At 42.7% G+C, this 141,281-nt stretch overlaps 21 protein-coding genes across 23 annotated transcripts; 10 read left to right on the top strand and 11 right to left on the bottom strand.

Annotated features, from left to right (window-relative positions):
- Positions 1-32,619: 32,619 nt before the first annotated feature.
- Positions 32,620-37,519, top strand: L3040_007832 (uncharacterized protein; the record flags this gene model as incomplete). Its single annotated transcript, XM_007296367.1, has 4 exons — positions 32,620-32,684; positions 32,822-32,971; positions 33,078-36,372; positions 36,431-37,519. The coding sequence occupies 4 exons, from the start codon at positions 32,620-32,622 to the stop codon at positions 37,517-37,519; spliced, it is 4,599 nt and encodes a 1,532-aa protein (XP_007296429.1).
- Positions 37,520-38,280: 761 nt separating this feature from the next.
- On the top strand, positions 38,281-39,432 carry L3040_007831 (uncharacterized protein; the record flags this gene model as incomplete). Of its 2 annotated transcripts, none has more annotated exons than XM_007296368.2 (1): positions 38,281-39,432. In XM_007296368.2, one exon carries the CDS (start codon positions 38,281-38,283, stop codon positions 39,430-39,432), a length of 1,152 nt encoding a protein of 383 aa, XP_007296430.2. The 2 variants fall into 2 exon arrangements, with proteins under 2 accessions (XP_007296430.2, XP_066010620.1); XM_066154717.1 differs by having other exon boundaries at positions 38,971-39,432.
- A 3,175-nt stretch (positions 39,433-42,607) lies between these two features.
- On the bottom strand, positions 42,608-44,002 carry L3040_007830 (uncharacterized protein; the record flags this gene model as incomplete). The annotated part of the gene is made up of 1 exon (XM_007296371.1): positions 42,608-44,002. One exon carries the CDS (start codon positions 44,000-44,002, stop codon positions 42,608-42,610), a length of 1,395 nt encoding a protein of 464 aa, XP_007296433.1.
- A 1,789-nt stretch (positions 44,003-45,791) lies between these two features.
- Positions 45,792-46,631, bottom strand: L3040_007829 (uncharacterized protein; the record flags this gene model as incomplete). Its single annotated transcript, XM_066154716.1, has 1 exon — positions 45,792-46,631. One exon carries the CDS (start codon positions 46,629-46,631, stop codon positions 45,792-45,794), a length of 840 nt encoding a protein of 279 aa, XP_066010619.1.
- Positions 46,632-48,042: 1,411 nt separating this feature from the next.
- On the bottom strand, positions 48,043-48,611 carry L3040_007828 (uncharacterized protein; the record flags this gene model as incomplete). Its single annotated transcript, XM_066154715.1, has 3 exons — positions 48,043-48,163; positions 48,259-48,343; positions 48,416-48,611. 3 exons carry the CDS (start codon positions 48,609-48,611, stop codon positions 48,043-48,045), a joined length of 402 nt encoding a protein of 133 aa, XP_066010618.1.
- Positions 48,612-51,035: 2,424 nt separating this feature from the next.
- Positions 51,036-52,318, top strand: L3040_007827 (uncharacterized protein; the record flags this gene model as incomplete). The annotated part of the gene is made up of 2 exons (XM_007296374.1): positions 51,036-51,788; positions 51,905-52,318. 2 exons carry the CDS (start codon positions 51,036-51,038, stop codon positions 52,316-52,318), a joined length of 1,167 nt encoding a protein of 388 aa, XP_007296436.1.
- Positions 52,319-55,311: 2,993 nt separating this feature from the next.
- Positions 55,312-56,948, bottom strand: L3040_007826 (uncharacterized protein; the record flags this gene model as incomplete). The annotated part of the gene is made up of 4 exons (XM_007296375.1): positions 55,312-55,892; positions 56,000-56,385; positions 56,454-56,753; positions 56,881-56,948. The coding sequence occupies 4 exons, from the start codon at positions 56,946-56,948 to the stop codon at positions 55,312-55,314; spliced, it is 1,335 nt and encodes a 444-aa protein (XP_007296437.1).
- A 6,693-nt stretch (positions 56,949-63,641) lies between these two features.
- Positions 63,642-65,514, bottom strand: L3040_007825 (uncharacterized protein; the record flags this gene model as incomplete). The annotated part of the gene is made up of 2 exons (XM_007296376.1): positions 63,642-64,666; positions 64,740-65,514. 2 exons carry the CDS (start codon positions 65,512-65,514, stop codon positions 63,642-63,644), a joined length of 1,800 nt encoding a protein of 599 aa, XP_007296438.1.
- A 417-nt stretch (positions 65,515-65,931) lies between these two features.
- Positions 65,932-67,102, bottom strand: L3040_007824 (uncharacterized protein; the record flags this gene model as incomplete). Its single annotated transcript, XM_066154714.1, has 4 exons — positions 65,932-65,939; positions 65,993-66,014; positions 66,523-66,707; positions 66,946-67,102. The coding sequence occupies 4 exons, from the start codon at positions 67,100-67,102 to the stop codon at positions 65,932-65,934; spliced, it is 372 nt and encodes a 123-aa protein (XP_066010617.1).
- Positions 67,103-69,053: 1,951 nt separating this feature from the next.
- L3040_007823 (uncharacterized protein) lies at positions 69,054-69,939 on the top strand (the record flags this gene model as incomplete). The annotated part of the gene is made up of 4 exons (XM_066154713.1): positions 69,054-69,076; positions 69,138-69,272; positions 69,380-69,428; positions 69,514-69,939. The coding sequence occupies 4 exons, from the start codon at positions 69,054-69,056 to the stop codon at positions 69,937-69,939; spliced, it is 633 nt and encodes a 210-aa protein (XP_066010616.1).
- Positions 69,940-73,259: 3,320 nt separating this feature from the next.
- On the bottom strand, positions 73,260-76,593 carry L3040_007822 (uncharacterized protein; the record flags this gene model as incomplete). Its single annotated transcript, XM_007296378.1, has 4 exons — positions 73,260-73,915; positions 73,961-74,672; positions 74,722-76,406; positions 76,524-76,593. The coding sequence occupies 4 exons, from the start codon at positions 76,591-76,593 to the stop codon at positions 73,260-73,262; spliced, it is 3,123 nt and encodes a 1,040-aa protein (XP_007296440.1).
- A 571-nt stretch (positions 76,594-77,164) lies between these two features.
- On the top strand, positions 77,165-79,461 carry L3040_007821 (uncharacterized protein; the record flags this gene model as incomplete). Its single annotated transcript, XM_066154711.1, has 6 exons — positions 77,165-77,172; positions 77,218-77,283; positions 77,350-77,508; positions 77,575-77,602; positions 77,665-77,850; positions 77,902-79,461. 6 exons carry the CDS (start codon positions 77,165-77,167, stop codon positions 79,459-79,461), a joined length of 2,007 nt encoding a protein of 668 aa, XP_066010615.1.
- A 2,609-nt stretch (positions 79,462-82,070) lies between these two features.
- Positions 82,071-83,490, top strand: L3040_007820 (uncharacterized protein; the record flags this gene model as incomplete). The annotated part of the gene is made up of 3 exons (XM_066154710.1): positions 82,071-82,256; positions 82,337-83,099; positions 83,216-83,490. The coding sequence occupies 3 exons, from the start codon at positions 82,071-82,073 to the stop codon at positions 83,488-83,490; spliced, it is 1,224 nt and encodes a 407-aa protein (XP_066010614.1).
- A 1,242-nt stretch (positions 83,491-84,732) lies between these two features.
- Positions 84,733-85,931, bottom strand: L3040_007819 (uncharacterized protein; the record flags this gene model as incomplete). Its single annotated transcript, XM_066154709.1, has 5 exons — positions 84,733-84,966; positions 85,032-85,118; positions 85,179-85,186; positions 85,370-85,725; positions 85,801-85,931. 5 exons carry the CDS (start codon positions 85,929-85,931, stop codon positions 84,733-84,735), a joined length of 816 nt encoding a protein of 271 aa, XP_066010613.1.
- Positions 85,932-88,165: 2,234 nt separating this feature from the next.
- L3040_007818 (uncharacterized protein) lies at positions 88,166-91,386 on the bottom strand (the record flags this gene model as incomplete). 2 transcript variants are annotated; one of them, XM_066154708.1, is made up of 10 exons in its annotated part: positions 88,166-88,752; positions 88,800-89,122; positions 89,213-89,493; positions 89,598-89,735; positions 89,814-89,941; positions 89,993-90,371; positions 90,423-90,580; positions 90,627-90,806; positions 90,858-91,176; positions 91,225-91,386. In XM_066154708.1, the coding sequence occupies 10 exons, from the start codon at positions 91,384-91,386 to the stop codon at positions 88,166-88,168; spliced, it is 2,655 nt and encodes an 884-aa protein (XP_066010612.1). The 2 variants fall into 2 exon arrangements, with proteins under 2 accessions (XP_066010612.1, XP_066010611.1); XM_066154707.1 differs by having other exon boundaries at positions 89,853-89,941.
- A 1,198-nt stretch (positions 91,387-92,584) lies between these two features.
- Positions 92,585-95,899, top strand: L3040_007817 (uncharacterized protein; the record flags this gene model as incomplete). The annotated part of the gene is made up of 3 exons (XM_007296383.1): positions 92,585-93,342; positions 93,393-95,604; positions 95,714-95,899. 3 exons carry the CDS (start codon positions 92,585-92,587, stop codon positions 95,897-95,899), a joined length of 3,156 nt encoding a protein of 1,051 aa, XP_007296445.1.
- A 1,364-nt stretch (positions 95,900-97,263) lies between these two features.
- L3040_007816 (uncharacterized protein) lies at positions 97,264-97,794 on the top strand (the record flags this gene model as incomplete). Its single annotated transcript, XM_007296384.2, has 1 exon — positions 97,264-97,794. The coding sequence occupies one exon, from the start codon at positions 97,264-97,266 to the stop codon at positions 97,792-97,794; it is 531 nt and encodes a 176-aa protein (XP_007296446.2).
- Positions 97,795-97,911: 117 nt separating this feature from the next.
- Positions 97,912-98,280, top strand: L3040_007815 (uncharacterized protein; the record flags this gene model as incomplete). The annotated part of the gene is made up of 1 exon (XM_066154706.1): positions 97,912-98,280. One exon carries the CDS (start codon positions 97,912-97,914, stop codon positions 98,278-98,280), a length of 369 nt encoding a protein of 122 aa, XP_066010610.1.
- A 7,008-nt stretch (positions 98,281-105,288) lies between these two features.
- On the bottom strand, positions 105,289-106,821 carry L3040_007814 (uncharacterized protein; the record flags this gene model as incomplete). Its single annotated transcript, XM_066154705.1, has 2 exons — positions 105,289-106,637; positions 106,689-106,821. The coding sequence occupies 2 exons, from the start codon at positions 106,819-106,821 to the stop codon at positions 105,289-105,291; spliced, it is 1,482 nt and encodes a 493-aa protein (XP_066010609.1).
- Positions 106,822-107,237: 416 nt separating this feature from the next.
- L3040_007813 (uncharacterized protein) lies at positions 107,238-108,457 on the bottom strand (the record flags this gene model as incomplete). The annotated part of the gene is made up of 4 exons (XM_066154704.1): positions 107,238-107,805; positions 107,958-108,177; positions 108,259-108,319; positions 108,410-108,457. 4 exons carry the CDS (start codon positions 108,455-108,457, stop codon positions 107,238-107,240), a joined length of 897 nt encoding a protein of 298 aa, XP_066010608.1.
- Positions 108,458-129,499: 21,042 nt separating this feature from the next.
- On the top strand, positions 129,500-129,838 carry L3040_007812 (uncharacterized protein; the record flags this gene model as incomplete). The annotated part of the gene is made up of 1 exon (XM_066154702.1): positions 129,500-129,838. The coding sequence occupies one exon, from the start codon at positions 129,500-129,502 to the stop codon at positions 129,836-129,838; it is 339 nt and encodes a 112-aa protein (XP_066010607.1).
- Positions 129,839-141,281: the final 11,443 nt, after the last annotated feature.

Genomic DNA, 141,281 nt, shown 5'->3' with positions numbered 1-141,281 from the left:
ACGCATCGAAAGCAGATCGATAATATTATAATAAAAAATAAAGTTAATAAGTGATAATATTAAAAAGAAGATAAAAGAGTATAAGGTTGATATAAAAAGAAAGTATTGTTTATAGCAAAACTTCGAGTATATACTGCCGCTTTTGTTTTCTTTATTACGTTACCGTTTTAAGTTTCGCGCTACTATCGATTCGATAATGCGTTGCTACTTAACCGCTTAAACCGGCGCACGCTTGTTTTAATAATAATATTAACGTTCGAGTTGATATTGTTCTTGTAATTAAATAAGAAAGCTATAAAAGATGTAAAAGAGAGTTAAACCCGAAAGATTATTTTACATTTTCGTTGCTATTCTTATCTTTTTTATTATATCATATACGCTTTGCATTAACACCGATCCGGCAATGTATCTTTGAGTAGTACTTTAAGACCGTATTGCGATTATGCAATTCGGCTATATGCTCGTTTTGCAAACTTAACTTTACTACTTTAATAAAAGGTGATTCGAAAGCGAGTTTAATTCGAAAAAAGGACGTATATAATAAAGTTAAAGCTCTGTATTTGTTTTGTTTATATATATAATACTAATGTTAAGCACTTTTGTTACGTAAGTGCGCTGCATGCTTTGGCCTTGTTAAGCACGTAGTTAAGTTACGTGCAAGCTTTTATATAAACGAGTAGTTAATTCTTCTTTGAACCGGCATCACACTACTATACAATATAATATACGTACTTATAGCACACATTCGAGTGTCCTTCGATCGTCTTCTTCTTCTCTTCTTATTTACTTACGATTCTATTATAGCTATATTCATATATATCTCTTGATTTAACGTTAGGTATATATCGGAGCTCTTCCCTTCCACAATACTAGATTCTTTTTAACTGCGCTCGCTGTAAGCTTTATTAGCTTCGTTTTAATCCTTCGACCGTTACTTACGCTAAACTTATTAAGATTATACACTTTAATTAACGTATAGTAAACGCTTGTTATTAACACGACGTTAACAAGCGTGATCGAGCTTTAGATCGCTTTTAAAAAGCTTACGACGCTAATTCACTTATGAATTATAGTTCACGAGTAGATTAAGCAGCAACGATAATCGCAAAATCATTTCTTTTTTTTTAAAATCGTTTTTTTTCCGCTTTTTTTTTTAAGATCGTTAAACTTTTTTTTTTTTTTTACTTTCTCGTAAAGCCGTTACTCTTTCGCTTTACGAAAAACACTTTTTTTAAAGACTACGTTAAATCAATGTTTTAAATGAATTGTAAGCTTGTATTAACCGATATCGCTTTCGTAGAACTTCTTTTATTTGTTAAACGCTTTCGCTAAACATTTAAGTATAAAATTAATAAAAACTTTAAAATCAACGGCGTTTTCGAACACGCTTTTTATATAATCGCTCGTTAAAAAGACGTAAAACTATTCTTTACGTCTTTTTACGAGCTCGATTACTTAATCTTCGAGCGTTAAACGATTGCTTTTGTTTAAGCTGACTATTAAGCAGCGCTAATACGCTTTACTAACGGCTTTATTTTTATTATTAACTTTATAGCGGAATTATTAAAGCTTATTAACGACTTTCTTATCTTTTTCGAGTACTTCGATTACGCATACGTATTCTTTAAAGCCGTTAGCAACGTGTTAGCATTATACAAGCTTTACGATTATAAAATCGAGCTTTTCGAAAAAAAAAAGAAAGCGCTTCGATACTTATTATTATATAAGATATCGATTCTCGAGCTAAAGCTTATTAAAGCTTACTTTATCGACAATCTTAATAAAGGTTTTATCGAACTTTTAATAGCGCTATTTGCAGCTTTAATCTTTTTTGCTAAAAAGCAAAACGGTTCTTTCCGCTTTTGTATTGACTTCCGCGTGTTAAATAATTTTATTCGTAAAGATCGATACTTTTTCTTTTTGATCGATAAGACTTTCGTACGTTTTTTAAAAGTTAAAATCTTTACGAAATTCGATATTCGACAAGCTTTTTATAAAATACGGATAGACTTAGCTTTAAAAGAGCTTATTACATTTAAAATACGCTACGGTGCTTATAAGTGCAAGGTTTTTTTATTCGGACTGATTAATAGACCCGCTATTTATTAACGCTATATAAATAGCTTTTTCTTCGATTTTTTAAATATCTTTTGCACGGCATATTTAAACGATATTTTGATTTACTTTTCCGACCTTTTAAAGCACGCTAATTACGTCCGCTAAGTTCTTTAACGACTCGACGACGCTAGTTTTTAAGCTGATATTAAAAAGTGCGAGTTTAGTATTATTAAAATAAAATACTTAAGCTTTATCATCTTTATTAAAAGCTTAAAAGTAGATCCGGATAAGACTTCGATAATAAAGTATTAAGCGTCTTTTACAACCGTTAAAAGCGTTTAAAGCTTTTTTAAATTTTATAACTTTTATCGCCGATTTATTCGAGATTACGGCGTAATCGCAAAGCTTTTAATGCACTTGATTAAAACTAACGTTCTTTTTTTATTTAATTTTTAATACTAAAAAAGCTTCGACTTTTTAAAGCTCGCTTTAATTATTGCGTTAATCTTATAACATTATGACTAAAACCTTTTTTATATATTAAAGACTAACGCTTCCGACGGCGTAATCGCTTTAATCTTTTTTTAAAAGCATAGTTCCGACTAGCTATTAATCGCTTATTACTTTAAAACTATAACTTCCGTTAAGCTTAATTACGTCGTTTACGATAAAGAGATACTAATTATCATACGCTTTTTTAATAACTTTCGCGTTAAACTCGCCGGCTTTTTTTATTAAGTTTAAGTAATTATCGATTATAAAGCTTTAAAGTACTTTATAACCTCTAAGACTTTTAACGCTCGTTAAGCACGTTAAGCAGAGCTCTTTTTCGATTACAACTTTATTATTACGTATAAATTAAATAAAAACAACTTTTTAGTTAACGCGTTAATACGTCGCATCGAAAAGCTCTTTTTTTAAAACAGCTTCAAGCGCACTTAGCGCTTGCAAACGCTGCTTTGCGCCGATAGCGTTGACTTACGACTTTTAATCGAAGAGCTACGCTAACTTACGCTTTCGAAAACCGCTATTATTATCGAAAAGATCGCAAAGCTTTCATCGATATTTCGAGTTATTAATTAAGTTTTAAAAGCTAATCGAACCGCTTTCAGTTTCACAATACTTTAAATTCAAGCTTTTAAAGCTAAGTCTTTATTCGTGAACTACGATTTACGAGCTAAACTTATTATAAAAAGCGATTTGCTGCTTTATAACGGCCGCTTATTAGTTCTTAACGTTTAAAACTTGCGTTCGTTACTTATTCGAAAAATCTACGATTAAGTATTTATAATACACTTTAGCTTTTGCAAAACTTATAAGCTTTTTGCAGTATAATACTATTAATACGGCATAATTAAATTTATTAACTAGTATTATCGCAATTGCTACGCTTGCAAACGAGCTTTAATACTTTGCGATAAAAAACTTAGTTTGCTTTAACTTCTTTCGATCTTTTCGCGCTTTTAAAAGCACGTTATTATAGATTTTTATAGCTTTAATAAAAATAAACATAGCTACGATAACGTTTTTATAATAATCGACCGCTTCTTTAAGTAAGCAATCTCGATCTTTTATCATAAGTCTATCGACGCTAAAAGCTTCGCTAAGCTTTATATCTATTACATCTATAAGTATTTTAAAGCTCTTTTAATACTGACTTTTAATAAAAGACTTTAATACTAGTCCGAGTTTTAAAAAAAATTTAATAAGATCTTCGGCATTAAACTGACTTTTAGCACCGCCGTATACTTTAAGACTAACGGTTAAATCGAAATCTATAACTAGTACTTGCAAAAGCGCTTCCGTCCTTTCGTAAGCTATTATTAAGACGATTAAAGCGAGTTCTTTTTTATAATAAACTTCGCTTAATTAACGCTCTTTTACGACTCTTTCGGCGGTCTTTCCTTTTTTAAAGTAATTTACGGCTACGCTTTTCGGACTACTTAAAATTAAAGCTTAAAACGACTTAACGATTAAACCTTTTTTCGCAAGCTTAATTAAGACGAAGCTTGCGCTTACGCTAACCGCTATTTCGAAGCTTAAAACCTCGTTAAAAAGCACTTTTAGCGCGCTTAAGACCGTATAGTTATATAAGCTAATAAATCAAAGCGCTCGATTGACTTCGACGTTAATAATAAAGTTTAGATAAACATACGCTCGTTTTTTACTTTTCGATCGTTAAAAAAGCTTAATAACTTTACGAACGGACCGTTCGAAGTTATCGATAACGTTTATAGCAGCTTTAAACTTAAGCTCTTCGAATTAATAAAAGTTCACTTAGTCTTTTACTTTAAACGGCTACGAAAAGCTTTTAATAACTTTACTTTCGAGCAAATCATTTTTAAACTTAACTCGATTAATATTATTAGCGAACTTAAGTACGAAATAGAAAACATCTTAATTGTACGCTAAACTAAAAAGCACTTTAAATATCGCGCTTTTTAGCTTAGCCGCGATATTGACTTTACTTAATACTCCGCTTTCGACTTTATATACGCTCTTTTTAAAATACGTAACTTTTATTTAAAACATAAAAAGCTTTTCGGCTCTTTTGCGAAGCTCTTCGAATAGATCAAAGCTTATTCGAACGGTATTAATAATTACGATTATTTAAGCAATAATAAAGCAATAGATAAACGCTCGAAAACGAGCTTTTTTCGAACGGAAAAGTAATATGACGATACGTTAAGTCTTTTAAACGCACTTTATATACGCTAAGCTACTTCCTTTCTTTTTTCTTTCGTATTCTTCGTATTCTTTTATCTTCCGCTTTTAAATTATAAATTATAATTCACGAGTCTTTAACGCTTTTACTTTCGTATATATAAACCTTAATTACTTTCGACTTTTACACTCGGTAGTTATTGATTTTAAGTTATTACTTTAAGATTCTTTTAAGCTCTTATATGAACCTTCGCGCTTTCGTAAGTTCTTTTAAGTAATCGCTTAAGATCGTCACACGCTATACGAAAAGTTTCGTATAATAGTCTAAGCCTTTTAAAATAAAGGCAAGACGAAAATACTTACCGGGTCACTTACGGTATAACGAGCCAACTAAAGATTTTATTATACTTTAGCTTTTTCGCTAATAAAAGATTATAAGTGTCAAGTTTATAGCAAAGATATTACTTAAGCTTATACTTAGTTAAGCACGAAGCTTATACGAATAATCGTCGTGCGACTATTTAAAAAGATTACTTATCGATTCTTTTTTAACACGCTATTCTTTATGACTAGCTTTTTATATAGCATTTTCGAAGCAAAGACGCATTAGTATAAGCGTTTTTTAAAGCACTTTACGAATAACTTCGGCATAAAGCAATCGAGCTTTAACTTTTGCTTTTTTATATTAATTAATAAAAATCAATTAAGAATAGCTGCTTTATAAACGGACGATGTTCTTATAATCGTTAATCGAGCTATAAAAGCAAAAGAAAAAAAAGAGCTGGTCAAGTTTAAGCTAAAAAGCAAAGAGATAAAGATCTTTATATACGCCGAACTAATGATTTTTAATAAATGCAAGCTATCTTTGGATAAAGACGGGTTCGGATTATTAGTTAAGCAAAAAGGATAAGATAAAAAGCTTGCCGTGATTAAGCTCGATTCAATTATACGAGTTAAAAAGTACTTAAAGCAACGTGCTCGAGAAGCGTATTTAGTTATTATTTGCTACTTAAAAGCATCGTACGCTTTATCGATAATTGTTTAGCATTAAGAACCGAAGGACGAAGACTATAAGGCCTTTAATAAGATAATCTAATAGCTGATCGATCACTTAACTCGAAAGATCTATTACGTGCTTTTAGACTTAAGGACGGCGAAGCTTTTTATATTCGTAAACGGAGCTTTTGCTAATAACGCAAACTTTAGCTTTTAAATCGGTTTCGTAGCTATCTTTAGTAATAAGGCTTACGTAAGTAAAAACGAGTTCACTTTAACGAATAATATATTTTATTAAGTGTTATAGAAGTGCAAGAAGATAATAAAAGCGGTATTAGCTTTTAAGCTATACGCTATGTCTTTAAGTATCGATATAGCTATTATTATATCGACTACTTTTGCTTAAATTATAGCTCAATTAAAGATCTTTAACTTCTTCGTAATCGTGTGTACTAATTCTTATTCGCTTTACGAATGCATAGTAAAGCTAGAAACTATTAAAGAAAAGCGCTTAATAATCGATATTATAGCTATTCGAAAGTTATACGAGAGGCGAGAGCTCTTTAAAGTACGTTAAATCGAAAGAAAATCCAACCTTGTTGACGCTATGACCAAAATCAAGGCTAATCCTTTTTTGCAAGAGCTAGTTGTGACCAATACCTTGAAAGTACAAGTGGACGGATGGGTAGAGAGGCCGCTGTAAGAAAGGGAAGAATAAGGTTTAGAAGAGTGAGATTTAAAGAAATGAGATTTTTTGTTTGATTACTTTCTTTCTTCTTCGGTCGATATAGTAATTAGCAAAGCACTGCTTGCTAAAGAGAGAGTTGCCGGTATCGGTATATCTATATCGACTTTAGCTAGTAGTACTAGTAGTAGTTAGGGAGTTCACTCGTGAACCAGGGTTCACGGGCCACTTGGCATACCTCGCTTAGCATATTAGCAGTCAAAGGACCTTAACTTGACAAGTAAACCTATTAGCTAGCTAGTGCACGTGATTCCTTTTAATCATATAAAAGGAATCAGCTCCCTTGAGCCTTAGGGAGCAGACAGAATTCAAATACCTTATCAACCGAGTGTTTTGCAATTGCAAGTACTTTAACGACCTTACGAAGTTACGAATATATTCCCAATCGCTTGGAAGCAATCTAACAATTAAGTTAAAAACTTCGCAGAAATTACTCGCTTCTTTAATCGGCTTATAAGCAAAGTAAATTAAACGTAAAAAAAAGCAGAATACATGTTTTTCAACATCTTAAAAGACTTTTGCAATAAAGCTTTAAAACGATTCGGTTATATACTTAATAAATTGATACTAATATATATAAATGCGAATGCTTATGCTAGAAAATGCTATATTATTTAAATACAAAATAACGAAGACGAAACACTTTTATTATTTAATTGTCACCAACGGTGACCCAAGATAAATTCCAGTAGTTGTAGTAGTGATTAATTATCTAATCACGTAAGATTTTCTATACGGATTTAAAAAATTTGTGAGCGTGCCAAGACTTTTATTCTATGTTAATCTATTGAACTTTTTCCGGAAAAATTAAAGAAAGAAGAAGGATTAAAGTAATTCCGGCGCCAGAATTTTTTTCCGTAATACGTATCGCGGCGCATCGACGCGTTAACGCGTTATATAAATACGCGTGCACGGACCACTTTATTTTATTTTTTTTATTATGACGCGTCATTTATATAAAAGTGCACGGGCCACTTTTTCTTTTTTTAATTAAGCTATTATTAAAGCTAATAAAGCCGTATATAAAAAATTGCGAAATGTAACAAAACCAAAAAAATCGAGCTTATACGTATCGCGGCGCGTCGACGCGTTATATAAATACGCGTATATAAACTTTTTTTTTAATAAAGACGCGTCATTTGTATAGAAGTGCACGGGCCACTTTTTCTTTTAATTAAGCTATTATTAAGGCTAATAAAAGCGTATATCAAAAATTGCGATATATAATAAAACCAAAAAAAAATCGAGCTTATCGAAAAATTCAAGCTTAATATATATATACTAATATTATTTGCAAGTTATCTAGTAATAAAATAAACAAAACCTTAGTAGTCTAATGGTAATAGTCTAATAAGTATAAAAGATACTTTTTTAGAAATATACGTATACTTTTTTTTCTTAAAACAAAAAAAAAAAATTTATAACGATACGCTAAGTCTTTTAAGCCTATTCTTACGTACGCCAAGCTACTTCTTTCCTTTCCTTTTTATATTCTTTTATATTTTCTTACTTTTCTCGTTCTTTTTTTTTTACTTATAAACCTTGTTTATAAGCCTTCAGCGCTCTTTAATAATAATAATAATAATAATAATAATAATAATAATAATAATAATAATAATAATAATAATAATAATAATAATAATAATAATAATAATAATAATAATAATAATAATAATAATAATAATAATAATAATAATAATAATAATAATAATAATAATAATAGTAATAATAATAATAATATAATTCGCGAAAAGGTCCCGAGCCTTTTTGGTTGAAAGAAGGGTTTAATAAGGTCATCTCCTTATAATAAATTATTAAATATAAGTAATTCGCAAAAGGGTCTGAGGTTTCCTTAGTAAAAAGGAGGGTTCAAGGGGGTCCCCCCCTTATATTAAATTATTAAGTATAAGTAATTCGCAAAAGGGTCTGAAGTTTCCTTAATAAAAAGGGGGGTTTAAGGGGGTCCCCCCCTTATATTAAATTATTAAGTATAAGTAATTCGCAAAAAGGTCTGAAGTCTTTACGATAAAAAAAAAAGGTTTCAAAAGGTCTCTTTTTATAATAAAATATTAAATCATTTCTCGTATAATAATACTTTTATATTTATTTTATCTTTATTATTTTTTATTTTATGATTTTGATTTAAATTAGGCTGCTCCATGGGGCCCCATGGGGCCCCACGGAGTTTTGAGTCCTCCCCACGGGGGAACCTACAGGGGGTACAAAATTCTGCCCTTCCTTATAGGGAAACCTTATAGGGCGTAAGGTTACTCCATAGGGTTTATATACATAAAAATATGCATATGCATAATTACTAATCAAGTTTACTAATTACATTTATTAATCACATTTATTAATCACATTTATTAATCACATTTACTAATCACATTTACTAATCAGAGACTTAAAGTATTAATTAAATTTATTAGTTACAAAAGCTTAAGGGTTGGTAAAGACCCGTTCTTTAGCTTAAGTCTATTAGTTACAAAGAGTTGATAAAGACCCGTCCTTTTGCAGTTACGTAGAATACGTTCAACTCGGTCTCCGCTTTTAGCCTAAGCTCTTGCTTATAAGCATAGTTCAAATAAATCTCGTCTGACTTAAGTAGCTCTTTCAGCTTTTAATACTTGTTGCTTTACTTAAACTCATTTTCATCCGAGAACTTAAGAGTAAAGCGTTTGTATATTAAAGTGCTATCGATAGTGAAAGGGTATAGCATCAATAGCTCTTTTAAAATGCTTTTAGCTTCGATATAATCGCTATCGAAAAGCTTAAGAGTAAGATCACTTAAGATCAATCGAACCTTAACATCCTCATAAGTGAATTGCTTTTTAATTACGTTAAAGAAAGAGACAAAGTAGTCGAAGAGACAAAAGACTTAAGCGCTTTCTTTTTAAATAAAAAATCAATTAGTAATTATAGAATATAAATGTTATTACTAACTTTATTAGTATCGTAATGCTTGATGCCGAACTCGTCGATAAAACCTTTACGACCTTTCTATTCGTAATCGAAGCCGATTGGTTTTAAAAACAAAGCGGTATCTTCTTTATTATAGCAAGTAAATATTGAATTAATAACGCTATTATCAGTATAAACGACCACGAAATCCTTGTAGCGATTAAGTATCTCGTTAATTAGCTTGTTGCTATTAGTGCTAAAAGGGTTGACCTCGATTATAGCGTTATAAGAAAAAGAAATCGACATTGCTAAATAAAGAAAATAATTAGCTTAAAGCAAGGAATTAAAAAGCAAGGAATTAAAAAAAAAATAATTACTTAAGTTAAATGTGATTGTAATTGAGTGTTAAAATTAATTGAAAAGTTAAAGTTAAATATTAAAGTTAAGAAGTTAAAGTTAAGTGTTGAAGTTAAGGTTGAAAAGTTGAGTGTTAAGGTTAAGGTTAAGAAGTTAAGTGTTAAGGTTAAGGTTAAGAAGTTAAGTGTTAAAGTGATAATGAAAAAAAGAAAAGGAAAAAGAAAAAGAGCGAGTACTTATATAAAAATAAAAGTGTAGCTTAATCGTAATCAGAGCATTGCTTCGATTTATTAAAAGTGAATTATAATATTTAAAACAATAAATCGACGCGGAACAAAGAAAATAACGCGTTTTAAAACAATAAATCGACGCGGAATAAAGAAAATAACGCGTCGCTTAATAATAATCGATGCAATACCTCGATTCATCAAAAGTGAATTATAATATTTAAAATAATAAATCGACGCGGAACAAAGAAAACAACGCGTCGCTTAATAATAATCGATGCAATGCTTCGATTCAATAAAAGTGAATTATAATATTTAAAACACGAACTCGACGTAAAACAAAAAAAGAACGCTTCGCTTAATAAATCTGATTAATAAATCTAATTAGTAAATGTGATTAATAAATCTAATTAGTAAATGCTGCACGGAAAGAAACTTTATATGCTGCACGTCCTTTTGCTACACGTGCTTAGCTCGGCTATAGCTCGGCTATAGCACGTGCTTTACTGTACGTAATCTGATTAATAAATCTGATTAGTAAATCTGATTAGTAAATCTGATTAATAAATGCTGCACAAAAAGAATTAACGTACTTAAGGCTATTATACGTAACTTACGTAAAGCTGCTACACGTAACTTACGTAAAGCTGCTATACGTAACTTACGTAAGGCTGCCATACGTAACTTACGTAAGGCTGCTATACGTAACTTACGTAAGGCTGCTACACTTAACGTACTTAAGGCTGCCACACGTAAACTACGTAAGGCTGCTATACGTAACTTACGTAAAGCTGCTACACTTAACGTACTTAAAGCTGCTATAGCTCGGCTATAGCTCGGCTATAACACGTGCTTTACCGTACGTAATCTGATTAGTAAATCTGATTAGTAAATCTAATTAGTAAATGCTGCATAAAAAGAATTAACGTACTTAAAGCTGCTATACGTAACTTACGTAAGGCTGCTATACGTAACTTACGTAAAGCTGCTACACTTAACGTACTTAAAGCTGCTATAACTCAGCTATAACTCGGCTATAGCACGTGCTTTACCGTACGTAATCTAATTAGTAAATCTGATTAGTAAATCTAATTAGTAAATCTGATTAATAAATGCTACATAAAAAGAATTAACGTATTTAAGGCTGCTATACGTAACTTACGTAAGGCTGCCACACGTAACTTACGTAAGGCTGCTACACCTAACGCGTATTTAAGGCTGCTACACGTAACCTACGTAAAGCTGCTATACGTAACCTACGTAAAGCTGCTACACTTAACGTACTTAAAGCTGCTACACGTAAACTACGTAAGGCTGCTATACGTAACTTACGTAAGGCTGCTACACTTAACGTACTTAAGGCTGCTATAGCTCGGCTATAACACGTGCTTTACCGTACGTAATCTGATTAGTAAATCTAATTAATAAATCTGATTAATAAATCTGATTAGTAAATCTGATTAGTAAATCTGATTAGTAAATACTGCACAAAAAGAATTAACGTACTTAAGGCTGCTATACGTAACTTACGTAAGGCTGCTACACGTAACCTACGTAAAGCTGCTATACGTAACCTACGTAAGGCTGCTATACGTAACTTACGTAAGGCTGCCACACTTAACGTACTTAAGGCTGCCATACGTAACCCACGTAAGGCTGCTATACGTAACCTACGTAAGGCTGCTATACTTAACGTACTTAAGGCTGCTACACGTAACTTACGTAAGGCTGCCACACTTAACGTACTTAAGGCTGCTACACGTAACCCACGTAAAGCTGCTATACGTAGCGTACGTAAAGCTGCTACACGTAACTTACTCGTAAACTATAATTCACGGGCTATATAGCTTTACGAATAACTTAACTTTACTAAAAGACTTAATAGTTATAAAAAGAATCAGCTCTTTTAAAGTTTAATAAAAGTAATACTTATAATTAAAGGAATTACGTGCACTAACTAATTAAAAGGTTTTATAATCAAGTTAAAGGTCTTTTAATTAATATAATATTTTAAGCGAAGCATGCTAACTGACCCGTGAACTATGGTTTACGGGTGAACTCTTCTTTTAACTATTACTACCGGTATTCTTAGCTAGCTAGCTAAGGTCGATATAGATATATTAATAATAATAAAAAAACTAAAGATATTAATAAAAAAGAATTTAATTAATTATTGCAATCAATTGTAAACAAATAAATATAAAAACTTAATGATACAAAAAAAGCAATTTAATAAATAAAATCAAAGTCGCTAATTATAAAACTTAGTAAGAGCGATACTCTTTGCAATTAAACGCTTGATTCCAAAAGAAGCTTCTTTCTTTTTATCTTATATTAATCCCGCTTCATCATCTTCTTTTTCTTTTATTCGTTTGCGCTTTAAAGTTGATAATAGATTTGTAATTCGTTCGCTTATAAAAGTATTAGATTTAAAGTCGTTAAACTTATATATAATAATTGATTTACTTTGACTTTGAATAACGATTAAAAGAGTTTTAAGTTTCGAAATACTAAGTTTCGAGGTTTAAGCGGCATTTAAAGTTCTATAAGATAGCGAAGCCGAGTCCGGTATTCTATCAGCTTCCTTTTTACTTATTATCTTTTCATCACTTTGCTTAAAGCTTGATATTTCTTCCGCGTCAAAATAATTTTATTAAGAAATATTATTCGAATCGTTTTGATCGTATAAATTTGCTATCGCTAATATTTAAGTTAGAATTTATATCTAAATAAAAGCGTATATTATATAATATCGTACTTCGTTGCACTTTATTTTTATGGTTTATATAACGTTCAAAGCTAGTCGATTCGTTCGTACCGTTCGAATTTGAATTTTCTGAATCGTTTTCGTTTTTTATATTATTAAGAACGTTCTAATCTGTATCATCTTAAGTTTGTTTATCGAAAAGTAAATCCGTAGCTACTTTCGATTGATTTACTTTGCTTAGTTTTCTTTATAAAGAATATAATCGATTTGCTACGACTTTGCTTTAAGAAGCGGAAGAATGCGCTTTGTATAATCTTATATAATAGTTAGTAAATCGATTAGTAAATCGATTAGTAAATCGATTAGTAAATCGATAAAAAGTAAAAATATCGTAAGTAAATTAACTTACTTTTTGAATGCCCTTCGTAATTTAAAGACTTTCCGTACCGTGGCTATCGCATTTTAAACGAAACATCTTTATTAATATCTTAAAACCTATCTAAGTTCTCTTTTATTTAATATAATTAATAAATATTTATAAAATCAATATTATTTAAACTTACGTGATTCTCGCACTTTAGCTTTTAATATTATCAATTTAGCTTTTCGTTGCTTAAAACTTATTATTCGAAAGTCTTGATCGATCGCAAGATTATCGTAAGCAAAGATATATTTAAAATAAAATAAGCTTTGAAATTAACGATTTTGCTATTCTTAAAATTTTTGTACTTCTTATTCGAATTCCTTTTTAAGCTGATCTTCATTTAAATCATTATAATTTATTAAAATCGATTCGAATAAGTGCCGAGCTTTATCTAAGCGAGTATTATATATTTTGAAATATAAAGCAATTATTTCTTTTGCGATTATTAATAGCGATAAATTACCGCGACGATAATCGCAAATATCTTTTGTAATATTAAATACTTTTTCTACGCAAATACTAATTAAAAAGATGCATAGAAAATCTTTAGCTATTCGAGCTAGATCAAGGTACCGAAGCTTAAGGTTTCGCCAAGAAGTTAAAATCTTTCGTCCGTCGACCGCTAAACTCAATTAATAAAAATTAATAAAATTAAAGTTTTAAATTAAAATTTTAAACTTACGAGCTAAAAGATAATCATACACTTCCGACGACTCGTGATCTGTATCTTCGAAAGAAGCTTGTAAAAAAGAACTTAATATTAATCTGCCGCGGAATAATAAAGCGGCTATCGGTTAACGATCGATTGCTTTAATATTATTAATACGTTGAGCTGTAGATATCGAAGACTTATAATATTCGTTAAAAAGCTTTTCGAATCTCGCTCGATATATTGCAGACTAATCTTTACTTTCGTAAAGCTAAAAAAAATTTAAGTCGAAAGTCTTTAGCTTAATAGCAAGATATAAGATTATCGCGAAAGTAAAAATATCTTTTAACGGCTTTTGCGTTTTCTTATAATACTTATTTAATTTCTCGATAGCATTAATAACGCTTTCTTTTAATTGCAAGATTCATTTAAAATCATTACGATCTTCTTTCGAAATCTTTATATATTTAAACTTTAATCGTGCTTATGCTTTATTTAAACGTTCGAATATTTCATCGAATATTAAAAATCTATATTAAATAATAAGATTAAGCTTTTTACTTAAGTGCATAGTTAAAAAGTGAAACGGTCGAAAGATATCGATTAATTATAAGATTTGCTTTTATTAAGTATCAAATAATTTAAAGATACTTATCTTATCGATCTTTATACAATATCTTTAAATAATATTTTTAAGAGTTATAAATTAATTAAGCATATAGAATATAGAATCTTATTTTATAACAACATTTAAAACAAGCTTTAAGCTTTTCGTTAAAAGATGCTTTAAATCGTCGATAAAAGCTTTTATCGTTTTATTAAATCGCGATTTTCGAAGTTAATTAACCGTAATATACTTAATAAACTTCTGAACTTAAGTACGTTGATTAATAATTAATAAATATAATTAGTAAATATTTTTAAAAAAAAAAAAAAAAACTTACAATCGCAAGTGTATATACAATCTTTCGTTTATCGCGTCTTTTTGCTCTCTTTAGCTCGTTTATATCAGAATCTTCTTTTTAATGCTTTTCTAAGCTTTCGTTCGTTAGCGATAATCGCGGTCCGAGCAACGCTTTAAAAGATAATTGCAAGACGTAAGCTATATACGGAACGTATAGAATCTCTTAGCTTATAAAAAGCTTTTTCTTAAACGCATTTTCGACGCATTTAAGCAATTCTTTTATTATTATGTTATTTGAAAATGCGTTATCCGTTGTAATCGCGATTATCTTTTTTATTAAGCTTAATTTAATAAAGCGTTCGTGAATAATTCTTACTAATTCTTCTCTTATATAATTGAACTCAACGTATATAAATCTAAGCATAAGCTAAATCATATATTAATCTTTTGTAATTGCAGTTCCGATTATGTATATAAAAGAATAACGCTTAATGCTAAACTAATAGTTTAATGAAATACTGAGTTTTTAATTAGCTAGTAAATTGTTTAATAGATAGCGATCAATTTCTAGAATCCTATCGTCGAGGTCTCGCTTAATAATTAAAGCACTAAAGAGCTTAAGATATAAGTTTTATAATTCGTAAAAAGATTTTTAATCCGAGTTATTAATTATTTAAAACGAGCTTCGCGTAAATAATATAACATCTAAAACACTTTTTCGAAATGCTGATTTTAAGTCTTAATGCGAAAGCGTTTTTCGTGATAAATGTGTTTATTAAATATTAGTTTTATTATTTATTAATTAGATTTACTAATCCGATTTACTAATTAAATTTATTAATTAAATTTATTAATCAGATTTACTAATCCGATTTACTAATTAGATTTATTAATCAGATTTACTAGATTTATTAATCGAATTTATAAATAAAAACAAACGTATTAAATTGCGTTAAAGAGATTTAAATCTTAATTAAGTTTGCCGAAGCTTTTGTTTTAGCTTACTTACGACGCGTTTGTAAACATCCGTTTTCTAATGATCGGTTAATGCTTTCGTTCTAAAAGCTTTTAGCTTCGGATGCTTTAAAGCTCGGTCGCACTTTTTATAGCATACTACAAGCTCTTTTATTGATTTCTTAACTGCTTAAACGAATCTAATCTATATAAAAGAAGTTTTTTTTCTATTCTAATCGATTCGCAAAAGATTTTGATTAACTTCTTATTATTAAGAATACTATAAAGTCTATGATTACCAAGTATTAAAAGTCTTAATCTTTTTAACGTTTTAAATATAATATTAATTAGAATATTTAATAGTTGCTGATAATATTAAGTCAGAGAAACTAATTATAAAGCTTTCGAACTCTTAACTTTAAAATAGATCGGTATCTTCGTAAGTAATTAAAGTAATTTAAAATAAAAACGAATCAATAGCTTAAGAAAACATGTTTAGATTCTAGCGAATTTGCTATTAAATTGTTAATTTAAACTTATATATCAACGTCTTATATACTTGAATATTATATAACATCATTTTATAATTTAAATATATTTTATTAAGTTAGTTTATTTTTAAAAAGGGTTTTGCTTACGCTTAATTCTTTTTAAGCAGCATTCTTGCGAGCGTTAAGTTTTAACTAACGGTTTTTTTTTTTATCTTTTCATTTCTTTTTATTTCCTTTTTATTAAAGCTTAATTATAATTATATCTTTTAACACTTTTAAGCTCTTTTTATTTAAGTTGACTATTACGAATAACCTTCTTATATATAGACCTCAATATCGGTATATCTATATCGACCTTAACTAGCTAGTAGTATTTAAAAGAGTTTACGGGCTACTTAACATGCTTCGCTCAACATATCATACCAGTCAAAGGACCTTTAACTTAACTAATAAACTTATTAGTTAGCTAATACGCGTAATTCCTTTTAATTATATAAAAAGAATCAGCTTTTTTAAATTTTAAAGAGCAATTAAAATTCAAATACTTTTACAACCGAGTGTTTTGCAATTGCAAGTACTTTAACGACCGTTACGAAGTTACGAATATATTTTTTAATCGCTTAAAAGGAATCTAACACTCAGTTTTTTTCAACTTTTACTTTCGATAATTATTAATTTCAAATTCAAATAATGATTTTATAATTTTCTTAAGCTTTATATGATCCTTTCGCTTTTTTATAAATTCTTTAAATAATCGCTTAAAGTCGTTATAACAAATACTTACTTAAATTTATTAAAGTTTAATTAGTATATAAAGATAAAGTGCTTATAGAAATCTTAATTTAAATATAATCTTTGCAGCTTTCTTTTCGGCTGCTGCTATGCGGTAAATAAAATTAATATAATCTGATAAATATTAAAAATAAAAGCATTTAATTAAAAATTTATTATATAAAACGATAGAACACTTTATAATCGTATTAGCTCATAATTATATCTATAAGCTCGAATATCTATTATAATTAAAAAATAGATAAAAGAAATTTATATTTTAACGGACGCTTACCGATTTATTTATAAGTGCCGTTTTATTATCTATATATTAATCAAGTTATTAATTTATTAAAGATTGCAAACTAATTAAACTCGATCTTTATCGAAGTAGATAATAAAACTTATTATTTTCTTTTTATTAGACGAACGAACGGTCGAAACGCTCGGTGTGCAATAGAAATGCTAGACGAAGAAAAGCGTAATCGTAGCTAGTTAATTAGAATAGACGAATATCGAGTTAAGCGGTTTTTAAATAACGGCTATAAAATTAAGCTATTTGTTAAATAGATTAATAAAAACGAACATAACGACGGATATTATAGAATTAGTATTGTTAGCGGGCAAAAGACTTTTTATATACAAAAGAGAAGTATCGTAAGAAAAAAAAGTAATAAATTCGATAGCTTGCGAAAGCCTTTTGAATTTCATTATTATAAATTAATAGATAAGTTTATATAGATAGTTTTAAAATCGTTATTATATTAAATAAAATATATATATAATTAACTTTAAATATAATTCATAAATCTAAATATTAAAATAATTTATTAATATATTTATATCGATTTTAAATACAGCAAGTCGGTCAATTCTTTTGATTCAAAACTTTAAGATATAACGACTTTAAGCGATTACTTAAAAGAACTTACGAAAGCGCGAGGGTTTATATAAAAGCTTAAAAGAATCTTAAAGTAATAATTTAAAATTAACAATTACCGAGTATAAAAGTCGAAAGTAATTAAGGTCTATATACACGAAAGTAGAAGCGTTAAAGACTCGTAAACTATAATTTATAAGTTAAAAGCGGAGAATAAGAAAATACGAAGAATACGAAAGAAAAAATAAAAGAAGTAGTTTAGCGCATATAAAGTGCGTCCAAAAGACTTAGCGTATCGTTACACAAGAAATCGACGATTAGTAAATATGATTAATAAATATGATTAGTAAATATGATTAATAAATATAATTAATAAATATAATTAATAAATATAATTAATAAATATAATTAATAAATATGATTAGCAAATATAATAAGTAAATATAATTAATAAGTATTATTAATAAATATAATTAATGAATAAGATAAATAAAAGTATTTTTATAGAATATAAAATTTGTAATTAATCGTAAATTTTATTCTATATAAACTTAAGCATTGAGTTTAAAAATGATCTTAATTCCGTATCGCTATCTTTAACGCCGTAAAACAACTTCGGAGCTGGCTCGTTTTTTTTTTAAATCAATTGCATAACGCGTTAAAATAAAATAAGATCGCAATCAGCTTTTTTAAATTCAATATTCTTTTCGAATCCTTTTATATTCTATTAAGCGGCTAGACTCGGCAATTCGTATTCAATCTCATCGGTATTTGCTTTAATTTTAACTCGCTAATACTTCTTTTTATTAAAGAAAAAGTAGACGTAAGAAAGCTTAATTAAATAAAGATTAAAAGTTATAATATTAGTTCAGTTAATTAAAAGCATAATAAAATGAATTCTTACTTAATTCGTTTTGAAACCGTGCTTGTTAAGTCTTAAGCTATCAATTTAAGAAAAGCTTTTTTACTTTTTAAATTAACAGCTCGGCACTTCTTTATCAAAGACCGCGCTACACTTTACTAGTAGCGACGAAATTGCTAAACGGTTATTATATAGCGTAACTTTATATTATTAGCAAAATATAAATATTTAAATAAAATAAATGCTTACTTATGCGTGCTAACGTGCTAATTGCTGAATGACCTTCTTTATCTCTTTATCGGTAATCGAGACGTATCTATCGCGAGGTATATTACTATTTTTTTTTTCGTCTTTTCGCAAATTAAATTCTTTATAAACCTTTTCGTTTAAATTAAATGCTTTATCAACCTAATCGCTATTCAAGTATTTTTTATTATTAAATCTAGTTGTAAAAAAAGCGGCTTGCATAACAAGATTATCCGCGTAAATGCTTCGATTTTTTTTAAAATCGATTAATAAATTGCTTAGTAAATTAAAGAAAAAAAAAAGTATTGTTTATCTATAAGATTCTTTCGCATTTCGGCTTATCGAGTTTTCTTTTTAGCTTTTAATGCTTAAAAATATTTTAAAGTTTGTTTTTAAATTGCAAAAAGCTGATTAGCGGCCGCTTAATCTCGTCTTTTAGCTTTTCGAAGCTCATCTGCTTAAAGATCTTGTTTCAGCTTTGCTATACGAGCATTAGCCCTTATCGTATAAAGATTAATTGATAATTAGCTTTTTTTTAGCCTTCTTTTTTAAGAAAAATTAATAAATTAATAAAAGTTAAAATACTACGTAAAAAAGATACTTACTTTGCGCTTGCCAAGGTTTCTTAACACCGGATTGCTTACCGCTACGATTGCCGTCGTATCGGCCGCATTTTAAAAAAGACGTTTTTAATTAGTAAATAGATTAATAAATAAGAAAATGATTCTTATTATAGATTTTTCAATCCTTTTTATTAAATTAAGCTAATTTGTATTTGCAATAATACTTTCTATCGAATCAAGCTGATAAGCGGCTATATTAAATAGTATTATAAAGAAGCTAAACGTTAAGAGTAATTGTTTAAAGTAAAATTAAAAGTAATAAAATAAAAGTGTTAAGATTAAAAGTGAACTCGTACATTCTATTTTTAAAACATCTTAGCGCGGCCGCTAGTGAATTTACGAAGTAATAAAGCAGCCGCAGCTAAGATAAAGCGGTCGCAATTAAAATAAAGCGGCCGCTTCGCGTAATTTTTATTTTATAAAATAAAGTCTAATTCCTTTTTATTATTACTTAATAATCAATTACAACTATCGCTTTCTTATTTGCTACGCTTTTAAATACAACGCTATTCATTGCTTTATAAGGTCGTCTTTTTCTTGTTTAAAATTATCAACTTATTAATCGTAAACTAGATTATCGCGATCAAGTCCTTTTACTAATATTTTTAAATAGCCTTTTTATCAAACGAACCTTTGCTTTCGGACCGACCTCTTTCTACCGATATACTAAGCATTATAGCTAAAAGAGATAACGCAAGCCAAGATAAGTTAATTAATAAAGCAATTGAAAATCAAGCGATTAAAAGTCAAGCGGCTAAAGGTCAAGCGGCTAAAGGTCAAGCGGCTAAAGGTCAGGCGGCTAAAGGTCAAGCAGATAAAAACGAAGCATAAGAAAGTAAAGCAGATATAATACGCGGCGAAAGCGTAAAAGAAGAAAACTTAAATTTGCAAAGTGAACAAAGTAAGTTTATATTTAATTAATCGAAGTATTATTAATACTTTTTCAATTACTTTGCTTAGCGCAAATCTTTATCTTCAGTTTAGCAAAGCTTAATTAGTTACGGATGCGCTAGACTTTACTTTTGCTAAGCGCCGCGCTATTACAACTCGATAGCTATCCGGTTAGTATTTGATTAGTAAATTAATTAGTAAATTAATTGCAAATAGCTAATAAGCATTTACAAAAATTCTTAAAACCTTGCGCGGTATTGCAAGTCTATAATAAAGAACCGATTTATCTTCGTCCTTTTTTCGCCGAATTTCTTAAGGTCAAGCTAATAAGTATTAATTACTTTATTAATTAATAATTGCTAATTTCTATTATTTTAAGTGACGCTTTTTAAACACTAATAAACTCTCGCGCAAATACAAACCAGCACTTATCATTTCTTAGACTTCGATCCGGTAATGTTTTTGACTTATGATTAATAAATATTTATTAATTAAATTTTTCTTTAGCAAACGCAGTCAGATTTACTCCGGCTATTTAATCCGAAATGAACAAAAGCATCGTTCTTGATAATACTAATATAAATACCAATAGCTTTTAATAAGTTTAATCTTTTTAAACCTTTTTCTTTCGTTCGCTAATTGTTTTAGAACTGCTTTAAAAGCAATATAATAATCGACGAGCTAAGCGAATACATCAGCTTAGCTTTAAAACGAAAATCCGTTTTACGATTTAAATGCTAGAAACAATTCTTTTGCAGCTGCTAAACCTTCTTTTGCTTCTACTAGCAATCGTACTAAAAAAGCTTTCGCGTAAAAAGCTCTTAAAAGGTCTTTTATTGTCTCGAGCTTAATTATAGCTATAAAAACCGCGACGAAGACGATGCTTTATAATAATACAGATAAAGAAGAGCAAAGCGATGATAAAGAAAACTCAAGTGAAAATGATATTCCTTTCTTTTAACACAAAAGAGCTAAAAAATCACTTTCGACGGCTAAAGCTGCTCGCTCCGTTCTATCAGCTAGCAAATTACTTTCGGCAGCTAAAACTTTTTTTCGTTAAAAATCTAAAAAAAGCAAGTATCTTAAGAAGTCTGCAATTGTTGCGAAAAAAAGAGGTCTAAGCTAACGAAAGCGCCGTCGTTATAAACTAAGAAGTAAATTTAATTAATTAATAAATTGATTCTTAAGTACAATTACTAATTTATATAGCTATTGCGTTAAAAGAGATCCGACGATACTAAAAAGGCATCGAGCTTCTTATTAAAAAGACTCTTTTTTAGCGTTTTATTCGAAAGATCACTCACGATTTTAAACAAAACTTTAAATTTTAAAGCGGTGCTTTAAAATGTTTACAAGAAGCTTTAGAAGCATTCTTCGTAAAAGAGTTTGAAAGTAAATACTTATATATTTATTTACTAATCGATTTATTAATCGATTTACTAATCGATTTACTAATCACTTTTAATAACGAACTTATATGCTATTCACGTTAAACGAGTAACGATTTAAAACAAGGATATAGCGTTAATTAAGAAATTGCGGGAAATCATAACTAGAAGTTTTGTTTAGTAATTTTAGTTTATTATAATGTAATGCAATGTAATTGTAAAGTATAATATATATGATTAATAAATATAATAAATAAATATAATAATTAAGTAAAATTAGTAAATATTCGTAAATTTGTTTTATTTTTAGCGGCTTTATATATATTATTTTTAGCTGTCCCACTTTAAACCTATAGGGTTTCCCTATCCTTCGTGGGGAATTTGACTTAAAAAAATCCTCTTTATAAGGTTTAAAAAAAAAAGTCCCTTATCGGCCAAGACCCTATAGGAAGAATAGGGAGGAAAACCCTATGGGGCCCCCACCCCATGGAGCAGCCTAATTTAAATATATTAAGATTCTTATAAATCGAGTAATTAGCCCGTTGTGACGACACGCCAGGTCTCCTGGACGCACCTTACATGCGCCAAGCTACTTCCCTCCTTTTTCCTTTCGTATTCTTCGTATTCTCTTATTCCCCGCTTTTGACTTATAAACTATGGTTCACGAGTCCTTAGCGCTTTTACTTTCGTGTATATAGACCTCAGCTACCTTCGACTTCTACACTCGGTAGTTGTTAATTCTAAGTCATTACTTTAAGATTCTTTTGAGCTTTTATATGAACCTCGCGCTTTCGTGAGTTCCTTTAAGTAATCGCTTAAGGTCGTTATATTATCAACAATTACTTTACTCCGCTGAGAACGGCTTTAATAATATTCTTTCTCTTTAGAATTCCTTAATGGTTGGACGTCAAAAAACATTCAGACGACTCTAACGGTCACGAGAAGGCTTATTTTAAGTACAACTTGAAGGATAGCACTTATATAACACAGCAACTTTCGCTCCGCGAGCAAAATCCTTCGCACACTTCTTAAAGCTGCTCTAGCAGCTCCTTCTTCTTTTTCTACGGCTTAACCAGCAGTTCCTTCTACTTAAGAAGAAGCTACTAGTGAGCAAGACGATGAAGATGATCCTTCGGCTTTTACCAACCTCGAGGAAGCTTTGGCCCAACACTAAGCTCTCTTCTAGTCTTAACGAAAGGCCGCTAAGCTCAGAAAGCTTTTCGCAGACATAAAAACCCGCAACGAAGAGCTCGATAAAAGCGCTAGCGAACAAAAAACCTTCGCCGAAAGGGCTGAAAAAGAGGCCCGTCGAGCTCGAAAGGAACTAGACTAGCTCCAAGCGGTCTTGCTAACTACGGAACGCCCGTTAGAGCTTTTTTAAGTTTCCTTCGAAGATAATTCCAAAAGCAAAGAGCCATACAAGCTCTCGGTCTTCCAAGCCATTCCTTTTACTTATGGAACCGCTAACCTTCGCCGCCTTTTCGCCGACGACGATGAACCACCTTCTCTTTACAAGTTAACTAACCTTCGCACTTTAGCTAAGTTTAACACCCTTAGAGCCTCCTCTTCAGCTTCTTAAGGTCGCGCTCGTATCGAGCGGATCCTTAACCTTGAACAGAAGCTCTTAAACGGCGTAAGCTACCGAGCACGTCACTAGCAAGCCCGCGTCCTCGATAACTTAAAAGCTTTCGAAGAATACTTCTTTACAGAACGCTAACGCAAGAACTACGTCCTTAACCAAACCGAAAGAACAGTCCACCTATTCTTAGCCTTTTTAGTCATAGATCGTAGCAACCCCGTAACCGCCTCGGAACTCGTCCAGATCGCTTTCGAGTTTTTGAACGACCCCGCTAAGAAGGCTAAAGCGTCAATTGAGTTCGAAAAACTTTATATAAAGCTTAACTAGCAATTTTAAGACTTTTACTTTGTTTTCTCGGAGCTTGCCGCTACCGCCGAAATCAAGGACGAAGACCGATTACGTAAAGCCTTGCGTTCCAAGATCACTAAAACGCTGCGCGACCAGCTCTATTTAGAATTTACTAAGACTACAACCTTCAAGGACTTTCAGACCGCCGTTTAACAATTAGCTGCTGGCCAATACGCGTCTGCAAAGCTTTACGATGCTTTATAAGCCAGGTATAATACTTAATTCGCAAAGAGCTTTCATAATAGAGCTCGTACCGAATCCCGCTCGGCTCAAAGAGCAGCGGTTAAGCAAATCACTTATTACGAGAACCGCTAAAGTAGCTCAGCCCCCGTCTTTTTCCTTACCTTTTAACGCTAAACTTTTAACAGCTTTAGCGCTAGTACAGATCGATCCAATCGATCTAACAAATTCTCTTCTCTCGGAAACGCTCCCAAGTCAGCAATCAAAACCCTTGGATCGTCTCGCAAGGACTCGAATACGCCGAAGCTCCCTCGCTACCACTTAGTCAACGAGATAGAATACGGCGCTAGACCCGAATACGACCTTTATTCGGATGACTCGGACGATAAGCCCTACTCCGACGCTCTTAAGGATCACCAAGAGCTCTTTCCTGCTGACCCCGACGCTCCCGACAATAAAGGAAACGTCGAGGCTTAAGCAAAGCCTCTTTTTTAAGCCAGCTTCGAGATATGCGATACCTCGACCTCACGAAGCTTTTTAATAGCAAAGCCATGACTATACTCGTCACCTTTATCAAGAATAGCTTTTCGTACAAAGTATTTGCTTTACTCGATTCAAGAGCTAATAAGTACGCGCTGATTGACTTAGCGCTACTTAAATCGCTTTCTTTCTTTCTTAAACTTTTGATTCAACCTCTCCCGGCCTTATTCCTTGTCAAGTCATATAATAGAGCTCGTAGAGCTATTATCTTACATTTTGCACTTCTCAACCTTACGGTTAACAAGCGCGTCTAATCTTTTACTCTCTTTCTTATCATTAACCTTGAGAATCACAGCGTGATCCTCGGACGAGCATAGCTAGCTAAGCATTAGATTCTCTTTAACTGCGCTCGCCGCAAGCTCCATTAGCCTCGTTTTAACCTTCCGACCGCCACTTACGCTAAACTTATTGAGATTATACACTTTAACTAGCGTAAAGTAAACGCTCGTCACTAACACGACGCTAACAAGCGTGATCGAGCCTTAGACCGCTTTTAGAAAGCTTACGACGCTAATTCACTCGTGAACTATAGTTCACGGGCGGATCAAGCAGCAATAATAGTCGTTAAATCACTTCTTTCTCTTCGGAATCGTCCTCCTTCCGCTTCTTCTTCTAAGATCGTTGAACCCTTTTCTTCTATTCACTCTTTCGTAAAGCCGTCATTCTCTCGCTTTACGAAAAACACCTTTTCTAAGGACTACGCTAAATCAATGTCTTAGATGAATCGTAAGCTTGTGTCAACCGACATCGCTTTTATAGAACCTCTTTTACTCGTTAAACGCTCTCGCTAAACATTTAAGCACAAAATTAATAGAAACCTTAAAATCAACGGCGTCTCCAGACACGCCTTTTATATGATCGCTCGCTAAAAAGACGTAGAACTGTTTTCTACGTCCCTTTACGAGCTCGATTGCTTGATCTTCGAGCGTTAGACGATTGCTTTTATTCAAGCTGACTATCAAGCATCGCTAACACGCTTCACTAACGGCTCCATCTCTGTCATTAACCTTGCAGCGGAACTATTAAAGCTTACTAACGACTTTCCTATCTCTTCCGAATACTCCGATTACGCACACGTGTTTTCTAAAGCCGCTAACAACGTGCTAGCACTACATAGGCCTTACGACTACAAAATCGAGCTTCTCGAAGAGAAAGAGAAAGCGCTTCGGTACTCACTATTGTACAAAATGTCGATCCTTGAGCTAGAGCTTATTAAAGCCTACTTTATCGACAATCTTAACAAAGGTTTTATCGAACCTTTAATAGCGCTATTTGCAGCTCTAGTCTTGTTTGCTAAAAAGCAAGACGGTTCCTTCCGCTTTTGTATTGACTTCCGCGCGCTGAACAACCTTACTCGTAAAGATCGATACCCCTTCCTTTTGATCGATGAGACTCTCGTACGTCTTTTAAGAACTAAAATCTTTACGAAACTCGACATTCGGCAAGCCTTTCACAGAATACGAATAGACCCAGCTTTAAAGGAGCTCACAACATTCAAGACACGCTACGGTGCTTACAAGTGCAAGGTTCTCTTATTCGGACTGACCAATAGACCCGCCACTTATTAACGCTATATGAATGACTTCCTTTTCGACTTCTTAAACATCTTTTGCACAGTATATTTAGACGACATCTTGATCTACTCTTCCGACCTTTTAAAGCACGCCCATTACGTTCGCTAAGTCCTCTAACGACTCGACGACGCTAGCCTCTAAGCTGATATTAAAAAATGCGAATTCAGCACAATTAAAGTAAAATACTTAAGCTTTATTATTTCTATCGAAGGCCTAAAAGTAGATCCGGACAAGACGTCGATAATAGAGCATTAAGCGCCCTTTACGACCGTCAAAGGCGTCCAAAGCTTCTTTAGATTTTGCAACTTCTACCGCCGATTCATTCGAAACTACGGCGTGATCGCGAAGCTTTTAATGCACTTGACTAAAGCTAACGTTCCTTTTTCATTCAATTCTCAATGTCAAAAAAGCTTCGACCTCTTAAAGCTCGCCCTGACTATTGCGCTAATCTTACAGCACTATAACTAAAACCTCTTTTATATGCTAAAGACTAACGCTTCCGACGGCGTAATCGCTTCAGTCCTCTCTTAAAAGCATGGTTCCGACTGGCTACCAGTCGCTTACTACTTCAAAACTATAGCTCCCGTTAAGCTCAACTACGTCGTCTACGACAAAGAAATGCTAGCTATCATACGCTCTTTTAATAACTTCCGCGCCGAACTCGCCGGCTCTCCTCACTAGGTTCAAGTAATCACCGACTATAAGGCCTTAAAGTACTTCATAACCTCCAAGACCCTTAACGCCCGTCAAGCACGCTAAGCAAAGCTCTTCTCCGATTACAACTTCATCATCACGTATAGACCAAGTAAAGACAACCCTTTGGCTGACGCGCTAATACGTCGCACCGAAAAGCTCTTTTCTCAAAACAGCCTCAAGCGCACTTAACGCTTGCAAACGCTGCTCCGCGCCGACAACGTTGACCTACGACTCTTGACCGAAGAGCTACGCCAACTTACGCTTTCGAAGACCGCCGTCACTATCGAAGAGATCGCGAAGCTCTCACCGATATTCCGAGTTATTAACCAAGTCTTAAAAGCTAATCGGACCGCCTTTAGTTTCATAGCACTTCGAATTCAAGCTTTTAAAGCTGAGTCCTTACCTGTGAACCACGGTTCACGGGCCAAACTCACTATAGAAAGCGACCTGCTGCTTTATGACGGCCGCTTATTAGTTCTCGACGTCTAAAACTTGCGCTCGTTACTCGTCCGAGAAGTCTACGACCAAGTATTTACGGCACACCCTAGCTCTCGTAAAACCTATAAGCTTCTTGCAGCACAGTACTATTAGCACGGTATAGCTAGATTCGTTAACTAATACTGCCGCAACTGCTACGCTTGCAAACGAGCTTTAATGCTTTGCGATAAGAAACTTAGCTTGCTCTAACCTTTCCTGATCCCCTCGCGCTTTTAAAAGCACGTTATTATAGATTTTTATAGCTTTAATAAAGATAAACACGGCTACGACAACGTTTTTATAATAATCGACCGCTTTTTTAAGCAAGCAATCTCGATCCCTTGTCACAAGTCCATCGACGCCAGAGGCCTCGCTAAGCTCTATATCTACTATATCTATAAGTATTTTAGAGCTCCTTTGACGCTGACTTCTGACAAAAGACCTTAATACTGGTCTAAGTTCTGGAAAGAATTCAATAAAATCCTCGGCACTAAACTAACCCTCAGCACCGCCGCACACCTTAAGACTGACGGTCAAACCGAAATCTACAACCAGTACTTGCAGAAGCGCCTCCGTCCTTTCGTAAGCTACTACTAAGACGATTGGAGCGAGTTCCTCCTTATAATAGACTTCGCCTAATTGACGCTCTCTCACGACTCCTTCGGCGGCCTTTCCTTTTTTAAGATAATTTACGGCTACGCTTTCCGGACCACTTGGAATTAGAGCTTAGAACGACTTAACGACCAAACCCTTTCTCGCAAGCTCAACCAAGACGAAGCTCGCGCTTACGCCAACCGCTATCTCGGAGCTTGGAACCTCGCTAAAGAGCACCTTTAGCGCGCTCAAGACCGCATAGCCAAACAAGCTAATAAATCAAAGCGCCCGGTTGACTTCGACGTCAATGATAAAGTTTAGTTAGATATGCGCTCGTTCCTTACCTCTCGACCATCAAAGAAGCTCGATAACCTTACGAACGGACCGTTCGAGGTTACCGATAACGTCTACAACAGCTTCAAACTCAAGCTTTTCGAGTCAATAAAGGTTCACCCAGTCTTCTACCTCGGACGGCTACGAAAAGCTCTTAATAACCTTACCCTCAGGCAAATCATTCTTGAACTTGACCCGATTAATATCACTAGCGAACTTAAGTACGAAGTAGAAAACATCTTAGCCGTGCGCTAAACCAAGAAGCACCTCGAGTACCGCGCTTCTTAGCTCGGCCGCGACATTGACCTTACTTAGTATCCCGCTTCCGACTTTATATACGCTCCTTTTAAGGTACGTGACTTCCACTTAAAATACAAAGAGCTCCTCGGCCCTCCCGCGAAGCTCTTCGACTAGATCAAGGCTTATTCGAACGGTGTTGATAACTACGATCACTTGAGTAGTGATAAGGCAATAGATAGACGCTCGAGGACGAGCTTTTTTCGGACGGGAAGGTAGTGTAACGACACGCTAGGTCTCTTAGACGCACTTTACATACGCCAAGCTACTTCCTTCTTTTTTCCTTTTGTATTCTTCGTATTCTCTTATTCCCCGCTTTTAACTTATGAACCATGGTTCACGAGTCCTTGGCGCTTCTACCTTCGTGTATATAGACTTTAGCTACCTTCGACCTTTACACTCGGTAGTTGTTGATTCTAAGTCATTACTTTGAGATTCTCTTGAGCTCCCATGTGAACCCCGCGCTCCCGTGAGTTCCTTCAGGTAATCGCTTAAGGTCGTCACACCCGTTGGTGACATTACAAAGAACTTGGTCCTTTGCCCTGGTAGCTTTACTCTAACGAAAACACAACGCTAATATAAAACATATAAAAAAAAGCTATTAGTGATAATTAAATTCTATCGCAAATACAATTATATATTAAAATTCAACGAAGCAAGCGTAATATATATCGATTACAAACTATTAATACACTTTTTAGATTTTAAGTCAATATAAAAAAAGATTTACGTAAGATAAGCTTGCAAGCTAAAGAACCTTAATATAACGATATAATATATCGAAAACTATAAAAACTAAGTCGCCGACGCTTTATTTAAAACGATCTTTTTAAAAGATAATTATCGAGATTTAAAATTCGAAAAGTTCGAAACGATCTCGAAGATAAATAAAAACAAAGTTTAAATTTAAAAAAACGAAAAAGAAAAGTATAAATATCTATTTAAAAAAATAAAGAACTTATTAAAAGACTTAGAATTAAAGAAAGTCAACGCAATAAAACACATATTAAAACTTAACTTTATTTTACAATTATCCGAAAAAGCTTAAAAGGACGTTAAATTTGTATTAGCTTTATATTAAGCAAAAGGACCGAGGTCCGAGATACGTTATTAATTTAAAACCGATATTAAAAAAAAGAATCCCGATATTAAACCACTTGTAATCTAAGCTTATTAAGATTAATACGATGCTTATTTCTTTTTCAAAAACATTAAATATAATTCTTTATCGAAAAGAAGCATATTAATAATACTTTTAATATATAAATATCTTCAACTTAATTGCTTATAACATCTTCTTTATAAACTTAAACAAAGTCAAGCAAAAGAGACTATAAACGAAAGCGAGCTTTTATAAGTAAAAAGAAGAAACATTATAGTATTATTAAAAAGAAGTATAAAAAACATATTTAACGTTTGAAGATGTTAAAAAAACGCTTCGAACAGCTTATAATTAAAAAAGTCATTTCGTTATTATTATTATTATAAAGGAATTAAAAAACGTATAATAGCTTATTATAATTAAAGACGTGTATTTATATATCTTAAAATGCTTAAACTGCGCGAAGCATAGCATCGTTATTAGATCTTAATTATTATTTAACGTAATAATCTCGAGACCGATAGAACTTTTCAAAGTAGACTTTTACAGACCTTTTTTAAAAGTATTAAAAACATTTTGATTCTTTTTAATTATTATAAATTACTTTTCGAGATTTATTTAAGCGTTCTTTTGTATCGCACTCGATTTAAAAAACGTTATACGCTATCTTATAAAACTATTCGATTAAAATAAAACGTTAATCGGATTTTATATCGACTTCGATAGCTATTTTAACGATATAATTCGGAATTTCGTAAGCAAGAAAAGTGTCTTATAAACCAATTCTTTATTAGCATTAAAAAAATCAATAAGCATAATAGAAAAAGCGGTCGATATAATATAAAGAGCGATAGTAAAGATTAAAAGAACATTTAAAAACAAGTTTAAAAAAGTGATATTCAAGACGAACGCGAAAGAGATCTTTTACTTAAAGTATTTATTATTTAAGATCTACCGAAAACACACTTTTAAAATAGTAATAGACTTAGCTTTTTTAGCGTATTATACGAAGATCATTTACAAAATACTTTTGAATTAAAAGGTTCTTAAACGAATTATAAAAAGCAAATTTTATAAAAACGGAAGATTAAAGAAACGCTATTTTAAAACATATCGCGAAGTACGAGATTATTAACGAAAACGTTCGAGAAAGCTTTAAAAAAAAGAAACTATTCTTTTAAAAAGTCCGGAGCTTGCTATTAAGATCTCTCGTAATGCTATACGATTAAAGAACAGCTGGACAAAAGCTCCGACCATTTTAAAAAAAGCCTTTTTAAAGTATCAAGTTTAAAAAGTAAATATAAAAGATCTTATACTTTAAAGCAAATTAATAAAAAACCGATATTACGATATTTTTATATAAACTAACTTAAGCTATTTTATTTGCGGACTTTTTATTTAATAATAAAAAAAGAAGAAAGACTGCCGACGCATTAGAATTTAAAAGCTAGAACTTCGAAACATTCGTTGCTATCGGAGCTTAAGAAAAAGAAGAAAGAAAAAGAGAAGTTAATTAAAACGATCGCAAAATATTAAAAAGAGTAAAAAGATAAAGAAAAAATGAAGTTTAAAAATTTTAATAAAAGTTATTAAAGAATATTAATATTAGCGCAAAGGAAACTAAAAAGCAAGTGAAAAAGAGAATTATAAGAGTTAAACAACGATATTTTAGCGGAGTTTAGAATTCTTTTAAAAAGAGTAATAAGCATTAAGCATTTAGTTAAAAAAGAAGATTCTCGAGGCGAGAACCTCGTAGGATAAGGTCATGTAATGGCTTAAGGCTGCTAGGCCTGTTAAGAGCACGTGCACGCTAAGAGGGTATATAGATTTCTTTTACTAAAGAGAACTTAGAAATATCATCCTTTCTACCAACTCGGTCCCCCCCCCCCCCCCTTTGAAGTGCAGTGCATTTTAAAAAAGACTTTCGGATTTCGGTTTCATAAGAATCCTTCGCGACCTTCCAAAAAAGCTTGCTTGATAAACGGCGCGGTAGATAAAGAAGGCTTTGCTCACAAATTCCACCAGGGCCAGCCAGTCCTTCTTGATATCACCATGACTTAAACATCACTACAGTTACGACAGTATCGCATACAGACGAAGAATCGAAGGACCCCGGCTGGTATAGGCTCGAAGGCGAAAGACTGACTCATCTCCCATCTAAATCGTGTATTGATTTCGGAAGCTTCCGACTCCAGAAACACACCTACTGCCTCGGCGTTTGAATATGATCTTCTGCGTAAGGGATATGAAATGAAACGAAGAGATACGGGAAGCTTCAAGGAGTTCTGCTTCAAGTATCTCGCAGGTCGGTCCAAGTAGTACCAAAGTTGGCGAGGCTGCCGTAAGAAGATCAACCTCAAGGACGTGACTCTCCGTACTCCGTGGATCTCGACGGCCATCTCCGCACTCCAAATACATACATACATACATACACCTTCAATCCCGTCCAGTCTGTCTCTGTCTCACGATCCCGAGCAGAAGAGTCATTAGTCTGTCGCGAAGAAGAATGGGATGATCCGGGTAGCTTTGAAAGAAATGGGGATACAGATTCCAGTCGGTCCGGCCCTATTCTAGTCAAGAGACCAGAGTCCGGTAGCCATTTGCTGCGAGAGCTAGCTCGTGGCTTCATCCGCGGCGCTACACGGCGTGCATTGCGAGATTTATCTCGTATTCTATTGCATCGCCTCGAATGGCATCTCGTTCGTTGTTGATGTTGAATGGATGGATGAATGAGAAATGAAGATGAGAGTCAGTGAAGGAACGAGATGCGGATCCCATCCAATCCAGACTAGCGCATCGGGGGCGGCAGGGGCAGTTGATCCGGAACCGAGCGACAGGCGAGAGCTGATAACAGGAGCGGAGCCTGATTGAGCCTGAGCTTGAGCCTGAGAGCCTGAGGGCCTGAGAGCCTGAGAGCCTGAGAGCCTGAGAGCCTGAGTCTGAGGGAAGAAGGGATCCATCTCGGACAGAGCATGAGCCAGCCAGCCTGCCAGCCGTAAGGGCTGTGAGATCAGGAACACCCAGATCACCAAAATCAATCCCCATCCAACACCACCATCTCTTTCCATCATCTTGCGCGCGTCCATCCATCGTCAGATATCCTCCCGCATCCCCATCCATCGTCCGTTTTTGCCTGAGACGGATGTCGCCGTCGCGATAGAATGAATGATGTGGGCATTGGCGACATTCGCGCGAAAGCTCTCCGATCAAAACGGACTGAATTGAGGTGTGTATCTTCCCCAAACCCCAAACCCCACCACGTCCCATTAATTCTGCTGCGGGCATCATTCGACGCGCATGAGAACGCGACGTCGATGCATCTATATATGTATCGGCCTACTCGTGATGCTGACCTCCTGCCAGTCAAATTGTCTCGTCGCGAAAGCGAAAGCTCAGGGAGCTGTTCGGCATCCTCGCTGAAGATGGCCCTATCCCGTCAACCCTCGCCGACCCAAACGCCCCCATCACCACCATCGCCGAAGCCCGATTCCTCGAGGTCAGCGACATCTTGCAGTACGTTATTCTAAAATCTCCCTGCAGGTCGTCGCATTTCGGGCCTATTCGTGGCCCTGGCGACATGGCAACAGGCCGCTCTGCTAATTCAGTGCCTGCCCTACAGAGACCGCCTGTTCGACGAATCCAACCTCCCGGCGCGGCGACAGTTGAGATCCAGCGCCTCGAAGCAAGCGCAGGCGGCCAAGCTGCAGCGTGATGGGTCCAGATCGAGGAAGAGTCGGCCGACGACTCCCAGAACGGATGCTGGGACCTTGACGGCAGCCCCTACCACCGAATCCAGAGAACAGCGTCACGCCAATACAATTCGGGTCCCAGGACTGCCCATGCAAAGATCGACTTCGAAGGGCTCGCAGACCGATCTTCCAGCAGAGGCATCCGCGGTACTTGACGACGTTGTGGAGCAGACTCGGGAGAATGCGAAGGGGCGCCAACCCTCTACCCCCGCGCCCCTGGTACCGGAGTCGGTGGTAGAGAGTGAGCGGCCTAGGAGCGCCGGGAGTACACAGAACGGTCCAGGCCTGGATCCAGGGAAGGCTACGCCAAGATCTGCAGAGGATGCTGCAAACCTACCGGAACCTGTCATCCAAGGACGGGGTTCACACGATGAGCCGCTCAAGGCTGTTACGGCCCACCTACCACCCCAGGATGTACAGGAACAGCACTTGGAGAGGAAGGGGGTTCGGGAGTACCAAGATGATCAGGCGAGACAACTGTCAATCAAGCCTCCTCGAGATGCGATCAAGAATACAGAGGCTGCCTCTTCGCCAGGCTCGACGATCGACGCCCATTCTGCTACGACTTCTGCCATGCATGAAGTATCGGCTGATACGAGTCCAGATAGTGGATCGAGATGTGGTCCGGAGACACTCGACAACAAGGAGGGTGAAGTACCTACCCCATCAGGATCGAAGCCAACGCCAGAGGAATCATCCGGAAAAGAGCATCACGATAGAATTGTGAAGGCCCAGATGGAGGTTTCCGCTGCCGAAGTCCTGAAGAAAGGAGCTTCTGAGCAGTTGCAGGAGGTAGAAGCTGGATCCGGTCTCTCTGATGAGCCACCGAAAGCTGGTGAATTACAGGCTGCTCCTGGCTCATTGAGTCAAGAGGGTCCTCCTGCCCAAGGACGTATCACGGGAGCCCTTGAAGATGTCCAGGATGTTGTGGAAGATAGAAAAGGAGCCGCAGCAGGATCATTAACTGCCCAAGAGGAAGCAGTGTCCAGATCTGAACCACGAAGCGTAGCACCCAGAGAGCCAACCAAGCAACCTGAGATTCCGGACTCCGAGCCTGAGGAGGAGGTTACTCCAGCCACTGGTCCTATGGACGTCGACAGGACTACAGTCAAGGACTCATTTGAAAGTAGTGCTCCGGCTGAAAGTATCTCTACAAATTCCCCTGTCGTCCCTGAACCTCCGGAAACAACAACTCCTGCTACTGATTCACACATGCCCTCAACGACTCCAGTCTCCGCAACACCTCGACAGAGGCCATCCATCCCAGCACCCCCTCCCGAACGGATGACTACTCGGATATCCTCTGGCGCCATGCGGCACAAGTCCGTTATAGAGATGATAGAAGAATCTTCGGGTCCCGACTCGGTCCGAAACCTGCATTCATCCCCAAAGAGTACCACGCCCCAGTCTCCCAGTGCCCGTATGCGTCTAGCCGAGAAGGCTAGGGAAAAGGAGCGCAGCAAACTCTCCACGGTTGTCTTTCCAGGCCGTAAGCCCGCAGCGCCAGTTAGCAATTCGGCCAATTCATCACCCACATCAGCTTCTGACAAGGATTATTTCAAACCGCTGTTCCTTCATCAGGCCTACGAGAGGAAAGGGCTGCCCATAGAAAGCCTGGTGGCAACAGCTCACAAGACGATCACCACGGCCAATTCTTTGGTTACAGTCCATGAGAGCCAGACAACCAGAGTCCTCAAACGAATCTATAGCTTGCAAAGCTGTGACAAGTGGACTCTGAGACAGCCCAAGCGATCACCGGAACCAATCAGGCACACGAGCCATTGGGACCTCCTGCTTCAAGAAGCAAAATGGATGCGGACAGATTTTAGGGAAGAGGGAAAGTGGAAAAGAGCGGCGGCTCGCAACCTCGCGTACGCATGCGCAGAATGGGTGGAGTGTATCCCAGAAGATAGGAAGCTTCTCCAAGTCAAAGCGACACCGCCGAAGCCTACCGAGCCCAGCGCAGAAGTGGCACATGATGTTGAGATGGGAGACGCAACAAGCCAGGCCGGGGCGTATCCCACACCCGAACTTGTTGCCTCTGGCGGACCTGATACTCCCATGGAAGAATTCGACGAGGAGCCCCGCCTCAACCTGACGGAAACGGTTTCTCCCACAGCAATATTTGGATTGCAGGACGATGACATTGTCTTCGGACTGCGGAGGTCTCCTGCCACTGAAAAGTTGCTCAATGAGCTCCCGATGTATGGAGCGCCCCTGCGAGTTCCAACAAACCAGCCAACCCCACAAATCGACCCCGACCGGTACTGGAAACGACCTGCCTTGCCCTTGAGCAAATACGTAGAAGGCCGCATGGAGTTGAAGGTTCAAATCCCCCCAAGAAAGCGGAGCCGCTTTGAGCATCAACTCGAAGATGAAGACGAGAACCATGTTATTTTCGGCGAGCCGCACCCGAAACGAACAGTCCTCCCACCCGAATCGACGGACGTCGCCTTGTTTCACCCCGACCACAAACATATCCGAGATCGCATACACTCATCACATCAATTCAGACCGCCATCTGAGTTCCCAATGCCACTTCAGAGCTTCTTTGAGTCCCGCATACCCTCTCAGTGGACCCCCGATGAAGAATATGACCTGAGGAGTCACGTGCGGGAATACTCGTACAATTGGTCGCTCATTTCCAGTCTCCTATCTTCGCCGTCCCTCTTCGTATCCGGAGCCGAACGGCGCACCCCATGGGAGTGCTTCGAGCGCTGGAATTTCCTCGAAGGTTTGCCTGCTGACATCCAGAAGACTCATTACTTCAGAGCGTACACATCCCGCATTGATGCTGCTAACCGCAATATAATGGCTCAAAACAACGCAATCCCACCACAGCCAAATGCCAATGGTCAAGTACAGCAGGTCACTCCTCGGAGAAGGCTTACCACCGCCCTTCGAGTTGAACGCAGGAGGAACCAAAAACATCTCACCCTCGTTGACGCGATGCGGAAGCTGGCCAAGAAACGCGAGACGAGTGCTCAGAAACAGGCTCATGTCGCTGGCATGGCCGCAATGCGCAAGGCGAACGACGCCCCCCCGGCGAATCGTAACCTTCTTGCGACCACCCCGCAAGACTTTAGTCGGCTCAAGCATGAGCGGGATGAGGCTTTCAAGGAGCGTCTGCAGGCAATGCAACTGCGGCAAGATGCTATGCGAAAAGTAGATCTCTCTTTATGATTTCATATTTAACTGAGCCTTGGTAACTAACATTTTTTAGGCCAACAATCTGCAGCAGCAGCAGCAGCAGCAGCAGCAGCAAGGGAGGCACCCGGGCAACCTGCAGCAGCCTGGTATGTTCAACGGAGGTCCTCCCCGGCCTGCAAACTCCGCCTTGCCAGTCAGCGGGTCGGCTGCTCCGCCTGGCCAAAATCTCACTGTCCCTGGCCAGAACAGACCTCCTCGCCCCATGCCCTCTCAAATACCCGGTCAGCCTGTAACGAACAACAATCTTCGAGTTCCTCAAATGGGGATGAATGGTGTCCCAGCCGCCCAGATGCTAGGACAGATGCCCCTGCCAAACCCTTCCCTGGATCACGGGCTCGTCAGCCGCGCTCATCAAATTTCTCAACATCAACAAGCCATACTACGTCAACAGCAAGGTCAGATCAACGGCCAGTCCCCTCAGATGCACAATTCTCCTCCCCGCATGAACGGCCTGCCACAGCCCGGATTTCAAATGCAGAACAATATGATGCCCCCATTCAATCCCAATCCCAACGGTGTCTCGACGCCCCCAGCAAATTCCCATATGCCATCCCCTGTACAGGGTCACTCCGGGTCTCCACGGATGGGACAGAACCCTCTCCAGCATCCGACCGTCCAGGTCTTGGAGCAGCAGATCAAGCAGCTGCATCCCAACGCAACCCCCGAACAAGTCATGCGCATGATCCAGGAGCGCTTGACCAAGACTGTCGCTACCAGCACTCAATACCAACAGCAGCAGCAGCAGCAGCAACAGCAACAGCAGCAGCAGCAACAGCAGCAACAGCAGCAACAACGGCAGGGGCTCGCTCAAAGTGCCATGAATGCTGCCGCCGGGGCGGGAGGTCATGCAATGCCTGGTATGAATGGAATGGGTGCTGGTCAAGGGACTCCTCAACACTATGCTCAGATGTTGAGGCAGCAGCAAGAGAACCAGCAAAAGGCAGCACAGGCTCAGCAACAGGCCGCATCTCTGGCAGCGTCCGGACATGGACAAGGACAAAGTCAAGAAAACAGGAACTCTAACGGAGGTAGCGGTGGGGGGAATTCAGCACAGGGCCATGCGCATAGGGGCTCTTCTGGCAGTGTACAAAGTGGGAAATAGATGCGGTTTTGGTTTTCTGGGCATGGAAATTGGGTGTACGGGTCTGGGCGGGCAATGGGAGGTTGGGTCTGCTACACGGATAGCAAGGAGGCGTCGATTTGGCGGGTTTCGGATGGGACACGATGGGACTATGTGTAAAGAGTAGTGTTGAAGAAAGGGACGGCGCCCCGGGTTTAGCGAGGCGAATGCTGCGTTGGGAGCGCGCGCGCGTTGCGATGATCTTCTCATCTTGAGAAGGAGAGAAACAAGACGAGATAGCATGATTCACATACATAGATATTGCCTCGCTGAGGCTTCTACACCTCTTAATAATTCCCGTGCCGGAATCACCACTCGAGATGGCCGAGCAGCCTCATATCTTGTTACGTAAGCAAGGCATCCTTTAATCCGCTCGACAGGCGCCACTCGGCCGGCCCTCTAACTCGGATAATTGATTCCCCGACTTTGCGTTCTGTTGCCTCGCTGGATGTCCGTCTGTCTCGTCTCTCCCCCGTCCTACATGATCTTGAGCGCGCGAAAATCACACGGCATCACACGGCATCACACGAAACGGTACGATACCACACGACGATACGGCGCACAACAAAAGACACCTTGAATACAATCACTGTCACCATCAATCACTTGACGCAATCACTTGACGAAGGGGCAAGGCAATGCGAGGAATGTCGCCGTCGAAGGAGTCGCCTCTTTTTGATGCTGCTGCTGCTATGGAAACTACAACGACGACGACAATGGGAGAAGGCAAGACTGAAGGCAAAATGGCTATCAGAGGCTTCTCGCTGTCTGGGTCTGCGAAAACGAAAACGAAAGCGGTAGCTAAACCTGTGGCGCCGGCTTCGCGTCTAGGCAAGCGCGCGCGCGCGGACTTTGGAGATGGGAGCGAGGGAGAGGAAGAGGGCGGTGAAGGGGGGGCGCGGATTGAGAGGGTGAGTGGCTTTGGGGTGGGGGGTGCGGAGAGGGAGGGGGGTGGGAGTGGGAGTGGGAAGGGAGAGAGAGGGCCGTTGGTGATTCCGAGGATGCCGAATCGGGATTGGAGGGGGGGAGGCGTCAAGGGGAGTGGGAAGGATCTGTTGCCTGCGGAGGAGAGGGCGAGACGGGAGGGGAGGGGGTTGGAGGCGCCGGGGGAGGGGCAGGGGAGAGGGGCTGTGGAGGGCGTGGATGTGGTGAATGGTGCCGATGGCGGGGTCAGATGGGGGTTGACTGTTACCAAGAAGCGGCATGGGGATGTGAGAGCCGCAGAGGGATCTTCGGTCTTGCCTCTGGGCGTTGCTGCAGGGGGGAATCCGGATGCGGATACGGATACGGATAACGGCGTCGAGATCAAAGCTGAAGCTGCAGAGAGCAGCCCCCAACCGAAATCGGCAGACGAAGAAGCACTCGCCTCTCTCCTTGGAACCGGCACGAGGCCCAAACGACCCGAGCTGGTGATCCAGGCGACGGGCTCCACGATGACGGAACTCGAGAGCTACAAAGCGGCCGTGGCGTCGGCGCCGCCCGTCTCGACGATTGAAGACTACGAGCGGATACCGGTGGAGGAGTTCGGCGCGGCGATGCTGCGCGGGATGGGCTGGAAAGGCGACGGGGACTCTAGGTATGGGGCGGGGAAGAAGGGAAAGGAGGTTAAGCGGAGGCAGAACCTGCTGGGGCTCGGGGCGAAGGAGTTGCAGGGCGCCGAGGAGTTGGGAGCGTGGGTGCAGAAGAGTGATGTGAAGAGGCTGAAGCCCGGGACTGCTGGTGGTGGTGGGGGCTCTGGTGGAGGGAGGATGAAGGCGGGCGACTACAAGAGGGAGAGGGATCGAGAGAGGGATAGGAGAGAGGAGCGCGGAGGTGGGAGTAGTTATAAGAGGGAGAGGGAGCGGGAACGCGAGAGGGAGCGAGATGGGTTGGGGCATCGGGATCGTAGACGATAATGCCGTCCGTGTCTGTCTCCCGGCGTTTCGGTGATGGGTTGTGGGAGTGGAGGTGTAGCGTAGCGCACGCGCAACTCCTCTTCCGAATCACAAATCATATGTCGGCTCTCCAGTGTTCTATCGCCTGCCTGTCAACGGAAGCTATCATTCACACAGCGGCTAGATACATGCACTGTGCCACTCAAGGCTCATCCATCCATCCCCACAGAGCCGGCCGGCCACCGCACACCAAACTCCCCCACCTGTTCCCTTCCAACTACGAATCAAATAAATACCAAATATCCCGCGGATCTTTTTACAAAGCTTTTTACCAAGCGAAACAGAACACTGGGTGTACTCGTCCCCCTCGTCGCAAGGTGTTCGATCAATTCCATGCACCGTTCGGATCTCTGCCCGTTCTGCCTCGCTCTCTAGCAAGAGAATGCCGTCGCCTACTTCACCTTCAGCGGTGGGCAAGCAAGCCTTGCCTGAGCGTCAATGCCTGGCTGGCAAAAACGTCAACTTGGCCCTAGCTGCGCACCCGTCCGGGGGGCGGTACCCAGCTCGAGATGGTATCGTTCGAGCGGTCCGTCCCAGGCGCTCAGAACGATGGCGGCGGTGGATGCAGCTGAGGACACCCAGGACGGCGCTCGCTACCGGACGCAGGCGTATGTTCTTTTCGATGGAGGTCCATCTCGGGATGAATGCATAGCGTACCTTGTGCTAGTGCTAAGAGAAGAGGGAAAGTCGGCTTTCTGTATGTGTGTGTGTGTGTATATGGTCGTAGACCTTCTCTGCCACGGCTGGCAGGCAGGCAGGCTGTCTGCAAGCCGCTGGGAGGGCTGCTGTCTTCTGCGAGAAGTGGTGCTTGACGAAATCCTGCTGCAGGGAGGTTTGCGCAACTGCCTCCTGCTAGCTAGGCTTGGTCGTGGCCTTGGACCTGGGGATGGGGGTGGAGATTGTACCGTATTCATCTGAGGCTGGGCTTATTCCAGATCTCGTGTGTGTAACGATGTCGTTCGCGAGATGTGATATCAGATGGAGCTTGAAGCGTTTATTTAGATAGATCGTCATGCGAGAGATTATAGTTGTCGATAGAAAGGATGGTTGTAGCTAAGATTGTGAAGCAAAAGAGTAGCATACTAAGTATTAAAACGATATTTTAAATTATCAATTCAGTTCAATCCAGTTTTTTTTTTTTTTTTTTTTTTTTTTTTTTTTTTTTTTTTTTTTTTTTTTTTTTTTTTCCTTATAAAAATGCAAGTCTTGACTCTTTTTATGGATTCCGAAATTTCAACAATTAATTGAATAATTATTGATTATATACTCGTTAAGTATTTCATAGAGGGTTTGGATAAGGCTCGCTTGATGTTATGGTTTATTCATTAGCGATTGTTGCTTAGTACTGTAAAAGTAAAGCTTGGTCTTGATTTTCTATGAATTCTCTTTCAAAGCGGGCTGGCTTTAGCTTATTTATAGCAAATAAATTATTTTAGCTTTAATAGCGCCTAGCTGAAAACATATAGGAGACGCTTGACAAGCGTAGCTTAAAGCGTCCTTACCAACACAAAGAGCCGTTCTTACACTTTTGTTAGTGCGATATTGCGGCACGTGCGCCAGGCGCCGGCCTCATCCCTTTTCAAACAACGCCTTCTCACCTTTGGTGGCTCTCCAGCTCTCCAGCTTCTCGGCACTGCACTGTACGCGTTTCGAAAAGGAGAAAAGGACTATCTATGGCTTCACTTCTCAGATGGGCAAGGACTGTTGCTCGAAGAGCACCGTCACCGCCGCTGCGCTTCCCCACTACTTACTGGCTTCGAATTGTTTGACAAGGCCCGGCTCGTCGAAGAAGAACATTACGATGGATTTAAAATGGGGTTATATAATCCTGTGAATGTTGGGGATATTTTCGCGTCCAAATATCAGGTTGTAGGTAAACTCGGATGCGGTGTGACTTCTCCTTCTACGGTGTGGCTAGCTCGGGACCTCCAGTGAGCATCACTTCGTATATGATTTCTCATGCGAAAACTAACGACCAAGAGTGCATCAGCATGTTACCTTGGAGATATATACCCGTGATGGGAACCTGCAAGAAGAGTACAATATTTATCAGCAACTGAGCAGAGGCAACCAATTTCACTCCGGCTGCTCCCACATCAGAACAGCCTCGGAGAGTGTCAGGATACCCTGACCTGGATGGAGGTTACCATACTTGTCTGGTTCAGCAGCCCATGTGGAAGAGCTACGGAGATCTTCGGCATCGATTCTGATCGAAAGGGCTGTTGACTTAAAGTCTTCCCAAGAACTCCCTTCAGCAGCTCTTCCTGGCGCTGGACAACTTTCATAACAGGATGTCATCTCGTTCACACGGGTGCGTAGTGAGTGGCACGGATGGCCACACGTCAAATAATTACGCCCGATGGATTTCATCGCCGTGATGCTCGGCTCCACGTTATGGGCCATCCGTTATGGACATCAAGGACGATGATTTACTCATGCGAATCGCAGATGACTCTATTATCGGTGCGTTTCCCACAGCAGAGATGGAGCATCCTCCTCTCCACGGAAGGTGGCTGACGGGAACAACGATCTACCAGTCTCGGAAGCTTGCAGTTCCCCAAGTCTTCGGGCGATGCAGTCCTGAGCGGTTTCGGAGCAGTGGTGCGAGGGGACGAGAAAAGGAACCGCAATGCACAACCGTCCTCCGTCGACAGGGCGTCCGTCCTCTCTCTCTTGGAGCCCTTATCCTGAAGCCGGACACACTAATCTGGCCCGGGAACCTGCACTGATGTGTTGTAGTCGCCCGAAGTTGTGTTGATGGCGGACTGGAGCTATCCGATCGATATCGGGAACGTGGGCGCCATGATTTGGGATCTGTTCGAGGGCAAGACGACGTTCCGTCGCGAAGATCCCGACGGCGAGGGTTATTCCGCGCGTGCTCACTTCGCGGAGATCATCGGCAATTCGAAGCAGGATTGGAATACTTGTTGGTATTAGTATTCTTCTTCTTCTTCTTCTTCTTTTTCTTCTTCTTCTTCTATTTATTATTCTTATTACTTTTATTACTACTATTACTACAGTTATTTTCATTACTACAATTGTTATCATTACTTTTATTATTATATACATGACATAGCAGCAGCAATATGGCAGTAAACAATCGCCAACCATCAAACTCCCTTCCGTTACAGAGGCCTCATCCAGTAACGTCAGATCTCAACCAGTAACGTTCCCGTCTCCGGGGAGGCCTCCTGTTTCTCCGAAAAATACCTGCCCGCGCCATCTCGAACAACCTATACCCGCCGCCCACCTCACCACTCTGCGAAGAAGACTGACCGCCACCACCTGGGCTCCCGCCGCTCTCAGACTGAGGCACATCATTACAGTCCTCCTCCACGTCGGCCTCGTCTCCGGAATCCAGTTCCATGTACGCCATCTCCGTTATGGGCGACCTGAGGCCGGTGGAAGAATGTACCAACCGCCTGCGTACTGTTCGCACTCGTGCACGAGGGGAAGATTCGAGGTTGGAGCTGAAGAGTCTGGGGTGAACGGTGATGATGCCTCTGTCGTACTCCTCTAAATCGATCGAAGAGATGCTGTCTGAGTACTCACCGGCGATCTCTTCAACCGAGACGGAGAGCACCGGGTACCAGTCGCTGGAGCGGAAGGGCTCTCGTTGCATGGGAGCGGCAGGGACATCGAGATCCGATAATGGTCCAGAATGCCAACTCCACAGGTCTGTTTCCTCTACAGCAGTGGTACCGCTCGATCCATCAGAGAGCACGCTCTCCGCATATGCTCTCTGAGGTGTGCGCTCTACCTCCGACTCTGCGGTTTCGTAAACGGCGGCCGCCATCCGAGCACGCTGCTCCCGCTCCCTCTGTAGCGCAGGCTCTCTCCAATCATCCCAGCAATGGACAACGTTGGCACGCATCGGGAACTCCTCCTCGCTGTCCTCTTCGTCCAGAGGCGGTCTCCTGACAGCCGCACTCGGTTCCATTCGAGAAAACCCAGGAGCCCCGGGAACAAATGGAGAATGAGACAGCGTTGCTTGATGGCTGGTCGGCGCGGGACGCTCGAGGTCGGCGTCTTCGGCAGCCGGTTCATCCTGCAAGGGATCGTTGGCGTGGGAGGCCTCGCCGGCATCAGCGCCGCGGATACGCGCTATGAATGCTCTGTGTTGGGCAATGATGTGCAGATAGTAATCGAGGCGGCTGAAGTCGAAATGTCCCGGCGTTGTGGTGATGACGCTGGTAGATCCTTCCTCGTCTCGACTGGCCGGTATACTTCCCAGGGTGGAATCAGGCTCTTGACTGTCGGCGGTCTCCCGCTCTGGCGACCCACTGGGTTGAGCGGAGGAGGAGGAGGAGGCGGAGGCGGCGGAGGCGGAGGCGGAGGCGGCGGAGGCGGAGGCGGAGGCGGCGGAGGCGGAGGCGGATGCGGATGCGGCGGAGGCGGCGGCGTCTGCGTTGGCGTCCAGGTCGCTGCGTTTGAGCACGTCCTCGGTTCCAGCCGAATCGCCGCTGTAGAATGCTGAATCCCATTCTTGAAGACGGGCTCGGGTTCGGTGGGTCAGGTTTGCATTATCCATGATGAGATGCGGATTCGAGGAAGTGCGATGCAGTGCGGTGATGTTCTGTGTGTATTCTTCCAACGAGACCGGAATGGGGATGCTCTGCCTGCTTGTTCTGTATTGTGCGGAACGCTGTTGAGAAAGACTGAAAAAAAGGTTGAGGAGGAGAGGAAGAAGAGGAGGTGTGGGCAGGCTTTAAGTAACTCGGGAGCCGTACCGAATTTTTCGTCAAGGGCAGAGAGCTAGCTAGTGTGGCCCTGCATTAGTTTGGTAAGTGCCAACCGCTTGCCAGGCCGGCGTACCCAAAGTTTCCTCTCGCTAAGCTCGCGATTAGGGCTCCTTTGAATATATCGTGATCATTGCCCACAACACGCTACCGGTCCGGACACCCTCACCTCTCTCTCCGGCTTCCAGCCTTCAAGCCCAGCCAGCCCTCAAGCCGGGTTAGTAAGCTGGGTATCTCTCTATCGCCGTAACACCGATTGGAAGCTCGAATTTGGAATTCGGCTTTTAAAAATACCCCGATTCGAGCCAAAGAGGAGGAGGATCGGCTGGCTCGCATTAGCTCTGGAGCTTGTTGAGGGATAAACTTACATATGTTCATGACGTTAGTGCTACATCAGACTATCTCAAGCTAAGAGCATTGAAACGTAACCAAGGCAGACTAAACGGCAGATTGCTATTCATAGCTCCCTAGTGATGTCGCGGCGCAGTCCCCTTTTTTTTTTTCTTTTTTTTTTTCCTTGAGGGTTCGGGTGAGGTTGCGTAGAGGGAAAGAATAGACGAATGATTGGGTTGAGAGGGAGAGGAGGGAAAGGGAGAGAAGATGGAATATACAGGCTAGGTAAATAGGGGTGGGTTAGGTTGGTTCATTAATTTGCCTTCGTTGGTTGGTGAAGGGATTCTTGGGTCATGGATATATATATATTTATATATATATGTATATATATATATGTATGTGAGTGATATGTATGAAGTTGTGAATTGAGGTTATGATAAGCGAAGGCGAAAACAGATAGATCAGATGAAGAATTCGGGTCGGGACTTCAAGGGCAAGTGAAGGCGAAACAAGTAGATCAGATTAAAACTCGGGTAGGGACTCCAGGGGCTAGAAAGATAGCGCTGTTGGATTCGGCGCCGCTCTCAAGTGGGTTGGTTGATGAGGGAAGTAGACAGGTGGACTCAATGAACAGGTTTGAGTGGAAGAGTCTGGAGAGCTTGGTTCTTCCACATCACGGGAAAGATTTTAGAACCTCCTGCAGGGTAGGTAGTCTGTGCTCATAGTACGGCCTTTTGCTTGAGGCCACGACGGGTGAGTTGAATGGACGGGATGCAAGTGGTGGTGCAGTGGATCACGTATGTGTGGTAGGCTAATATAGATTCGCAGTCTAGAAGTACCTACTACCGATTTACGTAACGGTGATGTATACAGTAATGTAGAATGCTAGCAGTCACCTTCTATTTATAGCGTGAAAGCAGTATGGACTTGAGTCTTTGATGCGGAATATCGTGAAAACAAACATGACGGACGGCACGGGGCACGAATTACGCGAAGATCGAGGAGGACAAATAGACAAAGAGACCCGCCGCCCCCAAGAATCGGAAGTAAACACTACGCTCCACCCTACGTAATGACAGATTAAGTGCTGACCAGCATCCACATCAAGGCCACCATCGCTATCCTTATGCAGAAATCTCTCCCGGGTCTTATTCTGAAGGTCGTACATATCTCATTTATGAATCCACGTCACACCATCCGAGTCCTGTACGGACCTCAGCGCGTTTAACTGGATATCAAACGAATATCCTAACCTTGCCGACCAAAGCAGGAGAGAAAGCACGCGCACCGACTGGCGCCAACATCCGATTCTGAGGATGGAGCGGATGGTGCATATTTCATCTCGACCGGAGGATTGGAAGGTGCGCGAAGTAATTCTCGTCCAACATTATCAGTCGATGTCGCTACAATACCAGTATACGGCGGCGCTGAATCGTCTGCCACCATGGTGGTTGACCGGGCAACAGATTCAGAGCTGGCCGGAGAGCACTCGATAGCGTTCACGTAGTTGCTGACCTGCAAGGCAGACGAGGGTGATGATGACCCCGACCTGCCGCCATCAGCAGCAGCAGAGAGGCTGCTGCTGCTGCTGCTGATGATGATGCCGTCCGCAGAAGAAGGAGAGCTGCTCGACCGGGTGCTGAGACGACGGTCACGGACAGCTGGCACGGGGTCCTCTCTAGCCCACGCAGACGTACTGCGGCGGGCAGGGCCCTGACCTCCCGACATTGGGCCTCCATAGGAACAGATCGCGGCCGCGGGAACGGTCTTTACCATTGCTGTTGATGATGCGGGAGAGGCTGGAGGTCCTCTGCAGGCACCCACGGGGCAGCTGAAGAACTCCCTTCCCTGCGGGCCATTGGTGAGCCCGCGGCGGCTGGCGTGGCCGCACGCGCAGGCTGGGTTGCCCGTGGCAATGCCGATGCTGTCGTCGAAGGTGATGAATTTGCGGTCGTGCCCGTCGTTACAGTAGTAATACGGCCGGCCGCAGTGGCCGTTGGCGTTGGAGCTCTTGGTGATGTCGTCGCGGCAAGGCTTGCCGCAGAGGTAGCAGAGTGGTCGACTTGGGAGAGGGAACGTCGGTTGCATCTCGAAGTGAGGAAAGCTGTGGAGTTTTTGGAGTCTGGTAATAGATCCGCTAGCTAGCGTCAAGGAGGAAGTTTTTGGTTTTTTCGTTTTTTTTTTTTTTTTTTTTGCGTAGCGAGTGGATTTTACGTCTGGTTCTTTGAATGAAAAATACTTACAGCGGAGTTGGGGTACTGATACTCGAATATATATGGAAGTAGATATGTAAACTGTTGTTGAGCCCTCCATGCGCTGCTGATATCAGCCATTTGCCTGATGGCCAACGTTGACTGGGGGGATCCTCAGCTTTTCGCCAAGGGAGGGCATTTCAACCAATGCCTCTCCGCGAATGTATCTGCAATGCGGGTGTATTATTCAATCATCGAACGCAGGCGGTAACTCAGTACGGTCACAGAACGCCACATCCGTGCTGGCCTGTTGTGAATAAATCTCAGTCAGCCATTTTTCTCGGGCCCTGTGGAGCTGAAAAGTCGAATAGGGGCTTAAGCGAGGGCGTGAAGCCCATCGGCAATGCCTTACTCAGCCTCGGCGCCTCCAGCGCTTAGAACTATTGTCAGTTGGACGGAAACCAGAATACATATGGCATACCGAGCAAGTTATCTCGGAACGTGATACATCTCTTTGAGCAACGTTTTGGACCACACCGATTTCTGCCTGGGAGCTACGGTACTAACGATCTTATAATGAATGCATAAAACCGCTTTTCGCACCACAACGAAGTGCCAACACTTCGGAAAAAGTCAATATCAGCAAGAAGGTTGGTGACTTGGGCTTTTTGGGGCGAGGGGGGGGGGGGGGGGGGGGGGGGCAATGCAGAAGAGGTGTACGTGGAGAGCGAGCGATGGCAGTTGTTGATATCTGTTATGAGCTCCTCGCTCTTACACGTAGGGTATCGAGAGAAATTCGTAAGCGACTCTTTATTCTTATATTCTGGGACTTGATAGGTATATAGTCTTACATAGATACCTGTACTTCGTACATAGCTTCGAAGGACAGCCTTATGCACGTGACCGTTGTGAAGCGAAGCCCCTTAACCACGGATTTGGTGGAAGGCCGCCAAGGAAACCCAGGTCTCATTCACTACGTCCCAGGCGTAAGTATTACCCCTTGAGGGTAGGGGAGCCATGGGGTTGATAGCGGGAACTAAACTTTTGAGGCACCCTCAAGGGGTAATAGTTACGCCTGTAACATGGTATATTGTAAGTTAGAAAACAGGGGTACCGGATCGATAACTAGACGATCAACAGGGAATTCAGAAATAAACAAACATAAGCATGAGTTGATGAGGAGCTTCCATTCAAAGCTTGTCTGTTTCTAAAATCTCTTTTTCTTTTCTTTCCGGATACCAGCCAACTCCCCTTTCAAACCCTTTCCGTACCTAACCCTTCCTAATCCAGTTAAGAAGCCACTCTCTCTACTGGCACATGTAAGAGGAGATCTTATCTTGATAGTACTCAAGTCCGGTGTGTTTCTTGAGGTTGCCTAGGCTACCAGTGAACTCGAAAGATCCGCTCTCGGTTTGGCAATGAGCATCACTAGGGAGGTTGTCTCGGTCAGCTTACCTATCTTCGGCGACGTGCATAGGTAATGAAAAGGACAGGAAAAGGACAGGAACAAGGAAAGGGCTTACACGAAGAAGGTGCATTTGAAGCCACGGGTATCGAGAGAGCTGACCGCATCCGTCATGTCTCCTCCACTCATGTAGTTCATGTTCTCTTGAATCTGGTCAGCTTGGGTTTCTTGAAGAGAAAAGAAAAAAGACGGGGGCTTGAGGAGAGGAGTCTGACCGCAAGAATTGGGAGGAGCTGGAGCATCGTTTACGCAGCTAAACCAGCGTCTATGGACGCAAAGCTTGATGGTTCGCTCTGCTCTCGGAGCCAACGCGTCGGCAGGTGCTACAGCAATGAGCTCGGCAGCCGGTGCTGCTGTCACAACAGAAGCTGCGAGGATAGCGGCGGCGACGATAGCGTTGATGGAAATCATGTTGATAGATTGATAGAAACGACTTGCCGTGGGAGATGAATGGGAAGTTGATGATCGAGGTTGGATGTGTGCAGTAAAGACTGGATGCTTGTAAAAGAAGACTTGACGTTTGTAGTAAAGACTGGATGCTTATAGAACAAGACTTGATGTTTGTAGTAAAGACTGTGTGACTGTAGTAAAGAATGAATGAGTGACTGATGAGGAGAGAAACCTTTTCAAAGGATTCTACAGAGATATAAGTACTTTTTCTACGGAAGATACTCCGCAAGGCTACGGATATTCATGTGTTTCTCCAGCGTCTACGGGGTCTGATGGTCGTTTGGTCTGAACTCAAAAAGGGTCTTGACTCTTTAGTCCTGGGTATATGGAATAAGGAGGTTACTCCGTACGCTATTACTCCTCAGTCGCGTATTTCACATTGCTCCGTGCGGCTCGATAGCATGGTGTTTGGCCTGGAATCGAAGCGAGATTTGCGTAAATTTCCGTGTGCCGCTTGGACTTGGGAACAACACGTATCACTCGGATCTGTCTGTCACGGACGATTCTCTCCGGTAGTAGTTGGATGCCCAGGTCCAGGTGCTTCGTGCCGGAGGCCAGAGGCAACAAAATATTGACGCGAGCATTCATGATCGCCACCGCTATACCTAGTAGTCAGTGCACTGACTTTGTAACCTGCGGGCTCTCGGTAACAGTCAAGGCAAGCAAGTGTTCCATTTCAATTATTTCAACTTGTATTGGAAATAACTTAATGACAAATAAAGCTATGATATTAAAAAATTTAACATTTCTAAATAGCCCAATTCCGCAGATTAATGCATTCAATTTTTAATAATATAGCTTTTTTTATTATTAATTTATTCAAGTTGCAAATCGTAAAAAAAACTAATGTTTTCTTTTCTTCATCGAAAAGAATCGAAAATCGCGATTTGTATTTAAAATAAGTCAATAGGGAGAAAAGCTATAATAATAAAAATTAGATATACGAATCGAGGTAAGTGAATTATATTTTATTTATAAAAAAATATTACATATTTTATCATTAAAATAAGTAAAATAATACTTATCACGCAAAAATTACAATTATAAGAGCGAAAAAAGCTCGGATAATTTAGCGAAAAATTTAAGAACATCAACTTTTCGATTATATTTATAACTTAAATAAAATAATGATTATGAAAGCTATAATAATGAAAACAAATTGCATGAGTCCGCTTAATTAAATGTCTTTGAAATATCAAATTTTTATATTAAATTTTAATATAAGATACGATTAATATCAAAAAATATAAAATTTCCAATATAAAATATTTGATTTTCAATCAAATTCAATTAGTAATCAGGTATTATTTAATTTATGAATTATTATATTTTCAATAAAAAGTTTTCATACTTAATTAAACTTTCAAAGATCTCGATTACGCCGATCTATGCATTTAGTTTTGAATAATATAGCATTATTCGTTGCTAAGTTATTTCTTATATAAGTTGAAATAATTGAACTGGGTTCTTGCTGACCTGGGACATTTGCTTGCCTTTGACTATTACCGAGAGCCCGCAGGATACAAGTCAGTGAGTGCACTGACTATTACCTATGATTAGAATTGTTTCCAACGGCTACAAACGCGTTTGTAGGTAACGAAGCTCTTACTTTGCAAAGCGACGCGAACAGGGACCGACCTTAAGATCTCAATCTAAGAAATAGCCATCGCTCACAATCCGGACTTTCGTTCCTTTTTTTTTTTTTTTTTTTTTTTTTTTTTTTGGAAATCTGCGAATAGCTTCATTTTCCATTTGACGTTGGTTGTCCTCGTGTCCAAGGAGAAATCGAGCAATCGAGAAATCGTTCCAGGCCGGAATGCTTGGCATGCCATGCCAGACCACGTGCTGGACCACGTGCCATCCCAGGAATGATATCATTCCCATGTGACGGCAGGCACAGCCCGAGCCGGCCAACCGACGGGTCCCATCTGTTTACGACGTCGATGGGCTGGCTATTGACGATGTCGATGGGTGCTGGTCCCCACGGAAACCAACTGCTTCCTGGCTCCCCAACAATATCCAACATCCATCATCCATCATCCGTCATCCATCATCCAAAATCAACATCCACCTCCCACCTCGCAACATCGACGACTGTTGTTGACGTTGACTATTGTTGACGTTGATAGGAAGTGCTCGCCAGGATTGGCGTGCCGAGGCAACGAGCGCCGAGGTAGCTCAGAGGTGTCCGGACCAGACCAGACCAGACCAGACCAGACCAGACCGGTCCATCATCCATCATCCATCATCCACCATCCATCATCCATCAACCCATCAACCCATCCATCAATCTATACCTCTGCCGACAATCTCTCATTCTGCTGCGGGAACCGGGCCAACAGGTATCCATCGCCAGTGTCAACACTGCCATCAACCACCACTACAATGGCCTCACAGTTCTCTCACCCGCCCATCCAACGTCCGAAACCCCGTCGCCCCTTCGATGCAATCCGCGCTGCTGAGCCGCCCTCCCCCCAACTCCAGGCCTCCGGGTCCCCCTCCCGCAATCAATCGTTCCTAAACCTGACCAGCTCGACGCTGCTGGGTATCTACAGCCCGACGGGGTACAACGGCGAGGCTGGGAGTGAGGTCGTGACGCCGTGGGGGACAGGTGCGCAGACGCCGCGGACGCCAGGCCTCTCGTCTGCTTCTCTCTTCTCTCTGCCGTCCAATCTGAATACAGACGGAAAGGAAGCTGAGAGTGCGAGTGGGAGTGTACAATGGCACAGGAGGAAATCACAACCACATATCCCTCCGCCGCGGAAAAGCGCGATGGTGTTTGCCTTGGCGCTCAGAAGTGTGCTCTTATTCAGCATCGGCATGGGCTACGGCTCACTGGTGAGACATCTCCACGATGACCACCAGCTCGCGCCTTTCCAGGTGGAAGGCATCATCAAGCTGCAGAATGACTGGCGGTATCTGGTGTTCTGGGGATTTGCGGGCGTGGGCTTGGGAAGCTTGATGCCGTGGGTGGATACGCTGTTTCTCGCCCCTGCATCCGAGGAGAGGGTGGATCTAGGGAGGAAGGGGATGGGGACCGAGGTGGAGCACGAGGAGAGGGAGGGAGGCGTGTTCGGGGCGGACTGGACGCCTGTTGTAAGGAGTGTCGGGGCCTTTGTGGGCATTGCTTACGCGATTGTATGTTTATTCCATCTACCCTGGACCAGACCCCTATATCACATAAACCTCTACTTCCCTGTCTTCAACTCCCATTCTTCAGACTCATCAGAATATACATACTGACCCAGGACCAGCGCAAACTCCCCTGGTCATCTCCCCTCCAAGCATCCCTCACCCTCTTCCTCGTCAACCCCGTCCTCTGGTACCTCCTAGACCGATCCTACTCCGGCTTCATCCTCTCCTCCTTCGTTGGCCTCTTTGGCACCACGGCCCTCCTCGTCTCCAACCCAGGCATGGTGCCTTCTCCCGCGACGACGGTCCTGCCCGGCACGACCAAGCCATTCGGGATCCCGGCATTGAACGCGACGCATCAGGCGGGCGGCGTCTACCTCGAAGGTGTGCTCGGCGGGCCGGGCCTGAGTCGGGAGACGCTGGAGGCGGGGATCTGGACCCTAAGCGTGCTGTTCTGCAGCTGTGTTTGTTTTGGGAACGTGGGGAGGAGGTTGGCGTTGAGGGGCGGCGGTGGAGTTGTAGGGCGGAGGAATTGAGCCGGGATTCATTTTGCCTTTGGTATTTTGGATGCTGGGAAGGGGAGGGGATGAAGGGGAGGATAGCAGTATCTTCACCCTAGTAATTATGAATCATAGTCCCTAGGATGATCGGCATAGTGGATGTAAGGCAAAGACCGTGGAATCAGGTGAAGAATGAACCCAGGAGAAGATGTGAATGAACGAATAAATGGACCAGGCCAAGCCCTAAGATGCGATACTCTGATACGTAGGACATGTAGGTGGTATGATATCAGGAAGTGGGTGTAGCAACAATACATACATGATCGATGAGCAGTTTGGAGAGGAGAGAGGCGAGAACTCTTACCTACTTGGGGTGGATAAGAGTTGATTCAGAAGAAGAGGGAAGTGTTTGCTTTGGATGCTATGTAAAATAGATAAACGGCTTAGAATGATTGTACGGTTCAGGGTGTGGTTTAGAAGGGCGGGTGGGTAGGTATACACGGTAGAGTATAGTTACTAGGTAGGTAGGTAGGTAGGTAGGTAGATAGCTGCTGCTGCTGCATAGAAATTTTTAATTTTTTTTTTTTTTTCGCATTAAAACTCAAGCTTAATTAACAACTCCGAAACGTAGAATAAAAGAAAAAATAATTTCGAATGTTAGCCTGTGCTTTTACTATCTAGGGAAGTGGTGGTAGGTAGGTAGGTAGGTAGTTTAAACCGAATCGAATCCCACGCTTCCTGTGAAAAAAAAAAAAAAAAAAAAAAAAAAAAAAAAAAAGACAAAAGGAAAAGGTGGGAAAAATGCAGCGTTGAAATACAGGGACCGGTAGGTACCGATCGATTGGATTTTAAAGCTGTTCGATATACTTTTGCTATACTCCCGATCTAATAGGAGGCTTTCTCCGATCTACGTACCTTGACCCCGTCGAAGATCCTCCTGTATTTTCCCTGGTGAAAACCCCTGTTCCGTAGCCTCAAGGGTGCAACAATCACGCCTGTACCGTGGTAGCGGTACTACGTACTACTACGTACTATAAATCGAAGTTGCAATGAAGAGCCTTGAACGTTCAAGTTGCAAGCTCGAGTTGCAAGCTTTTCCCCCTCCTCTACTTCCTCCTCCCCTTTTCTTTCCGCTTCCGTTCATCCCCCCCTTTTTTTTTCATATTTGCTACGACGCTACCTTCTTGCGATAGCCTTTTCAAAAGACATTTTAAACGAGCGTAATTTGCGCAGTCGCCATATCGGTGTTGTAATCGCTGCGGTGAAAGCATGCCACGCTATGTAATTAATATTATAGAACCAATTTCGCAGAAACACTTTGGCATAATCGTCGGTGACCTTAAATTTAATTCGGAAGAATTGATCGAGTCGCTATAGCAAGTCGGCATTATTAAGGCGGGACGGTAGAATTTGCTCCTTTATAATAAATAGATAATTAAACAAACTACTATATCGTAATGATTCTTGTATAGAAAGATACACGGTATTAATTTTGAAATTGATTTAAGTACAATTTGTTATTCCTTTAAGATAGTTTTTGAGTCTAATTTCACTACATTTTAATGTATCAGGTCATCACAAATGAATGCATCTTTATATTCTTAAGTCACGATTATATAACAAAGTTCTTTAAGCATATAATTCTTTTTTCCTTATTTATATTAATAATTGTTATCTAATAAGTGGTATACCGTTACTGTCCCGCCTTGGTGGTGCCGACTTGCTACAGCACGTCGGTCAATTCTTTCGAATTAAATTTAACGTAACCGACGATTCAACTTCAAAAAGCAAACTCGAGCGTTCTCTAAAAGATTATTAGTTGCTTAAGCAACGAAGTTCTGAACCATGCTTGCAAAGCCACTTTCTCTCGTTATCAATTTATCATCTTAAGCTTGGTAAAAAGCTTTAATCATCGTATCGATATTCATGTTACGCTGATACATATTTCTTTTTTTTGCTTATTTCGGCGTTGCTATTGTTGTTGTTATTGTATTTATTAACGTCCGGCGGGTATCCAAAACGCAATGCTTAATTAGACCTTGGGGACCTTTAATAAGGTACGGCGACGTGCTAAGTAAAGGAATTATATATAAAGCCTATTTAATCGAAAGTTAAAACCACGTTAAGGAAAAGATTTCGTTAAATAGCTAAACACTTATAAACCTTTTAAAAGCAATTTATAATGCTATGCGTAGAGTTTTCTTTTAATAACTATCGAATACGTATAGCTTTACGGGCGGCTTCGATTTATATAATATAAACATCGTTTTCCTTCGCTAAAAAGGCTCGCGTTCGTAGCTTTTAAGTAAAGCCGGTATATTTTGCAAAACGCTTTTTCAAAAGCGCAATACCGTGTTTTCGATTAATCGAATTAAGCTTTTCTTATCTTATTTTTTATATCCGTTCTTTTTTTATCGTAAATCCTCTTAACCTTTTTAATCGATATGCCCGTTAAGTATAAATCGTAATCGGCGTAGTATTTAAGAAAAGGAAGAAAAGAGGTTCGGAACCGCCGGTAAAAAAAATATCTTTTCGAAAAGACGTCGCATATCGATAATTCAATTTCTGCTTTTTAAATTCTTTATTTTTCTTTTTACCGCAAGAAAAAGAGAGAAAAAGAGCTGAAGGTTCGTAAGGGGCACCGCGTACAGGTAAAGAATCGTAGCCCCCCCGCTTATTTTCGGCCTTAAAAGCTGAAAGGATCGTGAAAGCCGAAGAAGTAAAAGTATCGTTTATATCGCGCGCCTTTTTTTTCCGTATAACAAGTTTTTTAATAATTTTTATTTTTAGCAAGCTTGGACTTAAAAAGAGATTCGCAAGAAGAGCCTTTATGATAAGAAACCTCGAGTTTAAAAGAACCGACAATATAAGGTAGCGTTATTAATCTTGAGTTTATTACGGAAAAATAATAAAAAATTATAATGGCGATTTAATTTCATTTATTAATTCTCACCATTATGTATTTGCAATTAAAGGTGAGTTTACCTACCTATCTATGCATGGCCACACTCATCTCCTCACCCACCCTCCTAACAAGTCGTCGCATCGCCGAGTCCCAGTTCGGTCGCACTCAGCACCAGATCCATCAAGCCGGCGCCCACCTCTTTCATGTTGTCGTTATGCAGGGCAGCCGTCGGGTAAAAGGGGCAGCCCTCCGCCATATTCGCAAACCCGAACTCGATCGCGTACGCGTGGATCAGGTTCAACGACGGGTCGACGAAGTGGCGCGAGTAGGCATAGTCGTCGCTGGAGCCAGACGTCGGGTAGAAAGCCGCACTCGCGAGGGAGGTGTAGGTGCGTCCGGCCACGGCGCTCATGCCGGCGGCTATGCGGCGGGCGCCTTCGATGTTGATGCTGCTTTCGGATTCGGGGGAGTACTCGCCGTATCCTGTCCCGACACCGGGCGTGTCGGTTAAGATGCCCCGGACGGAATCGTAGGTGTGGTTTTGGAAGTTCATGCTGGGGAATTCGGATTGGTTCTCGTCGCTGCCCCAGCTGTGGATGACGGTGCCGGCGTAGGAGTGGAGATCGAGGAACCATCGGATACGGCTGAAGGTGTCCATTACCCATTTCATGCTGAGAGTCTCGGCCTCGGAGAAGGCGCTGGGTCCTGGCATGGGATGGGACGTGTTTAGTTTTATCTATCTGTCCCGAGCTGATACTGACATGGGAAAGCAGGATGGATCAAAAGGTTCAAGGGTAGCAAAGTTCACGTACCGTGAAAATTCTCCGCAGAAGGATCATCGGAAGCGACTGACCGTGGGAGGTTCGGTGCGAAAGCCGTCCGGTAATCATGCAGAAAGTCGAAGTTGCGGTTCAAGTCCACACCGACCGAGGCATCCGTGCCCGTCGAGGAGCGGGTGTTGCGGTTCTTGCGCCAGCAGCTGTTGGTCGAGTGGTCCCAGGCGACGCCGTCCGGATTGATGAGAGGCAGGATCACGATGCCGGCCGCCAGGACGGTCTTGACCTGCTCAGCCGTGTAACTCTTGGAGCCGTAGGTCAGGCCCTGGTTGTGTCTGTCCGCATAGAGGAGGTCCCCCGCGAAGAGGAGGATGCCGTCGGGACTACCGCGCTCGCGGGCGTGAAGGCCGCCGTTGAGGTAACTGTTTTTTTCCGAGAAGGATAAGTAAGTATGTATCAACGAGGTATCCCTAAGCAGGAATTGACTTACATCCGGTAGGCACCGTTACACTTTGCATCACCACCTCCAAGCAGGACTCCAGTGATCGAAGCACCGTTGAAGGTCTTGTACGGCGTCGTGAACAGCGGGACGCCGTACACGCTTGAGAGACCGCGCAGACCACTCGCGATCTCATTGACGTTCAAGATGCTCGTCAGCGCTTCAGTGGATGACCCGACGCCTCGCGGTGCGATCTTTCCATTTTTGTAGCGGTCTCCGGCTCCGATTTCGATGCTAGTGTTGCCGGTCTGGCGACGGATCACCTTCATGGGCAAGCCCTCTAGCTCTTCCCTACAGAACGGTGAGCAGAGTACTAACCAAGCTGATATTCCTTGAAGTCTTTCAAATCAGAAGAGATATGACGTTCCAAAAACGACATGATGAAAGTCAGCGTCTCATGAAACTCAACTGTACGTACTCAAGGAGACAAGCGAAAGCCAAAAGCGGAAAGCAGATAGCCGCCGAGGCGAAGATCTGGAACTTCATTATTTAAGATAGCAGCACAGCGTGTTGACTTGAATCGAGTTGAGCCTGTACCACGGTGCGAGAGCAAGGGCTTCGGATTAGACCTAAATTTTGTACGAGGAATGAAGAGATACTTAAGTACAGGAGGAGATATGTTTATTATTGAGGTCCGAGGGTTCCTTAGCTTTCGCATTCCGTAGCCGAATTACGTAGTTATTGTTTCCTCCCCTTTACAAATAGTCCCTTTTATTCTCTTCCTTGTTCCTTACTCCTTCGGTCCTTCGGCCTTCGGAGAAAGTTAATAATTAAGCGTTTTTTTTACCGGAAATAAGCTTTGCTCCAATATGTTTTAGTTTGATAAGAAAACGTTTCTCGGATTCTAGAATAAAAGACCGTGCGTTGAATACGTAAAAAAGAGGTTTCTAAAACTTATCCTCGAGGTTGTATCCTTTCTAAAGAATCAGGTACCGGTATTGGAAGCCTTTGGCTTCAGCTCTCTGAAAGTCGAGAATAAATTTTTGTGATAACACGCCAGGTCTCCTAGGCGATATTCCCACCAGCGCCAATTCCCTTAGCTAGCGCCTTCTTTTCCTTTTCATATTCCCTCGCTTCTTCTTTTCCTCTTGGCGCTTTCTTAGGTTCGCCATGCACCAAGGTTGACTACAGTCAACCTTCCTGTATATACGTAGTACCTCACAGCTCCCTTCAACCTCTACTCTCAGTAGTTATTGATTCTAAGTCATTATCTTGAGATGTTCTTGAGCTCCATGTGATCCCACGCTCTCCCGTGAATGCCTTAGGTAATCGCTTAAGATCGTCACACTTTTACCGCCTATAGCTTTTCGCTATTAGCATTTATACCGGTAGCTACGGAAAAAAGACGATGGTTTTATTAACTTAAAAAAGGGTCAACAGATCGAAAAAGGTTTGTATGAAAGCTATCATTCGGCTTATCGTGCTCGAAAAGAATATTTAAGCGATAAGTATAAGAGCCCAAGACTTCCTTGATCTTACAACGACCGAAAAACTTACGTATGATCAAACTTCTTGAATAGTTTTATCGGTCTTAATTATTATAAGAATTACAGAAAACATCGTTTCCAACTCGATCAGCAATGGCTAGAAATCTGGTTTTATTAGTTGCGAATTTTTAATGCGCTTAAGCCGATATAATATTTGTTTTGAAAAAAACAAATATTTATTTTATTTTATTTTATTTTACGAAAGCCGTGCTTGATTTGTTTCTTATCTTGATTGCAAATGTAGCGGCAAGTTGGAAAGAGCGGAGAGGGCCGAAGCTAATACAAGAATAATAATTTATATTGGCAAAGAAAAGGGATTTATATTACGGAGGGAAGAGCTCCAGCATATACCTGACTGCGAATCAAAAGATATATGGATATATGATAATGATAGAATCGAGGGTGAAAAGAAGGGGAAAACTGAAGTTCGAGTGATATTCAAATATATGCTGTTTGTATTGTATATTGTATTATATTGATGATGGTTCAGGGAGGAACTAACCACTCGTCTATATTAGGCGTATGAACGTGACCTAGCCACGCAACATAGGCGACAGGTACGGTAGTAGTAATAGAAGTAGTAGTATTGTTTTAACACCTGCTGCGGGTCCTAAAAGGAGTCCGACTTACCACCTTCTTAAGGGTATAATGGCTTGCCGGCATTGGGTCCCACTTATAAGCACTTCGCAAAGGCATATGGTATTTTAATCAATTGAATAGTTTTTTAATTACAAAGTCCGTGTATACCGATAAAATAGAAACCCGTAAAAAGAAAACCAAATCGATATAAAGTCTCGGGCCTTTAATCCCGCGGTATTGCGCTTTAATATATCTTAATGCTTTTTATTAACGGCAAATTTAGTTAAGTGTTAGTTGCTGCGATCGCTTTCTATTGCCATTAATTTTTAGCAGCTTAATATACCGTCTTTACGATTATTTAATCCAATATCCGATTAAGATCCTTTTCTCTTTTTCCCTTTTCGTCAGACCTTTTATATTTATAATCGATTATATTTATAAGCGTCTTCGAGCTGGCTTTTGCTGAAGGTTTTTTTTATCGTATAGCAATCCCGAAAGTTCCGAAAGCTAAGCCGCTACCGTATTTACTTCGTTCTTTTAGCGTTTTTATATAATCGATCGTAAATACCGCTTATCGTATCGGATTCGAAAAAATAAGGGTCGAATTCAGTCGTCAAATGAAGTCATCGAGCTAGTCGGTAAGGTCGGGTTCGAGTTATGCACAAAAAAGTATATTATAGTACTTCGTCATTCGTTCCGTCGGCAAATACGAAAAATACGGCTAGCATTAAAGTGTATCGCTTCGATTACCTTCTGAAAAAAGATGCGTTTTCTGATCGGCTTTACGAAAATTATTAAGAATATCGCAGGTTCGTAGCCAGCGCCACGTACAGGCTCAGAAATCCGTCGTCGTTGGCCAGGTACGGTAGTAGTACTAGATACAGAGACAATACAAATACAAGGCATAAGCTCCACCACAATATAAAAGCGTTTATGACGTTATATTGGATTTCCGATTGCTTGATCTGCTTGCATGTTTGCTATATGTAGTTGGCGTGACTTTCTAGCATTGATAAATTTGTATTGGTAGGTGACTTAATTCGGAATCACCTAAGAGTATAAGAGATCGGTGTATATGTGACGTGGGTTCCTTGCGGTTACAGGCTTCTTATAGCGCAAACTCACCACCTTTATACTAAATGAATAGGTATCGGTAGAGTCCCAACTCTTCGAGTTGAAACTAGCTTCTCCGTGATTAACGGCTTCGTCAATCACTGATCAGTGTTGGATCGCATCGCCGGTAGCGAACGTTCGTAACTTCGTATTACTAACGTGCCGCGCACGTAGCTTCTTGCAATTGCAAAACAATAGGCATAAATGGTATCCGGATTCTGTCTGTTTCTTAAAGTTCGAAAGAGTGGATTCCTTCTATACGATTGAAAGGCATCACGAGAATACGGTAGGTATCTAGTAGCAATTACAAAGAAATTGGGGGTCCCTTGCCGGTATGCTACGCTAAGCGAAGCATGCTTATCCGTGCCTGAGATACCCGAGCCTTTATTATGCGTAACAGTAATACCTTACAGGAATACCACGTCAGGCCTGACAGGAATAGATCAGTGTTGGTATATCACAAGGAGGTTTGATAAACCAATCTATGTGATTGTTGTGTTGTATTGGATGTTTGATTCTATTCCTACAGTTGTGGGCTGTCCCCTAAGAGGGCAGGAACCACGGGTGCACGTGCCATACTCACGTGCCCGGCTCACGTGCCCGGCCCTCAATGGTCGCAGTGGTCCGACAAATACCTTATAAGAATACTCTTTTCGGATGCTTAGCACCCGTTCAGCTATGGGGAAGCCTTCGCTAAACTTATAATTTACTACGTAAAATGATGATCCGATATATTGAAGTTTAAGATGATACGTATTATACCACGGTACAGGCCTAAGTATTACCCCTCGAGGGTGCCTCAAAAGTTCAGTTTCCACTTTGAACCCCCTGGTTACCCTATCCTCGAGGGGTAATATTTACGCCTGGGACGTAGTAATTTCGCATCGTATTTCGGACTTCAAAAGAGTCCGCTCTAATAGTATTGTAGAAGGAAAAGCTCTAGAATTTACCTGACTGCGAACCAAGAGATATATAAGAATATAATTATAATAGAATCAAAAGTGAAAAAGAAGAAGTAAGAAAGACGTTTGAATAATATTCGAATGTGTTTTATATATATGTATGTATGTAACGATGGTGATGGCTCAAAGAGGAACTAACTATTCGTTTATATACTGCTTTACACGTAATGCATTCACGTATCGGAAGCGCTTGACAATAGTATTAAACATATAAATAAAATAAATATAAGCTACTAGCTTTATTAGATACGTCCCTTTTTCGAATCAAGCTCGCCCTCGAGCCGCAAACACTATCAAAAGTAATAAAGCAACTTGCCTTAGAAAAACAGTATTAAAATCACAGTATAAAATTATAGCTAATATAATCGTAATCTAATCTAAAGAGCCAAGTAATGACGCGTTGCCGGACCGGTGATAACGCTAAATGAAAACGGTAATATACTACGTAATAAAGAAAAAAGCGGCAGTATAATACTGTAAGTTTGCCGTATACGGCCAACCCTTCTTTGTATTAGCTTTGCATCACTTTTATTCAGCTATAAAAACAATACTAAGTCTATAGCATAAGAGTAGTATAATGATAATCTAGCTTAAGAAACCTGTCGGTACATTACTACCGATCCGAGGCAGTTGGAGGTAATGTGGCCGTTTCGGGTATCTTAGGCACGGATAAGCATACTTCGCCTAGCGTGGCTTGCTTTAAGGAACCCTCAACTTCGATAGAAAACCTAGTATATAGCTATTGCACGTCATCCCTATTAATCGTATAATAGAAGGAATCAGCTCTCTTGAACGCTAGAAAGTAAACAGAAATCAAGTGCCGTTTTTCTTTATTGATTTGTAATTGCAAGAAGGTACGTGCTTTGCACGTTGTTACGAAGTTACGAACGTTCGCTACTGGCGATCCAATACTGATCAGTGATTAAATTAAGCTAATTATTTAATCGTAAAGGAGCTAAGGTGGATACAAAGAGTTAGGACTTTACTTATATTTGTTTATATAATATAGAAGTGGTGAGTTTGCGTTATAATCGTCGGTTACCTTGAATATAATTTGTAAAAAATCCCGACCTGGCGCACCACCAAGGCGGGACAGTAACGGTATACCATTTATTAAACAACAACTATTTATATAAAAAAATATATATACAAAATTAATATGCTTAGAAAACTTTACTTTATAAACGTGAATTGAAAATATAAAGATGCATTCATTTATGGTGATTTAATACATCATAATACAACGAAAATATAATTAAAAACTATCTTAAATAATTTAAATTTACTTATCTATTGCGAACATCTTAACAATTAAAGCCTTAATCAAACTCAACATCTTACAGATCGAAAATAAATGATTTAATCTGTTGTTTTATCAAAAGTATTGACTAGTAAACAAATGTTGAAAGTAATATACGTTTTTTTTTTTTTTTTTTTTTTTTTTTTTTTTTTTTTTTTTAAAAATAAAAGTCCGACTTCTCGTATTTTTCGCTTATTTTGCAGTATTTTAATAGCAGTTTTAATATATACGCAATCAAAGCGGAACGAGCGAACGAATAGATGAATGGCCATTTTACCCCGTCTTTATGAGGAAAGGCGATGGGCGATGGGCTTTTATTTCGACGTAGACGATGAGGACTGATAATATATTCCAAATACCAGGCAAAGGACCAACTTCTCTACCGCGTCACCACCGGGCGAATTACTGGATTCATAACTATTGTAAATACCCTCCCTGCCTGCCATGCTTCCTGCCAGAGCCTTGAGGGCCACATGAGAGAGGGCCAACTTTTATAAGAGGGCACACACCCAGTAGCTAGAACAACAAGCGAGCTTTCCACCCATCTTTTTTTGCACTTTTTTTAGGAGGACCATGAGGTCCAGCCCTTCTTGTCGGGCTTCTCTAGGACAGCTCTTTTTGGGTGCTTCTCCACTATCTAGCCCATAATCAGAACCGGGATTGAAAAAATTGACGATTTTTCATTCTATTATTCAAAAAAATTAAACACGTTCTCAAATACAGTCTGATTATTTCAATCAGGATTATATATCAAGAATAGTATAAGACCAAATATATATATATATATAGAAGTATTCTTCTATGTATATAAAGAACAATTAATTCGATAATCCTCCTTTTCGAACCGGTATACCTCTTTTCCTCGAACCTGAGACAATGAAATACTACTACCTACCGGTACTACCTGATATAGATAAGAAGCTTAGCGCTAAAAATAAAATCTCTCAAGGCCGACCGATGGATGACTCATCTCCTAAGCCTAGAAGAATTCAACTGAGGTCACCATCGGTAAACAATTATCCTTTCAAAATGCTATTATCCTCTCGAAATAGACGATGAAAATTCAAAAGCGAGCCCTTTATTTATCATATCACATACCGGTATATACAAAAATGCCGCAAGCGAGAGATCGTCCTTACTGTGCTGTGCTGTTCGCTTCTTTCCGTTGATCTGGTTGCTTAGTTCTTTCTCACGCACCGAACCCATCTATCCATCCATCGTGCGCGAACAGGAATACACTTTTTTCTCTTCGGAATTATAGAGAGAGAGAGAGAGAGAGAGAGAGAGAGAGAGAGAGGGAAGTCAAGGTAAAAGTCGATTATAATAAGTCATTCAGAGCTTTTATGAAAAGTCAATTCCATGGAATGTAGAATTACAGAAAGGTTCCAATACAATCCTCCCCTCGCCCCCTCGCCCCCCCCCCCCCTCGCCCCTAAGCCACCACACCGTCCGCCGCCCTGTTCCTCTTCCGCTTCTCCTCGTCCATCGACCTTCAAGCTCACCGCCCTTCCCCCCCTCTCCCTCTCCCTTTCCTTCTCAAAAACTCAGATCTGCCAATGAAACCCTCAGACCGATCCACTCTACTTTCAATCCCAAACCTTCATTATTCAAGTTGGAATCTGAGTTCGGATTTCATTAACAAAGCAGCAGCTCTTCTCAGCCTCAACTCAAACCCGAACTCGAATCTAAAAACTCCACTCTCAACCCAATTCAAATCCGAGATCAAAGTCCGAAAATCCTAGCCACTGCTGGAAACCGCGACGTTCTTGTCAACGTTCTCAAGCTCCACGGGCGCCACAGGCGCCGCCGACCTGTCCTTCTCCCTCGAACTTCTCCGCTGACCGGGAACGATGGCGTTCCTGGAAACGTCCACCATCGTGCTCGCAAACTTCCTGGCACTGATTTTGTGCTCGAACAAGATGTCCAACTCGGCGTAGTCCCGGTCCTTGGGCTCCGGCAGCCGGAAGAATTGCCAGATGACCATCAAGAGACAGGTTCCTGCGTAAAAGAAGCCGGTCTTCGCCGCCCAGCCCCATCCACCACTGGCCTTGGGTGTGAGTTGGTAGTTCGCCAAGATGTTGACCAGGATGGCTCCGACGTTGTACCAGCCGCGCGCAATGACTACCGTTTTGGCCTTCAGGCGAGTAGAGGATATCTCGGAAATCAGAGTATAGCATGTCGGTCCGATGGTGAGGTTGTAGACCAAGGTATAGGCGATGAGTAGGGTACAAGTGGTCCAGTGCGCAGCCTTGGAGTCGGAGAATGCGCTGCAGCCAATGGTTAAAAGGAGCAGACCGAGAATGCTAGATCCGCAAACATATAGCTTTCGGCGTCCGACATATCCTGTGATGACCCAGGAGGCTATAGTACCGGCCATTCCAGCTCCATAGCCACCAAGCGTCAGGTTGTAGGCCGTTTCGGTGTCAACACCAGCTTGCGTGTAGAAGTAGGTCGAAGAAGCCATCAAAGCGCTTCCAACAAGCGATTGGGCGACCCAGACCATGGCGGAGATTTCCGTGCGGCGGCAATCGGTACCAGTGAAGCAGTCCTTGTACGCAGTGCCAGCAGAAGCCAGCTTCTCGATCTCGTCTGTCCGCTTGTAGTACTCCAGCGTGCGTTGGGCGTCCGCTGTGGTATATTCCTTGGAGGCGAGACGTCGCAAGGATTTGACGGCATCTTGGTCGCGATTCTGGCGAAGTAGAAACCAGGGAGACTCGGGCGCAAAAATCACGAGAATCATGATTGGAACTGGGAAAGCCCATTCTAGAAAAGTCAAGCTGGTTAGCACTTACTTCACTTGCTCGCCAGGGGAACAGAGGGGGCAGTGGCGACTTACGGATTGCAAAGGGAATTCTGTATGCCCATTGACCATCATAATTGACGAAACAGCGCAGCACGATAGATGCAGCCAGTTGTCCAAAGAGCCAGCAAAAGTTCACGAAATTGGTCACGTAGGGACGGATGGACGTGTGGCAGATCTCGGAGGAGTATGCGGGCGCCATGGCCTGAAAGACACCCCACGGGATTCCAGAGAGCAGCTGGCTCGCAAAAAGGACTTTGACATCCCCCGCGAAAAAGGTGATGAGATTGAAGCCGGCCATGAAGCCCATAAAGACGAACATGGTCTTCTTGTAACCATATCTGTCGCAACAGATTCCATTCAGGAAGAGACCAATGAGTTCGCCGATGATAGGACCAACGTTGAGTCCGGTTTTCCAGCCCGCCGAGACATCATAACCAATTTGAGGAGCAGTAAGAGGCTCTCCAAACTTCTTTTGGAACGAAGGTTGAGCAAAGAGAGAGGGCACGAGCGCGAGACTATAGCCCTCCATGATGAGCGAGGCCGAGAAGATCATGGACCAGAAAATTGACGGACTATACAGACTTACACACTGCCATAAGGTCTTCGAGGCATGCGGATCATGATGATCTGGGTCATCGGCGCCGGATTGGGGGGGTCTATTGGAGGCGCCGGATTGGGAGAATCCAAGGAGCAACGTCGGACTTGTTGCCGTTGCCTCTGCGCCAGCCTTAGTATCGGCAGGAAAGGCTATCGTTTCTGTATCCAGAAGAGGAACAGGAGGAGTCGGGGCGGTATTTAAAATAGACATGACAGAATCGACGATACCGAAGGGGTTTTTGGGTACTTGTTTGATTGGACAGGAAGGTGTTTTGGGTATGTGTATTTATTGTGATGGGTGATGTGGATGTGGATGTGGATGTGGATGTGGATGTTGATGTTGATGTTGACTCTGAGGATCAATCAGTATATCTCCAGAGACGTTTGCGAATGAGGCCCAGTAGACAGAGAATATTTGGGGCGACAAGATGATAGGGAGAAGAGGTTCTATCTTATACAAACGTTGGAGTGTGGGGGCAGAATCCAAGGGTAGACGAGTGAAGACTTACCTAGCTCTTGGGAGGTGATTAGTTACCCAATCAGGTCTTGAGTTAATGGGCTTTTTACCTACTGAGCTACCCAGTTAGTTACCCAGGTATTTATTTGGTTTAGTTAGCTAGCTGGTTAGCTAGTTGGCTAATCAGTCGGTCAGTCAGTCAGTGCTTTTTAGGGATGGAGAAGACTATTACTCAATATCAACATCATCAACACCTATCTCCATGAGTAGGGCACAATCTAGCCTCGGTAGATGATCAGATGACAGGCTGTGGAGTAACGAGGAAGGCACAAAGAACAACAGTCCGGTCGCTCAGGGGTTAGACTAGACTGGACTGGACTGCCTTCGGTCGAGACTGCGGTCGAGATCGGCGGACAAACTTGACGTGCCATCTATGCCCTTTTGGCATTTATCCGCGTCGAGTCCATCAATGTCCCCAACCAGCCCAATCCGTCGTCTTGTCTCTAGGGCATCCATCATTACCTATGCGTCAACCCGCGCGCCAGCCAGGTCAGCCGACAGAGAATTCGGCCCACCCTGGGTCAAGAGCACCGGCTTAGCACCGGCCGTACTTCTCGTTGGCATCTCCATTTCGATCTCCATCTTCCATACCAAGCGATACTGGAAATGCCATCATCTTCGCGCTAAACGAGTCACTACTCAACATCCTTCATCCGCCGAAGAAGCTCCATCGCTAGTAGTGAGGGGTCCCCACAGCCGTACCCTCTCCAGTTCCCGTTCCCACTTGCTGGCTTCGAACTGGGCAGTCTTGATCACACGCTGTAAGTCGTCGGATAACTTTGTCTTCTCCTGCTCACTCGGGTCGTGTGCTCCGAGCCCGGGAAGCAATCTCAAGATGCGGAGAATGTTATCTCCTCTTGCCGTCACCGTCTTAGGGCTTAGGGTCGCTGTAATATCGTCGGCCCCAACGGCCCACACTCGTTTCTATGTCTCTCCCTTTCTCGTGACCACGACACCTCTTGTCTTGCCTCCCCGTGAATTGCGCGACATCTGCTCGCACAGACAACCTCCTTTTGCATGATGCCAACGCATGTGCTTGACTGTGGGCAGAAACAGCAGCGTCCCCTGCTCTCTTCTCCGACTTTGCAGTCGATCCCGAACCAGAGGGGGTAGCTCGTCACAGACGCTCGTCAATCTCGCAAATTTCGTCCAGATCAGCATCGAGCATGACAATGTGTCGGGCGGTGATCCTGCCCGGCATCCTGCCCTCGTTGACAGCCCGGGCACTCCAAATGCGAGTTGCTGCCCGCCGGTTGCCACTCCGACTTTGCGTAACACCCATCCCCAATATCAGAATAGAGAATACTGCCAACGCAGATCTCCCCTTCACTAACATGCCACGTCTTGAGCCTCTCTCTCGATTATTGCATCATCCGTTTCCCGTACCCTCTTCCTCTGTGCCCGGATCACAGGATACGCTCGCAACCGGGTGAAGTACCACGTCTTCCAGCTCACCCTTCTCATCCGCAAGTACAGCCCGATTTTTTGAACGTCTCACAAGATGATAGGATTGGTCTCTGGTCTACTGGCAAAGTCTTATTTACCAAGACCCAGAGCTTCATCCCTCCGTCATCTTTCGCCAGAGGAACGGTGAAGAGATGAGCGGACTCCTCGAGGAATTGATCCAGGGTGAGATAATTGCCCACGATGGGAGGATGGGAGGATGAGCCGCCATATCTTGACCTTTCTCCGGGAGTTGGGAGGGCGAGTTGGAGATCCGGAGAGGTGGCCAAAGGCACGAGGCTGAGTCTGAAGACGGCATGCTAGGAACGGGGCTGGAAGCGCCTGCTGAGATATCACAAGGGGACGATCATATATGGTGTACATGATCATGACTTGTGGGTCGTGATAAAGATGGCTGGATAGGTATATATCAACCCGCAAATACTGCAGGTCTTCGGCATGTGTAGTAAATTCAGTGGCATCGAAGGTTGAGCAAGAAACCACGAGACTGCATCTTCTATCGAGGATATACTCGTCTTACCCTCTGTCGCAAAAGCATTCACCGACGCTCAGCCTGCTTGCAATTGTGCCGTATCCGAAGAGAAAGACGACGTGTGTATGTCACGTGAATGATGTCACGTGTACATATATTGGACTTGGCGAAAGATTCAGCGAGAATTCCAACGACGTGCCACATCTCTTTTCATAGCTATGACCCAGTGTTATTCTCTACCCCAGATTCGCTTCTTCCTCTCGATATAATGAGCCTTTTCCATGCTGCTGTATCTATGCAGGAAGAAGTATCCTCCTGGCTTAATAGGTGGAAGGGTGGGTTCCGTATCTCTCTGTAGTCTTTACTGCGTTAAAGACCTCTTGTTTCTTTTTTTTTTTTCTTTTCGAACTGCCCGATGCACCCATCACAGACCTCAAGATCTTCGAACAGCCCGCCAGCTCTCTCTTCTGCAGCGGCCCGCGCATGCACGAGTTCCTCCGTGAGATGAATACCAACGTCCTATCAAAACACGACACGGTGACTGTCGGCGAGCTCCCGCACACCCAGATCCGGCACACGTCCCTCGATACGTAGGATCTGGAAATAGGCCGCTGGACACGGTCTTCCAATTCGACCTGGTAGATCTCGGGCAGGGCCGAATACAGAAACACGGGTACGAACCGTGGGTCCTCCCACACATGAAAACGGTCATCCGCAAATGGCAAAGCTGCATCGAAGGTACCGATGGCTTGACGACGGCGATCTGCGGCGTTCTGCGAGAACCACGATTACGGCCGGTCCGGCCTCACGCTATGCATCCGATGCGCCGGGATGGCGGGAGAGGAGCGCCAGGATGTTGGCAGGCATGATGTGTGCTATGACGAGCACACTGTTTATGTATCAGGGGCAGGAGATTGGAATGATCAATAAGCCAAAGGAGTGGAATATTGGGGAATACAAAGATCTCGAGTCGATCAAATACTACAGCTCTGTTGCAGACCGCACCGATAACGACCCTGAGGCTTTGGCGCACGTGATGAAGAGTCTACAGATCTTTCAGCTGATTGTTGATTACGTGATCGGATGTTTGTTTGGCTGTTTTTGATATTAAGCGAAGTATGGAGAGAGAGGTCTTGTGAGTGAGTGTTGGCAGACTTCGAATGGGCTGCGCGAAAGACCTTGGACGTTGAAACATATACTCAGTTCCAGTATAGGGCAGCAGGAGAATGGTCCTACTGAAACAACCTCGAGACATTCTATCGTTTCCGATTCTGGCCACGCGTTATGACTGATTATCATGAACTTCGAGTCTTCTCTGGAGTCCGTGGCCCGTTTCTTCTCCAACTCTAAGATACCAAAGGTATACTAACGAGAACAACAGGACGAGCATTCTCGGCTTCAAATTCTCAGCCCCTTTTTTCATCAGTCCCTGCGCTAGCGCCGGTATGATCAGTCCCGTCGCTGAGCGTGGGCTTGTGGGGGGTGCTGTGCTGGAAATGAAGGCATTTTTTATATGGTAACCAGAAACAGCCCAGTCTATCCCCACGGGTATTGCATAACTATGGAAACTAGGGGCTGGCTCACTTAGCGCTAGCCTGCTCTAACCACTGACCTTTCCATGAGCGAAATCGAAAACGCCCGAGTCACGGCCGATCAAGTTCAATCCCGGCAGGTTTATGACTCCGGGTGTACCTTGGGTGCATTCCTTGACGAGAATCGTCTTTATGGAACCCCTTTCTTCTGATCGCGAATCCTAGATCAGCGTCTTGAACAACATAGCGGCGTACGTAAATATCTTCCAAGAAATCGAGCAGATGGGAGCCAAGGCTATAGCGATCACCGTCAACTCTGCGGGTGACCCACGCCCGGCAGCGTGCGATGCGATGCGATACCCTCCCAACGTCAACCTGGATAGCGTGCAGCGCTGGGCCTACACGACCTGGGACTACGACCGCGGGCTCCAAAGCCTGACCCCGCTCCCCATCTTCTCCAAGGGGATCGAGACCATCGAAGACGCGCGCAGAGCCGTGGAAGGCCCCCGCCATCTTCCTCTCCAACCACCAGGGGCGGGCCCTCGATGTCTCGCCCTCGCTGATGGAGATCGCCATGGAGATCTTCGAGGAGGACCCCGAGGTCGTCAAGCAGGTGGAAGTGTACGCGCATCCGCCACAGGGCCGTTTTGATTCGACCGACAACTTGGAATGTTACGCATAATGTCATAAAGCACTCGACCAGAATTTTTTTTTTTTTTTTTTTTTTTTTTTTTTTTTTTTTTTTTCGAAAAAAAAAAAAGTCGCCCATGCAACCCAATCCCCCTCCTACGTAATAAACCCAGTATTGCCTCCCCAGGCTAAAATCACGAAACGGTTGAACAAATAGAAAAAAAAAAGAAAAGAAAAAAAAAAACCCATCTATCTATCTACTCGCTTGCTTGAATTTTCCATTTCCTTTCCCTTTTCCCTTTTCCCTTTTCCTTTCCCTTTTCCCTTTTCCCTCTTCCCTTTTCCCTTTTCCCTTTTCCCTTTTCCTTTCCCTCAAAAAGGAACCCAAAAACACCAATCACCAAATCCAAAACGTCACACTTTCTCCAGCGCTCCCATCCCATCCCACACAAGCCTCCCGCAGTACAATCAACCAATCAATCAATCAAGCACCTACCTAGGTACGGTAGCAGCCACTACAACCACAACCACACCACACCTTCCAGCCCGCGCCCCAGCAAGCAAGCAAGCAAGCACCACATCGCAGGCGCTCCTACCGCCGCCGCCTTACAAGCCCGACCCTTCCTCTCGAGCCCCGTCGGGGATTTCTCCTTCGCAGCAGTGCCAGGAGCAGTAATTCCCACAGCAGCAGCAGCAGCAGGATGTGCACTTTTCGGGGGAGGTTTCGGTCTTGGTCTTGGTCTTGGTTGCGTTGCGATGCGGTGCGTTGCGGTGCGTTGATTTGCGGGAGGGCGATCTGCTGCCTAGGTGGTGGTGGGAGGTAGGTAGGCGGTAGGCGGGTGGGGAGGAGGGGGTGGGGGCGCTGGTGGTGGTGGTGTGGTTGGCGCTGTGGTTGGTTGGTAGTGGTGGTGGTGGTGGTGGTGGTTGTGCGCTTTGGTGGGCTCTTGGACTGACTGCCGGGGGACGTGCGGGGATGGGAGAAGGGGGAAGGGGGTGGTGGGGGGATGATATTTCGAGGGGGGTGTGGGGTTTAGGGCTTAAGGGGGGAGGGGGGTAGTCTGATGATGATGATGATGCGGACATTTTTGTTTTGTTTGTTTATTTGTTCGCTTATTTATTTGTTCGCTTAATGCTTGCCGAGGTTGGTTGGTTGATGGTTTGCATCTGAAGGGAGAAATGGGTGATAGGGTAATAAGCGAGAGGAAATGTTTTGACGACGGTGTTTTGACGACGATGTTTTGACGACGATAATGACGACGATAATGACGATTTAAATTCGTGCATCGTGACAATCGGGAAAGAATAGCAAAACAAACCCAATCCAAGCTGCGAGACCAATTCTATTCATCCAAGGTATCATATCATGGCATCTTACGTATAGAACAAAAAATCAAGTGTTTATTCCAAAGCTGCTTACCAGCGGGTTATTCATTCCATTATCTATTGTAAAGAATCAAGAATCTCGCATTATCATGTTATCATACCGGTATATGCCCTACGCTCCGCTCTTTCAAAAGGAGCTCACTCGACGTACTACGATAGCAAGTCAAAGGGCTTTCTAGAACCAGCTTCTACCGCCGACCCTACGCCACGGACCAGTTCTCTTGTTTATTTTTTCTCCTTTGTATTTTCTCCCCCCTTCTGATGCTCAGACACTGCGCGAGATGATCTCTCCCAAGATCTTCACGAGCTACCCATCCACACACCGACTCTGAGAACCGAGTGCTGCTTTCTCAGGCCGAATGCATTGTGCAGGTACCGGCTCGTGCCGATCGATCGATCGAATCGACGATCGCTCTTCCCCGTGCCGACGACGCAATGGGTTCACCAGTTGTGACCCGGACGGTAGTGGTACGGATGTAGCAGGCATCCCAGTCTCAGGTACCTAGGTACCAGGTGCGTATCGTGTCAACACATGCTTTCTGTACTCTCAGATTAATTTCCATTTCAAGAATTAAAAAATAATTTATTTTTTTTTGCATTTCTCTTTCTTTTCGATTTGAATGCGTCTCGTTCAGTGATACGCGAGAAATATTTCTCTTCTCTCTTTTACTCCCACTTTCCAGTACCCATGACATGCGTTCTACACTCTCCAACGATTCCCTATTCAGAGATTCGAGAGGAGGTATATCGTCTCTTTTTCCTTTTCTCTTTCTTTGCCATTGTAGTCGATGCGTATCTTTTAATAATATACTCCAAGAAAATTTTTAAATGAAAAAAGTAATGATTAATTTTTTTGGGGAGGGGGGTGGGGGGAGGGAGGGGGGTCTCTTACCCAATCTATCCTCATAGCAATTCAGAGGCCCCAACCTATCATCACCTGTCAATACATATATATGCCCCTCAAATCCACCATCTCCATCTCCATCCCCTTCCCCTTCCCCTTCCTTATCTCCAACCCTTCCCCCCCTCCCCTCATCTCCATCCCCCCGTCCCCCCAAAACAAAACAGAAACCAAAAACAATCCATCAAAAGGAGTATTAGCGGACGGCACGGGCGACACACATAAACAGCCAAACACACAAAACAAACAGACAAACAAACACACAAACACACTGATAGACACATAGCCAGAAAAGAAAACAGAAGAGAGAGAGAGCAGCCCAGAACACAAGAATCAATAGCTTCTTCTTCCCAAGCTCACTTCTCGCGACGGTGTTGATGTGAGGTGATGCGATGCGATGTGATGCGATGTGATGTGGATATGATGCATGTAACAAACAGAAGGCAGCCCAACAGATGCCTGCACCTAGACCCAGACCTAGACCCTGATCCAGATCCAGATCCAGATCCAGATCCAGACCCAGCAGCTGCTCCCCTTCTGTAAGTGACATAGGTAATATTCAAAGCCGTTGGCCTCCAGTGCATCATGAACACCGTAGAATCGGGAGAGAGATCATTGTCATCACGAAAGTGGGAGGAGTTCCACACTGGGGAGTTTATTTCATTTCATTCGTTCATTCATTCCTATCGAAATCTTCCGCTCCAGATTCCAGGATACAAAAATACACCGCGTACGTGTCTATCTATCGAAGAAGTAGCAGGATCAGGAAGATACCTGCAGATTAGCCTGTAGCTTCATCACACCTGGGTATCACCAAGTATCATCGTAAAATGCATCGTGAACCCCAACCATCCGCGGTACCGTTATCCACAGGCCAGAGAAACTCCAACCCACAAGTATTACCCTCATGAAACGCCTCCAATCCCGTCAAAGGGACTACCTTCCAGGTCTAGAAGCAAACGTGTATCGCAGTCGCATAATTCAAGAAAACAGAAACGCCGATTTGGTGGACCAGTATCATGAAATGACCCCAGTGTCAAGACATGACGACCACAGCCTAGCTTCCGCGGAACAAGAACTGCATGTCCTCTGGAGTTAGGCTCTCCATGGCCTTCTGGTCAGAGTTGATGGTCGAATTGATCATGCTCGCCTTCTTCTCCTGCAGCAATACCATCCTCGACTCAACCGAATCCTCAATACACAATCTCGTAATCTTGCACGGCCGACCTTGACCAATACGATGGCAACGATCAGCAGACTGCCACTCCGCAGCTGGGTTCCACCAAGGGTCCACGATAAAGACTCGCGAGGCTTCAGTCAAGTTGAGAGCGACGCCACCGGCCTTGAGGGAGACGAGGAAGCACTCAACCTTGACGTCGGTCATGAAGTGGTTGATCGAGGCTTGGCGTTGGGCGGGGGTCATGGAGCCATCGAGCATGACAGTAGTGATACCGGCGCGGCGGAGACGCCACTCGACGAGTTGGAGCATGGTGGTGAACTGAGAGAAGATGATAGACTTGTGGGACATGTTCTTGGAGCGGAGCTCGTGCAGGTCGTGAACCAGGGTCTCGATCTTGGAGCTGGAGGTCCAGTTCTCCATCTTGATTCGGTTGATAATCGAAGACTTCTTGACTTGGTGCTCATCTTGTTCGATGTCGGGCTGTTCCAGGTCAATGGCGAGGGCGATGTGGCACTGGGGGCAGTCGGGGGTGTCTATATGGGTTAGCAATCATACTTTCAGTTGATCAGGCAGCCTACCAGATGAGGCAAGGTAGCTCTTAGCACACTCGCGACAAAAGTCATGCTTGCATGCGGATCGAATTGCCTCCTCTGCGGTCTCGTCACAGATACAGCACACAAGGATATTCTGACCACCTTCACCATTACGCTTCAAGATCAGATCAGGGTGATCAGCGACTTGTCGCATCTGCATGATCAGACCAAAGATGTTGGCGTAATTGTTGAGAAGCACACCCTGAGCGACATAGGTCTCGAACTTGCGATTACTGTTGCTCATGATGCTACCGGCAAAGTCATTCTCCTCCTCGCCAAAAAATTGACGGTCAACATAGATTTCTTTGGCTGGAAGCTCCATGGCGGAAGAATGATCACGCTTGACGCGACGGAGCATGAAGCGACCTGTGAGGATGCCAAGCTTTCGGAAAGCCTCAACGCCAGGTCCTACGTTTCCAAATTTCTGGATAGGATTCAAGAGCTCCTGGTTGAAGACCGAAACGTGCTGCATGGCGCCGTGCGAGCATCCCTTACATCGATTCCACAAATCCATATCCCAGTTCAGAGTAGAGCAGGGGCATTTTTTGCAGAGATAGCATGCGAATGGCTTGATATCGAGGAAACGAATGAGAGAAAAGAACTCGCCGATACGGTTTTGAAGGGGAGTTCCAGACAAACACCACTTGTGATCTGCCTTCAGAGCGAAGCAGGCCTTGGCAGAGCCACTCGTGCGAGACTAAGCACTGGTTAGAAACGTATTAAAGAAGGAGGAACAAGAGACAAACCTTGATAGTGTGAGCCTCGTCAAGAATGACTCGGTGGAAATTGATACGGTGGATAACGCTATCCTCCTTGAAAATTGAATGCTTGCGCTTGAAGCCCTTCACTTGCTTGCGGTACATGGACTCCAGGCTGTTGTACGACATGAGTATTACATCGTACTTCATCAGCTTCTCGTAAGTGACATCCTTGACAGCAGCGTTTGTGCCGTGGTAAACGAAAGTCTTTAAGGTTCCATCCGTGTAGTCCGCAATCTCCTGTTGCCATTGCATGATAGCGACAGGAGGAATCAGAACGAGCGAGGGTTTCTTAGCAGGCCAGTCGGACATGATGAGCGAGACGGCTTGGATGGTCTTGCCCATACCCATCTCATCGCCAAGCAGACCTCCTCCCCAGGCAGTCTTCTCCATCGCGATCATCCAGCCGACACCTTGCAGTTGAAAAGGCTTGAGCTCCCGGTTGATGGTCGTAGGCTGCTCGATCGGGTGGTCTCCAATCTTTGGTGACTTCTCCAAGTCATCCCACATTGTGAGAATTTCGGGGTGGTGAAATTCGAGTTTTGCGCGCTCTCTTATACCTCTGGAAGTCTGGCCGTCTCTCCTAACGATGGCACGAGTGCGGGAGGCAGGATTGCGAGAAGCGGCAGCTGGTAAGGCGTCAGAGTCGTCATCAGATGCATCCGAGTCGAGATCAGAAGAAAGGGGAGAGTCCAGATCGCTTGCGATGGTGTCACTTTCGGCATCCTCAGAATCGAAAAGGGTGCGGCTGGCAGTTGACGCCTTGTTGTCTTGCGTCTTGAGTCCAGATGGCCTCGACTTCTTGTAGGACTTGCCAGGAGCGAGAGATCGGGAAGCTTTGGTCTTGGGTCTGCTGTTGACCACAGCAGCGCGTCTTCTACTCACGGTGGAGAGTGGAATGTCATCTTCTGAGTCATCATCAAACTCGTCAGAATCCTCTGTGTCCACAAAGCCATCTGTCTCGTCAGAGTCCTGGATGACCTTGGCCTTGCCCTTGCCTTTTGCGGCGGAACTGGTGGCGAACTTGACTGAATTGGAGCCCTTGGGAGCAAGCATCACCTTGGGAAGCTTGGCGATACGTGAAGGGAGCGCTCGGGTGGCCAGCTCATCATCGTCCTTATCGGAATCGGACACAACAGAGTCATCGTCGTTAAGATCCACGGCCATCGAGTTGGCAGCATCATCTTCTTGAGCCTGGAGGGCACGTGCGAGCTGAGCATCTGGACTGTCATCGTCGTCGGCATTCTCATCTTCATCATCGTACGAGTCCGCGATTCGCTTGCGCTTCTGGGCCGTAGGAATCAGAGAGTATTGGCTGTTGCGCAAAGCTGCAGCGCGAGCCAAAGGGTCGACGGTCGGTGCCGACTCGAAAGTCATGGTGGAGCGAGTGCGGCCCCTTCTTTCAACGGATGCTGAAGCTACGGGCGCAGGTGTTACAGCAACACTTGTGCCTTGGGTGGAGTAGTCGCTGCCCTCGTTGAGGTCATTTGATGTTGAGAGGGTGGAGATCGAGTCGCGCTCGTTACCACCCTGCTTGTTTCTTACATATTCGCCGAGATTGCGGTGAGAAGGGAGGTCGGATGATTCATGGTTACCAGTGAGCGAGAAGTGGTCGGATTTAGAGGAGGTGCTAAGGGTGGCAGCGGGGTTGAAACGGGCAGAGCGTCTCGTAGCTATTCAGAGAGGTCAGTTGAAGAACGAAAAAGGAGGCTGATAGGACGGGGGAAGTGAGATAAACCGTGGAATAGAAGATGTCTCGGAGCGATCAAAGAATGGTGGTCAAGACTTACAAGAAGATCGGGAAGATGCAGCTTCAGGCTGGACCTGGCCCTTCAGCCTCTTTGCGCTCTTTGGCGGCATCTTGCTAGCAGACGCAGACGTAGGTGGAGGTGCCGATGTAGATGTTCAGATGTCTGGAAATTGGCAGACGCCAGGGTGGTTGAGTAGTCGAGGGATTGAGTAGTAGGTTTCGTTACAAGGCCGACATAGAAAGGAGTCGCAGATAGAGTTCGGTTTCAAAGCTTCTCCTTGACGTCGGCGTAAGGGAGAAGGTAAAGTAGAGCGGGTATCTGCAGACAAGGCAGAGGAAGCAGAAGAAGCAGAAGAAGCAGAGCAGCGACTAGGCTCGATCTGAGTTCGGAGTTCGATTAGATTGTTCGCAAGGAATTGATTCAAGAAAGACACAAGTGTCTTGTATGATTACAGTTCCCGGAATTCAGAAGTCAAAAATGAAAGGACCAGACAGGTGGTGCTGTGATGGAATGAAAGAAGTAGAGGGAGCGGCGAGGTTGAGAGGTCGAGCGGTCGAGAAATCGAGTGAAGAAGTTCATGTCGCCACTCGGGAAATTCAAATAACGCGACGTCGCCAGGTCACGTGGATTCTAACGCGTCTATTGGCTCGATAAGCTGTCGGCCCCCTTTTTTATCGCCGATGCAAGGGTAGAGACGCGGAACGGATCATCTCGAACGCGATTTCAACTTTAGTTGTTGCCCCTCTAAGTTCCGACTCATCTTGAGTTCACTCAAAGAAAACAACAACACATCCAAGATGTAAGATCATCCGACTGCTTGCTTGTTCTTTAACCCCGAATTCTTTGCTAACAGTCTCTCACCCAGGGCTCGAAGAAGACAACCTGCGACTACACCCGCTGCTGCCGCCGCCGCAACCGCCGCCGCAACTGCTGCTGCAACTACTGCTGCTGCTATCGCCGCTCCCGTTGCTCCAGCTGCCCTTCTTGCTCCTGCGGCTCGACCTGGCCGACAGATTCGTGGACCGTAAGCTTCCTCGCCCAAGTCTCACTCGTGACCGCCAACCAGTTTCGTACTGACTGACTCTCGCAGACAATCCGCCTTGACCGATTTCCTTGCAGTAAGGAACTTCAAAGTCCTGCCTGCCCAACTCTGCCTCTTCCTAACCTCCCCCCCATCTAGGCCCATAACATCAACGCTTTCCAGATCAGAGCCGATGCCAATGTCCGTAGAAGAGCTGCCGCTACTGCCTCTCAACAAGCCCTCGCCACGCCCGACGCCCCCTCTCCAGCAACAGACCCAGGGAGATCACTCAAGCGAAAGAAGGAAACCAAGGCACAAGAAGCAAAGAGAAAGAAGGAAGAAGAGGTACGCTGAGCGCTGTCATAGATATATACGGACCTTGCTGACCTCTTGAAGAAAGCCATTGCCAAGATCAAAACCTCCAAGACTTTCCAGCAGCGGAGACTCTACCACGGAAATATGACAAATGAGGATGAGGAAGCTCGTGCTATATATAAGGAGCGTGCACCAATCCCTGGTCAGATGGAAAACTGCGAGTTCTGCAACAAGCGATTCAGCGTGACGGGCTACACCAGAGCTGGTCCAGACGGTGGTTTGCTATGCCCCATGTGCTCCAAGGACCTTAACAAGGAGGCAGGTGATGCACGCAAGAAGCGAAAGACTGCGGCTGGCAAGGCTCGGAGACAGATTCAGAGCAACCTCCTTGATGGTATCTACCCTGGAGCAAAGGATCTCGTGACTCTGTGTGTTGAGACTCTGGCAAAGAATGTAGAGATGGCTGACGACTTGGGCGATCTTCCCGCGTCGTTGGTCGACCGACTTGCTCAAATCCTCTCCAAGAAGCGGCTTTTGAACTCCACCACTCTGGATCTGTTTCTGAAAGCTGGCAATGACGCTGTCACTGTCTATGATGGATCTAAGCTTACTCCTGATGACTACATCCGGATCTTCCAGATCGTTCCAACCGTGAAGTTCCTCCGCCTCCGAAACGCCATCCAGTTTAAGAACAAGGTCATGGATCACCTCCTCGGAACTACCGTTAAGCTCGAGAGCCTAAGTCTCCACGGTGCCAACCTCATTGATGACGAGCGCTGGAACCGTTACCTCGCCGAGAAAGGCATGCACCTCAAAGCCCTCAAGGTCTACTACACCGACGGCCACTTCGGCGACGCACAGATCGAACTCCTCACAACAACAACGCCCAACCTTGAACGCCTCAAGATCTGCCACAACCAACAGGTAACCGACGAAGGCCTCGCCCACATCGCAAACATTCCAACCCTCAAGCACCTCTCCCTCGAAATCTACAACCCCACAACTACAGCTCCTTACCTCGCCATCCTCGACGCCATCGGCCCCAGCCTACGCACATTGTCCCTCAGCACTGTCAACTATGTCGAAGACGAAATCCTAGCCGCTATCCACGACAACTGCCAGAACCTCTTCAAGCTCCGCATCACCGACAACGAGGTCCTGTCTGATGCTGCTTTCGCATCCCTCTTCACTAACTGGCTCAACCCAAGTCTCGAGTACATCGACCTGCACAAGTGTCGCCACATCGACGCATCTAACCCACGCGAGAACCCCGACCAGATCGGTCTTGGTTCCGCCGGCTTCGAGGCTTTGATGTTCCACTCCGGTCAGACTCTCCGTCACCTCGATGTCCATTCTTGCCGCCACATCTCGCGCGAGAGCTTCGAGGCTGTCTTTGCTGAGGGGAAGATATATCCGGAGCTGCGAGAGCTGAACCTTAGTTTCTGCCAGGGTGTCAATGATTGGGTTTGTGCGTTGGTGTTCCGCGCCTGTCCGTCTCTGAAGACGTTGAAGGTATTTGGAAACTTTGGTGTCCGAGATGTTCGCGTGCCCAAGGGAAGAATCTTGATTGGCGTTCCAACTGCACTGGGCATGCAGATTGAGGGCACCGGGGTTGCAGAGGATGAGGGACGCGTTATCTGATTGGCCTTGGGTTTACGGACGTGTTTGCAGCTTGCTGCTTGGTGAATCTGGAATGATTTATTATGATGATGACTTGATGCGGTCCTGGAGTGTAAGATAGATGAATGGATATTCATGTCTACGGCTGGAGGGAAGGGGCCCGCGATCTGGCGCGGGAAGGAGGAGTTTTCATGTGGCTTGGTTTTGGCTTGGTGAATCTGGAGTTGTTGTCTGGCCGGCGTACCGGCTGCATTTTCGATGGTGCATCATCTCTCGTACCTCGGTAGCATGCAGTAGGATAGGTACCAGATCAGACGATGGATGGAATATATCAAATTTTCTTTTACCATTTGTGTTTCTGTGTATATGCAATCATCGCACGTAAGTTCCTGCATCAATTTCAACTTCGTCTTGGGCCTATATCTTACCTACCTACACAAAGCTGCCGCTAAAAAGTGATTCTTGCTTTCTTCCTTTCTCAATATCGCTGGATACCTCTCAGAGTAGGAAAATTGGAGGGACGGGGGAAAATGAAGGAAGGAGTTTGTGAGCCTACTACGGTATCTCTTGGCCATTGGTTTCGTTTTTTTGGGGGGGGGGAGGATGGGGAGGGTGTTTTGGTTTTGACGAGGGGGGATTGGGGATGGGATGTGGGATATGGTGATGGTGGTTTTTCTCAAGTACTTTTGAATTGGAATTTGAAATTTGGAATTAGAAATTTGGAATTAGAAATTTGGAATTAGAAATTTGGGATCTAGAGTTTGTACAGCTACATAGCTGCGTTGCGTTCAGACATACATTTTTCTCTTCTCTTCTCTTCTTCCTCCAAGCAAAGAGACGTAACGCCAGCCGGCACCAACCGTGCAGGTTTGGCTGGCCAACAACACTGAGCTGGCTAGCTGCTGGCTGATAGATCTTCTCTCCGTATATCGCTCTCGGGGCTTGGGGATGGGTTTATGCTTGATGCTTGATGCTTGGTGCTTGGTGCGTGGTGCTTGGTGCTTGGAAGGGATGGATACGTCTTCTACTTGAATTCTTCTCTGCTTTTCTTAGCGGGTCCTCATTCGGATTCTGAATGGCCTCTGCTTTTGAATTCATCGTCATCATAAGAGCGCGGGAATTACATGCAGTGAATAAAAGGTTTATATATATTCGCAAGCTCTCAACAGCTAGATCACATACAGGCGCCGAGCTAGCAGTATGTATCTATGCGTCAGTGAATTTGGTCCAATCAGTGCATGATATACAATATTCTGTATATAAAAAGGTCATTCTCTCTTGTTTCTCTCTTCCCTACATCTTTCTTTCATTTTAGGGATGTGGCTTTGTATGTACCTATGCGAGTCTCCAAGGAATTTTCTTAGAAAGGCGGTGCGGCACTGCGGCTTCCTTCCTTCTTTCCTGCGTGTTTTAATCTTGCTCCTGTACTTTTCTTATTCTTGATCTATATCGGCCGATAAACCTCGTTGAATACTTATCTCGAAGCTTTTTACCAATTGTCGCTTGCTGTCAAAACCACGGTAGTCTGCTGGCTTTGGGTTTCTTGGATGTTGGAAATGTCTAGATGATGGGGTTGCTTTTTTCGAAGGATGCATCTGTATATATGCGATTGGGGAGGGGGTTGTGTAGGTACTTACTTTCCTTGGACTTGGTGGAGGGCGGTTAATTGCGGTCATCACCTCTAGGATTGTTGTCACTCATTGCTTTTCTCTTTTTTGGGATATCATGACAGCTAAACTCGTGATCATCCTATTCCAGCTAATCCCTCACTACATCTCAATCCCTTTCGCTAGTTAGTCGGGGTACCTTGAAGACACACACACCTAAATCACCCATCACGCATCGCACAGAATCTGGGTCATGTTTTCTGCTCCTGCCGAATACCAGACTCGTAGACGAGGTTTTATCTATAAATAATACGTATACCCGCACTCACTCACTCACGATTCTCCGAGTGTTGCTGATAACTAGCTACTAGCGACATCCTTGTAACCGTCTCACTTTCTCTTCTCTTCTGTTGCCGAGTTTGTCCTTGCTGTCATCTCGCTCCGGCGCGTCGGTAATACGGCTGGCAATTTTCTACCTGGGCTGGGGCTGATATATAATCCACGTTTGAGACGAGGTACGAGAACGATATTAGTCACATCTTGTGTGTCGAGTGTCGAGTATCGAGTGTCGATATAAGTCTCTTAAATAGCCTGCAGTGCAGTGTTTTGTTTATGTATGTACCGGTACTTACTGGCGAGCTGAGAGCGCTGGTAGCTCGACTAACGTGCCACGTGATCCAGCTAGCCTTACACAAGGCAGAAGAGGAGCCGCAGATCCGGAGAAACAGAGACTTGTCCAGATCTAAAAATAGAACCTGACAGAAATCCTCCGAGGTTCCGTCGGTATATATTATACGATAATACGCTATAATGTACTGTAATTTACCATAATAGTCCGTGCGGCGTAGCGCATAAAACTGTGCCACTCCACCAAGCCCGCATACGAAACTTCATCTGCCTCAAGTCAACTCACCGGGCAAAGGACCACGACAACCGACAACCGACAGCAGTTAACATAAAGAACATCGACGACCCCCCCCCCCCAAAACCCGTCGTCAACCTCGTAACGGTTCCCTCGCCATCATGACCTCCCTGCTCCTTATCCACAGTCTCTACTCCTTGATCGCTGCGAGAGACGACAGTGCCAACGACAACATCGCCTTGAGCGTGCTGGCGAGTCGCGATACCAAAAGAGAAGCCCTGGGCACCTCTCTATTCGTGATACTCATCATCATCAACATTTGCATCTTCGTACCCGTTATCTTCGTGGTAAGAACCTCGCTCGTCCTTTGCAAATACGGCACGTGATTGATCATGCCGGCGACTGAACTGCACTGAATCAACTCCAGGTCACATACACCCTTCATGAAGTATTTCCGACTTTAGCAATTGTTGAGTCCGCGGATGTTGCTCCAGAATATGAATTTGTCAACGCGGATGAGGCTCACGATGAAGATGACGATTCCGACCATCTCGACTCTGGCAACGATATTAAACGTCCTTCTGCTGTCCCCGACATTCCTAGTGACGGACAAGAGCCATCATCAAGCCAGTTGCCAGATGAGACAGCAGGCATTCCTGCGAGACCTTCGAGCCCGGTAACGTGTGATATCAGAGCCACTTTCAGACTCCTACGCGCTGCTTGTGGCGGATCCTACCGGAGTGGTCTAGCCAGAGGCTTTAAATGGAAACTTTGCATCGGCTTCACCCAATTCATGATAATCGTGGTTCTCATCTCAATCCCATACATTCCAACCTTCGTCATCTCCATAATCGCCTCTCTCGCTACGACGCAGCTGGCAACAGGCTGGGTGCACGCTGTGGTATCGAAACAACAGAACTCATTGCTGTGGCAGAATCTGCCCCGGTATTGGTTGGTACTAAAAGCCACCGCTATCCCAATCATCGCGAAAGCCGCGATTACGCAGCTCATCAGAGGCTTTGTGCATCTCTTTCTCGGCCCTAGGACCGGCAGTGCTGATCCTATCGGTCTTGTTCCTGCTTACAGTGGGGGCTTCTGGCTGCATATCCTGGTGCTGGGACTCATCTTCGTAATTTACATCGTCGCCTTTCTCCCTATCGAGGTCATTTTGACTCGAACACGCGCTAGCAGTAAGATATCTCCTCCATTCATGTTGGGACCCTTCCGCGCCTGTGAGGGGAAAAACTTTGCCTTCTGAAGAAGCTCGGTGGAAGAGAGACAATGCTGACCAACACCCTCTTTCTAGTGCTCCCCAATGAGACGAACACGTTGGTCCCACTTGACGTCTCCATCCAGTCGCACGATCCTGATGGGATGGGGTTCTGGTCGTGGCAGTACTCTTGGGAGAAACTGTCCCGTGCCTCTTGGATTCGGATCGCAAAAGTCTACGGCAAGGTTTTCGCAATCACTGTCGCCGTCCACACCTTTACCTTTTTGTTTATTGGGCTCCAGATGTTGATCGTTTCTCTTTTGGGGGGGTCTTTTGTGGGGGGGTCTTTTCAAATGAAGGAAAGCGCATGAAAGGTGTTGGGGTGGCTATGTTGAGCGGCGAGGTCTACCCCCCCACTGGATGGAGACCAGCAAGCATGTATTGATAGATGCAATGCGCTGTTGCGGGCGTGGATGGCAAGGAACCATTCGCAATGGGCTTGCAAGCAAGCAAGCAACGACCAGCGCTTCGAGACGCCTCCTATCGGCTCTCGAGGTCGACTTTATGACTGAGATATATCCCCGACCTGTCTGTATATTACACCCAAAGCAAATCGAATACCCTGATCTTGACCCTCCCCCCTTTCCCCCCGAACCGCCGGTGAGAAACGAAACCCCTGCTCGCTCATGTACGGATGGATGGTATAGATTCGGGACCAGACCAGACCAGACCGACCTGCTCACCAATCCAATCCACCACCAGCTAGCTGACTTCGTTCTACAGAGTATCCAGGGACAAAGCAAACCGTGTCAAAAGACATTCAACATTGCTAGATATCCCACCCCTCCAACCTCTCTACCAACTCGCTCTCGCTCTTCTCAATTCCACATCTTTTTATCTTCCTACGGATGCCGTTGACATAAACCCCCCCCCCCCCCCCAAAAAAAAGAAAATCAAGCTCACGAACCACCGCTTTTTTCTCTTCGCCTCTGTTCTGTTCGCAATCTTTCTTCTGCCCATCTCGCTTATCTTTCCTTTCCTTTCCTTTCCTTTCCTCTCCTTTTTTTTTTTTCGATTATTTCTCATCAGTTCGGGTCTGGGTCTGAGTCCGAGTCCGAGTCCGAGACCGAGACAGAGTATCGGTGTCTGCTCGATACAGTCGAGTCCAGCACAGCACAGCCGAGCCAACAACCTCGAGCAGGCATGTCTCCGCCTGCGAGCGAAGCGAGGCTTGTGGACCTTCCTCCGCGGCGGAGATGCAAGATGTATCTCGGATATTGCCATAGCGGGTGCTGGCTGCATCGGGGGTTGTAATTTGCACCAGCCTCGGCGAGAGAGAGAGAGAGTGTGTGTGTGAAAGTGTGTGTGTGTGTGTGGGTGTGTGGTTGTGTATGGGTGTGTGGTTTTCGGACGCGTCTGCCTGCTTCGCGGTCTCTTTGCTTACTACCAATGTAAGGTACCTATCTACCTACTTGCGGAGGAGTCGCCAGGGAAAAGAAAAAAAGAAGAGAAAGAAAGAAACCTCGTGGTTTTGCGACATTGACAAAGATCTCTTCCGGGTGTTGATGATTTGTTTTCTGTCCGCACTAGCCTCTTCGCTCTTATCTTGGCTATCACCAAGGGGTGCGAAAAGTGTCACCGCTGTTGATGTCGGCGGGGTTGGGGCCGGCCAGGTGTGTTGATACAGTAGCAGCACGCCGTTCAGCTGGACGATGCACTTGAATGGCCCGAACCGAACCGTTCCGGCATAGGGGGTCCGAGTGATAATGCCCTCTTGCATGTCCTCGCGCAAGAGAGCGTCTCTTGCTCCTCTTCCCCTGCGAACGCAGGCGGAGGAGCGATCTCTGCTAAGGAGGAATAGTAAGTAAGTAAGTAAGTAAAGGTTACAATGCGCGATGCGGGCGAGACTTACGTAACGTGTTATCAATATCGGTGGGTGTTCAAGACGGATCCTCGCAGGACATCTGGAGTGGAGGCCGTACGGAGAAGAAGAAGACGGCTGCAGTCACGTTAGTCCAGTCCCTACGTAGCGAGCATGGGGCCGCGAGGTAACTAATACCTGGATATCTGGAGCGCCGCAGGTTGCAGGGTGTGGTCAACTTCGCTCCTATCCTGGCTACCGCTGTCACGGTATGATTCATATTCCCGGCAGGTCTTTCGATCGCGTCCAGGGCATCCCACGTGCTCTCCGGAGACAATCAACCACGGATGGAGAAGATCCAAATTCAGGCTCGCACGCTACCACCGTACTCCCAAATCTCGCATACAATTTAACGTGGATCCCAGCTGGAACGGTGACCGGCGGTCCGCAGAAATACTTTGTCTCCGTTCTCGTTTCTTTCTCGGGTATTATCCAGCTCGCCTCTACCCTGCATTCCCAGTACTTTATCTCTAGCACCAAGATCGTAGTGAACGTCGCGGGAAAGTTTCCGATAACTTCATCCGTAGAGCTGGACACAGGCTGGACATCCGTATTTGCTAGCCCACGCTCGGACGAGGAGATGTCAGATCGGTTTTTGGGCAGCAGGCTGCGTTTAGCAGCGAACTGGGTACCGTCTCGGCTCGGTTTTGCGATTGTGATCAGCTCCAAGCTCGGCAAGGCGAGCCTTTAATGTCTCTCTGACATCCGTCGAGGTGGCTTCGATAGGAGTTACGCAGGTCAGAAACCTTGCATCACTAACCCCCAGAGCTGGCCAGTTACCGCGCCCTCGTTGTCCCGACCAGAGACCCAGAGTCGGCACGGCGCGATCCAGTACGCAAAATGCGATGTCCGGCCATGGCTTGCAAACCGTGTGTTTTTTGCCACCTGCATCGGCGCCTGTAGTGGAAATTGCAGTGGGAAAGACGTGTCAGAACACCCTTTCTATTGAACTTTCCATCAGCAGTACTTCACGGTCCGAACTCAGCGGGTGCAGCTTCGACCGGGAAGACCGTCGCGGACGTTCGCGATGTGACGACGGCCCCGAACGTTTTCGCGGTTGCGCATATCGTATTCTCCGTCTTCATCAGAATCAAATGTTCCAAATCGCTATGCAGGTCATTGCCGATAGCTAGACGGGGCCGGCATTCTGCACCGGGTGCATGTCGGGGGCTTCGGGCACGCAGGACCACCGCGGTCCCAGTCGTGGCAGTGAGCGCAGGTCACCTGTGTGTGATGTATGGTGGCCACGGTCACTGCACTGGCGGCAGACCATGGCGAGCGTGTACGTGTCGCGTTCGTACCGTGGGCAATCCGGAATGGGATGCGCCGGAGGCAACGAAGGGGAGTAACAACCTGCCTTTCCGGACAAGAAAGCGGAAGAGATTCGTCCAGAGCGCGGAATCGATGAATTTGGATCGGCTTGCAGCTCAGTTCAGAAAGGATTCCTTTTCGAAAAGGAAAAAATAAGAAGAAGAAGAAAAAAACCTCTGTCGTTTTTGTTGGCTGTATTGGTGACGTGAGGTGGTGCTCAGTGGCGAAGGTCCGCGGCCGCGACCGCTAAGGCTCTAATGTGCAATCATAAACTCCATCATTTTTATATCAAAAAGAAAAGGTAACCAAGAAAATAGTGAAGATCATTCCATATTGTGAATATAGTTATAGCGTCAGTTGCTGATTTATCATACCGTGTGAATAAACAAGGCCTTTCACTATATTTCTCAGGCACGTCAGATGACCCCAGCTTTTCTTGATGGATTGAATCTCGGGTGCCGCTCACCTATTCTTATATCAGGAAGCTCTCCTTCAGAATGCTATCAACCATCACCTCTTTGCTATTTGGATTTGTTGCTCTTTGAATAGTTTACTGTTTGACCAATCCATCAATCTGAGCCGTTGTGCAAACCAACCATCACGCTGGTGGCGAGGCGTCGAGGCCCTCCTAATATTATTGATTTGCTTCAATTCAAATCGAGACAGAAGATTTGTTTGAGTGCTCCAGCACTAGGATAGGTCATGAGTAACTAGGCAGACGAAATGCGATATCTTTTTTTTGGAAGCACGTGCATCGATTTCGATGCTTGTATTTTGTGTCTTTACTCTCAGAAGTTCTCGACGGCAGCAAGGCAAGCAAGGCCTGCCTGCAGGTAACGCCGCATCCACGTCCGTCAACAGGCCGGTCGTCATTATCAGATTGATGAATGGTTCTGTAAACTTCAGTCAGTGACAATCAAGTTTGAGAGAGGCAGTACATATTGTGTTCGCTGCTAATGAAATCGGAAAGCCACTTGATGCTTGCCAAACCCAAAAGTTGACTGCATATCGGGAATTTCACACCAACACCTTCGCAGATCCGTTATATTCACCTCCTGAGATATGAAAAAAGAAGGATCTGTTATGAAAGGTTTGTTCGTAGTTTGTTTATGGTAATCCCAGCTGCTCACCGACTGCCTTCATCCCAAACGCCAAACAAACCCTTCAGCCTAAGCCAGGAGGATATCTCGCGAGCTTGGAATCTGCGAAGTAGAATGCGCTGACAAGATAGATAATATCCAATAACGGAATCACCGCGGCAAAGGAACGAAGAAGAAAACAATCTACATGCGTGGGCGGACGCCGTGATAACGCCCACGTGTTTAGGAAGCGAGGAGAGTAGATGTCGTGGGTTGAGAGGAGTCTGAGGAGTATATGTCGAGGATGTACTGTAGTGGAGATCGTGTTTCTGCATCTGTTTTGTTCCTGGATCAAGTACTACTACCATGCGCTTCTGGTACGTGGCTACATCACGTCTATAGCCTGTATATAGACGAGTGGCTGTTCCTCCCTGAACGCACCACCACCATCATACATACCAATACATTCGAGTACCATACGTTTACCTCCCTCCTCACCACCGATTCTATGATTATATATATATATATATACATCTCGTGATTCTACTTCTACTATGCGGAGCCTCCTTTCCTCCACAGTACCTGCGTAGTAACAGGACCGTCGGTAGCCGAAAAGTTTACGAGCAGCGAGTTGAATGATACAAAACAGCGACTTGGCAGAGCATGACATATTGCAGGCCATGCATTCGTCGCTGAAAATACAGAGGGTGGATGAGTCTCGCGTACTTAATCCACTCACGTCGCGTCCCCATCATCAGCTTCCTCCCTCGGGTTAGGCCTCTCTCTAATCTCCTTAACCGCCTGTCTCACCGCCGCATTTTTTTCGAAGCTCAGATGCACAAGATCGACCACCTCGTCCACCGTAAAATAAAGACTCAGATCACTCTCAAACCACAGAAACTTCACATCCTTGAGGTTGCTCTGCAAGACCTCGCTCAGGAATTTCATCTTCATCCACTTATCCGCAAACTGAGACGTGATGGGAATCGCTGCTTCGGCGTCAGGGCCCGATATTCTGTGCTTGGTCCGGTTAGGGGATTGGGGTCTCGGTAAGAAGAGATCGTCGAGACTTTCGACACGCGAGAGAATGGTGGCGGTGCGCTCGGCTTCGTCGACGCTTATGTCTGAGAGATCGAAGACGTCGGTAATTAGCTTTGAGGCGACTGCATTGACGAGCGAGCCGGTTGCGGAGGCCCAGGCTGAGTAGGGGAGAATGGAGTCCCAGAGGGCGGCGGTAGTGCGGATGTGGGTTATGACAGCTTTGATGTTCTCTTCGAGCTCGCTGGGGATTTGGTCGTCTTGTTGGAAGAAACTATGGGCTCCTGGGAAGTATTAGACTAGTAGATTGAGGGGTAAAAAGGAAACATGCCGCCAAGGAGGTCGTTGATGATGGTGCGTTGTGCGTTCAGCTCGTTTGTGTAGGCACGTTTACCGAAGCTGACTAGAACGCTTATCTCGGACTCAATTTTGACCATAGCCAATGTACGGCGTGGGATATCGGGACGGTTTTGCCAGGCTGCGATAAACTGCTGGAAGCTTTCAGAGAGCCACATGGCATCGTTGTATAGATACATGTTGCCGCCTGGTTGCAATGAGTAATAGTAAGGAGAGACCGCCCGGTAAAGAGCTAGGACGGATCTTGGAAGGTTGAACAAGCCCACAGCGGCTGGGCTAACGGGTATATGAGCATTCCTACATTTTGTTAGCAAGATTTCCGAGTGCTCGTCTAGCTGCCTGGCCGACTTGTAGTCGATCACAAGGCAGAGAGCGAAGATGACTTACTCTGGTTGAAGTAGATATGCACCATCGGCGTACACCTGCTCAACTGTGGTGTAAACCGCGCGTGGCAAGGATGAGGTCCAATAATTTTCAGATAGTGTCATCTCCCGTGTAGGGGGGCTGATGTGTTGCTGGGGTGGAGCGACCTCTACCACTTGCGACGCCGCCAACTGAGCTTCGGGCTCGACATCAAGCACATCGTCGTCGTCGTCACCCCAGCCCCAAGCATCTGCGGCGTCGTCCGCCTGGTCATCTGTATCCGGCGTCGGGAGAGGGCTGAAGACCTGTGTATGGTCAGCAATGTCGGCATGACAGATGGGTTGCTTTTGTCCAGAGTAAGGGCACCAGACGAAGAGCGGAGGAGGACACAGGAAATTCTTAAGTTCACCTCGCTAACACGTCGTTCTTCGTCTAACGATTGACGGTTTCTCGTTACAATATTTGAAACTTGTTCGTGACTCTCTGCTTTTTGCGGTGAAGCAATTTCACCATCATCGCTCCACGCACTGTCCCAATCCTGCGTTACCTGCATCAGTTAGTAAGAGGGACCGAAAATAAGGAAGAAAACCGGAAGAGGGTCGCCATTCGGAGCTCAAGATGGTACATGTGTACTGACGGCCAACCTGGGGTTGATGACACGTACAGCGGTTCCAGTAGCAGTAATATGATTGCCCTCGTCTCTCGCCACCATACGTTTCTCGACTCTCTCGGCAGGCTGCGGAGTTCCAAGCCCTATGCGAAGATCAGTGACGCCCTAGAAAGAGAGTGTGCATTAGATTGTACCTAAGGAGAGCTGATTCCGAGTCCAGTCTAATGTCGCGTCTCGCCTCTTGTTGACCCATATTTTGGGTGCATTCGTGACCCAGTCGTTAAAAGTATCGACCCCAGGCCAGTTCAAAGACTCCAGCTTGGAAGCAAACCCGCCTACTCGAGACAAAGCTTTTTGGTAGTCAATCATGTCATCAAGGGAAGCGGGCACGGCAGTGTCCAGCCACACTTCAAGAATGCGAGTAGAAAGTGTCGGCATCATCTTATCTGCCAACGGCCGGATGAAATCTGGGGGGAGGTTCTCGATGAGGAACTCTATGATCACCTCTAGGTCAATAAAGAGGGACTTGATAGTCTGGTTAGCGACTTCAGCAGCGCCAAGTGACAGCGAGTTCTATGCCAGTTAGCGGCTGAGCTCAATTGCAATCATCAGAGTGGCACTGACCCCTGTGACTTGTATGCTTGGTATAGAACCAGCACTTAGATTAGTACGAGGTTTCAAAATAACATCATCCAGGTCTTCCCAAAATTTCTTAGCAGCTTGATCAAGCTCTTTGTAGGCTTTCAGGCCAATTATTGCTTGATCTATATCCATTGCGGTCCCTGCAGTCGTCAGCAGAGAGCATTGCCAAAATAGCAGACTTCTCACCTGGCAATACCCTGTTGATCGTGATTACAGCGTGGTCCGGCTTCACATTTATGAGTTCCTTCCATATTGTCGCGAACTGCTCGTGAATCTGCATCCGTAATTCAAAAGATCTCGAATCCAGCAACCGCATGGCCCTTGTACTTTTCTCCAACGGGATGTCCCCCAAGCGCTTCCACGCATCTATCCAAATTAGCATGTGGCTCCGAACACACGAAGCCTCCCAAAACCCACCTTCAAGCATATGCAGCCCATCGATAATCCTCTTCTCGCTAGCTAGCTGCTCCGCCTTATTCAAGCTCTCATTGACCGCCTGAAGCGACCGCAGCGCAGCGAGGAGTTGGTCGTTAAAGGAAAGCTCCTTTGACAAAAAATCAATATAATTCTCCTTCTCCTGCAGGACCTCAATCTTCTCCTCGTCTGCCTCGGCCTGCCGCACTATACTGCTTGCCAGTCGTCGAGATCGCTCGATATCATCTTGTATGGATTTGGCATGCTTGATCCAGAGATCCACATCGGGGGCGGATTCTCTGCTGATCTCGCGGACTTCATTCTGGGAAATGCATTAGCTTTGTTGCACATGGAAATTGGAGAGACGTACCTCTAGCTCTGCCTTTGCCCGGTTCAGTGTTTCTAGAGCTGCAGATACTGTGGAAGAGTCCACATAGGCTGAAGATACGGCGTCCTCCTCAGGGAAAGTGCCGTGGATGGAGAAATCGATAAGTACTTGTCCCAGTTGATCTTGGACATTGGGATAGGACATGTTGGCCCGATGCGCTGAGCGATGAGGCTTGGATTGGATTATTAGGGTCGGAAGAGGGGCAGATGTCGATTCAAATCCAAGAGCATATTGGTCTGAGTCAAGCTGCTGGCACTTCAATCCGGAGCTGTATGGTGGAATATTTACGGTAAGCTGGCTACTTGGGACCTGTATAGCTGCAAATCAAGCTTACAGGGAGCTCGGCTTTCGCAGCTGTCCATGACCGACAGACGCGTCTGCCGCGGTGCCAAGGAGCGGCTATCGTACCAGCGCCACAGCCGCAGCCGCCTACCAATCACACTCTAGCCATTGAACAATACGAAGGGAAGAAGAAAGGGCTGTAAGGAAAAGAGAAGGCTGATCCAAGCCGACATCCAAACCGACCTGCTTTGTCCTTTTCTTTCTTCTCTCCAAACCTCCGACTCTAGCTGATAGTCTTTTAAGTCCAGTCCAGTCCAGTTGACTTCAATTCAGTCCTCGCATTTTCTTCTCCCACACAAATACATGGATTAATACGATCTCGTATTTGTCGGTGCATCTTGCTACCGCCAGCGAAAATTTCATAGCCGAGCCGACCCCAACCCTTTCATCATCTGTACCTACGCAAGGCTGCAAGGTTACATTACAGGTGACACGATATCCAAGGCTCACGATCTCGCCCCAAAGGCAAAGGTATGTTTGTTATCTCTCTATCTCTCTATCTCCGAGTATTATCTGTCGAAGTCATTCGTTCCTCGGCGACGGGGCCTCTCTGCAGCCTCCTACCTGACCTCAACTTTATCCCCGGCCCTCCTCTTCATTGTTTTGTTTGGGTCCGGCCAAAATGGCGGGGTATCCATATCCATATTCTCAACCATACCCATACTCACAGGCAAGACGATTGTCGATTATAAGTGTGGTAGTACCACTTCTTGCTCTTATCCTCTACCATCTCAGCAAGAAAGCTGGGTATGCAAGACCGCTACCACTCTCGCTCTCGCCCTCTCTTACCTCCTCTCCATTGTACTCCCAAGACAGGATTGCTGACTCGCTGCCAGATCAGTCACGTGATATCCATAGTCTGGAAAAACTATCACAGCATCAACACGCTACATGAATCCTGGGAATACCAAAAGGCTGACCATACAAAAATTATAGGAGTCCAAGCCTCCTCTTCAAAAGCAAGGCCACCTTGGTCTCTTTTCAGCTGCGATCCTTCATCATGCCGAGCCAAAGCAAGAAGCCTCGGTTCCGGACCATCCAGCAGTTCGAAACAGACTACTCGCCAGTGTCCATCTCCCAATATGTATCAGAGCAGACGGGTATGAGCGTCGTAGTGTGTAATCAGGAAGGCCCCAAAGTCCGAGGATACTTCACCCTCGCGACCGAGATCTTTGATGATTCCGGATCGCCTCATACCCTGGAGCACTTGGTGTTCATGGGCTCCAAGAGCTACCAATACAAGGGTCTTCTTGACAAGCTTGCCTCTCGAGCCTACTCGAACACAAACGCTTGGACTGCCACGGATCACACGGCCTACACCTTGGACAGTGCCGGCTGGGAAGGCTTTGCTCAGATCCTCCCAGTCTACCTCGAGCATATCATCCTGCCCACACTCACTGATGAAGGATGTTACACTGAAGTGTGGCACGTGGACGGCGACGGCAACGACGCTGGTGTGGTCTACTCTGAGATGCAAGGTGTTCAGAACAATGGCCCTGAGATCATCGACATTAGAGCTAGACGCTTGCTGTATCCTGAAAATGTCGGATTTCGATACGAGACTGGTGGCCTGATGGAGAACTTGCGAGTTCTCACTCCCGATCGTATCCGCGCCTTCCACAAGGAGATGTACCAGCCGAAGAATCTGTGCCTTGTTCTCGTTGGTGAGGTTGACAAGGATCACCTTCTCCAGCTCTTGGATGAGTTTGAGGAGGGCATTATTGACTCCATCCCTCCACCTTCGGCTCCTTTCAAGCGGTATGGCCCTATACACCTCCAATTGAGATGCAATGCTGATCTAAATACAGCCCATGGATCGATTCTGCGCAGCCACCTCCCATTGCCAAGACAATCGTGGAGACAGTCAACTTCCCCGAGGAAGACGAATCGAGGGGTGAGATTACCGTTGCTATGTTTGGACCGAGCTGCAACGATGCCGTCGCTACAGCTGCTCTGAACGTTCTCCTCACCTACCTCGCCGGTTCTTCTGTCTCGATTTTGGAGAATGTCATGGTGGAGAAGGAGGAGCTCGCGTCTAGCATCGGCTACTACTGGGACGCAAGACCGAACACGGTGATCTGGCTTCAGCCGAGTGGCGTGCTGACGGAGAAGCTCGCGTTTGTTGAGCAAAGACTGTTTCAGTTGCTCAAGGAAGTTGCTTCGAAGCCTCTGGATATGAACTACATGCTGGACTGCATCAAGAGAGAGCGCAGACAGGTGAAGTTCCAGGCTGAAAGCTCTTCTAGCTTCTATGCTACCGGCGTCATCAATGATTTCCTGTTCGGCGAAAGAGATGGTTCTACGCTGAAGGAATTCGGGACCGTTTCCGAATACGACAAGCTCGAGGGCTGGACCGATGAACAATGGCGCGACTTTCTGAAGAAGTGGATATCTGACGCTAACCATATCTCACTTCTTGGCAAGCCTTCCAAAGCCATGGCTGACAAGATTAAGAGTGATGAAGAAGCCCGGGTCCTTGCTCAAAAGGAGAGGCTGGGCCCAGAAGGTCTCAAAAGACTGGCAGAGAAGCTGAAATTGGCAACCGAGAAGAACGATGTAGAAATCCCTCCATCTGTCCTACAAAAGTGGCCCGTGCCAGGTGTCGACTCCATCCACTTTATCGAAACTACCAGCGCACGATCTGGTCTGGCAAGGAAGCTCGGGGCTCCAGAGAACAAGGCCCAGAAGATCATTGACTCAGCCAATTCTGACCTCCCAATTTTTTTGCAGTTTGAAGATGTCCCTACAAACTTTGTTCACTTGACTTTACTCCTAGGCACATCTCAGGTCAAGACCGAGCATCGCCCATTGCTGTCTCTGTTCATGGACAACTTCTTCAACACTCCCATCATGCAAGATGGTAAGCGTGTTGAGTTTGAGGAAGTCGTCACGAAATTGGAGCAAGATACCATCAGCTACTCGGTGGGTGGCGGTGGCCGTATGAACGATGCTGAAGGACTCGTCATCCAATTCCAAATCGAGCCCGACAAATACGAAACCGCCATTAAATGGATCCGCACCATGATGTTCGACAGCATCTTTGACCCTGTCAGACTCAACGCCGGTATGGCCAAGATTCTTGCGGACATACCCGAGGCCAAGCGAAATGGCAACAACATGCTTTTCGCCGTCGACTCCATGATCCACCTAGACAAAGAATCCAGCGTCAAGGCACGAGGCACGCTTGTCAAAGCCATCTACATGAAGCGTCTCAAGAAACTTCTCACAAAAGATCCCGGTACCGTTCTCTCCTGGCTGGAAGCTCTCCGCAAATCCCTCTTCACGTTCAACAATATGCGTGCCCTAGTCATAGCCGACGTCTCCAAACTGCCAAATCCGGTCGATGCCTGGAAGCCCCTCATCGCGGGCCTCGACACCGCCGCTCCCCTCCTCCCCCTCGTCAAATTGTCCGAACGTCTCAGCCCAGACGGGCGATCCCCAGGAAACTACGGCGCGGTGGTGATCCCAATGGCCACAATCGACTCTTCTTTCTGCGTCGCCTCCGCCAAAGGCCCGACCTCCCCCAATGATCCAGTGCTCCCGGCTTTGATGGTCGCAATCTCCTTCCTCGAAGCCGTTGAGGGACCCCTCTGGACAGCAATCCGCGGTAAGGGACTTGCTTACGGCTCGGGGTTTAGGCGTGATCCTGACGGAGGCTTCGTCCAATTCTCTGTCTACCGGTCCCCCGATGCATACCGCGCCTTCGTTGCCGGCCAGGCCGTCCTTCAATCCTACATCGACGGCACGCTGAAATTCGAGCAAGCTGCCCTTGAAGGGGCGATTAGTGGCATTGTGATGGGGTTTGCGGATGAGCAGACGACGATGGCGGCCGCGGGACAGTTTCACTTTGTGAATAGTGTGGTGAGAGATCTGGAGGATGGATATGACGCGAAGATTCTCAAGGCGGTGCGGAATATCACTGTGCCGGAGATCCAGGCTGTTATGAAGGACGTTCTGATGCCGGCTTTCTTACCGGGAAAGAGTAACGTCGCTGTTACCTGTGCACTGGTTATGGAGGAGGTATGTTATTATCTACTCTTTGACCCTGCCTTCTCAGCCTCGCCCCTCTGTATCCTTCGCTGGCTCCCTTCATTTTCTCTCGGAATGTTTGTACTGACAACCCCACTAGGGCATCGTAAAAGGCTTCTCCGAGCTTGGCTTCAAGACAAGCGTGCAACTCCTCTCCAGCTTCCAAGAGAGCTACGGCCTCGAAGCAGACGGGGACGAGGCCGGGAATGAGGACGAAGCTGTAGATGGCGAGGGCGGAGAGGGAGATTTGGACGACGAGATGACGGAGGCGAGTCAGGATGAGTAGTCAAAGGGGAAAGGAGGGGGGCATGGGGATTTTAAGTGGCCGGACAATTTCCGGTTCACCTCTCTAGATAGTACTTGAGATATTTGGTAATGCGAGCCAATGATGATTATTTGAAAATTGGGTACCTTTTTGCTTTCATTTCCTCTTTTTTTTTTCTTTTTTTCTCCAAAAGAAAAGAAAAATGGGTAGGGGTGGGGGGTGTCGGATGTGATCAGGTGATAGACCTATCACGTGTCAAGACCTCTCCAGATGTATAAGTAGAGGGCTACTCCCTAAGTTCATCAGACAATCAATCAAGAATCTTTCTATTCATCTTCCTCCCCGTGTTACCGTTCAACAGGTTATAAGCTTCCGCTGCGACTTCCTTAGCGCCGAAATACCACAACTAATACTCTCTGCGACTTCCTCAGCATCGAACCCCTCGCAAAGACAGAATCAAAACGGAACGGAACACGATATTCCTCTTCAAAACCATTTTCTGACGATATACACAACTCCTTCTCCTCACTGCTTGTCTTCACTGCTTGCGTTCATCGCTAACTTTTTATATCTCTTTCTAAAAACATACGACCTTTTGTTTTTAGAAACACTTTAGTAGTAACTCATCTCGGACAATAGTGTTTCCTCAAAGTCTATATATATACATATATATTTGTAGACTTTTCGACGGAATACGCCGAAATGAACCCTAATCTTCCGAGATCTAACTTCCCATAGATCCACCCTGCACATATACCTTACTTATATCCAGCATCGACCGAAAACTCTCTTACCGAGACTACTATGTTTCAAACGACTCAGCCGCACCACGTTAGCGCGCTTAGGCCTCTACGACAAAATAAAACTCGGACAACCTTAATAGATTCCTCATCTCATTCTCAACTTCACTTGTCTCATCGCAAACTAATTATAGATCAGGACGCTGCGGACAGCTTAACCAACCAAGAACTTCGAAAGACCTTAAAAAGGGCCTTTCCTACGGACGATACCTTCGTACCATCAAAGAAAACGAAAACTCGCAAGATCTCTCAACCCCTTAACTCTACTCTCCTTTACCGCCCTGATCTCTTTACAAACTATACACAAACACTTATCAACACCCCTTTCCAATCCTTCGACTCTGCTGAAGATCGTGACTCTGATCCTGATTTCCAACCCTCTAATACCGAATCAGACTCAGACACTTCCTTCTTATCGGCCTCGGACGAAGAACCCCTTTGCCCCCCTTCACCTACTCCACTCTTCGGCTTCCGAGTCAAAGAACCCTCTCACCACTTACAAGAATATCTCGATAAATATCACTCCGGCACCACTAGCCAACGTCAAGGATTCTATCAAGCCTATCAAGACCCCGATTTCCAAGAATGGCTGCGGACACTCAATCCACCTCCTCCTCCGCTCTCTCCGCCGTTCCGTTCCTCGACGAAGAAAACTGGGTCGAGTTCCTCCGACGTATCGACTTCGCCCTTGTTAACAAAAACTACCTCTACGAAAAAATCCTCAAAGGTACAAGAGTCCGACCAACTCGCTCCCCAAGCGAGACGGAGTCTGCGTTTAAGAAAAGACTCGACGCGTGGGACGAACTCCAGACTCAAGGCTGCTCCCTTGTCCGCAGCAGACTCGGGCCAACCGCCGCAGACTTCGCTAAAGGAAAGGGAATAGGCCTTACAATCGTCGGAGACTCTAAGGAGCACGATCTTAAGAAGCTATTATTAGTGGATTTAAAAGAACGATTTCGACCTAAAGGCGTCGCGACGTTCCACCGTCTTCAGTCCGCGTTGCTCGCTCTTCGCATTAACGAGTTCGACGACGTCACCTCTTTCAATAACGAATTCATGCGCTTAGACGGACAACTTAAGCTTCTCGGTGGTAATACTCAACTTTCCGCTCCATAGATGGTTAGGGTTTATCTTAACCAGCTACCGTCCTCGTACGAAAACTTCAAATCTAACTAGGTCTCGAATAACGATTATATCGACGGCGATAAATCTAAAACTGCCCTCGCCGACCTTATGGCCTCTACCCGCAAAGAGGAGCAGTTGATGCAGCACTCCTCGGGCAAGGCATTCCTCGCACACGGCAAACCCGGCAAACCTGCAAGAGGAGATAAGTCTACTATAATCTGTAGTCATTGCAAGAAGCCTTACCACTCTGAGCCGGAATGCGTAGTGGCCCACCCTCATCTAAAGGCTGCCCTCGACAAACGAATCGAAAAGAAGCGTAAGGACAGAGCTGCTAAGCAAGCTAAACTAAAGACGGCCAAAAATACCGACTCTTCCGAAAAGACTCCTTCCGCTGCTCTCTCTATGCTATCGATTCGTGGCTGCGCCAATAAGACCTTTCAACCCGCTTTCGACGTTCAAGATTCCAATATGGATTAGCAATTAAAGTTTGCCCGAAGTAAATTATCTTGATTAAAACTAGTCCAAAAGCATTGTTCTCTTCCTCGACCTGACCTTTCCCGCAATTTTCAATCAAGGCAGCGTCTTCGAAAGCTCCGGACTTTGTTGTCGAGTACTACCTCTACTCTTGGGTACTAGATAATTTCTATTCTTTTTACAATCCTCACCTTTTTACCTTATTTTTTACTCTTCCTTTTTACTCTTTGGAAAACACGACGGCCTACCGCCGTAGCAGTGTTCTCTTATCTCTCTTCTCTCTTACCTTGGCACGCCGCACCCCCTATTAAAGCTTTCCTTGGGAATTCTTCTCTTCAATTCTCTCAAGAAACCTTACACGCTCTCGCCTCTTGGTCCCCAGATACACTCGAAAACACTTTTATCCTTGATAGTGGCTGCACTAAGCACATGTTCCACCGTCAAGAGTTTTTCGAAAACATCTCTTCACTCGACCCAGGCGAAGCAACTACCGTCTCTAGAATAGGGGGTCATTCACTCTCACTTCAAGGGAAGGGCACAGTTGCCTTACCCGTCAAAACGAACGACGGCAGCCTCGGTTAGATTCGTTTACATAACGTTATTTATTGTCCGAACCTTGGTACCAACCTTCTCTCTTGTTTGAATCTCATTCGAAGAGGTGTAAGTGTGACTTTAAGCGAGAAAGGCGCTCTGCTCTCTTTACCAAGCAAGAACTCTCCAGTTTTCACCGCTCGAATCGCTCAAGACTTGTTTTGCCTTAATATCGATCTGCGCCAGCTCATGGACCGAGTTCTTCGCCCAAGTCACATACATAAAGCTTTCGACCTCAGCCAACGACGCTACGCTTACCTCTCTCAGCTAGCTTCGACTTTCGATACTTTAGATCCTCCTCAACAACGATCTTGGTATCGAGCTCTGGCCGCCTTTTCTACTAAGGAGGCTTGGGCTGTTTAGCATAAGCGTTTTGGACATCTCGGACAAGAAAACCTACTAAAGATGCAAAAACTGTCGGAAGATATGGACCTACGCACACCTCCTCCTTTGTGCGCCTGCGAGAGCTGTCTCGACGGTCGAATGACTAAGGGAGCACATAAAGGACACATCAATCCAAGACGGTATCCCGACGAGCTTATTCATATGGATACTGTTAGACCCCTTCGCAAAAGGTACGATGGCTCTACTTATTTCATCCACTTCCATTGCGACAAGACAAAGGAGGTCGAGTGCTATAGCATAAAGTACAAGTCTAAGGCACTAGATAAATTCAAACTCTTTCAAGCCTCTCGTCGAAGAAGGATCATGCGTCTTCGCACCGACAACGGAAGCGAATACGTCTCTCGGCGTTTTCAAGAACACCTAGCCGAGACAGGCGTTCGATTTGAACCTGCTGTTCCGCACAATCCACAAATGAATAGAGCTGCCGAGAGGATCGGACGAACACTTTAGGATATTATAGAAACGCTTTTACAAAGTTCTAAGTTCGATGCGAAATGGTGGCCGGAACTGCTCCGCACTGCCGTCTATCTTTACCTTCGTCGCCCTCATAGCTCTATTAGCATGACTCCTTTTGAGGCTACGAACTTGTGCAAACCGTTCGTTTCGCACTTACGCATCATCGGCTCTAAAGCCTGGTTTCTCGAAAGCAAAATTGAGAAGACAAAACCGTATACTAAACGGGTCTCCCACGGAAGGCTGATTGGATACGAAGGTGATCACATTTATCGTATTTTAACGACCGACGGTCTTATCAAAAAGGCACATAGCGCGCATATAATTGAGCAGCTTCCAGCTTCTGCCACTGTCGAACAAACAGATTCTATAAAAGGATCACTTACCCTTCCGCACCCTGACTCCGCTTCCCACCCTTCTGATTCCTACCCTTCAACGCCTTTAAAGCGCAAGACCGAAGGATCACCTAAAACAAGGCCAAAATACCCACGCCTCTCGCCTACCGCTAAGAACGACGACTATTCGGCTCGAGGGCCTACCGCCCAAGATCTCCGACCCCCACCTCCTCAAGAGAACCCTCGTGTCCTCGATACTCCTGATCGCCCTCTTTATCCTTCGACTCCTCCTCCTTTCTCTTCGTCCTCCGAGAGTACGTTCGATTCTACTCCTCGAACTCCTTCTCCTTCGCCAACTCTTTCTGAACTTCATCCTAAGCTCTACCGGGACCCTGACTCACCTGACCCAATCGCTCTTATAGCACTCTTAGCAAAGCAGACCTTAGAACCGAGGAAGAAACTCAAGGTCAAGCACGCCGAAGATAAAGACAGTTCTCATATTCAAGCCCTACTCGGTCTTATAGCAAAAATCACCCTCTCCGAGGCCAACTCCCCTGAACCCTTCGAACCGAAGACTTACAAACAAGCTATGGCCGATGGTAATCGAACGGCTTGGCTAGAAGCTATGGCCGAGGAACAGAAATCACTTCACGAGAACAATACCTAGGACCTTGTCGATCCACCTACGACTCAGCGCGTCCTTCCCGGTCGATGGGTATATAAACACAAGCGAAGACCCAACGGCTCTATAGTCCGCTGGAAAGCACGCTGGGTCGTTAAAGGAGATCAACAAAAGGAAGGCATTGATTACACCGAGACCTTTACTACGGTCGTCAAGCCTATAAGTTATAAAATGATTTTCGCTATCGCCGCTGCTTTAGATTAGGAGATCGATCAGATGGACGTTAAGACCGCGTTCTTATATAGGAAGGTTGCCGAATCCGTCTACGTAGAGCAACCTACCGGGCTCGAGGACGGGACTAAAAGGGTTTGCAAACTAAACCGCGCACTCTACGGACTTAAACAAGCCCCTCGCGTCTGGTATAATACCTTGTCCGAGTTCCTTATCGAAATAGGATTTAAACCCCTCGGCACCGACGCAAGCGTTTTCCATAAAGAAGGAGTCATTATCGCCATTTACGTCGATGACCTACTTATCTCCGGCCGTGATCGCGCCGAAGTCAATAGACTTAAGGCTGCCTTGTCTAAACGTTTTCAGATGACTGATCTCGGACCAATAGCCTATTACTTGGGCATGACAGTCACTCGAGATCGCGCCAATCGAACGCTTAGTCTCGGACAACGGGCTTATGTCGAGAAGATCATTCAAGACTTCGGGATAGAAGATTGCAATACTTACGGTACACCGATAGAGGTTTCCTCTAAAGTCTTAGTCCCACCTCCACCAAAGTATCAAGCCCCTCCCGAGCTTCGTCACGAATACCAGCGACTCATCGGTTCGCTCATGTACGCTATGCTAGGTTCTAGGCCCGACATTGCCTTCTCAGTCTCTATGGTTAATCGTTTTGCTTCAAATCCAACCATAGAACACATGAAAGCAGCGAAACGCATCGTTCGCTACTTAAAAGAAACCACTCGCTACGAACTCGTTTACCGAAGAGACTTAAGCGACTTGACCGGCTTCTCCGACGCGGATTAGAGTAGTTGTCAATCAACACGCAAATCTACAAGAGGCTTTGTTTTTAACGTCGGAAGCGGAGCAATCAGCTGGTCTTCGAAACGGCAACCTACCGTTGCCTTATCCTCGTGCGAATCCGAACTGATAGCCGAGACGGAAGCCGCTAAAGAAGCAATTTGGCTCCAGCGCTTCTTGGTCGAAATACTTTCGCAAGAAAAAACGGTTCCAGTCTTGATCCATTGCGATAACCAAGGAGCGATCGCACTAGCTAAGAACACTCAATTTCACTATCGAACCAAGCATATCCACCTTCGTCATATGTTTATCCAAGAAGCCGTACGAGATGGCTTAGTAGATTTGAAATAGGTCGCTACTGCAGATCAAGTCGCCGACGGTCTAACTAAGCCATTAGCCAAGCGACAGTTTGAAGAATTCAAAGAAGCGATTGGAATGCTGAAAGTTTAATGTCACGTGATCAAAGCACTCCTATTACCGACCTATTCAACTTGGTCTTTTTTGATTAGGGGTGGTTTTGGACGATAAGGATCGATTCTTCTTAATCACCTTATTCAACTATCAAAGTTTTAAAGGATTTGACCGTAGCGGCGCAAACCTAGACCAATATTCCTACAAACCCACAAAATCCTTCTTCCTTCAGGATCCCTGCGACCGACAAGACATAAAAGACCAACCACAATCCACTTCTCTTCTCAATTACACACTCTATCACTCTACTCCTTTCAAATTATGCCTCGAACAAAAAAGATCGCTAAGCGAACTGCACGTCTTAGCGACTCAGACTCTTTTAGATCCGACCGCGATAATCTCCCCCCTTCCGAAATCAAGACCGATAAAGAACTTCGCACTCGCACTAGAGCTCGTACGAGAATAATTGAAGCTGGTGGCCTAGCACTCGTTGAAGAAGCTCGAAAGGACGCTTGCTCTCGGAAACATAATCCACAACAAAGAAAACGAGGACTTTGGTTCTTGCTTTGCGACCTCTTCTTACAAGGCCCTTTTATCGGTGCCGACGAAGTCGGCAACGCTATTGAGCCAGATTAGCAGATGATCCCGGACCCAAGAGAACTACAATCAAATGCTACCACCGACGAGATAGCGGGTTACCTAACCTTGCTGACGATGAATTTCGAGTGTTATCAACCATATTACTCAACGGACAAAACCAGCACCTCACACTAGATTCTTTTTCCCCGACCATTTTCTCATATCGACTGCAAAGAGCAAGCCAATAGCCATATTAGGATTAAGGATAACTACACCTTTTCTCAATTCGCCAAACTGCCTACGAGACGTAACAATGGACCGGCCACTTCTCGTTTCGGCTGGTTCACTACAAAGACGGAAAGATGGGTTGGTAACCAGCCGAAAAGGGAGGGCTCATGGCCGAACGACCACGCTTAAGCAGCTTAGCAATAGAAAAACGGCAAGAAGTTCAGTCTCGCGATTTATGATTGCAATTACCTTAATACCGATCTTGACGAAGTCCACAAGTCCGCGCTTCTCTCTTCACAAAGAGAATTCATTAAAATATATCTTAGCCAATGGAAGGGCCTTGACAAGGAAGATCTCTGGATTTTCGGCTCAATTGACGGCAATCCAAACAACCAATGCGTGACTTACACCGCTACTTGGCTACGTGATACGTTAAGCAATGAAAATTAGAAAAACTTGCCACTATCGGAGAACGAGCTCAAACAAAAAGAAGCAAAGAAAATCAATTGGTCTGACTCAGGACGGAAAATATGGACAAAAGCTGCCTCAATATCACGCCAAGAATCCTTGTCGGAAGTCAGGACTCGATCCTCTCAAGCTTCATCACGCAGATCCTCTATTTCTCGAATAAAAAACAACGCCGAAAATTCGACAGGCACTACGCAGCACCCTTCTCCACAAGCTGATAATGCTGCCAATCACCCTTCGGATCAGTTAGCAGAGGAAGAGGATAGTTCACTTGAAAAGAGAAAGCTCCTCCAAGTGCAGTTAAGCGAAAAGACGAGAACTAAGGATTGAGATGATCTTCCTTTCTTAAAAACAAGCGAGCAATTAGACTAGTCTCTTGGTTTTTTCCTTTGTAGTCAGGTTTTTCGGCCTTTGCTGTTTTTTCCCTGTAAAATACTCCTGTTTTCTCTTGTTTTTCTTTTCGGATCCACTTTCAGTGGGAGCCTTATTCATGAACTTCAGTAGGAGTCTTTTTCATCTGAATAAGTCTTGAGTGGGAGTGTCGGATGTGATCAGGTGATAGACCTATCACGTGTCAAGACCTCTCCAGATGTATAAGTAGAGGGCTACTCCCTAAGTTCATCAGACAATCAATCAAGAATCTTTCTATTCATCTTCCTCCCCGTGTTACCGTTCAACAGGGGGTATGTTGTCGTTAAGCGAAAGAAGAAAAGTGGATGGACGACAGACGACGAACGGGATGGAATCTACCGGTACCTATTAGAATAAATACATACATACAAGTCTAGCAGTTCCAGATCCTACTCCTACGCCTACGCCTGGTGGCAGGCTTCACGAAACCTTTTTTCTAGATTGGAGAAAGAAAGTGAGTGTATGCTATTCATGATGGGGAAAAAAAAAAGAGAAGAGAAAAGAAGAGAAGAAAAAAAGAAGAAGAAGAAGAAGAAGAAGAAGAAGAAGAAGAAGAAGAAGAAGAAGAAATGAAGGAGATGAATAGCCAACCAAGAAAAAAAAAAGCAAGTGGGGAGGTGGGGGGGGGGGGGGGGGGGGGGGGGGGGGGAGGGGGATGTCTAACTTATTAGGGTGTGTTTGGCTGTCTGTCTGTCTAGCTGGAAGAAAAAGGGAGGAAGAAAAAGGGAGAGGAAAAAGAGGCGGGGAAAAAAAATTACAAAAAAAAAATTATATAAAAAAAAAACACGGCAAGAAAAGACAAACAAGAGCTAGTACAGGATGTATGTATGTACGGTATACATCTACCTGCCCGCCCGTCCGTGTCCCTACCTAACTCGCCTTCTAGCTGATCGATCACTCACTTGCCTCCAGTACTGTACCTGCTTGTACGGCCTTGTTTTTTCCCTGTCTGATTGCACTTTTGGTTGACTCTCTTTAGCTCTCTCTCTGTTTAGCTCTTGGGATTGTAGATGGGGTTTATGTTTAATTTAATATATATATATATATATATATATATATATATATTTTTTTTTGCTTTACTTATCAAGATCGCCGCTCCCCCAACCATCGAGACTTCGCCAATAGCGATGCTGGGCTGGAGAATCCAATCCGTGAACCATTTCCCTCGCGTGGGAACGGAGCTGCATGCTTCGAGGCTTGTACTGTACAGGCTGGTTGGTGGTGGTGCGTAGCTGGGACTTCCGATTGGCATATTGGCATGTGTGCCAGGCCTGAACGCAACATCCCTTGCTGATGGTGCATGTCGGTAGGGAGAGTGTGAGTGAGTTCGGTGGAATAAGTACCGGTAGCACAATCAATGTGGGGAAATGTAACAAGGAAAAACACATGCAAGGAATGATATGGTGAAGAGAAGATATGATCGATGGAACATGTCTGTTGGGTATCAAGTAGATCTCTGGATTATGCAGGGCAGCTTCAAGAGCTCGCAGGCTTGGTGACGCCCCGACCTTTGTTGATCTGCAGCATCTTGTCTTCGCCTCCACTGACAATACCGACATTCTCGTCCCAACAAACACCGAACACCTTGATCCCATCTCCACCAACAGGTCTCTTGCCATCTTTCTGACTTTCTCTCTCCACAACGTACACCGTCTCGCCAACCCGGCCACCACCTTCGTCTTTGGTACCCGGCCGCGAACTTCTCAAGTCCCAGACTCGACAGGTGCCATCATGACTTCCGCTGACAATTCCATATCTGCTTTCGGGATCTTTGGCCAGAGAGACAATCTTGTTCGTGTGCCCGCGAAGGGTCATGACCTGGTTCGTTTGGGAGGATGCTCGGGGATCGATAAGAGTGATGTGGCGCGCGCTAGTTCCTACGGCTAACAGCTGATGGCTGATACCTGGTAGTGCGGTAAGAGAAAGCAGAGGGTGAGACGTCGTCCTGGTATCTACGACAGTCGATGTTGTCAGATCGATAGTTCGCATCGTGTGGTCTTGGGAGGCGGAGTAGCCGACCGTGTGGTCGTCAGGGTTGAAGATTACAGCATTTACTGAGGCCCCATGACGAGCATGCAGAGACAGAGGCCCACGCTGAGGTGTAGATGTGGATGTGGTGAGCTTTCTACGCTTAGCGGTAGGTCCAGAGGTAATCAGGGAAGAGGCTGCTTCGGGCGCAGAATCCTTGAGCGTCGTCCAGAGCCCAACATGGCCGTCGGTAGATCCAGAGAGGACTTGATTTGACGGTCCCCATACATCGATCGATTCGATAGCCCCCTTGTGCCCGTAAAGCTCCAATACCGGCTTCAGGGTCGCAGAGAATTGGTCTTCAGCCTCCTTGTACTTCCATATCCTGATGGTGCGATCCAGCCCAGCGGACGCAATTTGCGTAGGCGAGATGAACTTTGCGCTTTTGATGCTGGATGAATGCCCTCCTTCGCTCGAAGAGGCTGACGTAGCAATCGTCTGTCCAGACTTATTCCAAACTCGCAGCAACCCATCGTATGACCCGGACAGTATGCGCTCATGTCCTACTGCCACATCATATCCCTTCCCGGATCCAGCTCTCGATGTCGCAGACAAGACGTCCACGCAGCTGACCCAGTCATCGTGCTCAAAGCTCGCTTCGTACAATGGCGGGATCAAACTCCGAACATATTGCAGGTCCAAGGTCGTTTCGGAGGAGAGGCCGTTCGCTGTGAGGTATTCTTCGAGAGTCGTGCGGAGAAAGTTTCCATTGATCAGAAAATCAAAAGGAATTGGCGCCTCGGTATTAAGCATAGACTCGGAGTTGAGGATCTGTGACAACCCATATCTCCGTACATCTTCACAGAATTATTAGCCAGGCGCATTTTTTTATTCGAAGTTCCGCTCACTTGTCGGCACCAGGAGCTGCGTCTTCCCTTCCTCGAGCTCGATCGTGGGGTCTTCGGAGTTTGTGACAAAGTGAACCTGGACTTGTCCATTCTGCTTCGAGTCCGTGACCGCATCTGCCATAAGAGTGTCCATCTTGACGCCGTGATTGAGATTGAATCGACGTCGCTGTGCGGCTGTCTTGGAGGGCTGGTGTTGGAGAAAATAAAAATTTACGGACACCCCAAGCTACCACTTGTGAAGATCACGTGAACCGAATCATGTCTTGAAAGCCTTCGACTTCATCTCAAGCCCGACTGTCAGCAATGCCACCATCGAGCGTCTATCTGGTGCCTCCACAAGTCTCTTGCTAAGAAATTTTCCCTTGTACACACGAAGCTTGAGGTGGAGAAAGGGCCCGAAAAGTTGCAAGTTCAAGTTCAACTATTATGTCACGTTCAGAAGTTGAAAAAGGAACAAAGGGGTTGGGAATATATTTGAATCCTATCTGGTATACTGCCATCAATCCCAGCATCGGCAGGTCTGCTCCCAGCAGTCTCTCTCACATCTTCTTAGGCACTGTCTGCGATGACCGGACTTTCTGGAATAGCAGGATCTTGCTTCCGGTCGACAGCCTTGCGAAATTCCGACTTTGTCTTGAGAAAGCCCGCAAAGCTCCTCAGATACTGCTTCATCTTATTCGTCAGCGCGCTGGGGAATGTTCTCTCGATGCCTCCTTTCTTGTCTCGGCTGAGCAGCCAGCGATAGTGCATCTTCGTAGCTTGCCAGAACTCCTCGTCCGTCATGGCCTGCACAGCTGTGATGTGCTTAACGTCGATCTTGAAACTCTTGCATCTCTCCGTGTCTTGGGCAAGGGCCCGAAGATAGATGGCAATGCCGGTCATGTGCTTCTTGACATGGTACTTGCCTGCCTTCGCAAGGGGAGGGTAGTAGAACATTTCGGGGCCCAGGATCTGGCTGTCCGCTTGCCGCGCGAACTTTTCCATCGTGGCTGAGTGCTTGAGGAGCTTGTGGTAGGAGACTTGGACGAACTCGGGCTGGCCGGACTCTTTCAGGGACTTTGTGAGGTCTTCGGGGCCTTGCATCACGAGGATCTTGATGCGCTTTTCATGGACATATCTGGGAGGGTTACATGTGAACTGAATGTTCTGCAAGGCACGCTGGTGCTATCAACAAGAAAAGAAAAAGGGAGGGGGTGCTCACTGGCCACCTCGCTGCCCTTCTGCGGTTTCTTTCTTGCGCTGCGGGTTCGCGCCCAATGGCTGATTCACAGTCTCAACTTTGGGGAGACCATCTGCAGTGGTGCCGGGTACTTCTGGAACGATGCCGTGAGAATCAAGAAACTCGCGGGCTCTGTCGCAGAGAACTCTGAGGCTCGAAGGATAGAAGTTTTCTTCTCTGCCCAGCCTCTGGATCTGGCCGTGGAGAGCCCGGAGCTCTTTAAGAGGCCTTTGTCCTCATCTGTTGGAGCCATCGTGAATGGTCGGGTTGCTAGCAGCGTGTTGATCAGCAGTTGAATTTCGACTGCCCCCGAGAAGGTGATTTGGCGCGAGGAGAGATTTCGATACGTACCCATTTGAAGTGGTGATGTGATGTTTTGAGAGAAAGGATTCGAGGCGCAAAGAGTAGGTAGCTATACATCGTGAGGTGAGGTGTGGAGCTAGGAAGAGAGGCTAGACTGATTTTCCACTTCGACATTGGGAATTCAGAAAGAAAAACGTACCACGAGTTCAGCTTTGGTGAAGCAGTGCAGCAGTGCAATCGAGAACATTGTATAGACCGCGGGCCGAGATGCAAAAAGATATCGCGGAAAAAAAAAACATCAAAATTCAAACACCTAGACCGCACACCTAGACTGCAGGCCGAGATACAGAAAGATATCGCGGGAAAAAAAGAGGAAAAAAAATCACCTCAAATTCTAGAAAAGCGAAACTGTTGGTGAGTATAGAAGCACGGTTACCACTGATAGCTGTTAGAGATTACGGATTTTCGCCACACTAGATGGGTATTGGTCTACTGTAACTGCGTTTGCCGCACCAGACGGGTAGTGACACCATCAGGGAGGTCTGCTTCTATTTGATGTAGTCTGCCGTGGTAAATAGATATATACAGGTACAAAAAATCTCGCCGGCCGGCCAGACGTCGGCGGATTGGGTCAGCTGATGAGGGCGATTCACGGGTTAGGAAGGACCGTAGAGGCTTACTACAACGGTTCCAATTGTGCACATATCAAGAACCGAGTGGTTTATTACTCACTCATTATAACAGAACCGTAGGACTTCCAGCTCCCAGACCACTATTTGGAAGAGGAATACTGATAGATTATCACAGTGGGCGAGACCATCGAAGTAGGTAAGGTAGTCTTTGACCACCTTACCAAGATCACCCGGCGGCGCACCCGGCCGAGAAACCCGGCGTCAGACTACACGCTTTCGACGGCGTCGAAGAGCCCTCCTCCATCATCCTCACCCACAACGACGACCTCAACCCGGGCCCTGTATCGCCCTCTGGGAGCTCCTCGGTAACGCCCTTCAGAGTCCTTCCTCGCTGGAACGGTTCGTGCCGTCTACGGGAAAGAGAGATCATCACCACCCCGGGGGATCATGACGGGGGACACCGAACCGACAATCACTTCTTCTGGGATCTGGCCACTCACATTTTCCGCTTCAGGCCGGGTTACGACCCGGCGGCGGATGAGCAGGGCCTGGGACCGATCCATACGGTTGATGAGAGGGGGTCGGTGGTTAAGCATATTAACGCTGTCAATTCATGGGTTTACGCTGTTTATTCGCAACCTGGGTAAGGCTGATTTTCAGGCTGATTTGTAGGACGATTTTGCGGGTGCCTCGAGGTCGAGGGCCGAGGTTCGAGGTTAGTTGTCTAATGATGCCAGGTGGTTGGTATCAGAACGATCATTTGGCATCCTGCAATGTGACTTGCTGCTGTAGTCAGTAGCATATCTGTATATCTTCCCAGCGCGATTTTCTTTCGCGTTTGATTATCACGCGTATCAGCATACACATACATACATGCATACTATTGAACGGTAACACGAGGAAGAAGATAAGTAAAAAGATTCTTGATTGCTTGTCTGATGAACTTAAGGAGTAGCCCTTTACTTATACATCTAGAAAGGTCTTAACACGTAATAAGTCTATCACTTAATCATATCCGACACTCTTACTTAAGACTTATTCAAATGAAAAAGACTCTTATTGAAGTTTATAAATAAAGCTCTTACTGAAAGTAGATCCGAAAAGAAAAAAACAAGAGAGAACATAAGAGTATTTTATAAAGAAAAACAGCAAAGGCCGAAAAACTTGATTATAAAGAAAAAAAAAAAACCAAAAGACTAATTTAATTGTTCGCTTGTTTTTTTAAAAAAGGAAGATCATCTTAATCTTTAGTTTTCGTCTTTTCACTTAACTGCACTTAAAAAAGCTTTCTCTCTTTAAGTGAGTTATCCTCTTCTTTTGCTAACTAATCCGAAAAGTGATTAGCAGCATTATTAGCTAATAGAAAAGAGTGCTGCGTAATGCTTGTCGAATTTTTAGCGTTCTTTATTCGAGAAATAAAAGATCTGCGTAATAAAGCTTAAGAAGATCGAGTCTTAACTTCCGATAAAGATTCTTAACGTAAAATTAAAGCAGCTTTTATTTATATTTTCCGTCTTAAGTTAAACCAATTGATTTTCTTTGCTCTTTTTTATTTAAGCTCGTTTTCCGATAATAGCTAGTTTTTCTAATTCTTATTGCTTAACGTATTACATAGCTAAGTAGCGGTGTAAATCACGTATTAATTGTTTAGATTGCTATTAATTAAGCCGAAAATCTAAAAGTCTTTTTTATTAAAGCTCTTTTATTAATTAAAATATATTTTAATAAATTCTTTTTATAAAAAGAAAAGCGCGGACTTATAAACTTCGTTAAAATCGGTATTAAAGTAATTGCAATTATAAATCGCAAGATTAAACTTCTTGCCGTTTTTTTATTATTAAGCTGCTTAAGCGTAATCGTTCGGCTATAAGCCTTTCCTTTTCGGCTAGTTATTAACTTATCTTTCTGTTTTTATAATAAACTAATCGAAACGAAAAGTAGCCGGTTTATTATTACGTTTCGTAAGCAATTTAACGAATTAAGAAAAAGTATAGTTATCTTTAATCTTAATATAATTATTAGCTTGCTCTTTGCAATCGATATAAAAGAATAGTCGAAAAAAAAGAATCTAATATAAAATGTTAGTTTTATTTATTAAGTAATATAATTAATAATACTCGAAATTTATCGTTAATAAAATTAAATAACCCGTTATCTCGTCGGTAATAGCATTTAATTATAATTCTTTTAAGTCCGAGATCATCTGTTAATCTAACTTAATAGCGTTGCCGACTTCGTCGGTATCGATAAAAAAGCTTTATAAAAAAAGATCGCAAAGTAAAAACCAAAGTCTTCGTTTTCTTTATTATAAATTATGTTTTCGAAAACAAGCGTCTTTTCGAGCTTCTTTAACGAGTGCTAAGCTATTAGCTTTAATGATTTTCGTACGAGCTTTAATGCGAGTGCGAAGCTTTTTATCGGTTTTGATTTCGAAAAAAAAAAAATCATCGCGATCGGATTTAAAAAAGTTTAAGTCGCTAAAACGTGCAATTCGTTTAGCGATCTTTTTTGTTCGAAGCATAATTTAAAAAAAGTAAAATGATAAAGTATATAATTAAAAAGAGAAATAGATTATAATTAATCTTTTATATCTTATCGGTCGTAAAGATCTTAAAAGAAAAAAGATTTTATAAGTTTATAAGAATATTAGTTTAGATTTGCGCCGCTACGATTAAATCTTTTAAAACTTTAATAATTAAATAAAGTAATTAAAAAGAATCGATCTTTATCGTTTAAAACTACTTTTAATCAAAAAAAGCTAAGTTAAATAAGTCGGTAATAAAAGTGCTTTGATCACGTAATATTAAACTTTTAACATTCTAATCGCTTTTTTAAATTCTTTAAACTATCGCTTAGCTAATAGCTTAATTAAACCGTCGGCGACTTGATTTGCAATAACGACTTATTTTAAATTTATTAAGTTATCTCGTATAGCTTTTTAAATAAACATATAACGAAAGTAAATATGCTTAGTTCGATAATAAAATTAAATGTTTTTAATTAATGCGATCGCTTTTTAATTATCGCAATAGATTAAGATTAAAACTGTTTTTTCTTACGAAAGTATTTCGATTAAAAAGCGTTAAAGCTAAATTGCTTTTTTAACGGCTTTCGTTTCGGTTATTAATTCGGATTCGCACGAAGATAATGTGACGACCTTAAGCGATTACCTAAAGGAACTCACGGGAGCGCGGGGGTTCACATAAGAGCTTAAGAGAATCTCAAAGTAATAACTTAGAATCAACAACTACCGAGTGTAAAAGTCGAAAGTAGCTGAGGTTTATATATACGAAAGTAGAAGCGCTAAAGACTCGTGAACTATGGTTCATAAGTCAAAAAGCGAAGAATAAAAGAATACGAAAAATACGAAGGAAAAAAAGAAAGAAGTAACTTAGCGCATATAAAGTGGGTCTAAGAGACCTAGCGTGTCGTCATATTACCTTCCCGTTCGAAAAAAGCTCGTCTTCGAGCGTCTATCTATTGCTTTATCACTGCTTAAGTGATCGTAGTTATCAATACTATTCGAATAAGCTTTGATCTACTCGAAGAGCTTCGCGGGAAGGCCGAAGAGCTCTTTATGTTTTAAATAAAAGTCACGTACTTTAAAAAGAGCGTACATAAAGTCGGAAGCGGGGTATTAAGTAAGGTTAATATCGCGGCTAAGTTAAAAAGCGCGGTATTTAAAGTGCTTTTTAGTTTAGCGTACCGCTAAAATGTTTTCTACTTCGTACTTAAGTTCGCTAATGATATTAATCGAGTCAAGTTTAAGAATGATTTGCTTGAAAGTAGAGTTATTAAGAGCTTTTCGTAGTCGTCCGGAGTAAAAGATTAAGTAAATCTTTATTGATTCGAAAAGCTTGAGTTTAAAGCTGTTGTAAACGTTATCGATAACTTCGAACGGTCTGTTCGTCGGATTATCGAGCTTCTTTAACGGTCGAGAAGTAAGGAACGAGCGCATGTTTAACTAAACCTTATCATTGACGTCGAAGTCAACCGAGCGTCTTAATTTATTAGTTTGTTTAGCTATGCGGTCTTAAGCGCGCTAAAGGTGCTCTTTAGCGAAGTTCCAAGCTCTGAAGTAGCGGTTAGCGTAAGCGCGAGCTTCGTCTTAGTTGAGCTTGCGAAAAAGGGTTTAGTCGTTAAGTCGTTTTAAGCTTTAATTCCAAGTGGTTCGAAAAGCGTAGCCGTAAATTACTTTAAAAAAAGAAAGACCGCCGAAAGAGTCGTAAAAGAGCGTTAATTAAGCGAAGTCTATTATAAGAAAGAACTCACTTTAATCGTCTTAATAGTAGCTTACGAAAAGACGGAAGCGCTTTTATAAGTACTAGTTGTAAATTTCGGTCTAACCGTTAATCTCGAGGTGTGCGGCGGTATTAAAAGTTAGTTTAATACCGAAGATCTTGTTGAATTCTTTCTAGAATTCGGACTAGTATTAAAGTCTTCTATTAAAAGTTAATGTTAAAAGAGCTTTAAAATACTTATAAATATAATAGATATAAAGCTTAGCGAAGCTTTTAGCGTCGATAGACTTGTGATAAAGGATCGAGATTGCTTGCTTAAAAAAGCGGTCGATTATTACAAAGACGTTATCGTAGCCGTGCTTGTCTTTATTAAAGCTATAAAAATCTATAATAACGTGCTCTTAAAAGCGCGAAAAGATCGAAAGAGGTTAGAGCAAACTAGGTTTTTTATCGCGAAGCATTAAAGCTCGTTTATAAGCGTAGCAGTTGCAGCAGTACTAGTTGACGAATCTAGCTATACCGTGCTAATAATACTATATTGCAAAGAGCTTATAAGTTTTGCAAGAGCTAAAGTATGTCGTAAATACTTAATCGTAGACTTCTCGGACGAATAACGAGCGCAAGTTTTAAACGTCGAGAACTAATAAGCGGCCGTTATAAAGCAGCAGGTCGCTTTTTATAATAAGTTTGGCTCGTGAACCGTAATTTACGAGTAAGGACTCAGCTTTAAAAGCTTGAACTCGAAGTGCTGTAAAGCTAAAAGCGGTCCGATTAGCTTTTAAAACTTAATTAATAACTCGGAATGTCGATGAGAAGTCCGCGATTTCTTCGATAATGACGGCGGTCTTCGAAAGCGTAAGTTAGCGTAGCTTTTCGGTTAAGAGTCGTAAGTCAACGTTGTCGGCGCGAAGCAGCGTTTGCAAGCGTTAAGTGCGCTTAAAGCTATTTTAAAAAAAGAGCTCTTCGGTGCGACGTGTTAGCGCGTCAGCTAGCGGGTTGTCTTTACTTAGTTTGTACGTAATGATAAAGTTGTAGTCGAAAAAGAGCTTTGCTTAGCGTGCTTGACGAGCGTTAAAGGTTTTAAAGGTCATAAAGTACTTTAAAGCCTTATAGTTAGTGATTACTTAAACTTAATAAAAAGAGCCGGCGAGTTCGGCGCGGAAGTTATTAAAAGAGCGTATGATAGCTAGCATCTCTTTATCGTAAACGACGTAATTGAGCTTAGCGGGAGCTATAGTTTTAAAGTAGTAAGCGACTAATAGCTAATCGGAACTATGCTTTTAAGAAAAGACTAAAGCGATTACGCCGTTTAAAGCGTTAGTCTTTAGTATACAAAAGAGGTCTTGGTTGTAATGCTATAAGATTGGCGAAGTAGTTAAAGCGAGCTTTAAGAGGTCGAAGCTTCTTTAATACTAAGAATTAAATGAAAAAAAAACGTTAACTTTAGTCAAGTATATTAAAAGCTTCGCGATTACGCCGTAGTCTCGAATGAAACGGCGGTAGAAGTTATAAAATCTAAAGAAGCTTTAGACGCTTTTAACGGTTGTAAAAGGCGCTTAATGCTTTACTATCGACGTCTTGTCCGGATCTACCTTTAAGCCTTCGATAGAAATAATAAAGCTTAAGTATTTTACTTTAATAATGCTGAATTCGCATTTTTTAATATTAGTCTAAAGGCTAGCGTCGTCGAGTCGTTAGAGAACTTAGCGGACGTAGTAAGCGTGCTTTAAAAGGTCGGAAGAGTAGATTAAGATGTCGTTTAAATATGCCGTGCAAAAGATATTTAAGAAGTCGAAGAAAAGGTTATTTATATAGCGTTAGTAAATAGCGGGTCTATTGGTTAGTCCGAATAAGAAGACCTTGCACTTGTAAGCACCGTAGCGTATTTTGAATATTATAAGCTCTTTTGAAGCTGGGTTTATTCGTATTTTATAAAAAGCTTGCTAAATGTCGAGTTTCGTAAAGATTTTAGCTTTTAAGAGACGTGCGAAGGTCTTATCGATCAAAAAGAAGGAGTATCGATCTTTACGAGTGAGGTTGTTTAGCGCGCGGAAGTCAATACAAAAGCGAAGGGAACCGTCTTGCTTTTTAGCAAATAAGACTGGAGCTGTAAATAACGCTATTAAAAGTTCGATAAAACCTTTGTTAAGATTGTCGATAAAATAGGCTTTAATAAGCTTTAGCTTAAAGATCGACATCTTGTATAATAGTGAATATCGAAGCGCTTTTTCTTTTCTTTCGAAAAGCTCGATTTTGTAATCGTAAAGCTTGTATAGTGCTAGCACGTTGCTAGCGGCTTTAAAGAACACGTATGTATAATCGAAGTATTCGAAAGGGATAAAAGGATCGTTAATGAGCTCTAATAGTTTTGCTACGAAGTCGATAGCAGAGATAGAGCCGTTGATGAAGCGTATTAGCGTTGCTTAATAGTTAGCTTAAGTAAAAGCAATCGTTTAACGCTCGGAGATCAAGCAATCGAGCTTGTAAAAAAACGTAAAGAACAGTTTTACGTCTTTTTATCGAGCAATCATATAAAAAGCGTGTTCGGAAACGCCGTTGATTTTAAAGTTTCTATTGATTTTGTGCTTAAATGTTTAGCGAAAGCGTTTAACGAGTAAAAAAAGTTTTACGGAAGCGATGTCGGTTGACATAAGCTTACAGTTTATTTAAAATATTAATTTAACGTAGTCTTTAAAAAAAGTAGTTTTCGTAAAGCGAAAGAATGACGGCTTTAAGAGAAGGTGAATAAAAGAAGAGGGTTTAACAATCTTGGAAAAGGAAGCGGAAAAAAGACGATTTCGAAGAGAAAGAAGACGATTTTAAAAAGAAAGAAGTGATTTAGCGACTATTGTTGCTGCTTGATCCGCTCGTAAACTATAGTTCACGAGTAAATTAGCGTCGTAAGCTTTTTAAAAGCGGTCTAAAGCTCGATCACGTTTATTAGCGTCGTACTAATAACGAGCGTTTACTTTACGCTAATTAAAGTGTGTAATCTTAATAAGTTTAGCGTAAGTAGCGGTCGAAAGGTTAAAGCGAAGCTAATAAAGCTTGCGGCGAGCGTAATCAAAGAGAATCTAGTGCTTAGCTAGTTATGTTCGTCCGAAGATCACGCTATGATTTCTAAAGTTAATAATAAGAAAAAGAGTAAAGGATTAGACGCGCTTATCGACCGTAAGGTTAAGAAGTGCAAAATATAAGATAATAGCTTTACGAGCTTTATTATATGATTTAATAAGAAATAAGGCCGAAAAGGGTTAAATTAAAAGTTTTAAAAAAAAAGAAAGTAATTTAAGTAGCGTTAAGTCAATCAGCGCGTACCTATTAGCTTTTAAGTCGAGCAAAGCAGATACTTTGTACGAAAGGCTATTCTTAATAAAGGTGACGGGTATAGTCATAGCTTTACTATTAAAAAGCTTCGTAAAGTCGAAGTATCGCATGTCTCGAAGCTAGCTTAAGAAAAAGGCTTTGCTTAAGCTTCGACGTTTCCTTTATTAAGAGCGTCGGAGTCAACAAGAAAGAGCTCTTAGTGATCTTTAAGAGCATCGGAGTAAGGCTTATCGTCCGAGTCATTCGAATAAAAGCCGTATTTAAGTTTAACGCCGTGTTTTATTTCGTTGACTAAGTAGTGGCGAAAAAGCTTCGGCGTATTCGGGTCCTTGCGGGACGATCTAAAGGTTTTGATCGCTGACTTAAAAGCGTTTTCGAAAGAAGAGAATTTATTAGATCGATTGAATCGATTTGTACTAGCGCTAGAGCTGTTAAAAGTTTAGCGCTGAAAGGTAAGAAAAGAAACGAAAGTTAAGCTACTTTAGCGGTTTTCGTAATAAGTGACTTGCTTAACCGCTGCTCTTTAAGCCGAGCGGGATTCGGTACTGTGGAGGGGAAGAGCTCCGACATATACCCAACGTCAAATCAAAAGATATATATAAATATAGCCATAGTAGAATCGTAGGTAAATAAAAGAAGAAAAGGAAGACGATCGAAGGACACTCGAATGTGTGCTATAAGTACGTGTATTGTATTGTATAGTGATATGATAGTGCTGGTTCAAAAAGGAACTAACTACTCGTCTATATAAGAGCCTACACGTAACCTAACCACGTGCCTAGCAAGGCCAAAGCATGCAGCGCACCCACGTAACAAAGGTGCTTAGCATCAGTACTATATACATAGACAAAACAAATACAGAGCCCCAACTCCACCATATACGTCCCCCCTTCGAATCAAACTCGCCCTCGAGTCACCTCTTATCAAAGTAGTAAGGTTAGGTTTGCAAGACGAGCATATAGCCGAATTGCACGATCGCAATATAGTCTCAAAGTACTACTCAATAATGCATCGCCGGATCGGTGTTAGTACGAAGCGTATATAATATAACAAAAAAGATAAAAATAGCAACGAAAATGCAAGATAATCCCTCGGGTCTAACTCCTCCTTATATCCTTTATAGCTCACTTATTTAACTACAAGAACAATATTAACCCGAGCGTTAATATTATCGTCAAGATAAGCGTGCGCCGGTTTAAGCGGTCAAGTGGTGACGCACTGCTAAATCGGTAATAGCGCGGGGCCTAAAGCGGTAACGTAACAAAGAAAACAAAAGCGATAGTATACACTCGAAGTCTTGCTATAAACAGTCAACCTTCTTCTTATATCAACCCCACACCTTTCTATCTTCCTTTTAGCATCACCACTTACCAACCTCATCTTCATTATCATATTGTCGATCTGCTTTCGATGCGTAAACCACGCAAGCAAAACCATCGATAATGCTGCGAATCGGTGCATCTTCTCCGCCGACAAATCTATCAAATGCGAGCGTTGCCGTGCTATCAAGTCAACTTGCATTCTCGTAAATTATCCTACCTTCCGTCTCACACTCGTTCTGACTCCGATTCGATAGCTCTTCGCAGAAGTCGTCAATGCCGGCATAGTCTTGATAAATGCGATGACGGCTATAGACAATAGAACTAAGACGGCCGACGACGTTTTTCGTAAGGGCACGGTTGCAAATAACCTCCTTATAAAGACCCGCCGTGCTCTTGCCTTCCGTATTGGCGATGCTTCCTCCTTTCTTCGAGCCCGTATCGCCGCTGCTTCCTTTGCCGCCGCTAATGCTAGAGGTCCCTTAGCTAGCTTAAGTCCCGTCCCGGCGTTACGCTTACTTGCCGCCGCTGCTACCGCCGATCTAGCTTCGCTAGACTTGCTGCGTCAGATCTTAGCTGCAATAGATCGAAACAATACCTTATTAAGTAACTTTCTTAACCGCGTAAGTATATGTTGCGAACCCTTTGTGATTCCTTTCCGATCTGATTACGATAGATTGCCGAAAAATCCCCGTCCTTTTCATCTTTATCTTCGAAATCGCTAGCACCTCTTACCGCGAAAAAGCTCCGCCGAAGTGCCCGCTAAGCTTCCAATCGCGGCAATACCGGTAGTTCCTCTTCGCGAGGTTCTAGCCGTAGCAATACTCGTGGTTCTACGAAGGGTTCGAATCGTGGCAACATCGGTAAGACCTCGAAGGGTAAGAGCAATGCCTAAGGTGCTGCGGAGGGCTTTCGCACTATTCCACTTAGCTTTGAGTTGTGAAGTCGGAAAGGTTTTTATCGCGAGTCGGCAGCTTGCCAAGTAATTAATGCAATAGATTTTTCGTATGCTCTTCTTGATCAGCCTTCGAATAAGGTCCGCTTTATATATATGACATGCTCGTATATAATAAGTCGAGGGCATATAAGTATGATGACGTAAAGCTCTTTAATACAAAAAAGGAAATAAAGAAAGTATAAGAGGAAAGAAAACAAGGAAAACCAAACTCAAACAAAGAAAAAATCAAAAAATCAAATCCAAACTCGTCCTCTCTTTACGTATAATCATACCTTTATAACTTAATCACTTTCTATTGCCTCTTCATCATTGCTCATAAAGACTCTTGCGTATTAGCTCCGTTGCTCTTCCGTAAGGCCAGGTAATCGAATAACAAATCTATTTGAGCGCTTGATTTAAAGGCCGGACTCGGCCACTTCATTTAATAAAAGCTATTCTAAGAATCTCTTTATCTAAGGCTTAAAGCGAAGTAGTAACGCTTCGAGGGTATATCGCACGTAGAACTTCTTTAATCGACTGCTAGCAAATGTTCTATCTAGCAAAGCCCCGTCCTCTCTTAGCTCTTTCAACTTATAATATCCTTTTGTATTTACCGACGAAATTTAATAAAAGCTAAGCCACCGAAAATTTAGTTTCTTAACGTTAGACATATCTACTTCACGTACCGAATCGTGCTTAAAGACCAAATCACCTACCTCTAAAGGTCTGATTCGGAAGTTCTTTTTATTATTAAAAGCATCTTTTCCCTTTTAGCGGCAGCGGGTTTTCTTAAGTGTGGCCTCCGTAACGTCTTCGTCTCGCATCCAAAACTAGCGTGCCCTTAATTCGATAAGCTTAACACGATTAGTTACTAGCTCTTGAAATAACGTAACCTAAAACTAGATTCGGGTCTTAATCGGAAGCATTGCCTCCTTGCCGTATACTATGTAAAAAAGAGTAAATCCGATAAGAGTATGCACTGAAGTGCGGTCGGCGAATAAAACGGCTAGCAATTGCGCAATCCAATCGGTGCTTCCAAGCTTACTTAATGCGTCTTTAATTAATCCGTAGCCGCGTTCCACTATTCCATTCGCTTAAAAGTAGTATGCTAAGACCACGACTCGATTGATTCCTTAATTATTAAGTAAGTCGATTACCTCTTTCTTAAACTCCGAACCTCCGTCGATTATCAGCTAAAAGAAAATCTTATAGCGGCAAATGATATCTTCTTAGATAAACTTAACTACTAAAAGCGAATCTCGGGTCTGAATCGCTCTCGCTTCGACCTATCCACTCATATCGTCCTTAGCAACAACTAAGTAGCTCTTGCTATTGCGTGCAAATAAATAAGTGATATCGATAACTCAACGTTTTATTAAGCTATTAAATCGAGTAAAATGCAATAGCTCTTCGAGCCTATTAGCTATTCGATGCTAGCATTCTTTACAAGTCTTGACGAATCGTTTGACGTCCGTATAGCATCCATTCTAAAAGTAGCGCTAAGATACACGGTGATAAGTTGATTCACGGCCTTTATAACTACTCTTATCGTGATAAGCCGTAATAATGTCCGTCTTAATCGAAGGCTTATCGACCACTAATCGAAAGAGAAGACCTTTCGTCGGGAGTCTTTAAAGTTTCTTATCGTTCACCTCGTATTTAATAGCCTCCTTTTTAAACTTACAGCATTCCACTTTATTCAAGTCTTTAAGTCTTCGCAAGGTCGTCAAGAAAGTAGCTATCCGAATTGATTCCGAAGAGTATTCGATTAAGTTTAAAAGACTTTCGTAATCGTGGTCGTCATCAAACTCGTTTAAGTTTGCATTCTCCGCTTCTTTCGAGCGTTAAAACATATCTTTAAAAATAAATTAGCGAATATCTATTAAAAGGTCCGTCGAAAGTCCTTCGAAGCCGTCTCGAGCCTTAATAAGTCTTAGGTCGGCTAGCAAGCTATCATCGAACTCATTCTTATCCTCTTCGCTTGAATCATCGAAGTGCCGTAGCCGTTTCGATAATGCATCGGCAACGGTATGATCCTTACCGAAGACATGTCGAACCTTAAAGTCGAAAAGATTAATCTAAGCTAACTAGCGTATAACTAAAGCCGAAAGTATATCGGTAGCTCTTCGTCGAAGCTAAGCAACGAACACTTTAGCGTCAGTCTCGAAGATAAAGTGCACTCCGATAATCTATAGCTTGAGTTTTTTAAAGACCTTAAGTACTCCGCGGCACTCTCGTTTAATAGCGTCGTAGTTCCGTTCTGCTTCCGTCTAAGCCCCGGACTCGTACCAAGCCGGTTGCACTTTGTTAAAAGTAGTCTCGCGTTAGCCGATATATCTTCTTTATCTTTCTAAGCTAGCGTCCGTTCCTACTACTATTTCCTTGTTCTAGTCTTCGTAGTCGATCTTAATCAAAACCGAAGCCGTCGTTAAAGCATCTTATAGCATTCGCATAGCCTTCGAATGCGCTTCGGTCCATTGCTAATCTACATCCTTTTTTGTAAGGTTGTAAAGAGGGTCAGTAATGTATACGAATCCTTTGACTTAAATGCGAAAGTAAAAGCAAAAGCTTAAAAATCCCTTAACCTTAATAACGTTTTCGAAGGTTTTCTAATTATTGATCTTAATAACCTTATCCGCAGCGGGTTCCCGACCCCTCGAATTGCATACGAATCCTACTACATTCATCTTATCTCGGCAGAACTATGACTTTTCTTTAATTATAGCACTAGCGCGCTCAATCCGTTCTAAGGTCTTATCGATATTCTAGATGTGTTCAAGCACGAATCGGCGTATACTCGAAAGTGCTTCCTCGTCGGAATAGTCCGTTTATAGTCTTTTCACCTTAATATCGTCGACAAATAGCATAAAGACCTTAAGTTGCAAAAGCCTTAAAATAAGATTGACTATTCGAACGAATTGAGCTATCGAGTTTATAGCACTTTGCGGAAGGGTAATGCATCGGAAAAGACTTAACGGTGTAAAAAAGGCGGTAAGGTCTTTATTCGATTAATAAAGTGTTTGCTGATTATAGCCCGAATAAAGGTCGACTAAGCTAGCTATCTAGCAACCAAAAAACTCTTTAGCAAACTCATCTATAATTAAGGGTAGATTAGCGTCCCTTCGTATAACTGTATTGAATAGAATTGCTGAATTAATGAGTCGGTACTAGCCCGGCTGCTTTTTAGCTATTAAGAACTACTGATTCCGGTATAGTCCTTCGCAATACTCTAAAACTCTTTTATCTAGCTTGTCTTAAAGCATTTTGATAATAATAAGCTGTAAGGCCTTCGGACACGAGTAGTTAAGAGCCTGCTAAGCCGTATATAAGATAGTTTTAAGCTTAATCGATAGTGATACGTCGTCGTAGAATTTATCGCACTTTTGCTAAGCGAATGCGATTGATTTTTCTTTGCTTAACATCATCTCCTTAAACAAATCCTTTTCTTTAAGCTGTAATGTATTACCGACATCTAAGTTCGTTATGCGTTCGGGTGTGATTCAAAAGCCTCTCGATATATCGGCAATGCGCGGAAAAAAGTATTGCTTATATTCTCCTACTTGCTCTTATAGCGTATCCTTGGCCTTCGATAGCTCGTACTAATCAACTTTGCTACTTAATGCTGCTTTTACGCCGTCTGCTTCGTCAACTGGCTTGATCTTTTTATCTTTAGTCTTATACATGCCGAACACCTTAGCCGAGTCCGAAAAGATCTTTTTTCGAGTCCGATAAAATGTCGAATTCTAATAGTCAATATAATCGTAGCAGCGGGTCATAAGGTTATTAGTGCTAACGGCATCTATCTAGCAGGTTGTTAAGAGATCGCATAAATCGCATTCCGTAAAAGCAAGAACATCGATAAACTGCTCTTAAGTAATAAAGTCGTCCCTTCCTCGATACTACAACGTTTCGTCCTCGAAACTAAGCGAAAAGCAAGAAGCTTTTAATGTACCGACTTTAGCGCTTCTAACGAGGCCGGTCATTAGTTTTCCGAGTCGCTACCGCTGCTACTCGAAGACTTATCGTAATAAATAAAGCTTATACTCTGTTCCTTTAAGCGATCGACGGCTTCGTCGTATTAATTCGTCTTATCGCTCACTTTAGCTTGAGTAACTTAGCTTATAAACGGATCAATAACCATAGCAATAACAAGGCTACCCTCATAGTCCGAAAGGTATCGAAGACCGATTCTTGCTTTGCGTATAAAAAAGTAACCGAGTATAAATCGAAACTTTAGCGAATCTATAACGTAGAATCGAGTACGGATCGTAGCACCTCCGATGTTAATAAACATATTATCGGCGTATCCGATAAAACGCGATAATGAACCGATGATTATTCGAAGGCTTATCTCTTAATCGTAAGCTATAAAGACCTCGAATTTAACCGCGGCGTCGTAAGTAATAACGCTAACCTCCGCACTTGTATCGAGTATAGCCCGCGCATTAATAATAAAGGACTGTCCGAGAATACTAACGATGACCTTAAAAGTTAGCGAATAATAATAAAAGTATCTAAAGAATAGCTAGCCGAACGTCGAAGCAAAGCCGATTTCCGCCGAAAAAAGTTCCGTATTACTCTCGTTTACGGTTCGCAAAGTACGCCGATCTTTACGAGTAAACTAGTCGAAAAAGAGATATTAAAACTAGAAAACACCGTAGAATATAGCTATAAAGAAAGTCGGAATAAGGCCGATAATAAGAATAAAGCAAAACCGTCTCTAAATCGAAAGAGATTCGAACGCGAGAAGCGTATTGCAGCGGCGGTGCCTCGTCTAGCTGCTACGGATATTCCTTTGCAATTAAGGCCTGGTCATCCAAAAGAATTCGAATAAGCGTCCAAGCTAAGACCGCTAAGCAATAGCATTTCGATATAAGATCCGTCTTGGCCGAGCAAAGACTTATATAAGGTCTGCTTCTCCGGTGATTCGGCCGTAAATCGAAATAGCAAAAGAAAGAAGAAAGAGTAAATTCTTACGATAAAGCGCTTTACCGATAAAGCGACCCGTTACTCTGCAAAATAGATCGCTACTAAATAAAAAGATATTACTTTCTCTTTAAATAAGTCTTTAAAGCCTCGAAGCAAATCCGTTTCTTACCGGATCATCCGTCGCCTTCGGTATAAGCTTGCTACTTATAATCAAGCAATCCTCCGAAGCTTCCGCAACGCTAACCGTAGCCTAAAAGCAATTAATAGCGCTCTCGCTAATAAAGGTTTGCTGAATCATCTTATCGATCATACCTTCGAAAAAAGATCGTTTAGAAGTAAAAGGAGCAGCGAAGAACGCAATAGTCTTACCAAAAGTTAGGTTCCCTAGCAAATCGCGCTTTTTTAAGAGCTCAATACGAGTCGCTTCGTAGTCTATTCCTAAGGAAGAGATTACCTTGCCAAGCCTTTCGTATGAATTAGCAGTCTTAAAAGGCTTGGCCTTAAGCTTAAGTGCAGCTTTAAAAGCTTTTGGTAATATGACGAGCAGATTCCGTAAGTCCTCCGGTCGTAAAGCGTTTCGGTTGAGAATCGCGGTATAAGCGGGCTCGGGTTTATCTATTTCCATTGGCTTAGCGAAAGTAACCTTAAGCTAGCTATAAGTAGATTAGACCTTTGCTTTTGCCGAAAGAGCGTCTCTTAGCGAGTATAGCGTAACTCGAAAAGCTGCGTTGCGCGCTCGAGTCTCTACCGGTGCAATAATAGCTTCCGTATTAAACACGCGAGCATATAAATCCGCTAATATAATACATCGTTAACGAATCATATCCGAAGTATTAAAGTCGTCAATACGAAAAGCCTCTGCATTGCCGCCGTTAGCTGCTCGAATAAGCGCTTTAGCACGTTCCCGTGCAGCCTCCTTAATAGATTCTCGTTATGCTTTTAAAGCTTTATAACGACGCTCAAGATTAAGATCATTTATTATCTTACGAACCCTTTCCAGAACTTGCTCGTACTTAAAAGTGTCGTTTCGGAATTGAAACGAGATCGATAGTATTTCCTTTCGATACGGTCTTACACACATCAAGTCCGCTTCGTTGAAATAAAAAGCTAATCCGTACTAAAGCATGAATAAGTAGCACTGATTCTGGTATTTATAAGGCTTTTGTTGATAGCCAAGTAAATCAGAAGTCTATTAGCACTAACAGAAAATACAATTAGAATCGTTTAAAGACCGTTTCCTTCCCGATATAACGTAGCCTCGATTCGAATAAGTATCGGCCGCATTGATCTCGTAGACTCGGTGCAAAGCAATTTCTTAAGTCTCTCCGTATTAAGCAGCTTCCAATAAGTTCACATAAGCCTCCTTCGATACGGGGGCGAAGCTATCGGTGAGTCTTAAGTGAATACTAACCTTCGCTAGCTGTTCCGTAAGAGCCTCGATCCTTAGGTCAAGATCGATAAACGGAGTAATCGAACTCGCAGCGGTAGTGCTTGCGCGGTAAAAAGAAGGAAGATAAGTACCACCGAAGTAAGTGCTATAAAGGAGCGAAACGTATAAGTTCCGCTTGCTCTCGGGAATGACAGACGGTACTTAAAAACGAAAGTTCTCGTTCTAATAAAAGTCATAGCGAGAAAAAGCTTTAAAGATCTCGGCGTAGCCGTATTCTTTAATCCGTTCCGCAATAATCTATTCTTGCTTGATAAAGTCGCTAACTATAATATATACTATATTATACGTTTGCAAGTGATCCTCCTTAAGTTTAACGTTCTTTTAGATCCGATTCTGCATCGATAATAATAAGCAACCGAAGAACTTCCACTTTAATTGCTTATCGATAATATCTCTATTAGCGAAGCAAGCAAAGCCCGTAAAGTTGAACTAGCGAGTGAATTATAAAAGCTCTGCTTTAAAAGCTCTTTCCTTTGCTATCCACTTATTGCTCAAGTCGTTCAAAAAGCTAATACTATCCTTCCACCTAGCTAGGTCGAAAGCCTTGTACTCCTCCCTCACTACCGATTTGAAGTCGTCCTAAGTCACTTTCGAGTCCGAAAAGCCGCCGAAGCTCTCGATATTACAACGGATGTTATAACCAAGAAGGCCAAAGATATTGTATTCAGCAAAGCACTGCTTCTTCTCCGAATCGATAACGATACCGTAATCTTTAAACGCTCGTTCGAGCTAGCGAATATAGTCCGTAATATTAGCTTTATCGAAAGCAAGCATTCCAAGGGCTCTAGGTCCAAAAAGAAGTCCACGGATACTTACGTAGTTCGGGGCATTTACGAAAGGTAAAAAGGCTTGAATCCTCTTCATTTCGTCCTCGGTTAACTTGCGAGTAGCATCCTCGCTAAGTCCGAAGTCCTTTTAAGTCGAGGAAGTTATAGCTCTTTTTGATTTCTAAGAGTTCCAACGTAAAGCCGCTAAGTTAAGTAAATAAATATCGATTAAAATATGAAAGTGTCTCGAAACGAATGCGAAGAAGAAACGAAAATGATGTGAATGATATAAATGTGAATGTGAATGAATAACAAAAATAAAATAAGTATAATTTATAATAAATGTTAGATACACAAAAAAATATTATAAAGATATAAGATCCCGATGCGTCGAAAGTGATTCATTAAAGAGTCGAGTGTCGATCGCTTCGAGCTAGATAATCGAAACTAAATCGATATAATAGATGATATTAATAATACGTCTAACTCTCAAACGTAAGATCCGAATAAGCGGAAAAGTAATTGCCGAGATTAAGTGTATCGAAATAGAAACGAGGTCGATTACTAGCCGAGCTTCCGTGCAAGCATATAGCTTGCCTCTAGTATGATGCGACACCGAAACGGTTTCGAATTGCATAACACCTATTTCCGCTCGTCGTATCCTTCATTTGCCAAAGCGAAAGATGTTCGAAAGCAAATCGAGATCTTTATACGTAATCTCCGTTGCGAAGTAAGTGTTGAATTTTCAACCTCTCAAGCTTAGCGTAGTATTTCCGGTACTTAGCTATTGCCCACCCTCTTAAGGAAAAAAGAGCAGTAGACTCGTATTAAAATCGATATTGAATCGAAAAAGGTAAAGTATACTAAACGAATAGTACTTCAGGCGTATCGCCGTGCAAAGTGGCTTAAGTGAATAAAACTCTATGAATACCGAATTGAACTCTAGCCAGCTCGATCCTCGAACTAAAGTAACGACTTCTTAAGTAATACCTATCGAGTATACCGAATAGCATGCTTAACGGACACAAATCGAAAAAAGATCGCTTTTAAAGCAATAGCCTCGAAGCTCATATGCAAAAGCACTTGACTATTAGCTTAGCGTATGTCGAATACTCTTCGAAGGAATACCGCAAAAGCACATGGTCAATAGCCTAGCGTATAACGTAGACTCCGAATATATAGCTTCTCGCAAAAAAAGCAAGTCTGAAAGGGGTATGAAGACCAACCTTTGGTTCGATTCCTTGCGTAAGTCACTAAATATATATAAAAAGGAAAAGCTCCGACATATACCTAACGTCAAATCAAGAGATATATATGAATATAGCTATAATAGAATCGTAAGTAAATAAAGGAGGAAAAGGAAGACGATCGAAGGACACTCGAATGTGTGCTGTGAGTACGTGTATTGTATTGTATGGTGATGTGATGGTGCTGATTCAGGGAAGAACCAACTACTCGTCTATATAAGAGCCTGCACGTAACTTAACCACGTGCCTAGCAGGGCCAGAGCATGCAGCGCATCCACGTGACAAAGGTGCCTAGCATCAGTACTATATACATGGACAAAACAAATACAGAGCCCCAACTCCACCACAGTACGAGCTCTATTATAAGAGCTCTTCGCGAATTGAGTATTATACTTGGCTTGTAGAGCGTCGTAAAGCCTTGCAGACGCGTATTAGCTAGCAGCCAATTGTTAGACGGCAGTTTGAAAGTCCTTAAAGGTTGTAGTCTTAGCAAATTCCAAATAGAGCTGGTCGCGCAGCGTCTTAATAATCTTGAAACGCAAGGCTTTACGTAATCGGTCTTCGTCTTTGATTTTAACGGTAGCAGCAAGCTCCGAGAAAACAAGGTAGAAGTCTTAAAATTGCTAGTTAAGCTTTATATAAAGTTTTTCGAACTCAATTGACGCTTTAGCCTTTTTAACGAAATCGTTTAAAAACTCGAAAGCGATCTAAACGAGTTCCGAAGCGGTTACGGAGTTGCTACGATCTATAACTAAAAAGGCTAAGAATAAGTAAGCTGTTCTTTCGGTTTAGTTAAAGACGTAGTTCTTGCGTTAGCGTTTTATAAAGAAGTATTCTTCGAAAGCTTTTAAGTTATCGAAAACGCGAGCTTGCTAATAGCGTGCTCGATAGCTTACACCGTTTAAAAGCTTTTGTTTAAGGTTAAAGATCCGCTCGATACGAGCGCGACCTTAAGAAGTTAAAGAGAAAGCTTTAAAAGTGTTGAACTTAGCTAAAGTGCGAAAGTTAGTTGACTTGTGAAAAGAAAGTGGTTCATCGTCGTCGGCGAAAAGGCGGCGAAGGTTAGCGGTTCTATAAGTAGAGAGAGTGGTCTAAGAGACCGAGGGCTTGTATAGCTCCTTGCTTTTAAAATTATTTTCGAAAGAGACTTAAAAAGGCTTTAACAAGCGTTCCGTAGTTAGCAAGATCGCTTGAAGCTGGTCTAGTTCTTTTCGAGCTCGACGGGCTTTTTTTTCAGCTTTTTCGGCGAGAGTTTTTTGCTCGCTAGCGTTCTTATCGAGCTCTTCGTTGCGGGTTTTCATATCTGCGAAAAGCTTTTTAAGCTTAGCAGCTTTTCGTTAAAACTAGAAGAGAGCTTAGTATTAGGCCAAGGCTTCTTCGAAGTTAATAAAGGCCGAGGGATCATCTTTATCGTCTTGCTTATTAGTAGCTTCTTTTTAAGTAGAAAGAACTACTAGTTGGGCTATAAAGGAGGAGGAAGGAGCTGCTGGAGCAGCTTTAAGAGGTGTGCGAAGGATTTTGCCCGCGAGGCGAAGGTTGCTATATTATATAAGTGCTATCTTTTAAGTTATACTTAGAATAAGCCTTTTCGTGACCGTTAGTATCGTCTGAATGTTTTTTAACGTCTAACTACTAAAGAATTCTAAAGAAGAAAAATATTATTAAAACCGTTCTCGGCGGAGTGAGGTAGTTGTTGATAATATAACGACTTTAAGCGATTACTTAAAAGAACTTACGAAAGCGCGAAAGTTTACATAAGAGCTTGTTGCACAGTGTGGTCCTTGCCTCACGTGCTCCTCACGTGGCCTAGCACGTGCTCCCTTGCACGTGCCTGCCAAGCTCCTTAGAGGCCATGTACCACATGTACATATCTACAGTTGCTCCCGTGCTCCCCTGAATATACCAGACACTTTTATCGCCATCTCTTAGACCTTGATCTGCTCCACCTACCTAAGTATACGCCCTCTGTCACCATAGTTAAGAGCTACACGCCTCTACGAGCTCCTTTTAATTATCATCAATACGGTACAGACTGCCTCGGTGGTTGCAGGATTATCGTCTTCTTTCTTTTCGGTCGGTAGAAGTTGTTCTCCCTTCTAACGCTCGGAGCGTCCAGTAAGAGCTTTTCAAACCTCATTTTTTACCTTATTTTACACTCTACTTCGAGCTATTCTACGACATGTCACTTCAAAGCGCCCAACACCTTACGGACCGAGCGTCATAAGTCGATTGGTTTATCGATTACAAGGCCGTTGCGATAATGAAAAGCGTTTGGAAGCTTGCAGACCCTTATTCGAAGGAAACCCAGCCTCACATCCCTTCCTTAGAACCGCCGGCACCACCTACGATTGACGACCTGATCGTCAGAGAGAACGAGCGGAAGGATAATCTTATAAAGGAATAGGAAGAGGCGCCTCTAGCTACTCGTGGAGACCGCCCAATGCTAGGGGGTGCGAGTTTCCAGGACGTCAAAGAGGAGTTTGCATATCGGTCGAGAGAATACTCTAGGAAGGAAGCGCGCTGGAGCGCCTTGAACTCCAAATACCAGTACATGCTGGAGTGGGTGAATCAGACGGTCCCAAAGGAGCTATTGCAGCCCTATAAGACTCGTCTGATTAAAGAGGAGGAGTTTTCACTCCAAACGCTAGTGAGGTCTCTACGGGACCAGTACGCGGAGGACGACGAATCGACGAAGGAGCATGTGCGAGACGAGTACCGTCGAATACTTAACGAAGGAGCTGCGAGGACCATTGAACCTCAGCAATGGATTCGAAATTAAGAGCTCGTGCACTCCAAGGCTGTCGCTTTAGAGCCCGAATTGCAAGATGTTGTCGGTTCTCTTGCTATAAAAGATTTCTTAAGAGTAATTGCTCAAAGGTTAGACCCTGCTTAAGGCAGTCGACACTTGGGTCTTGTAGTCGACGCTATCAGTATAAGAGAAGCTTCCAAGTTGAAGAGCTTGAGAGACTACGCAAAGATGTTTGAAGGGCATTTATAACAAGGAGGAGCTCGTGAGGGTGTGTTCGCCACACTCAACGAGCTCCCAAAAGGAAAGGTTTGCCCTTGCATGCGTACTCACTCTTAGCAGCCTTCTTCTTGCGACCTATTGAGGCTTGCTTCTACTGGTCAAAACCCTAGGAATCTCACAGTGTCGGAGCCAAAGCTTCAAGCTATTAGAGAGCGATTCTCTATGCCTAGCTACGAAAAGCTGAAGGCGAGCTTAGAGCTCTTATGGAAGGAGAATGGAGCTTCTACTGGCGAGGGCAGGTCTAAATACCCTGGAAGTGTAGCTGCCTAGGAAAGGCCACCTAAGAGCAGGTCTATAAGGGATGTTGGAACCGCTCGCGCACGCCGGAAGAGTGAATTGGGCCGTAGCCTTAGCGCTGCTAGAGGCTTATTGAAGCTTGGAAACCGTGTGGAGCTTGCGAGGGGGAAGTGTAGTGTAAGGAATTAGGACGCCTGCCTCAACTACAAGTTATTTGTATATTTGAGTCGCTCCTGGGGGGTGGAGGTTTAAGTTGGCGAGTCTTTGCGACGGCAGGCGGACCCACCTTGCACCTTGCCTTGAGGACTATTAGCTGCTGCCACTTTAAAGGATGCTCGTTGCAGCTTACTAGCGCTGGCGTGCTCCTATTTCGTCTGCCCTTTGTCTGGGAGCTTATAAGCTCCGTTCATCTTTTGGCTAGATTTTCCTTGGGTTTTTTCGTTTGTTTTTTCCCTCTTTCTTTAGGCGAGCCTTTTGTCAGTTGAGCAGTCGCTTCGCAACTGGAGGGTGTGTTGCACAGTGTGGTCCTTGCCTCACGTGCTCCTCACGTGGCCTAGCACGTGCTCCTTTGCACGTGCCTGCCAAGCTCCTTAGAGGCCACGTACCACATGTACATATCTACAGTTGCTCCCGTGCTCCCCTGAATATACCAGACACTTCTATCGCCATCTCTTAGACCTTGATCTGCTCCACCTACCTAGGTATACGCCCTCTGTCACCATAGAGCTTAAAAGAATCTTAAAGTAATAACTTAAAATCAACAACTACCGAGTGTAAAAGTCGAAAGTAGCTGAGGTTTATATACACGAAAGTAGAAGCGCTAAGGACTCGTGAACCATGGTTCATAAGTCAAAAAGCGGGGAATAAGAGAATACGAAGAATACGAAGGAAAAAAAGAAGGAAGTAGCTTGGCGCATGTAAGGTGGGTCCAAGAGACCTGGCGTGTCGTCACAGATAAAGCAATAATAAGTTGCCGTTTCGAAGATTAGCTAATTGCTCCGCTTTCGACGTTAAAAATAAAGCTTTTTATAGATTTGCGTATTAATTAATAATTATTTTAATCCGCGTCGAAGAAACCGATTAAGTCGCTTAAGTCTTTTCGATAAACGAGTTCGTAGCGAATAGTTTTTTTTAAATAACGAACGATACGTTTCGCTGCTTTTATATATTTTATAATTAAATTTAAAATAAAACGATTAATTATAAAAATTAAAAAAGCAATATCGAGCTTAAAACTTAACATAGCGTATATAAGCGAACCGATAAGTCGCTAGTATTCGTAACGAAGCTTAAAAAGAGCTTAATACTTTAATAAAAGTAAAACTAAGATTTTAAAAAAAACTTTTATCGGTATATTATAAGTATTATAATCTTTTATTTCGAAGTCTTAAATGATCTTCTCGATATAAGCTTGTTATTCGAAATTAAGCGTTCGATTAGCGCGATCTCGAGTGATTATTATGCTTAAATAATAAGCTATTAATTCGAGATTAATTATTTAAAAACGTTTAAATAAAGCAGCTTTAAGTTTATTAACTTTAACGCAATTACGGCCGGAAATAAGTAAATTATCGACGTAAATAACGATAATAACTTTTTTTTTATAAAAAACGCTTGCGTTAATACCGAAAAGTTTAAATCTTATTTCAATAAAAAATTCGAATAAAGTATTATATTAAACGCGAAAACCTTATTTAAGTTCGTAAAGTGCGCGGTTTAATTTGCAAACCTTTTTAATCTCGTTTTCGAGCCCGGTAAGCTATTTTACGTAAACGGATTCGGCAACTTTTTTATATAAAAACGCAATCTTAACGTTTATTTAATCGATCTTTTAATTTAAAGCAACAGCGATAGCGAAAATCATTTTATAACTTATAAGCTTAACGACCGTAATAAAGATCTCGATATAATTAATGCTTTCTTTTTATTAATCTTTTTTAACGATTTAGCGTGCTTTTTAACGGATTATAAAGCCGTTAAGTCTTCGCTTATATTTATATACTTATCGATCGAAAAAGACGCGCTAAATCGTAAGTAAATCGATAAGGTCTTAAGTATTATTTTCGTAAAGTGATTTTTATTTTTCGGCTATAGCTTTTAGCTAAGCCGTTCGATTATTATCGGTTATAGCTTGTTTATAAATTTTCGGTTCGAAAAGTTTAAAAGAGTTAGCTTTAAAAAAAGTGATTTTTATTATAAGATCGAGTAAAGCTTAAATATAAAAGCTGTCTTTATCTTCGGCGTGCTTAACTTTAAGTTTTTTCTTTAGTTTTAAAGTTTGCTTTATTAAAAGTATTATAAAAGCGATTAAATCAAATGAATTAAGGTTTTAATAAAGCTTAAAATAAAGTTTAAAAAAAGTTAACGAAAAAGAAAGAGTTCGAAGAATAAAATCGAACGTATTCTCGAAGGACGAAGAAAAAAAGAAAAGAGTCGAAAGATAATAAAAGCGATTAAAAGTATCGAAGATATAAAAGTTCTTTTAAAAAAGTAAAAGTCGAAGATTTTAAGCGATAAGCTTTCGAGTCGAATAGTCTTCGTTCTTAGCGATAAGCGAAAGACGTAAGCATTTTAGCTTTGTATTAAGCGAACTTTTAGTTTTGCGCTTTAAAAGCGTTAAAAAGTAAAAATTAAAAAAATAAGAAACGGAGTTAAAGTGCGGAAAAATAAATAATCTTTTTATAAAATCTATTTATTCGATAGCGGCAAAAGCTAAAAGCTATTTAATTATATGCGCGTTATATGCTTTTTTAATAAAACCGTCGGTCGTTAAAATACGATAAATATAATCACTTTCGTATTTAATTAGCTTTTTATAAAAGACTCGTTTAATATACGGTTTTATCTTTTTAATTTTGCTTTCGAAAAACTAAGCTTTAAAGCCGATAATACGTAAGTGCGAAACGAACGTGTTGGATTGCTTCCAAGCGATTGGGAATATATATTCGTAAGGTCGTAACGGTCGTTAAAGTACTTGCAATTGCAAAACACTCGGTTGATAAGGTATTTGAATTCTGTCTGCTCCTTAAAGCTCAAAGGAGCTGATTCCTTCTATACGATTAAAAAGAATCACGTGCACTAGCTAGCTAATAGATTTACTTGTTAAGTTAAGGGTCCTTTGACTGCTAATATGCTAAGCGAAGCATGTCAAGTGGCCCGTAAACCATGGTTCACGAGTAAGCTTCTTTAACTACTATTATTATTACTATTACTAGCTAAGGTCGATATAGATATACCGACACCGGCAACTCTTTCTTTAGCAAATAGTGCTTTGCTAACTATTATATCGACCGAAAAAAGAAAGAAAGTAATTAAACAAAAGAAAAATAATCTCCTTCTTTTTTCTATAGCGGCCTTTCTACTTATCTATCGATTTGCACTTTTAAAGTATTAATTAAAACTAGCTCTTGCAAAAAGATATTAACTTTGATTTTGGTTATAGCGTCAGCAAGGTTAGATTTGCTTTCGATCTAGCGTACTTTAAAAAGCTTTCGCTTTTCGTATGACTTTCGAATAGCTATAATATCGATTATTAAACGCTTTTCTTTAATAGTCCTTAGTTTTATTATGCACTCGTAAAGCGAGTAAGAGTCAGTGCACACGATTACGAAGAAGTTAAAGATTCTTAGCTAAGCCGTGATTTAAGCAAAAGTAATCGATATAGCAATAGCTATATCGATACTTAAAGACATCGCGTATAGCTTAAAAGCTAATACTGCTTTTGTCACTGTAAACACCCTGCCTGATGGGGTACCTGCCATGGCCACTAGGGCCACACTAGACGGACCCATCTTCTATAAGAAGGCACACATCTCCTAGCTAAAACAATCAACGAGCTTTCCACCCACCTTTTCTAACACTTTTTTTGTAAGATTATGAAGTCTAGCTTTAAAGCTAGGCTTTTGTATAGTATATCTTTTTAAGTGCTTTTACATTAATAACCTACGCAAGGATTTAAACCTTTGGTCTTTGTTTTTATACAGCTTATTACAATCGCTTGATTCGCAGTCAAGTTGATCTTCGTTTATTATTTAACACTTTACTTTACAATTATAACATTAAAACAATTAAAACCTTATTCTCGATAAGTTCGGACACCGAAACGCCGAAATAGCTAAAGTGCAATATTTCGGCTCTTTAGCAAAAACTCTCTTTTATTATTAATAAAAAAGAATTTTCACTTATTAATAAAAATATCCTTCCGTACTTTAGCTTTTATCTTAAATTAAAGCAATTGATATAGTCCGGAGTTATTAGCGAAGCTAATCAATTGATTTTTAAGTTTTTCATAGTTCTAATCTTGACTATTAGTTTACCTTTACAAAAGGTCTACTCTTTTTAATCTCGAATCGAGAATACTTTGCGAAAATCGCTTATTTTACTCGTGAACTCGGTTCACGAGTCAAAATCAAACAATTCAAAAACCTTTTATCAACCCGATCTTTCTTAACACATATATATGTCTGATCTTTAAAATACCGAAAACCTTTTTAAGATTTCTAATATCGAAGTCGGCGCAAAGTCACCTCCTTTTTCGTTAAAATCTTTTGAATTTATTAAATCTTTTAGTCGTATTCTTATAAGCTTCGGACTATCTTTATCTTACTTCGACCTTTAACTTAAACTCTTACCGCTATTTTTATCGGAAACACTTGCTTCGGAAATGCCTTTTAAAATAAACACCGGTCTTAAGATCTATACTATTCTTTTTCCTTTTGCTTTTCTTATCTTTTTACTAAGCTTTGCGCTAGTTATAATCGACCTTGCTATCTTTTACGCTTTCATAACTACTCGCATGCTATTGCTAAGTGCTCTAAGAGCTCTTTGCTTTAATAGTGCTAATATTATCGACTTTATCGAAAAATACGAAAAGACTTATAATGATTTTAATATCTTTAAAAACGATCGGTTTATTAAGCTCCTCCGTTATTACGATAACCTTCGCAAAGAAGTTATTAAGAGCTTGCCCGAATAAAAAGCTAAGAAAGATTAAGCTGCTTTCGTCAAGGCTTTAAAAGCCGAGTTTCGTAAGAACGATACTTAGCAGATCAAAGACTCGGTCGCTTTCTTGCGGAAATTTGCTATACAAGAACGGGATATCAACGATTTGAAAAATTACTATCGCACTTTCTTTCGAGTCTTTGAAAGGCTTACTTTTATGCACCTCTTAAGCAAGACCGAATAAAGCCGCTTATTCCTTTTCGGATTGCTCGTCGGAATCCGAAATAAGACAATCAAGCATTATAAAGTCGACGAACTCGATTTAAACTCTTATACCGCTTTCGACGACTTCGCTGCATTCGCTTTTAAGACCGATTAAAATGCTAAGACTATCGAAGCTATAAATCGAGAAAAGTCTTTTTTAGCCAACTTTACTAAAGATATTCGAACTTTAATTAAAGAACACACCGAATCAACTAGCGTTCTTAAGTCTGCTAAGAAAGCTTTAATAATAATGCCGTTCATTCGTAAACTACGGTTCACGAGTAAAAAAAAGAAAATTGATAAAGTAGGTTTTATAATTAAAAAGTTTTTTAACTTGCAGATTAATATAATTTATAATCGAATTGATTACTTCGAAGACTAAGTCGCTAACCCAACTTCCCGACGCTTTATTCAATCTTAACTTTAAGTTCGATTCGAAAACCGCGACGAAGCTTTTATTAAGTATACCGCTTAAGATGCTCGAAGTAGAGTCAACTTTAAAAGTAAGGTTCAGATTGCTGCTATCGGCTACGGATTATAAAAACGAAGAAGAAAAAGAAGTAAAAGATACGAAAACCAAATGCAAGATTATAGCTTTTGCGAGAACTTTAAGAACATAACTCAAGCTCTTTATTAATACCGAGATAAATATAAAGCTTTTAAAGACATAGTCAATAAAAGATGTATTTACATTAATGATTACAAACGCTTTTGCTTAAAGCTTAAAAAGATCGGCGCTTTTATCATTTAAAAAAAGCAAAGAAAGACTTAGTTTAGATCTATCGTTTTAAACGTTCGTAAAACGGAATACGATAATATCTTAAAGAATCGACTTACTAGCGGACCTAAGACTTATAAACACTTGCTTTCTTATCAATAACCAATCTAATAGCTAGCTCAATACTAGCTCGATTAAAATGCTTAATAACTAACCAACCAGCTAAAAGAGCTTACTACTATCCTTAAAAGACTAATCGACACTAAGAACATCAACGCTATAAAGTAGATTAATACGCTTAGCTACTTATCTAGTATAAAAGTTGCTTCGGTCGAGATCAACGCTACCGCAAAAGACAAAGCTAAAAAGTCTTTCTTACCTTCGAAAAGATCTAAACCTATTAAGATCAAGAAGAATATCCGATAATAAAAAGAGAAAAACTACGGCACTTTTAAAGCCCGTGCTTCTTAAGAATCGAGTACTGCTATAAAGATAGACTTAAAAGACGGGTTGTTCGATAATATAATTAAAAAAAAGTCTTCTAGACTTTCTAAACCAGCTAAAGCCGACGAGGCTATAAAAGATATAAAAAGAAAAGTTAAAATCATTTAGCGAGTGCTAAGAGAAAAGAAGAAGAAGACTTATAAACGAAAGAAGTTCATTGACCTTTACGTTATTATTAAAGCTTAAGAAAAAGCAATAGCGGCGATTATAAAATCAAGAATCGAGGTTCAGATTGAAGACCTGTTTAAACTCAGCTCTCGCTTCGACAAGCTATTAAGCTACCACATTCTAATAGTTTCCGATATTAAAGAAAACGTAAAAGTCCTTTAAAGTAAGCTTATTTTTATGAACGCCTTAATTATTAGACGTCTAAGTCGGAATAAAGAAAGCAAGCTAGACTTCTTAACGACGCAAATTCGCAAACAACTTATCGCTCGCAATTGCTCCGAAGTAGCGATAAAAACCTTAAAAGTTTTTATTAATATCGACGGTATAATCAAGAGCAGATCTTTCTTCGATAGCGGATCTAAGGTTAACGTAATAAACAAAGAGGTAGCTAAGATAGCTAAACTACTTATTATAACGGATCGAGCTTTAATTTATATTACCGTGTCTAAAGATCTTTACAACTTTAATAAGTAGATAAACGACGTCGAAGTCACTATCAGCGGAATCATTAATTACGCCGATTTCTTTATTATTAACAATAGCAGTTACGAGGTTATCTTAAGCATGCTTTTCTTTTTAAAATCCTAACTCTCTTTCTCTTACCTCGATAATAATACGATAAAAGCCTCTTTTTAAAACTACGATCGATTTACTTAAAGACAGATTACTATTGCAAAAGACAAGTCGGATTTGGTCGAAGACTCGAGAAACTAATAGCTAGCATGCAAGCTAAGATAGATACTAAGCTAAAAAGAAGCTTAAAAAAAAATTCCGCCCGTGAACTATAATTCACGAGTAGATCGGCACAAAAACAATAAAATTATAAAAAAACAATTCAACTTAACATTAAGCAAAGCTTATTAAAATCAAAAATACTAAAAATATTTGCAATCAAACTCGATAAATCGAAAAATTTTATATTTATTATCGATAACGATAAAGACCTTTTAAAAAGGAATGTAATAAAAGTTAATACGATATACAAAAGAAAAGCGGAGAAGGTTAAACCGGTAAATTTAAAAGTATCGGATAAAAAGATACTTAAAAGAATCGACGATTAATTTAAACAAGATAAGAAAGCGAGACCTTTTAGACTTAAAAGACCTTTTTCGGAATACTTTACTAACAAGTTTTCAAACTTAAAGGTTAGATTAAAATTAACGAAAGAACGATTTAAAGCACTTACGATTAGCTTTTAAGTCACTTCGAAAAAGAGAGAGCTGCTTTATTAATGCTTTTTAAATCGAGAAAAAGCGATAGCCTAAGACTTTACTTATTTTAATTAAATTCGAAAAGAAGTTATGCTACTTTAAAAGATTAAAACGATGCTTTACGAAGCTTAATAAAAGAAAACGTTTACCGTGCTGAAAGCTTTGCAAGAAATAATCATCTTTATACTAAAAGAACGATTGAAGCAAAAGGTCTTCGAACTATGCTAAAGCTTTTATCGAAACAAGTAGTTCATTATAATAAAAAAAGAGAAAGGAAAATACAAGCTGATCATTACCGTAATTAAAATGAACCGTATAACGGTTAAAGACGCTAATATTGCTTCGAACGTAAACTAATTTTCGAACGAATTTGCCGGTCTTACAATAGCTATACTCTTAAACTTCTTTTTTAAATACGATTAATTCTTTTTCGACGTTAAGTCTAAAGACATAATAGCTATTCAAACGCTTATCGAACTGCTTCGGATAACTCGGATACTTATAAAAGCAATTAATTCGATTGCTTAATTCGTTAAAGTAATCTATAAGATCTTTATAGACTATATTCTTAACGTCTGCTTGCTTTATATAAATAACGTAAGAGTTAAAAGATCTCGATCTTTTTATAATTACGAAGAAGTTTTGCTTAAAATACGACGATTCGTTTTAAAACATATCTAGAATATCGATAAAGTGCTCGTAAAGTTTAAAAGAGCTAAGACGACCGTCGAAACGAAATCTTAATACTATATGCTTAACCTTAACATCGTTAAATTCGTCACGGATAGCGAAAGACGCTACTCTTAGACCGTTAAAATTAAAAAGATATTAAAATAGATTAAGTGCGAAGATATATCGAAAGCGCGAGCTTTTATTAAGATCGTAGTTTATTATAGAATTTAAATCAAAAACTTCTTTACGATTGCTGCTTTAATTTACGCGACTATAAAAAAAAAGGTCGAATTCGAATAGTTAAAGCTTTAGCAAAAAGCGATAAGGCTGCTTAAAGAAGCCTTGCTCTCTACTCTCGCTTTTATCAAGATCGATTATAGCAAAGACGGAAAGAAAATTTACTTGACGGTAAACGCTAGTCTTAAAAGATAAAAAGCAATATTGCAGCAAGAAGATTCCGATAAAAAGCGATATCTTGCTAAGTTCGAAAATAGTCTTTAAAACTTTGCGAAAAGCAAGTACGACGCGACCAAGCGAAAATGCCGCGGTGCTTTAAAAGCTATGAAAAAGATAAAAAGCGAATTATACGAGGTTTACTTTATTTTAGAAACCGACGCTAAAGTACTAGTTGATCAACTTAACGGATTAGCGAGCGATTTGCTTAAAGCTTTTATTACGAACTGGATTGCGTAGATAAAATTAATAGACTTTAAAGTCAAGCATATCTTTAAGATTAAAAACACAATAGCGGACGGTCTCTTTAAAAAAAAAAAAAAGCATTTTTTAGATATTAAAGAAAGAAAAGAAAAAGATATTAACGATTAAGTTATCAACGAGCTAAGCACTGTTTTAATATTCTTAATTAAACGACTCGTAAATTATAATTCACGAGCCAAAAAGAGAGTTTTAAAGCACGATTATTCGCCCGACTTTAAGCTTATTACTTAATTCCTTACTACTTTTAAACGCCTTCCTTCGATCAAGACTTACGACTTTTAAAAGTTCAAAAACAAAGCACTTAATTACTTAGTCAAAGATAGTCACCTTTATAAGCGAGCAGATAATTCTTATCCGATCAAGCTAGTTATCGACGGAACTTAAAAACGCTACACTGCTATTTCCGACTCTTATCGAGAATCCGGATATAAAAAAGCTGAATTAATCTATTACCGCACGTTAAAACTCTTTTTTTAGAACGGATGCTACGAAGACTACAAAACCTTCGTCTAAAGCTGTAAGCTTTATTAAAAACGCAAAGCTAAACGAACAGAAAACCTTTTATACTCGACTTAGCTTACTTAAATATAGTCAAAAGTTAGCTTAGACGTATCACGGGTACTTACTATCGACAAAAAGATAATCTGCTTCGTATTAATTAAAGAAGATTTATTTAAATAGCTAAAAAGACGACCACTTTAATCGGCCAACGCCGAATCTATTATTAAGTTTCTTTAAAAAGATATCGTTTGCCGCTACGGACTGTTCGAGAGATTAACTATCGATAAAAGACTCGAAAACAAAGCAGTTGCTAAAGCCTTCGCTATTAAGTACGGGATCAAAAGGGTTTAAATCTCGAGCTACAATTCAAAAGCAAATAGAATGATCGAGAAAAGACATAAAAATATCTTAAATAGCTTATCGAAAGTCATAAATAAAAGATTTAAAAATTAAGTTCGCAAATTTAATAAGATACTTTTTGCGGTCCGGACATCGATACACGCACTTACTAAAGTTACCCTTTTCTTTTTGAACTACGGACGAGAAGCTAAGCTACTTTTAAAATCACGATAGCTAGTTTAAAAGTTATTGCTATAGCAAAAGGTTCGATCCCGCGCTAACTTGCTTGTTATAAAGTTCAAACAATTAAAACTCTAAAACGAAGATATCGACGAAATCATTTTAAAAAAGAAACGCTATCGACTTACCGTTAAAGCTATTTAAAAACGAGTCAAAGTCTTAAAGTCGGAACTTATTAAAGAAAAAGACTTAGTACTACTTTACGACGTCAAACGCAGCATCGATATGTCCGCGGATATCAAATTGGATTATAAGTAGCTAAGACTTTATATCGTCTTTAAAGCTTACGATAAAAGATACTACAAACTCTAAAAAACCGATAAGACTAAGCTTAAAAGCACTTTTGCAACCAACCGCTTTAAACGATTCTACCGCCGCGATCAAACCTTCTTTCCTTTTAATAAAGACGACGAAGAAGAAGAAGAAGAAGATTCGGACTTTTTAAACAACTCGGACCTTAACGAATACGAGCCTTCCGACGACGGCAAAAGTGAACTACTTAACTTAAAGGTGATCTCGAGACTTAAGTCTACTAATTTCTAAATCATTCTTTTAACACTCTCGAAAGAACAAAAATTAGCTTACAAAACTGTTTCTTAATCTATTCCCTTACTTTATTTTTCTTACTTTCCTATCCTTTCTTTATTCTATACTTATTTTATAAAGAGACGTGCCCTTAATA

The sequence above is a fragment of the Drepanopeziza brunnea genome (genome assembly GCF_022702325.1).
Source record: "Drepanopeziza brunnea f. sp. 'multigermtubi' strain 214-2 chromosome Unknown ctg14, whole genome shotgun sequence".
NCBI classification, from domain to species: domain Eukaryota; kingdom Fungi; phylum Ascomycota; class Leotiomycetes; order Helotiales; family Drepanopezizaceae; genus Drepanopeziza; species Drepanopeziza brunnea.
This window is presented reverse-complemented; position numbering and strand designations above follow the sequence as displayed.